The 134,151-nt window shown below is 41.6% G+C and overlaps 2 protein-coding genes across 2 annotated transcripts; both read right to left on the bottom strand.

Annotated features, from left to right (window-relative positions):
* Window positions 1–35,115: 35,115 nt before the first annotated feature.
* tgfbr1b (transforming growth factor, beta receptor 1 b) lies at window positions 35,116–120,259 on the bottom strand. Its single transcript, XM_012854879.3, has 9 exons — window positions 120,144–120,259; window positions 82,176–82,424; window positions 80,914–81,174; window positions 73,152–73,382; window positions 70,462–70,629; window positions 65,701–65,857; window positions 58,042–58,166; window positions 57,748–57,878; window positions 35,116–43,792 (listed from the first exon to the last, which is right to left on the bottom strand). Exons 1-9 carry the CDS (start codon window positions 120,205–120,207, stop codon window positions 43,667–43,669), a joined length of 1,512 nt encoding a protein of 503 aa, XP_012710333.1. The 5' UTR covers window positions 120,208–120,259; the 3' UTR covers window positions 35,116–43,666.
* LOC118556848 (zinc finger BED domain-containing protein 1-like) lies at window positions 66,787–70,447 on the bottom strand. The gene is made up of 2 exons (XM_036125310.1): window positions 69,779–70,447; window positions 66,787–68,852 (listed from the first exon to the last, which is right to left on the bottom strand). The coding sequence occupies exons 1-2, from the start codon at window positions 69,976–69,978 to the stop codon at window positions 67,178–67,180; spliced, it is 1,875 nt and encodes a 624-aa protein (XP_035981203.1). The 5' UTR covers window positions 69,979–70,447; the 3' UTR covers window positions 66,787–67,177.
* Window positions 120,260–134,151: the final 13,892 nt, after the last annotated feature.

Here is a 134,151-nt window from a genome sequence, read left to right as displayed (position 1 = left end):
GAGAAGCCGCTCAGCCTCTCGTCGTCTCGGTCATCACCTCCATGACTCGCAGCTGGCCCCTCGAGTGAGGCTCATCGTTCCACCTAGCAGAGCCCCACGCATCAAGGAGAGCCAGCTGTGGGAGTTCTACTACGGTGACCGAGACGACCTTCTGCCCTGCTGGCCGGCTGCCACCCCAGAGATTGCCCCAGATTCCTCATCTGTCCCCTCCCGGCGAAGACAGCAGAACCAGGAGGGTCCGTCAAGGCTCAAGAGGAGGATCCGCCTCCAACCTCGGCGTCCGCTGAAGCCTGTAGCCCGGCGCCGCTCTCTGAAGCCTGTAGCCCGGCGCCGCCGCCCTCCGAAGCCTGTTGCCCGTCACTGCCTGAAGTAGCCGAGGAGATGGTTCCGCCTCCACCAGAAAACTCTGCTCTGCCGGCCGCCGAAAGCTCCGCTCTGCCGGCCACCGTAAGCTCCGCTCTGCCGGCCGCTGAAGGATCTGCTCTGCCGACCACTGAAGGCTCCGCTCTGCCGGCCGCCAAGAAAATACATCTGCCGGCCGACGAGGATGAGCCCAAGGTCTCCGAGGGAGCCGCTTTGCCTCAGCCCGAGGCCTCCGAGGGAGCCGCTTTGCCTCAGCCCGAGGCCTCCGAGGGAGCCGCTTTTCCTCAACCCACGTCCCACGAGCGGGTCCAGGAGGATCCGTCTTCAATCTCGGTTTCCGCTGAAGCCTGTTTCCCGGCGGCACTCTCTGAAGCCATCGAAGGATTTATTTCGCCGCCGTCCGAAACTGCCGACGGAGGTGCTCCGCGTCAGCTCGAAGTCGCCGAGGGAGTCGCTTCGCACCAGTCCGGGTCCTCAGGTGATGTAACTCCCGCTCCTTGTCCGTCTGGCCAGGGTCGACCGCCTCTGACTTTCCTGTTCGGCCGAAGCCGCAGGTTGCGGACTCCGAGCCACTCGACTTTGCCTCGTCGGGGCCGTCCAACACGGCGCCCGCCTTTGACTTTCCTGTTCGGCCGGAGCCGCAGATTGCGGACTCCGAGCCGCTTGACTTTGCCTCGTCGGGGCGGCCCTCCTCGAGGGTTTAATCGGGCGATGCTGCTCCGCTGCCTGCCTCGTCCAAGACGACCTCCACGAAGACTTTTTCTTTTTTGGCTTAGCAGCCGTCTTGCCTGAGCCCTTAAGGCCAGTGACTTCTGTTTTTTTTTTTTTTTTTTTGGGCTCGATTTCAGTTTTGGTTTACTTAGGATTTTTGGGGTTTTAGAGTTATTTAGGGGGTTCTTTGTTTTTCTTGGAGTACTTGAGTTTCTATTTTCTTTTGTTTTTCCACCTCAGTTCTGGGGTTCCAGGTTTGCCTTTAGTCTTCCAGTTTTTGCTTTGGTTATTTCTTTAGAATCCTAGTTTTTTGCCTTGTTCTCTCAGTTTTTGTTCTAGCTTTAGTTATCTAGTGTTACATTAGTTTACCCGTTCTTGCCCTAGTTTCTTTGTTTTGGTTTTTGCATTAGTTTTATAGTTTTTCTTGAATGTCTTGACCTTTTTTTTTTTCCTAGTTTTTTATTTTGATTTTCTAGTTTTTGCTTCGGTTTCTTTTGTTATCCCTGCCCTAGTTTTCTGGTTTTGTTCTATAGGTTAGTTTATGCCTGGTTTTCTAGTTTTTGGTTTAGATCTTTAGTTTCCCAGCGCTCTTTAGGTTCCCCGCGCTCCTTAAGTCACAGTACTTCCTTAGTCTTATTTTTGGCCTCCTAGCTCCTTAGTCCCCTGGCGTGTTTTGACGCCCTTAGTTTCCTTGGCATTTAGGTTTCCTGGGTTTTCTGGCGTGTTAGGACGCCCTCTGACCCCTGTTAGGATTTGTGTTTTCCGGCGTGTTAGACGCCGTTGTCACCTAGTATTTAGATTTCTTGGTTCTCTGGTGTTTAGATTCCTGGTGTTTAGATTTAGTGTTCCTGGCGTGTTAGGACGCCCTTTGATCTTGTTTCCCTGGTGTTTAGATTCCTGGCGTTAGATTTAGTGTTCCCGGCGTGTTAGGACGCCCTCAGACTCCTGGTGTTTAGATTTCTTGGTTCCCTGGTGTTTAGATTCTTGGCATTTAGATCCAGTTTTCTCGGTGTGTTAGATGCCTTCAGGTACCTATAGTGTTAGGTTTTCCGGTTCCCCTTGCGCCCCGGCGTTTCCCTCACGCCCCGGCGGGTTTTCCCTTTGGCGCTGCGGTGCGCCCGTTCCTTCCCTTTGGCGCTGTGGTGCGCCCGTTCCTTCCCTTTGGCGCTGTGGTGCGCCCGTTCCTTCCCTTTGGCGCTGTGGTGCACCCGTTCCTTCCCTTTGGCGTTGTCGTACGCCTGTTCTTCCCTCTGGCGTTGTCGTACGCCTGTTCTTCCCTCTGGCATTGTCGTATGCCTGTTCTTCCCTCTGGCGTTGTCGTACGCCTGTTCTTTCCCTCTGGCGTTGTCGTACGCCTGTTCTTTCCCTCTGGCGTTGTCGTACGCCTGTTCTTTCCCTCTGGCGTTGTCGTACGCTTGTTCTTTCCCTCTGGCGTTGTCGTACGCCTGTTCCTTCCCTCTGGCGTTGTCGTACGCCTGTTCCTTCCCTCTGGCGTTGTCGTACGCCTGTTCCTTCCCTCTGGCGTTGTCGTACGCCTGTTCCTTCCCACTGGCGTTGTCGTACGCCTGTTCCTTCCCATTAGCCTTGTGGCGATGTTCGCCTGTCATGCCCGTTTTTGCCTGGTGGCGATGTTCGCCTGTCAACGTCGGTTAGACGCCTTTTGTTTTGCCTACCAGCATCTGTTAGACGTCCTTTTTAGTTCGCCCTAGTGGGTAGTTTTGGTTTGCTTTTAGCCCACCATCCTACCTTCCCTCCACCCATCCAGGTTAGATCAGCTTGGTTATGACTCTTGCCCGCCATCCTGCCTTCCCTCCACCCACCCTGGTTCAGTCACTTTGTAGTTTGTTTTGTTTGATTTTAGGCCGTCCGGAGTCCGGCCTTGGGGGGGAGGTAATGTCATGGTTGAGTTCTGGTTTAACTTCATTTTTCTGTTATTTTCATTTTTTCATCTCATGTGGGTTAGGTTTGACTTTATTTATTGTTAGTTTTCATTGTCATCAGTTATTTTCTGTCATCTTCACTTCACCTCCTCAGCAGTCAGTCACACCTGTTAACAATTTACCAGTCAATTAGCCAGACCCTTGTTCCACCTGTGAAGTGCTCTATTTAAACCTCCCTCTGCCTTCAGTTTAGCACTGGGCCATCATCATTCCACACCTCTCCATGCCAGTCCCCGTTTTTGCCTCAGAAGAATTGTTTTTCTTGTTTAAGGTTAGTCCTGCCAGTTTCTCTAGACTGATACTCTGCTGTTTGTCCCTGGAGAAGTTCTGCTCTGTGTCCTGGTGTCTCCAAGGTTCTGCTAACCTGACTAGCCGCCCTGGAGAAGCTCAGCTCTGTGCCCTGGTGTCTCCCAAGTTCTGCTAACCTGACTAGCCGCCCTGGAGAAGCTCAGCTCTGTGCCCTGGTGTCTCCAACGAACTGCTAACCTGTTGTGGCTACGGGGCCTGCTAGCCGAGCAGTTCTGAGCATTCCCGGCTGCCTGGATAGTCGTGACTCTCTTTCACTTCGGGTCGTCAGCTCCTGCCATCATCTACATCCCTGACCATCTGCAGTCCTGAACCTCCGGTCTTCATCACTCACCACCCAGCATACTTCCTTCAATAAAGACTCAAACTTTTAGTTCCGTGTGTGCGTCCTGAGTTCATCGATAAACAAACCCTGACACCTACTATGAAGATAAAAGAGAGAGAACAGAAAGTTAAAGCAGAAATGATGACATGTAATGCATAATTGAAGAACAGTAGAACTCTATAGAGTGAGAAAATTAGATCCTGATGTCCTCCATTTCAACATCTCCAATATTCTTTTTTATTTCTCTTGACACCACAATGGGGCTGATGTTATCCTGTTCCTGCTCATTTTTAAGTTTTAATATTATTTTAAATTCCTCCCTCACAAGTTTCCTCCTAACTATCCTTTCTTCATCCGAACTACATCCTTCCAGTTTTCGTTTATTCCCTTGACTTCCCTTTCCTTCATCTGTTTTATTTCTTTCATGTCCTCTCCCTCTTTCTCTCCCCACTGGCGTCCACCCTTCTAAATCCATACCTTCCTCAATTTCTACCTCCATTTCCACCAGAACATACCAGTTTATGCCAAAATCCTCCTTTTACAAATCCAATATATTTTTATGTTTTGTTTTTCCCGCGCCGCACCGCTCCAAATCCAACCGATTCACCCCTTGTCACCAATCACACTAACTTCTTACAAGCAGCCTTTTATAGATCACTAACCCCTCCCATTAACCAGATCTACCAACAGGTGACCCTCTACTGGCTGGCCTGCATTGCATCCTATAGGGAAACAGCTTGCCAGGAAGATCTTTTACCTCCTTGACCTTTAAATAGAGCCAACAATGACACACAATTGATACATAGAATATATTAATTGGACAGAAGATTAAGACATATAAGCATATTACCTAAATTACAAGTTAATTTTATATTTGGTGCAGTCCAGGTGGAGGCAACCTACAACAGACACCACGCCAAGGCGAGAAACATCGTTGAGCGCTCCTTTGGTGGTCTGAAGACACGGTGGTGTTCCATCTTCTTAAGGGTGCTGGAGGTCCGCCTGATGTTTGCCCTAAAAGTAATCGCCCTCTGCTGCATCCTCCACAATATTTGTATAGAGGCAGGGGACCAGCTAGACGTGGAGGACGGGGAGGTTGACCCAGAGGAGGATGGCCATCCGGCGGCTGAAGACAAGGAGCGGCTCCAGCTGGCTGCATGTTTAAGTGAACATGACTACATCTGACCAAACGTAAATTAATTTCCATTCCAACTATTTTTAATTGTAAGTTTATAGGCGTTGTCTATTTGTATAAGATCTTAATATGAGTTATTTCTTTGTTTTAAACCATGTTAGTAACTGTTAATTTGTTTATTATATTACACCTTCATTCTGTTCCAAAGATAAAACATTTGTAAAAAATAAATGTCTGTTATTTTCATATACTAGTATTACTATTGTTTTCTTTCCCTCTTTCTCCTCTCAATTATCCGTGTCCTGACTCAGAAGAAACTCAGATAGGAAAAACAATTGTAGATTTTATTTATTTATTAATTGTATATGCTGCTGTCGTCCTTGGGAGAAATTTACAATTTATTCCAGCAAGTATTGAGTTAATAAAGCAACACACATCAGTCAGATAAACACAAAACAAATAAATCATAACCAGCGGAACTATGCACACTACTTGGCCGACAGAAGTGTACTAAAAACGGACTAACATCAGCCTCTGCTGCGGTTTCCCTCGGAGGTCTGAGGGTCGCTCTGCTCCGCTCAACGTCAGACTTTTTATTAAAATTACGCACTAACTCTGTAAACAGGCCACATAGGGAAGCTTAAAAGTATAATGTTCTCGCCTCAAACGATCTGAAAACGTACTTTTGAAGAAAAAGCAGCAGCAGAAAAGAGAATTTTTAACTTACCGCTGTGAGCTCTGTTTGCGCTGTCTCGAATCAAGCTGCAGCCGCGGTGCATTCTGGGCAAGTGGTCAGTCTGAAGAACGCACAAGTCTGCTCTGATGCATGCTCGATAAAAAGGGCGGGGCGAGAACAACATCCAGGGATTCGTTGCGTTCTCGGTTTGGCGTTCTCGGCAATTGGAACAGTGCTCGGGCTGAGGCTGATGACGTGTCACGGGCACACGAGACCGCTCAAGAACGCATATTGAGAAACGGCCAGGAGGTAAGTCATTTACACAATCACAATTCTAAACAGTAATCAACAATCTTATCAATTGGTTTGTTTGTTTGTTGTAGTGATCGCTTTCGGCTCCTCCCCTAAATGAAGCAAGCTTCGATACGCGCATTACGGAAACGCCCCCTCCATTACTCAACACAAGCCTCGAAGCCTTGGCACATCACGTAACATCACTAGTTGACAGGTAGTGATGGTGAGATGAAGCCTCATGAGGCATTGAACCACTTGAGCCAACTGGTTCGAGAAAGGGTTAATTTCTTGGAGCTTCATGTGCACATGAAACCACCTACTGGCCAGGTGTATAATCACAGCCAGGTGTATCTTAACACGTGTGATGCATTGATTTTTTGTCTATTATGGCTCTTGGGAATGACTTCACAAAAGGTGTAGGACGAAATCATTTGTCTACATAAAATATGTATACACATATGTGTATAATAAAATATTGTTTGAATGTATTCTCTGTGTGTAATAATTCCCAAAATAGTAGTGTCATGTGATATGGCATGTTGTGTAATAATGTTTTTCTGTGACTCTAGAAAAATGGCTTGGGCTTAATCAGGCAGAGGACAGTGAAAGTGCTTGTCGAACAAGGGAGGGGGTAGTGAATAGGCTAATGCTTGTGTAACTTGGATGATTTCATGCATTTTTAATAGGAAACAACAATTTCTCCACAGTTTTTGGTTTCAAACGATTTCTCTTTTTTGACACTACTTCTCCAGCCTTTGAAAAGACACGCTCACATGGCACAGATGATGCCGGGGTGCATAAATAAATAAGTGCAAGTTTGTACAGATTGGGGTACAGTGACCGATGATTAGCCCAGTACTCCAGGGGGTTCTCCAGCCTGCTTATGTTTGCCTCTGTCCTGAATCCATTGTCAGGACAGAGGCAAAGGCAGAGTGATCCTGAATCCATGGCTTCCTGCCGGTTGCCTGACCGGATCTGATTTTCGTATATTAGAGCTTGCCTGTCCCCTGTTCTTGATTATTTAGTTGTACCATTCATCTGCTTTGGACTATTTTGTTTCTTTGGACTCTGTTGACCGTTTTTATGGCTAGATGCCCATTTAAGTTCTGACTGCTCGTTATTTGTTTAATAAATTTCCTTTACTTTACCTCTGCTTGTCTGGCTGAATACTGGGTCCTGCAAATCCCGTTTGTTATAGTTTTATATGTGACACCAAACTTGATACACTGAGCTTTACAAGCAGGCGGTCGCAAGGACGCATGGCATCACAGTCCCTCTCTGTTTTCACTTACAGATGGGCAAGGAGAGCCTGCTGGAAAAGAAATGGCTCTAGGTGCTCAGATCACACATTTTACAATTCATTGCGCCACTCCTTCCCATTGGCAGAAAGTGTGGGAATCGTAGGAATTTCCTACAAGAAATGCGTAGAGCCACAGAGACAGTCGTCTGCATTGTACATGGCTTTGCGGCAATCCCTTGCAGCAAGCATGAAGCGACAGTGGACTCAGTCATCTGCCTCGACTGACTGGGTGTTAGAGAAGACAGAGCAGAGACACAATAAGAAAGACACAGAAGCACACATTGATCCAGGAATCTGTTCTACGTTATATGGTAATAGCGGGTGATCTGTCTTCCCTGGATTTTGTCACAGCTAAAAGAACGCCAGACCAGGTGTACCTACTGTCAAGAAAAAAACATGACAGAAAACAAAAAGGTAAAAGATGAAATAACAATCAAGCAATGCAAATTGGAGAACACTAGGAGAACTCAGCAGAGTAAGAAAAATAGACCCTTATGTCCTCCAGCAGCCTAAGCCTATAGCAGCATAACTATAGAGATAGCTAATGGTAACCTAAGTCACTTTAACTATAAGCTTTGTCAAAAAGGAAAGTTTTAAGCCTAGTCTTAAAAGTAGACAGGGTGTCTGCCTCACGGACCAAAACTGAGAGTTGGTTCCACAGAAGAGGAGCCTGATAACTAAAAGATCTGCCTCCCATTCTACGTTATATGGGATTTAAATTACATGTCTTGGTCAAAAATAACACCAGGATTTTTTTAGCTATCTACAATTCTAGCTTCATCTAAACCTTCTACCTGTATGTTAGACCCAATCCCAACCAAGTTGTTTAAAGAGATATTCCCTCTGATCAGTGTCACTATTTTAGACATGGTTAATCTATCCTTGGTAAATGGATATGTACCACAGGCTTTTAAATGGCTGTGGTACATATCCAGGCTGTTATTGAACCTTTACTTAAGAAACCATCTCTTGATCAAGATGAGTTAGTACATTACAGACCTATATCTAATCTTCTTTTCTTATCTAAGATTCTTGAGAAAGTAGTTGCCAATCAACTTTGTGAACATTTACAAAGTAATGACCTACTTGAGAAGTTCTATTCTATTCTATTCTATTCTATTCTATTCTATTCTATTCTATTCTATTCTAATTAACTAACAAAGTCTTTGGAGGGAGAGACCTTATATTTAATAAACCATATTTAATTGTTTTATTTTTTGGTTCAAGTTGAGTCATATTTATTTTTATGAGATTTTTATGATTAGTTCCTTTTAGATCCGTTTTTAATCTGTTCAGTTTTGGCCGTGAGAAAGACACTGTCTCAATGGGGTAATGGGTGGGTAACTGTACAGAAGCAGCAAAGAGGTGTGTTAAACTACAGCTCATCTTCGTGGTGTGGACTCTGGGTTGTCAGCATGGTGACCTCTGATTGGCGTAACCGGGTGTCATTACAGCCAGCTTGAATAACAATCTTACTGTATTTATGCTTATCCTTAGCCAGCAGTTTTAGGTAGGATTTGCCTGTTCTGACCCCTGGCAGGTATTTGACTATTATCCCAGGTGTCTCTAGTGCCACGTTTCTGACCATGGAGCTATAGAGCTGCCAATTAACAGAGTCTGCTTCTCAGCGGATGTGTCAAAAAACACTAAATTTATTACATGTACCATTATCACTAAAGGTGGAAGAGGAATAACTAAACATCAGACACAGAGGGCAAGAGAGAGGGGGCGACTTAGACAGAGACAGAGTTCCCAAATGTGAAGTGCAGCAACAGAGAATGTGTTTTAAATGTGCTTATGAGTTAGAAACAGATAGATGTCACAGCAAAGAGATTAAGGATAAAAAAGAGAAAGTCTTGAACACCAAACCACAATCCACACCGCAGCAACAGAAAATAGGAAGTGACGCCATACGCCTTAACGCAACAGGCAGCCCCTGCCCCGAGTACGTGCTAGCAACACTAAACCTAGTAAGTTAATAAAAGCTATATTTATTTTGGCCTTATGCTAGAAACAGGGCGGTGTAGTACAGCTACTCTGTCCTCCCAACAGAGACAGATATATCTCCCTCTCAGGAGAGAGCTGATTAAGTGACGGGGCAGAGTGATATTACACACTTGGGAAGAATATTTAGTGCACTTTATAATCCGGTGTGGCCCATATGTGGACAAAGACGCACAAAGATTTTTTTAATTCACTGTGCGCTTTATGGTCTGAAAAGTACAGTACTCATTAGTTAGTGAGAAACAGTATAAATCTAGCCTTGACTTCCATTCATCAAAAGTATTTTATATTTAATGTATTTTAAAAAAGGATATGTGCGATGGGTGTGGGGAGTGTTATGAGGTTGGAGAGAGACAAAAAAAGAACAACAGATGTACTGAAATAGCAATGAAGAGGTAAAATTAGAATGTGAGATTTAAATGTATCTTCTTCAAAGACTAAGGAGTGTTTGTGTATTTTAAGAAAGACAAGAAGACATTTATGCTGTCAGCTGTAGTTCTGTAAGTGCTGTAGTATTCGTCTGTTGTCTCATGGAAGCTGATGGATCACCCTAATCCACGGTGCTGCTCAGCAGGCTTAATGAGCTTCACCACAACTCACAGTCAATTGCTAACACAAAGGCGCTTCAGTTATGTCTAACTTACACAAAACATGGTTTGGACCATTCTCTGATTAAAGCGGAAAAATTTAGACCATTTATATAGTCATATTCAATTTTACCAAATTAACCGGCTCGCGTTGTCAGGAAAAAGCGGCAGCGCGAGGACTCTTGTTGCACAGTGTGATAGACGGGATTATCCTGTCCTGTTAGGATAAGGGGTTCTATTTGAGAAATGGCCCAAATATGCAACTGCATGTTCAAAAATCAAGCGAATTTACCAGCGACTTTAGAAAAAAAGCAAGCCCACACGCGTAGTTGACAGCTGTGCTTCTGTCACGCTGCTGCTGCGCATCTTATTAATTACATGTAATCCCTAGGTAAAACAAGATCTGTGCGAACAGGGGATTGGACATGGTTCCGCAGGCAGCCCAGCAAAGTTGCTATACAGCATTCTCACTTATACAGCATGCTATACAGCATTCTCACTTATTGTTTTCCTGTTTTTCTTTATTATTATTATTCCCTCGGCGTATAACTACTCCCGCATACTTCAACCAATTTCAACAATTTTGGTGTCAAAACGTTCGGCTCGTTCCCGGCATGCCTGCTATGACTCATGGTTTTGCTAACTTTTACACTTAAAATATTTAACTTTTTGTGCGTTTTTTTTGGCTGTTCCCATACTTCCAATTCTTCTAATTTTTCAAAGTTTGCACATTTTTCAAATTCCTTCAAATTTTTCAAAAATTTTCAAATTTTTCAAATTTCTTCAAATTCTTTAAATTTTTCAAATTCCTTTCAAATTCTTCAAATTTCTTCAATTTTTTCAAATTCCTTCAAATTTTTCAAATTTCTTAAATTTTTTTTTATTTTCAAATTCCTTCAAATTTCTTAAACTTTTTTCAAATTCTTCAAATCCCTTCAAATTTTTCAAATTCCTTAAACTTTCTTTCAAATTCTTCAAATCCCTTCAAATTCTTAATTTTTTTCAAATTCTTCAAATCTGATTTCAATGTTTTCTGCATCTTCTGCTCAATCATTCTGCAGATTAGCATTCTCACTCGCTGTTACACAGGAACAGCTTTTTCTAGTCAAGTGAGAATGCTATACAGCATTCTCGCTTATTGTTTTCCTGTTTTTCTTTACTTTTTATTATTATTATTCCGTACGTTTTTCGACGCCTAACTCGTTCCGCATTTTTCAACCCATTTCAACCATTCTGGTATCAAAACGTTCAGCTCCGTCAGGACATTACTGCTAAGACTTTTGGTAATTATAACTTTTATAATATTTAAAATATTCAACTTTTTGTGACTTTTTTGCTCTCATTCAAATGAATGGAGAATCCTTCAAATTCTTCAAATATTTCAGCTTTTTGACAGCTTACTGCTTCAGCCTACTTTCAGCTAGAAACGCCATTCAACTTTTAAAATGTAGTGATATCTTTCAGCTATTATGGTATATTTCAGCTTTTTCATATCTGTTACCATTTTCATATAGTACCTCCTTAAAATAATTTTGGCTTTTCAAGAAATTCAGCAAATAACATGCGTTGCTATGGTCATCAAGTGGCAGTTGGTAGACTGCGCACTCTAGAAATTCAACTAATTCTTCTTCTCCGAACAACTTCTTTTCACTCGCTCAATTTTCAACCTATCCACATAAATTATACATCAAAACGTAGGAATTTGTGTCTGGATTCTGGAAATGTAACCCTCATTGGTGTGGGATCTATAGATTTTTCGCAAATCACCCCAGAGCACCACAAAACCTAAAAGCTCTCCATTGATTTTCTTGGAGGTGTGGTGAAAAATCACACCTGACATTCCCAAGCGACACATGTTTTTACATCGCCGCTACTCCTAAACCGTTTTATGTACAAGCATGAGACTTTCACACATTCATGTCCAGACCCTTCTTGCGCTCACAAAAAAGGAATTTTTTCAATAAATGTTACGGTTTTGCCGCAGGAACAATTTGTTCGGGAGTAGCGTTTTGGGAAAATGCTAAAACAGGATCAGACTTCCATCCCCCCGAATGAGGCACTTTTCTATATCGTCACTACTCCTAAACCGTTTTATGTACAGGCATGACACTTTCACACATTCATGTCCAGACCCTTCTGGCACTCACAAAAAAATTATTTTGTCGATCGCTGTTACGGTTTTGCCGCAGGAACAATTTGTTCGGGAGTAGCGAATGTGCAACATCCTGAAAACGCTTTGAAGCTTCATTCTTCCATATCATCCACTTTTTTACATTGTCGCTGTGCCTACACCGATTTTTGTACAAACATAAAAATGAGCTCCATAGTCCTCAAAAGCCTGCTGATACTCACAGTGAAAGAATTATTTTGATATCTCTTATACTTTTTCAGCTAGAGCGATTTGTTGGGGAACCTTTTTAGAGGATTTCTGAAATTCGCTAAAAATCCCCTTTATATCATAATTTTTTATGCCTTTATTAAACTTTTTCCAGCAAAAAACGATAGCTTGTCTTCTTTGTCTCTACCATTTATGGATCAGGAGATATGGAGCGTTGTTTTAGGCAAAGTTGTCCATTATAATGCAATGAGGCAGAGTCTGAGCAAAGTCTCTGCACTTCGGTAGAATGGCCCGCTGCAGCTGTGTCAGTGAGTTTCCATGACGACGGAACTCTGAGGGCCAGAGGGAAAAGCTCTATTGAGATAGAATGGCAACTTTCGACGCTCACTGCAGTTGCTGTGATTAATGTAGGAATCTGAAATTCGCACAGTAACTTCCTCTTGACATTTTAAAATTTTCAAGTGACTTTCAGCCATGTGTCACTTTTCTGACCCATTTTGGATTTCACATGCTTTCCTATTGGGCCTTTGCTTCCAACAGGACCTGGCATGATGCCCAGACACGACCCAATTGGCCAATACAGCACCACCCACCTGTGGGAAATGGCGCTACTGACCATTTTGGTCAAATGTTGAGTTCTGGGCCCAGGTTTGGTGAGGCTGAGTTGCTAAAGGAGGTGGATCTGACCCATGAACTTTGGTCACGTTTGGTGACATTAAATATTGGCACCCCTTTTTGAGGCACTTCCCAGTACATGATTTGGACCAAACTGACAGAGTACAATCACCCAGTGATACTGAACACAACCATGCTAGCGGCTAACGGTAAGCATGTTGCTAACCAGAAGTAGCTTTAGAAAGGTCCTACCAACTTCTGCTTAGCCGGGGTTGTTCTGCCTTTACAGACAAATAGAGGGCTACAGCTGTGAGGGAGTCTCCATGACAACGCTGCTAGCCAGAGGCTTCTAGGAGGTCCATTGACTTAACATGGCACCTTTCGAAGGCCAGTGCGGGTGCTGCGAACACCGTAGGAAGCTGAAATTCGCAGTGCTACTTCCCGTTAGTATTTTTGATGGTACCACGAGGCAGGCGCCTTGCTAAATTTCTTCAGAAATTTTAAAGTTGTTCTTAATCTTCAAATTCTTCAATTTTTTAAAATTTTTCACATTTTTCAAATTCCTTCAAATTTGTTCAAATTCTCCAAATTTCTTCAAAATTTTCAAATTCTTCAAATTTTTCTAATTCATTCAAATTTTTTCAAATTCCTTCAAATTTTTTCAAATTCTCCAAATTTCTTCAAAATTTTTAAATTCTTCAAATTTGTCAAATTCTTCCAATTTTTCAAATTCCTTTAATTTTTTTCAAATTCTCCAAATTTCTTCAAATGTTTCAAATTCTTCAAATTTTTCAAATTCTTCAAATTTCTTCAAATTTTTCAAATTTTACAAATTCCTTCAAAGTTTTTCAAATTCCTTCAAATTCTTCTATTTCTTTCAATTCTTCAAACTTTTTCAAATTCTTCAAATCCCTTCAAATTTTTAAATTTTTTCAAATTCTTCAAATCTGATTTCAATGTTTTCTGCATCTTCTGCTCAATCATTCTGCAGATTAGCATTCTCACTGCTGTTTCACAGGAACAGCCTTTTCTAGTTGTTTTCCTGTTTTTCTTTATTATTAATATTCCGTACGTTTTTCGATGCCTAACTCATTCCGCATTTTTCAACCGATTTCAACCATTCTGGTATCAAAACGTTCAGCTCCTTCAGGACATTACTGCTATGACTTTTGGTAATTATAACTTTTATAATATTTAAAATATTTCAGCTTTTTGACAGCTTACTGCTTCAGCGTACTTTCAGCTAGAAACGCCATTATACTTTTAAAATGCTCAAATAACCTTCAGCTATCTTCAGCTACTTCAGCTTTTTCATACCTTTCACCATTTTCATACAGTACCTCCTTAAAATAATTTAGCATTTTCATGAAATTCAGAAAAATGAATGCGTTGCTATGGTTGCTAGGGAGTTCATTTAAAGTGGCCACTCTACCGTTCTTATAGATTTTCCTTCTCTGAAAAACATTTTCTCACTCGCTCAATTTTCACTCTATTCACATAATTTATACATCAAAACGTAGGAATTTTTGTCTGGATTCTGGAAATGTAACCATCATTGGTGTGGGATTTATAGATTTTTTCGCAAATCACCCCAGAGCGGCAAAACCCCAAACGCTCTTGTTATAAGAATTATTATTCTGAAGTCACTATGGCCTCACACCACTCGGACAGAGGAGGCCTGGAGACCTGATGTCTGTGTATAAGATCCACTGTTTGCTGATTGCAAGGCCAAATGCTGCAGCTGCTGAGGGATACTGATTGTTTACGATAGACTGTCTTTGTTTTGTCTCATGGGAAGGCCACGGTGCAGTATTAGGGGAAGCCCGAAAAGCGAGGCAGGCAGAGACAGGGCAGACAGAGACTGCAGCGGGACCGTGGGGTGCGATTACTTTCCAACTATGTGAATCTCTGCTCTGTTTCTCAATAAAAGTGCTGGAACGTTATACCACCGTCTCGTCATTTAGTAAAGATGGGAACTCAGTTACTATTGTTTAATATTCCACCCAAAACTCCCATAACAATTTGGCGTAAACGAACAAGATCTCCAACCGACGAGCGAGGGAGTCCGAGGACAGGAGCTGCTTTGGCCGGCCCGGAGAGGTTATCCGGCCTCTGGTACCCCGAATGGATTTTCAAGGGATGTGGAGGAGCTCCTGGTCTCGGAGCGTCTCTGGGCGTCGGCGCGAAGATCCGAACCTTTCTTTCATGAGACGGTAAGGGGATTATTTTCCAGCTCTTTTAAAAACAAACGCAATTGGTCAAAAATGCTTGCAAGCTTTTAAATTTTAAACCCCATTTTAAAGTATACCTCAAGAAATTTTAAAATTTAAAACTGTAAACCTAAAAGGTAGTAAAAGTAAAAGCCGGTAGAAATAATGAATTATATTTAATCCTTAAGGCAAATAAAACAGGGTTCGCAATACCGAACGGTGACTAAGGTTTAAACATTAAACTAAAATTCTAAATTTAATTAGAATACGTTTTCAGCTGAAATACGGACTTTCCCACAAGGGGGGAGGAGGGGCAGAGTGATTTTCACCTGGAGAACAGGTGACCGGCTGAGCAGTTTGCAGCTGGTCCATTAAAGTCCTCTTGTCTTGGGTTTGTGCAAGAGGCTGTCCACTTCTGTTGTGGATGAAAGCGGCAGGGATGCTTAAGTCCTTGACTGTTGCGAAGACGTTTGCAGCTTTGATAAGTGGGGACCCCGACCATTATACCAAAAAGCCGACCATCAGATGTGAGGCCTTTTATTTTAGTTGGTCGATCGTGCTAAGGACAAGTAGAAAATAATAATAAAAAACAAAAAAAGGATAAAATAAATAAAAACAAACAAAAAAAAAAGTCTGGATGCAGAAGAGTCCGTGTAATGGGTAAAAGGCAGAGTTTCTCAGGGTCAAGCCTAGCCCCAGGGTGAGACGTTCGATTTCATGCTGAAAAACGTAGGGGCCCAGAAGCATGACATGCATAAATGATTTGAAATGATTTGATTAAACATGCAGATTTCTCACATAGGGGTTATTATTATTACTATTATTTTATTTTATTGCAGTACTGCTACTAAATAATAAAAATAAAATTAAGAGAAAAAAGAAAAGCGAAACTTGAATAAAATTAATAAAAACAAGGAAACGGAAACGAAACTAAAAAGGCGTTGCACCGGGGAAGCGTTTACCTGGGGACCGATTAGGCACTTCCGTTGTGGATAAAACTGTTCTGAACTGCTAATAACGACGTATAACTTTCAAAAATGGGTAAGAGTCCAAGTGTCTGCGAGACACAGAGTTGTATAACCTGACAACAGCCAGCTGCATGTCTCGCTCCGCCTAGCTCCACTCACATACATCTGGGACACCGCCATAGGCATTGCCTTTACTGAAGGCTGGGCCTTATCAAAACTCCTTGCATATGATTGGATAAGCCACTTGTCTGTCATCTTTATCGACGTGCTATTTCAATTTCAACCACTCACACCGAAGCTAACCCGTGACGCTGATGAGACCGACGCAGGAAACCCCCCCCCCTTTTTTTTTTTTATGTGTTTGCGGCTCCAGTGCAGGGTTTCCCGCAGCGCTATCTTGGCGAGGCGGGCGCGGAAAACGTGTCGCCCCCCCCCCCCCCCCCCTCCGCTCCGCGGAAAACATGTCGTCCACCCCCCCCCGCTCCGCGAGTCGGTCCGCCTCGCATAAGCAAATTCCTGCGGGAAACACTGTAGTGGCACACGTTTTATTGACAGTGAGCTGACAGGAAGAGGGGGGAAGACAGGCGGCAAAGCGCCGCGGGTCGGAGTCGATCCCGGGCCGACCGCGTTGAGGACTAAAGGCCTCCTAACATGGTTCGCGCTAACCGCTAACCGCTCCGGGGCGCGTCCGCGTTGCACATCCGCGTCCGTGCCCCGGAAAACAAAACTTGCCAAATCCGGTCGGGAGAAGGGCGAAAACATGGTTTCCACCAACAAAAGCCTTCAGAGCCGTTCTCTGATGTTCTTTTAATGAAACAATATCAGATAGATTGGACAACACGGAAGAAATAGCAGCATCAGTGCTAACGCTTGCTTCCTCGATGCGAGCCGCCATTGTTGTTGGAATCTCACGGTGGCTTCTCCACTACGTCACATCCATGAAACACCCGCCCTGCGTCCTGATTGGCCAGACCAAAAATTTGGTTGGGGAAATCACTTTCAATGAGCGATGTCCCAGATGTATGTGAGTGAAGCTAGGCGGAGCGATACATGCATCTGGCTGTTGTCAGGTTAAGAGTTGTATCCTTGTGGGACTGAAGCGTAAAACCGCGTGTGGACGAAGCATCGGGGGGTCGTAACCAGCGCACGCTCTCCACCTTTTAAACTAAGCGGGAACTTAACGCGTTGAAAACATCTTTCGCCGTTGACGTTTAAAAATTATGAAAAACATAGAACTATTTAAGATGGTGAAAAAGCAGGCCTGCACGTGTTTGTCTGTCTGAATGTCATCGTTTGTATGTAACCGTACGTGTGTATGTATCTATGTAACAAAACGTTCGTCTGTGTGAATTAATTAATTCGGTTAAAATTATTGTTCATGGTTTCAGAATGATCATTTGTTTTGGGAGAACTGCAGCTCCGTAATTTAAATGACATTTTTAAGCATGGACTATGTTAACAAAAAGGTAAAGTAAAAGAGAGATTTAAAAAACAAAGTTTGTTTTTTTAACATTAAATATCAGGACCAAAATAAATTGATACACGGAGAGATTAACATGGCTTGAACGGAAATATTTCAGCTTTGTTAGAAATTGGAAATAAGCGTTACATAAGTTTAAGTTTACTGTTTTACAAATTTAGGCTGAGATCCTATCACTTGTTTTTTAGCCCTAAAGTAATTTAAAATTACTGAGATCTCATTGCTTATAATAATAATGATTCATCACAAACCAGTCCAGTTGAAAGAAGTTTAGATATACAAGATTTTTGATTTAAATAGATGAGGGAAAACTGTGCTTTGAACAAACTGTATGGAACTAAATATGGTTGCTTTTCTAGGGTTTTCTATTCATTTATTTTATTTCTTTTTACTTGGGATTTGAATGCAACTAATGAGAAATTTTGAGAAGCGTCAAAATATCAGAAGGCCACGTTACACGCGTCAACAGTTACAAAATCATCTGATGTTATTAGTTATGCTGAACTGAGGCGATCCTCAGAGAGACAGTATAACCTGAGAAGGACAATAGATATGATAAACAAATCTGACCATGATGTAAACATCTGAATGTTTATGGCGAGGCTGGGTCTGTGTGTTCTGGCCTGGGGCACGAAAACTGTCAGAGGGGAAAAAATAAAATAAAGCCAGCTTCTGAAGGGTTAAATTCTAATTCTAATCTTGGTTTGTTTTGGGTAGCCTTCTCAATGTGCTGAATTATGGGGAAAACTCTTATCATTTATAGAGAAACACTAAAAGCTCAAAAACTAAAAGGGAACAATCATTGCTTTAAAGTTTCACCCTTGACCAATTAAGATTGAAAAGGTATATATGAATAAAAGTATTACTAACAGCAAATACACATGGTCAAAGGACCAGAAGGATATCAAAAAGGTTTGTAATAAGTCAAAAACCTATGTCATATTGGAAAAGACATAATTGTGCTCCTTGGAAAACAATTTTGTTTTAGTTTTGTTTGGTTAATTTCTTTCGGGTTTTTCCTCTTTCTTTTGGAGGTGTTTTGAACAAAGTTTCAAAGGAAAGGTAAAGAATAGAAACCTTCCCAGGATCAGAGAAAAAATAGGGAAAAAACATCACGTTAAAGGGACACTAAGGGGACCAGGGTTTTAACTGCATGCTATTAACACTCTTGTTTTTCTCTGAGTTATTGCTTTCAGATTAAAGGAGACGCCACCTTTCTGCCAACAGAAGACTCTGAAAAGACAGTGATAGCAGTGCGGTAAGGAGTTATAATCAGATTTGGACACTAAATTATACTTAGTTTTAACCAAGTTATGCCAGATCTTCCAGCAGGAAAGGTGGTGTCTTAAAAATGTTTGTTGCTTTCTGCTATTAACAGCTCTATCTTTCTGCTTCTTTTTCTTTGCAAATAAACCTGGTCAATATGATAGGATTGTGCTAACATAGAGATTTAGTCTCATTTTAGACATTCTCAGATGCGAGAGAATGCAGAAACAGTGCCGCAGTGCCATGGGGGCTGATCCTTGGGACAAGGACTAAAGGTGATGTCATTGACTTCAGCCTGATCCAGTTTTGAGTTTTACTTTGTCAGAGACAAAGTTTGATTTATTTTTTATCCTTTTGTTTCTTTTATGTTTGTCATGTTAGAGGGAACACTGTAGTTAAAATGTTTGTGACTGTTTTGCTGTAATTTCTTTTCAACCTATGGAGCGTTTCTTTGGCAAAAAATGCTGGCAGAATTCATTCTGTTTGCAGGCGTGAGGACTGGAGGATGGACTCTTGATGAGAAGGAGAATGTTGGGCTGCTGAATTTAGACATTGGACTGGAAAAGGACATTGAAGGACTATGACTGAGGCATCGGACAACCTTCGACAACAAACAGATGAGTTCTGCAGACACGACTTCATGCATTTCACTTCAGATTTTCTTGTACACAATTAAAACAAAACACACATTACGAAACACATTAGGATTATGTAAAGGTGGAAAACTTTTAAAGAAGTAACTTGATGGAATCATAGAGCAACTTAATAAATTAAGTGGGTATTATATCAACAGTTAAATAAATAAATGAATTAATTAGTTTTCACTATATAAGTAGAGTAATGTGAACTTTTAAATAGCATTTAATTTAATGAACATCTTAGTGTAAGCTGATTTCTGCTACTCTGGCAGGCATCAATAAAACGCAAAGAAAGGTTACTGGCTAAAATGGGTAATGTTGCAATAAAATTAGCATAATGACACATCCTACTAACTAACATGGGTAAATTTAGGATTAAAGCATCAGGGTACAATGGTTACAATATTTATGGAAATTTAATATCTTTCAACTAGAACACAAATAACTCAAAAGTCTTTTTAACCAGTTAACCCGTTAACCTGAGGGCTTTTAGATCAGGATAATTTAATGGTTATCATCTTACATACAGAAAATAAGTAATATTATTTTAATTAGATTAGATTATGGGGACATTTTGGATCTGGTCAGGATGGTTGGGGGGCTGTGATGATAAAAGGGTAACAGCTTGAAGGTGATATCAATGAATGAAGGTTTTCTCTGAGGAACATCAAAGCAGCAAATACATCCCACATTGGAACTCCTGTTGTGTAAAGAACATCTTGAACGGGACATAAGGGGAGATCCTTACAATGAGAGACGTTCCACACAGGGGGTGTGGAGACCCCTGGGGCATGGCACCCAGGATGAGCTGCTGTGGTTTGAACCTGTTGTAAACTTGACACAGCTGGTGGAACCAGGTTGGAACCAAGGGAGACTATGACGTTGTCCCACAGGTTACCTGACACCTAACACTGACTGTAAAGGGTTCTGGGTTTTCAGGGTTGCTGAAAACAGAAATCTTCGGAGAACCTCAACCCTTCCTGACCAGGCACTCAGAATACATAGATCATAGATCAGATTGCAGACGCCTAGACAAATAGGAACGCAGAGATGCGTTCATCCAAGAACTTCTTAATCAAAGTCCTTAATCCTCAGTTTAAGAAGATAAATAAATAAATAAATAATCACAATGTACACAATGTAAGGTTTACTTTATTTTAGGATTAATTTGGGAACTAATTCTGATTTGCTTAAGTAGCTTTGGTTGTTCAACAATGTTAGAACATTTTCAAAAAACTCCTGTTCTCTCCTGCTCTCTGCTTTGTTTTGTGTTGTAGAACCTTGGCATCCTTGAACAGTAACAGCATGGTATAAATATTTTGTCTTTTCTGTGCAGAACAGCACCTCACTTAAAAAAAAGAAGTAGAGAGAGAGGGAAAAGCTTTCACATGGAAAGGCTTTCTTTTTCTCAGTTGGGTTTTCAAAATAAATGGGAAATGACATGAAACAAATATGTTGATTAAATTATGTTGCAGAGAACTTCAACTGTCAGACAACAACAGTTAAGACACACATTAAAAGCATTCTGTTAAGCATTATTATGAATTTACTGCATATGCATTTGAACTTAAAGATTACTATTTTAATTAATAATTAAATTACAGAATTCTGAAAGCTAAATAATTGTGCACAGAAATATCTTGAAAGTGAAAGTGCTTGGAGGATGTTTTAATAAATGACACATGAAAGGGGTTTTGATAAGAACACTAATTACACCTTGTTTCTGTTCTCCAGTGGAAACAAGGACTCGTGTCTGCAGACCATCTTCACAAAGTGTTTTATTAGAGAGAAATGCAAAATAAAATGCTCAGTGCCCATCCAGAACTGAACGCTTATTACCATCCAGCTCAATCGTCCAGCCTGCGAGGGGGAAACAAGAAGAGGACTGGGGATGAAGAAGCCACAGAACTCTGATTCTTTATTCTTCAACGGGAGGAGTAACCTGAAGAGACCCTAAGCGCGATTAGATTATTTTCTGCCTTGTGCCTGAATGGCCTGAAGGCTTTCTTAACTTTGCGTTCTTGACGTTTAGAACTCTTCTCATATTCTGTTGCTGTTTGTTTAACTGCTCTGTTCCACTGACTCACATGTTTGATTTTTTTGTGTTATGAGATCTACACTTTAATATTACATCATGTTGATTAATATGGTTTTATGGTAAAAAAATGGAAACTGTTTGCTTCAGACACACAGACACACAAGGATCTATGGTTATGCACCCTTTTGATTTGATATAGGAAGAACCAGGATCGGATTGGCTCTAAAGATCCTTTAATATTAGCTGGTAATGATAACACTTAGATTCAATACAGGGTTTTCAGGCTCAGATTGGCCGAGAGCAGATCTCCCTGGGAGGGGGCCTTGCAGTTTTTACTACCCCCTAGGGGTAGCTTTTTCTGTTGTTCCCCTGCCCGCACTGAACCTCTCCTGCCTTTGCTCCTGGTGGTGTAAGTTTGGAGTGGTGGATTATTGTCCATCGTAGGGGTGAGTCGAGAAAGGAGTAGGAGGGTATTCAGGGTGGGTCAGAGTAGACGGATTCGACCTTGGTTACTGAACAGGTTTAGCTTACCATAGTCTAATGTAATTTTAAAATAATGTGCGCATAGGTACCTAAAACAGGCCTTACCTAATTAGATGAATCCTAAATTGTAGATCAAAGCTAAACCTTTGATCTTGTGTGTTAAAGCTCTATGAAGCATTCATGTTGATCTGTATTAAAAGTTCCAGCACTACCCGGTTCCAACACGGGAACCTTTTGGGTCCCACTTTACGAGTTTACAGAAATGGTTCCTCTGTGCTTTGTTCACATTTTCAAGTGATGGGTCATCTTGTTTTGTCTTGATGCTGACGACGCCATCATCAAAAAAAAAAAAAAAAAAAGAGAGGAATGTTATAAGAATTATTATTCTGAAGTCACTATGGCCTCACACCACTCGGACAGAGGAGGCCTGGAGACCTGATGTCTGTGTATAAGATCCACTGTTTGCTGATTGCAAGGCCAAATGCTGCAGCTGCTGAGGGATACTGATTGTTTACGATAGACTGTCTTTGTTTTGTCTCATGGGAAGGCCACGGTGCAGTATTAGGGGAAGCCCGAAAAGCGAGGCAGGCAGAGACAGGGCAGACAGAGACTGCAGCGGGACCGTGGGGTGCGATTACTTTCCAACTATGTGAATCTCTGCTCTGTTTCTCAATAAAAGTGCTGGAACGTTATACCACCGTCTCGTCATTTAGTAAAGATGGGAACTCAGTTACTATTGTTTAATATTCCACCCGAAACTCCCATGTGAAACTCCATTGATTTTCTATGGAGGTACGGTGAAAAATCACACCTGACATTCCCAAGCGACACATGTTTTCACATCGTCGCTACTCCTAAACCATTTTATGTACAGGCCTGAGACTTTCACACGTTCATGTTCAGACCCAACTGTTACGATTTTGCCGCAGGAACGATTTGTTCGGGAGTAATGTTTTGGGAAAATGCTAAAACAGGATCAGACTTCCATCCCCCCAAATGAGGCACTTTTCTACATCATCGCTATTCCTAAACCGTTTGATGTAGAGGCATGAGACTTTTACACATGAATGTCCAGACCCTTCTGGCACTCACAAAAAAGGAATTTTGTCGATAACTGTTACGGTTTTGCCACAGGAACAATTTGTTCGGGAGTAGTGTTTTGGGAAAATGCTAAAACAGGATCAGACTTCCATCCCCCCGAATGAGGCACTTTTCTACATTGTCGCTACTCCTAAACCGTTTTATGTACAGGCATGAGACTTTCACACATGAATGTCCCGACCCTTCTGGCACTCACAATAAAGGAATTTTGTCTATAACTGTTATGGTTTTTCCACAGGAACAATTTGTTCGGGAGAAGCGAATGTGCAAAATCCTTAAAACGCTTTGGAGCTTCATTCTTCCACATCATCCACTTTTTTACATCATCGCTGTGCCTGCACCGATTTTTGTACAAATATAAAAATGAGCTCCATAGTCCTCAAAAGCCTGCTGATACTCACAGTGAAAGAATTTTTTTGATATCTCTTATACTTTTTCAGCTACAGCGATTTGTTCGGGACCGTTTTTAGAGGATTTCTGAAATTCCATAAAAATCCCCTTTATATCATAATGTTTTACATCTAAATTAAAATATTTCTAGCAAAAACTGATAGTTTGTCCTTTTCTCCCATCCGTTGCGAAATAAACGCTGAAAGAATTACGTCTCTACCATTTACGGATCAGGAGATATAAAGTGTTGTGCGAGGCAAAGTTCTCCATTATAATCCAATGTGACTTATTTTGAGCAAAGTGTCTGAACTTCAGTAGACTGGCCCGCTGCAGGTGTGAGCGAGTTTCCATGACAACGACGGAACTCTGAGGGCCAGAGGGACATACTGCATTGGGATAGAATGGCAACTTTCCACATCCACTGCAGTGGCTGTGATTAATGTAGAAATCTGAAATTCGCACAGTCACTTCCTCTTAACATTTTAAAATTTTCAAGTGCCATGTGTCACTTTTCTGGCCCATTTTGGATTTCACATGCTTTCCTATTGGGCCTTTGCTTCCAACAGGACCTGGCATGATGCCCAGACACGACCCAATTGGCCAATACAGCATCACCCACCTGTGGTAAATGGCGCTACTGACCATTTTGGTCAAATGCTGAGTTCTGGGCCCAGATGTGGTGAGGCTGAGTTGCTAAAGAGGCCATCTGACCCATGAACTTTGGTCATGTTTGGTGACATTAATTCAATTCAATTCAATTTTATTTATATAGCGCCAAATCATGAAACATGTCATCTCAAGGCACTCTACAAAGTCAAGTTCAATCATATTATACAGATTGGGTCAGATTATACAGATTGGTCAAAAATGTCCTATATAAGGAAACCAGTTGATTGCATCAAAGTCCCGACAAGCAGCATTCACTCCTGGGGAACCGTAGAGCCACAGGAAGAGTCATCTGCATTGTACATGGCTTTGCTGCAATCCCTCATACTGAGCAAGCATGAAGCGACAGTGGGAAGAAAAACCACCCATTAACGGGAAGGAAAAACCTCCGGCAGAACCGGGCTCAGTATGAACGGTCATCTGCCTCGACCGACTGGGGTTACAGAAGACAGAACAGAGACACAACAAGAGAAACAAAAAAGCACAGAAGCACACATTGATCTAGTAATCTGTTCTACATTAGATGGTAGTAGCGGGTGAGCCATCTTCTCTGGATGATGTCACAGTTAACAGAACGCCAGACCAGGTGTACCTACTATGAAGAGAAAAGAGAGAGAACAGAAAGTTAAAGCAGAAATGACAACACATAATGCATAATTGAAGAACAGTAGAACTCAATAGAGTGAGAAAATTAGATCCTGATATACTCCAGTAGCCTAAGCCTATAGCAGTAAAACTATAAAGGTAGCTGAGAGTAACATGAGCCACTAGTTATAATTTTTGTCAAAAAGAAAAGTTTTAAGCCTAGTCTTAAAAGTAGACAGGGTGTCTGCCTCACGGACCAAAACTGGGAGTTGGTTCCACAGGAGAGGAGCCTGATAGCTAAAGGATCTGCCTCCCATTCTAATTTTAGAGACTCTAGGAACCACCAGCAGACCTGCAGTCTGAGAGCGAAGTGCTCTGTTAGGAACATACGAGGTAATCAGAGCTCTGATATATGATGGAGTTTGATTATTAAGGGCTTTATACGTTAGAAGAAGAATTTTAAATTCTATTCTTGATTTAACAGGAAGCCAATGAAGGGAAGCTAAAATTGGAGAAATATGATCCCTCTTGTTGATTTTCATCAGAGCTCTTGCTGCAGCATTTTGGATCAGCTGAAGGCTTTGAACTGCATTTTGTGGACTTCCTGATAGTAAAGAATTACAATAGTCCAGCCTTGAAGTAACAAATGCATGGACCAGTTTTTCAGCATCACTCCTAGACAGAATGTTTCTAATTTTGGCGATATTCCGGAGGTGAAAAAAGGAAACTCTGGAAACCTGTTTAATATGGGATTTAAATGACATGTCTTGGTCAAAAATAACACCAAGATTTTTTACTTTATTACCAGAGGCCAGGTTAATGCCACCCAGATTAAGTGATTGGTTAAGAAGTTTATTTTTTGAGGACTCTGGCCCAAAGATTAAAACTTCGGTCTTGTCAGAATTTAGATGCAGGAAATTTAAAGTCATCCAGCTTTTGATGTCATCAAGACATGACTGCAGTCGAAGTAATTGATTGGATTCATCAGGATTTATGGATAAATATAGCTGAGTATCATCAGCATAACAGTGGAAATTAATCCCATGCTGTCTGATAATTTTGCCTATCGGAAGCATATATATAGTAAAGAGAATTGGTCCAAGGACTGAACCCTGTGGTACTCCACAGGTGACCCTAGAGTTTGAGGAAGATTTATTATTAACATGAACAAATTGGAATCTGTCTGACAGATACGATTTAAACCAGCCTAATGCTTTTCCCTTAATCCCTACAGTATGCTCAAGTCTTTGTAGGAGAATATTGTGATCAACTGTATCAAACGCAGCACTGAGATCTAACAGGACAAGTATAGACACAAGTCCATTATCTGAGGCCATGAGAATATCATTAGTGACCTTCACCAGAGCTGTTTCAGTGCTATGATGAGCTCTGAAGCCTGACTGAAACTCCTCAAGTAGGTCATTACTTTGTAAATGTTCACAAAGTTGATTAGCAACTACTTTCTCAAGAATTTTAGATAAGAAAAGAGGATTAGATATAGGTCTGTAATTTACCAACTCATCTTGATCAAGAGAAGGTTTCTTAAGTAAAGGTTTAATAACAGCTACTTTCAAAACCTGTGGTACATATCCATTTACTAAGGATAGATTAATCATGTCTAAAATAGTGCCACTGATCAAAGGGAATATGTCCTTAAACAACTTGGTTGGGATTGGGTCTAACATACAGGTAGAAGGTTTAGATGAAGCTAAAATTTTAGATAGCTCAGAAAGCTCTACTGCTTCTAAACAGTTCAAACACTGTGCAGATTCTAAAGATTCCTCCAATGCTGCCTCACTTACTGAGGACGAGGTAATCATGTTTGGGAGGATGCCAATTATTTTATTTTTAATGGCATCAATTTTATTTATGAAGAATCCCATAAAATCATTACTACTAAGAGCTAAGGGAATGGATGGATCAACAGAGCTGTGGCTCTGGGTAAGTTTGGCAACTGTACTAAAGAGAAATCTAGGATTATTTTTATTCTCTTCAATTAATGATGAAAAATATGTTGCTCTAACTCTGCGAAGGGTCTTGTTATACAACAATAGACTGTTCTTCCAGATTAGGTAGGATTCCTCTTGGTGTGTAGAGCGCCATTTTCTCTCCAATTTCCTAACATTGTGCTTCAAGGAACGCAGCTCTGAATTAAACCAAGGAGCCAGCTTCCTGTGAATAATCACCTTCTTTTTCAAGGGAGCTACATTGTCTAATGCAGAACGCAATGAGGAAGTCACATTGTTAGCAAAGGTATCGGTTTGTGAATGGGAAGAAACAGCAATGCTGCCATCTACAGGGCATTTCTGCAATACTGAGGATATTAAAAAGGGGACAGACTCTTTAAGTTTTGATACAGCATTATCCGATAAAAATCTACTATAATGGAACCCTCTTTTGGGGGTGGAGAACTCAGTTAGATTAAACTCAAATGTTATTAAAAAATGATCAGACAGGACAGGGTTGTGAGAGAATACTGTTAATTCTTCACAATCAATGCCATATGTCAGAACAAGGTCTAAAGTATGGAGCCCGAGAGTGCGTCGGTTCATGCACATTTTGAGCAAAACCAATTGAATCTAGGATAGTTTTAAAGGCTACACTAAGGTTATCACATTCAGTGTCAACATGGATGTTAAAATCACCCACTATAATAACCTTATCAGTATTTAACACCAAATCAGATAAGAAATCTGACAACTCATCCAAAAACTGAGTGTAAGGGCCTGGTGGACGATACAAAACAACAAACAGAAGAGGTTTTATTGCTTTGCAGTTTGGATGAGGGAAACTGAGGGTTAAATGTTCAAAAGAACTGTAATTATTAGTTGGCCTGGGACTAATTAATAAATCAGACTGAAAGATAGTTGCCACTCCTCCTCCTCTTCCCACAGATCTGGGAATGTGGAAATTTGAATAACTGGAGGGGGTTGACTCATTTATACTAACGTAGTCCTCTTGTAGCCAGGTTTCTGTGAGACAAAGCAAATCAATCTGATTATCAGAAATCAATTCATTAACTAACAAAGTCTTTGGAGGGAGAGACCTTATATTTAATAGACCACATTTTATTGTTTTATTTTTAGGTTCAAGGTGAACCGTATTGATTTTTAGTAGGTTTTTATGATTTGTTCCTTTTAGATCAGTTTTTGATCTGTTAAGTTTTGGCCGTGGGAAAGACACCGTCTCAATAGGATAATGGGTGGGTAACAGTACAGAATATGCAGAGAGGTGTGTTAAACTACGGCTCTGCTTCCTGGTCTGGACCCTGGGTTGTCAGCATTTAGGAGAACTAATAAATCCGGCCAGATTCCTAGAAAGAAGAGCTGCACCCTCCAAAGTAGGATGGATGCCGTCTCTCCGGATCAGACCAGGTTTTCCCCAGAAAGTTCTCCAGTTATCAATATAGCCCACGTCGTTTTCTGGACACCACCTAGACAACCAGCGGTTGAATGATGACATGCGGCTAAACATGTCATCACTGGTCAGATCAGGCAGGGGACCAGAGAAAATTACAGAGTCCGACATAGTTTTAGCAAACTCACAAACCGAAGCAACACCAACTTTGGTGACCTCTGATCGGCGTGACCGGGTGTCATTACCGCCAGCGTGAATAACAATTTTGCGGTATTTACGCTTATCCTTAGCCAGTAGTTTTAGGTAGGATTCTATGTCGCCTGTTCTGGCCCCTGGTAGGCATTTAACTATGGTCCCTGGTTTCTTTAGTGCCACATTTCTCATTATGGAGCTGCCAATAATTAAGGTCGGCTCCTCGGCGAGATTGTCGCTCAGAGGGGAAAATTTATTAGAAACGCAGATGGGTTGGTGGTGATCTGGGGTCTGTAATCTAGAGCTATGCTTCCTACGAACTGTCACCCAGCCAGCCTGGTTACCCGGCTGCTCGGGTGCTACTGCTTTAGGTTCGCTACGTGAAGTTACTCTATGCGGCTCCGCGCTAGCAAAAGAGCGGCTATCAGCTGTTTTTTCAACAGCACGGAGCCGGGTCTCCAATTCTGACACCCTCGCCTCCAAAGCTACAAAAACACTACATTTATTACATGTACCATCATCACTAAAGGAGGCAGAGGAATAACTGAACATCTGAAGCCTCCCAGAGCTACCAGAAGTAGCTCTGGGAAGCTCGTACAAACTTCTGCTTAGCCGGGGTTGTTCTGCTTTTACAGACAAATAGAGGGCTACAGCTGTGAGGAGTCTCCATGACAACGCTGCTAGCCAGAGGCTTCTAGGAGGTCCATTGACTTAACATGGCACATGCGGGTGCTATGAAGACCGTAGGAAGCTGATATTTGCAGTGTTACTTCCCGTTAGTATTTTTGACGGTACCACGAGGCAGGCGCCTTGCTAAATTTCTTCAGAAATTTTTTAGTTGTACTTTTTAAAATATTTGTACTGTTTTGTGCGTATTTTGCTCCCATTGAAATCAATGCAAATTCCTTCAGTTTCTCCAAATTTTTCACATTCTTTCAAATTCCTTCAAATTCTTCTGATTCTTCTTATTGTTATTATTGTTCAAATTGTTTCAAATTTTTCAATTTTTAAAAAAATTTTCAAATACTTCAAATTGTTCAAATCTTTCAAATTCTGATAAACTGATATTACTACTACTACTATAACCGATACTACTCCTACTACTACTGATACTACTACTACTACTACTACTACTGATACTACTACTACTACTACTAATGATACTACTGCTGCTACTGATACTACTACTGATATTACAACAACTACTACTGATACTACTACTATTACTCCTACTAATACAACAACTACTAGTAGTAGTACTACTACTGATACTACTACTACTACTACAAATTCCCTCAAATTCTTCACATTTTTCATATTCCTTCAAATTCTTCTTATAATTTAAATTGTTCAAATGGTTCAAATTGTTCAAATGGTTCAAATTTTTCAAATTCTTCAAATTTTTTCACATTTTTCAAATACTTCAAATTCTTCAAGTCTTTCAAATTCCTCGATTTCCTTCAAATTCTTCTGATACAACTGATACTACTCCTACTACTACTGATACTACTACTACTACTACTACTGATACTACTACTACTACTGATACTACTACTTTTACTACTGCTAATACAACTACTACTACTAGTAGCACTGCTGATACTACTACTACTACTACTACTACAAATTCCGTCAAATTCTTCGAATTCCTTCAAATTCTTCTGATACAACTGATATTACTACTACTACTACTACTACTACTAACTGATATTACTACTACTACTATAACTGATACTACTCCTACTACTACTGATACTACTACTGCTACTACTACTACTACTACTACTAATGATACTACTGCTACTACTGATACTATTACTGATACTACTACTGATATTACAACAACTACTACTGATACTACTACTATTACTCCTACTAATACAACAACTACTATTAGTAGTACTACTGATACTACTACTACTACTACAAATTCCCTCAAATTCTTCACATTTTTCATGTTCCTTCAAATTCTTTCAAATTCTTCTTATAATTTAAATTGTTCAAATTGTTCAAATGGTTCAAATGGTTCAAATGTTTCAATTTTTTTCAAATTTTTCAAATACTTCAAATTCTTCAAATCTTTCAAATTCTTCGATTTCCTTCAAATTCCTCTGATACAACTGATTAACTACTACTACTACTACTACTACTACTACAACCGATACTACTCCTACTACTACTGATATTACTACTACTACTACTACTACTACTGATACTACTACTACTACTACTACTAATCATACTACTGCTGCTACTGCTACTACTACTGATACTACTACTACTACTGATACTACTACTTTTACTACTACTAATACAACTACTACTACTAGTAGCACTACTGATACTACTACTACTACTACTACTACTACTACTACTACTACTACAAATTCCGTCAAATTCTTCAAATTCCTTCAAATTCTTTAAAAACTGCTACTACTACTACTACTGATTGTACTACTACTACTGATACTACTAGAACTACTTCTACTGATATTACTACTACTACTACTACTACTACTGATACTACTACTACTACAAATTACTTCAAATTGTTCAATTTTTTTTAAATTCTTCAATGTTTTTCAGCTATTTCTTCTCTTCTGCATGGATCCTCAAATCATTCTGCAGATTAGCATTCTCACTCGCTGTTACGCAGGAACAGCTTTTTCTAGTTGTTTTCCTGTTTTCTTTTATTATTATTATTCCGTCGTTATCTAACTACTTCAACCAATTTCAACAATTTTAGTGTCAAAACGTTCGGCTCTTTCAAACTGTTCAGGTAATCCAAACTCTTCAAAGGCTTCAGATGTTAGCCATGTTTGTATGTCTACTGTTTAGTACAGTGGTTAAGATGCCTGCCTTTCACTCTGAGGTGCTGGGTTGAAATCCCTTTTATGGCAATCATTTATTTTCAACCAATTTCAACAATTTTGGTATCAAAATGTTCGGCTCGTTTCCAGCATTACTGCTAACTTTTACACTTTTAAAAATATTTCACTTTTTGTGCGATTTGTTTGGCTGCTCCCATTGAAATCAATGCAAATTGCTTCAAATTCCTTCAAATGCCTCACATTCTTCAAATTCTTCCAATTCTTGTAATTGTTCTTAATCTTCAAATTTTTCAAATTCCTTCAAATTTTCTGAAATTCTTCAAATTTTTCAAAATTCTTCAAATGTTTTCAAATTCTACAAATTTCTTCAAAATTTTCTAATTTCTTAAAATGTTTCAAATTTCATCAAAATTTTCAAATTCTTCAAATTTTTCAAATTTCTAAATTTTTTTCAAATTCCTTCAATTTTTTTCTAAGTCTTCAAATTCCTTCAAATTCTTCTATTTCTTTCAATTTTTCAAATTCTTCAAATCCCTTCAAATTTAAAAATTTTTTTTTCAAATTCTTCAAATCTGATTTCAATGTTTTCTGCATCTTCTGCTCAATCATTCTGCAGATTAACATTCTCACTCGCTGATACGCAGGAACAGCTTTTTCTAGTTATCTTTGTCACTTTATACATTTCGTATTAAATCATACTGTATATTCTTCAGTGATGGTATCGAGGCATCGGTTGTTTGTACCTGTAACACTTTATTGGTTGTTTTTTCTGTTCTTTTTATATTTCTTTGCAGGTGTAGAAGTGAACTCAGAGGATGTTATATTGCACTCTCCTTTTCCGCTCTTTTTTCACCTTTTAGCATTTTGTCTCATCTTTTTCTCTTCTATCTTCCCGTTTTTGTGTCCATTAAACATGAAATAGTCCCAGAATAAAATCTAAGAAAGCTTCTTCTTGATAAATCAAGCGGAGCACTATGGCGAAAGCAGTAATGCTCCACTTGAGAAAGTGATCTGTTGGGCTTTTTTTGGCATTAAGACAACAGTTCTTAATGCTACACTGCCAAACAGGACACGTAAAAAAAAAATTGCAAAACCCAATAACCTCAGAGAGTTCTGCTGAATGTTCCTTCTTTCCCCAAATGGATTCAATGGGAGCAGTCCCAGATTGCAAGCAGTTCAGTAGATTTTTTTTTTTTTATCCATGCCTAGAAAGAATGCGGCAGGAGCTCTCAAATCAAATTTCAGGAGTTGGCAAACAAATCATGTCAGGTATTGAGGCTTGCAACCCACTGTCAGAATCCTTTCTCTCAGAGGATAAAATCAACTTGTTGGCAAAACATTACAACATAGTCTAAATGCCAGAAAAACATCTTGTTGCCAAAGGTTTTCTGAAGAGAAGAATGGGGAAAGATGTCATCACAGACATGGCTACAGTCTTCAAGCTTCTTGATGTTGCTATGTTCCCGTCGACCCTATACATGCAGTGCTATAAGCTGCACTGACCATTCCTGTCAGCAGCTGCTGTGTGGAGCGTTGTTTCAGTGTTCTACGTCGTCTCCATATATGGTTAAGAAGAACTATAGGACAACAAAGGCTCAATGATTTGGCTGTAATGACCATTGAAAAGGAGTACTTGAACAATATCAATCCAGAAAAAATAGAGATTTGCGCATTTGAAGCCACACCTGCATGACCTCATTTTGCTATCTTGAAGAAGCTGGTTCCCGGTCACGTGCAGGCTCTGTGATAGAGTGAAGACCTAACACTCCTTAGACAAACCTCATACGCAGGTTGCACCTAATTAGTTTTGTTTGGGTTAATTTCTTATTTAATCTTGGTTAAGATCTTATTTAGCTCTTTTGCTCTCTTAGTTTAGAACTGAATCAGTGTTTTTTTTTTTTTTAGCTTAATCGATGTTGCTATGTTTAAGGTTTGTTGTGCTGCTAACTGCTAATTTATTGCTTTTTTTCTTATAATTCTGCCCAGATGGAGTCCTGGTTCAGTGATGGGTTCTAACTGGTTTTAATGCAGCTCTATAGTTCTTTATACACAGTGTCTTATTTTTCGTGTTTCCGGGTCCTGCAACTACAGTAATAAACTTTTCCTGCATAAGACATCCAGACTCAGGCCAGGCAACTAATTATTTCCCTTAAGAAGGGTATCAAAATTGTAGGAACATAGTAATTACACAGAAAACACAAATTACATAAAGTTATTTTATCTATTCTATCAAATGTACAGCGGACAATTTTTCCAGAAGGTAAGATACGGCCAAGTCCCTTTTTGAATAACTGCACAAGACATCTTACCTGCTTTTCCACTCTTCAGGGGGATCGTGTGAAATAATCTCCCAAATCCGCTGTGGTCTTATGTCTTTCTACTGAGGCCTTCCTCTTCTTCTCATCAGACAGTTTGCTTCTTGCTACTCTCGGTCATGTTCAAAATATACGGAGAGACCAGCTTTGTCTCAATGAATGGGTAACACCGAAGCTAACTGGATACATAAACACAAGAATTGCGCAGCAATAAGAAACTAGCGAGGAAAGAGCACACATTGATGTTACGTGAGCACAATAATTGAGATGTGGGACAACCAATAATAAGGTAATCCCCCAGAACTCAAAAGCAGAAAAAAAAAGATTGTTCGCTATACCTTTAAATAATTCTTAGTTTGGATTCCCATTCCATTTTTGGGTTTGTTTTAGGACAGGAGAGAGTGGCACAGCAAAAGGTTGGTTATTTGTTTACAAAATCATTTCAAAAGGCTTTTGCTGGAGAAAAAAAAAGCAGACATAAGACACTTGGACTAGACCAATCAGATTTAAAAATCCAGCCGCAGCCGCAGCCAGAATCAGTAGATGGCTTATACATTTTATATTTTTATATATTAGGTGATGTGTTATGATTAGTTACTCAGTACTTGAGAAGCTGTCAACTGAATTTTTTTTTTTTTTACTCCAGTAATTTTCTTGGTTGGTGACTTTTTACTTTTGAGTAAAAATATGTTCATGTAGTGCCACTCTGACTTGAGTAAATGTTTTGGCTACTCCATCCACCTCTGATCATGAGGCAACTGCGTTACCATCTTACCATTGTGTAAGGTTCAGAGCAACCTGAATGAGAATTTATTGAAATATCTTCCTGTAATCTTCCTATGGTCCTTTTACTATTCAGTGCTCCTACAGACAACAACAGAATGCTGCCACCACCATCACCGTGCTTGATGGCAGGGACAGCCCTAATCAGGTAATGAACAGTGGCAGTTTTTCTTCAGACATCACCCTAGTACTTCTGATAAAAAAGTTGTTTGGGTTTCAGAGCACAGCTTTTTGTTTTTCCTGCTTTGACAATCCCAAAGTCTGTTTTGGTATAATTCAAAAGTGCTGCCATGTTTATCTGGCCATACAAACACAAAGACGATTAGTGGAGTGCATTACTGATAGTGAATCTTCAGGAACACAGAAGATCTGCTCAGGAAACCTCTGGATTCTTGATCACCTCACCGTCCAATCAAACTGAGTTAGGAGATCCTCCGATCTCCTAACTCAGTTTGATTGGACGGTGAGGTGATCTTGTGAGGTGATCAAGAATCACCTCACAAGAAGCCACCGATTTTCAAAGGCTTCTTGTGATTCTGAATGTCTGATAATTCTAAATAATAGACTTTATCATAAAGGCTTTGTGCTGTTTTTTTATGCTGCAGACTATCGGTCCTTAGAGGCCCACAGACGAGCCTGTCTTTACCGGCTGGTTTCTGTTCTGATGTGCAATGTTACCTGTGAGCCCTTTTATAAACAAGTGTTCCATTCTAAATCATGTTCAACCATCTCAATGTAGCACCACCTGCTACGATCTGTCTTTTATGAGTTTCATAACAAAGGGTGGGAATATTTATTAAATATTTATGTTAAAAGAAAATACAAAAAAGCTTGAAAACATGTTTTGACTTTACCAATATTTGCTACTTTGTGTATTTGAACTGGAATAAAAGTTAAGGGGTGGTAATACTTTGTTTGCAATGACAAAGCGTGTTTGAATTGCCTAAAATTTCCAGTGAATTTGCGTAAGGTTCACTGTAGTTTGGAGTATTTCCAAATATTTTCCCAGCTAAACAGCTCAAACTTTTTTTCTAGCTGTCTGCAATCCTAGCAAACATTTTTGTGCAACCAGGGAAGCACTGGCTTTTACAGGTCAAGGATGGGACTGGACAGCAGAATTGTTTAGTCTCTCGATCTGAAAATGTCCAGGAAGAAAACAAATCTGCTGAGGCTCAACACCCTGACCTCCTAACAAATAAATTGGTCAAAGACGGGCGGTTTAATGAAACTTTCTTTATTCACACAATTTTTTTTACTGCAGCTATGTTAGAAATAAACATAATTGTCAATCCTCTAGTTCCTATGATGATCTCTGGTTCATCTGTACACGCTATATAAAAAAAGACTAGCTAATACGTTGAAAAATCCAAGGGGGTTCTGAAGTGAGGAGGCTTTGACAGTTGCTGAGGGGTTTCTGCTTCATCAGTCCATTCCATCACCTCTACCCTCCTTCACCTGCACTTCAACTCTTCTTTCTTTTCTTTTTCTTCATTAAACATGAGAACAGAGGAAACCTGGCTGCTGTACTCAGAGCTCAGAAAGGAGGGTTCAACATTTGTAAAGCACTTTGACTGTACAGCTCACGCAGAACAACAGGTCATATACAGAGCGTGGAGGAAGTGTATACTGTTTGGGCACAATACAGACACAATACAATGCCATCAGACAGAAAGTACTATTAAAAAGAACATTAAGCATTTCATAGAAACAAAAAGAGAGAGTAGTTGCAAACTTGGAGTAAACAAATCAAGAATATATACAGTGAGGTAAAACACATTGGTCTTTAATTGGAGGTATTTTCTTTTTCATTAATTGACCTTTTCAGTATGTTGATTACTGAATCCTTTTCAGATATTTATCAGCTTTTTGATGTCATCTATAAAGCAGGCAATGCACTCACACAATCACATGTAACCCTGTCTTTCCAGGTGAAAGGTCAAACACGTTTTGTCAAACTGAGGCACCAAATAAAAGATGATAAAGCTTTCACCTATGCCTGGTACCACACAGGCCTAACTGCAGCCCCACTGAGCCTGAGCCCTTCACTGACCCCTGGCCCTCTAACGGCAGCCACAAGGGTAGAACGAGACAATCCCTGGCCCTGACACGGCCTGAGTCACAGTGTGTGGATGTTGCTAGACTAGACAGGCTTTTCATCTGTGAGATTCAGTGAGACCTGACTCGCCCAGTTTGCATAAAAGAGACTCGTGCTGCAGACTGCAGAGATTCACAAGTCGTGTTTGTTCATTTTGAGAAGGTTGATACATTCATGACAGCGGGAAGTCGTCACTGTGTGGTTTGAAGCTGAGGAGACGCTAGCATAGTTCATGTTGCCTCTCTGCTCAGAGCCTCAGAGCAGTCTAGAAAGCAAAGGGAAACTGCGTTCTGTATGTCTGTACGTTCCCCACTAATGCCTGTTGATGCATATTCCACACAAACCAAGGATTGTACTAGATGCACTTTGCTGCCATGTTCTGGTCAGAGATTTTCAATTTTACACACTAAATATACAACTATTGTGTGATGGTTAATTCAACAATGTTGGTCTCATTCAGAATCTGCCAGATGGAAAAAAAACACAAACATTTTACTTTTTAATAAAACAGCAAATTATTTCATATATGAAACTGCAGAGTGGGTGGTAATAAACCATTTCATCAGAGCTACAAAGAGAAACAGATTGGGATTCAGGGAAAAATAAGGCTACAGCATTTGCTAATTTATGACAAACTGATCTAAATCCCCTTAAAAGTACCACACAAATGCATGGAACAGGTCAATATTCCAGTCATGTTGTGACTGTCCCATCCAAGAGGTAAAGAGGACTTCAGCCCAACCAAATCACTGAGTCTCCAGCCTAAAGGCTAAAACGTTGTATCAAAATGGAGGTAGCAATGGTGACATCAGTCACACTGCAGATATGCCAAATATGTTTTCAACGATCTGATGCAAAAATGAAACTTTGATCAAATCAACTTCCATCACATCTCCTGTGGAAAGAGACCCACCAAATAAACCCTGTCAATCACACTGTTCTAAACAGAAACTATTTTTAAACCTTAAAAGGATAGTTCAGATCCTCTGAAGTTGAGTTTTGTGGAACGGTGAGGAGTAGTTAGCATCTCACCTGCAGTAGATTTATGACCTTAGGTAGGATGAAGAGACAGAGGTCAGGGTACTCATGGCCATAAAAACTCTCCAGAGCATCTTTCACACCAAAGGGGACTTTTACCCTCTTTAAATGACTAATTTGAAAAAAAAAAAGCCATACTAGTGTATTTTAAATGCTGCTTTATAAAATTGTAAATTAGGGTCACATTTCCACTTAGTTTTTTTTTTTTTTTTGATCCGTGGGCTCTGGTTTAAAGCTTTGTGAAATTGCATTTGTACAAACTTCTGTAAAGGAGAGCAGAAATCTGTACTGGTCTGGGGCCTTACTGGCGTTCCCTTACTAGGACAGTCCAAACCTCTCTTTTTCCAAACCTTGGTTATTGAAAGTTATCTACAGCAGGTAAAATACAAGCTACTTAGACACCCTCCACATTGCATTAGTTTAGAAAAGCAAAGCAAGTGAAGGCAGGGCTGCAGTAAGGCGTGGCCTTTTGAAGCTGGCAAATGTTGAGTCAATTCAAGAAGATGGAATGACAAGCTAGAAAGGCAATAAGGAATACAGGACAGAAAGATTCTGTAGAAAGACAACAAAAAGCTTGACAAAAACAGCTCTCTCTTTACCCTTTTTTTTTTACATTTAAGTCATCTTGGGTTTTGGAGAAAAAAAAGTTACAAGGCTGCTGGTGACTTTAAGACAAAATTAACGTTGTCATAGTAGAGGCATACCAGAGGTGTGGTTGAGTTGAGCTTGTTGTTGTTGCTAATCTCCCAGAGAATGACGTTGCAATGAAATAAACATGAAGTAGAGCCTCAGACCCTCCCAACAGCCCAGCAGGGGAAGCCATGGCTTCTTAAAGGGATACTCTGACATTGTCTTCTATTCCAATTACTGACCTCTGAAGCCAGATCAATCCGAAAGATAAATGTTTGGAGTTGGTCTTTCTCATTAAGGTTCAGTCTGCAAAAGTACTTTAAGCAGTTATATAGACATTAAACTTTTTTGCAGTATATTGGGTCTTGCCCCCGGTTTTGACTGTAGGAGCGAGCTCCATTTTACTTTTTTCAAATATTGGAATATTGTTTTCTCTTCTGTTCATTGCACAAGCTATTTACAAGACTGAACATGCCACATCTGCCACTGTGGACTATTTTCTATGTAATCAAGAACCCTTTGTTCACAAGGATGACTCATTAAATTGCATTGGGAGGTGGGTGGGGGGACGAGTTGGATATCTATTGCTTTACCAAAGTATGAGGAGGACATTACTCTCCAAAGTTTGTATCAAGAATAATGGTGTTATAATTACAATATGAACTTCATTTGTACAACTTCTACATGAGACTTTGAGGAGTTTCCTGCCCATGTGGAACCTAGAGCTACACAAGGCTAGGGCCAGAACCAGTTCCCCACTGGTTCTATAAAACACAGCATAAGAGGTTGTTTGGTTCCAGCAGCCAAAGGCCCACATCATTACATCACTAAAACCTTTTTTTCCAGATTTGTTTTTGTCTTGACGTGTCTGTCAACTGCTGGTTGCTCAAGTGCGAACCACCAGCATTGACAAGGACTCCTGGATAGATGTTAGAAGAACTGAAAGAACTGAACAAAAGTCTGGTTCTTTCTCAGCAAAAACAGAACCAGCTGTATGTTGCTAGCACCAGTATAGCACAGGAACCTGTTTGGTGGGAAATAAGACCCATTCCGTGTCTTGTTTTCAATGTTAGAGCTAAAAGGTAGGACAGTAACATAGGGAACTATTTCCAATAATATAGCTGATGGGCTAGGGTACCGGGGCATGAACAGTAAAATAAAGTAAATAAAGCTGCCAACAGCTTTTCTCTTCTTGAACAAATAGCAGGTTTTAATCTTTAACATGTGCTATTATCAGGTGCTACAATGGTTTTGAAAGGAAGTTTTTCTACAAAAAATACCCTTACTATAATATGTCCCTAAATCCCCCCCCAACCCCCCCCCCCCCCCCTTATAATTGTGGCTTAAACCCAAGAAAACTGACTCACAGAGTGCCACACTGAGTTTTGTCTGCGAGCCAATAAACCGAAGCCAGAATTTTTAACTTCAGCCCACAGAAGCTGCTGCTGACCACTGTAAGCAAATGCCAGAGCCGCTGCCAAACCAATGAACACCTCCAGGCAAAGACGAGGACTCCAGATTGGGACGTGCCGCCTCAGTGGGGTTGCTTCCCGTGCTTTTACAGACAGCTAGCGTCAGGAGGATGATGGTCGGGTGGATCGAGCAACATGGCACAAATATGATAAGATCAGGCAAGACGATAATATTTACATCAAACCACAGCTCACAAGTCCACTCAGAGAGGTGGGTGGACAATTAAGTAGCAGCACATCAATACATTATGTATCAAGGAAAACGATAATGGAGAGGGACATACACTCATGAATAACCAAACTGCCATACAGGTAAACTGCACAGTGGGACTGAAGTGCACTTTTTGCTGAACAATCAAGAGACTGGTTTGGTTGTGCAAATTACAATCTGGCAGATGGAAATAGTTGAATAGCTGATCGCTTTCTGGTCCCGATTGTAGACTTGCTTCGGAGCTGGGTATTAAAGCCAAGTGCTTCTGATGAAAGGCATCAGATGACATCAGTTTATCTGTATGGCAATGTTGGTCAGAGGCAAACAAAAGGCTGGAACTAATTCTTAAATCAGGTGCTACATATACATCTTCTGTCTTTTACATAGAACAACACTACCTTTATTATAGTAATCAATTATATATAGAGTTTTTCTTTCTTAAAAACAACAACAAAAAAGATTATAAGAGCAGAAACTGACTCTTTTGCGTTGGTCCCTTAAGGCTTGCTCAGCTGAAGTAACAATTTTTTTTTCTTCTATATATCGCAAATGTACATTCTGGTAGAAAAACACCATGCAACAAAAATGAGAAGTAATGATAAACACCTGGAAAACCTATGGCTTAGTAAATATCAGGTTGCTTTGACTGAATGTACCTCACTGCTTTTTTGTTAAGAAAAGGTCTCCAGGTTGAAGGAACTGAAATGTGAAGCCAACACAACTTACTTCTAGAGAAACACAAGTAAATGCTCACAAGTCTTTCTGAATGCCACGTCCACGCTTAGTGGCCGGGTGTTTCCAATTGCAGCAAGGCGCTGAAGAGCAGCACTCTAAGAGGAGGAGCTGGAGGATGAGCTGTTGCTGAGGTGGTCGAGTGAACCGGGAAGAAGGGGGAGTATCTAATAAAATGGCACCAGAGCGTCGGCCGGGTTTGTGGATGCTGCCATGTTTTGTGTGCTGTATGCGTTTCCTTTTGCTACCCGTCCCTACATCTGGGGTGTGCATAGTAGAAGCTCGCTGTCAGTTCAACAGGCACACGCAGACCCACACACATGCGCACAGAGAACAAGCATGCCACAGCAGCCGACATGAGAGGAGTTGGGTTTTAAAGCACTGGCACTTTCTGGTAACAGCTGGTTTGGAAGGCATGGTGGCAGCTGATTGTTGTTGGTCTTGCCGTTTATGGTTTAGCAGAGCAGAGTATAGAAAATAGACATATTTATCTACTGTATATTGCATATGTTGCAGCATGTTCACCAAAGATGAATGAGGTCACCATGTCTGGTTTAGTTTAGCAAAAAAAAAAAAAGCCCCGTGCCACCAGAAAGAAAATCCAAAAACAAAATGACACAATAAATTAAAATTAGCTGTTTGACTCCCTGATAAACATGTTGCACAGATGAAGAGGTTGAGGTGGCCAACTGATGAGACCCCAGGTCCCCATCTAATGAAATAAAGATCTACAGTAGGGCTGCAAGCATCATCACTGTTGGAATCCTGGCAGCAGAAAACTATCTGCAGCTCAGAAACAGCAAACCTTCGTATCAGCCTGTCACAACAGCAACGCCACAGGGCGAGCTATCAACTGCAACATGAGGGCTTTCTCGGTAGGCACGGGCCGGTTACTAGCATTAAAGGATACCAAAGTTTAAAAAAGTTACGGTTTCAAACACTTTCCGTCATAGCATTCCTAGGGTTCCAAGTCCTTTCAATGAGATGCTAGGGAAAGTACCAGATTGGGCAGATGCGGGCCTCAGTCTCCTTCACATGTTGCTGTGCACTGCTGGCCAGCTGTCTGTAAGGAGGCTACTGCAATTTGCTAATATTTGGAAGAAAGACAAATGTGGCTAATTGGAAACATTTCTGGTTATGGAAAACACTAATGGTCATGGTGTGGAAACTAAAGGAGAGTTAGCATGTCTTTAAGCAGCGTTTAAGCAGGCTACCTGATCAGATAGCTCAACTAACTAACCAGTTAACAACAGCTTGTCTTGTTTGTGGGACTCTATAATGGCAAAAACAGTCAACAATCTGGGCATTTGAACACTACAACTAAATTGAAAGGGACATATCATGTAAAATCCACTTTTTTAGCTGGTAAATAGATTTTGTCATATACTTTGTCTCTAGTAGTGCAGAAAAGTTAAATGTAGTATTTTTATTGTTTTTGGGTTGTATTTTTCAAGCTGCTCAGTATTCATTTATGGTTTTTGAACTAATCACCAACGTAAATTAAGTTTATGCTGCTATGGGGCTGCTAAACAAGGTCACGGACTTCCAGCTTGCCAGTCTCACAAATCCGCCGTTTTTATTTTCCGGAGCAATTTTGTAGTCTAAGCTGAGGAAAGCCAAAGTTACAAGTGGATAAGTCCCCTTTAAGCACATATTTATTGCTTATTATTGCTTATGTCTATGCATCAAATAAAAAATTATTTTAACAGTTCCTAAGGCTCAAAGGAAAGCAGTAGGGGAGCGTGATTTTTCCTTTCGTGCCCCATCTCTGTGGAACAATCTCCCTTTAGATATTAGGCACTTGTTCTTTGGAGATATTTAAAGCCAAGCTAAAGGCCCACTTGTTCACCTTATCTTATGCAGCCTGATGCAATGCCTAAACTAAATTGTTTCAACATTGGTCTTTCCTTTAGTTTTTATGTGTTTACCTATTTTTAAATTGTATTGTTGTTCTTTTGCTGAACAGTAGCTGAAAATGCCTTATAAAGCTAATATTATTTTTAAAATGAGTATAAATAAATGGAACAGGCAGTATTATGTTCTTAAAACCAATATATTAGCTAATATTAGCACCCGGAGGAAAAACTAGCTTTTCTGTTTTAAATTAAATCAGTTCATGTTATACATTTTCTGTGTTGGACTGAAATCATGGCAATTTCACTCAGGGTAGTGAGACTCTCCTGCTAGCCCATGTCTAGTTTTCAAACATGGAAATGGTAGCAGTGCTTTCTAAGCCTAAATGCTTAGGCTGCGAGATGAAAACCTACAGTGACATCACCATAGAGCTGGAGAAGATCCCATTCCAGGATCTGTCCATGTTGTCCTACGGCCCTCTGACAGCCACAGCCTCTATTGTACTGACTTAGACAACTTTATTTGTCATTTTGTATGCACAGAGTGCGTACAGAACGAAATTTCGTTGCATACAACTTGTAAATTGCAGTAAAATTAAATTACAGTATAAGGTGCAGCAGTGATTTAAAAGTAAACAATTGAAATGCCATGGTTAATATGTTTTACATCTCTGTTCCAGGCAGATACAGATTTTAGGCCTGACCTGCATATTCAGATTTTTCTTCTGTTAAGGCTATGAGACATAAAAGAGAAAATGTGCAGGAGGTTTTTTGATGGAAAAATCCAAAGCATGCATCCATAACTTTCATGTAATATTAGGATTTTCATTCAAATGAAAGGAAACGTATCACAGCACATGCTGTTAGTTGATGCATTTCTGGTTGAAATGTATTAAATGAATAGATAAAAACTGAATCTGATCCAATTGGTTACTTTTAATTGACTGAAGCCTCTCTAAATGAGCAGCTTTTCCTTCCGTATAAACCTTGATGGAAGACATCCTGAGGCTACATGATATTCCTCTGTTTCAGAATCTGCTCATGAAGTCTTCCTACTCATTTCCTCCACCAGTACAGACAGTGCTGTTTTGATGTTTCAAAGCTACATGTTGTTCCCGTCTAGTCAGTAAATTGATGCTGTGATCAAAGCTAAATTTCATCTCTCTCTCTTTTTTTTTTTGTTGGTCAGAGGGTGTATTTCATCTGTGGCCCAGCTGTCACGCTCCTTACAGGTTGATCACCTGAAGTTGTTCTAGCAAAGACCTAACACAAGATAAATTTTGCAAAAAAAGGACAGTTAATGCTGCTCACAAAATTGAAAGGGTCTTATCCTAAAAACAGGATTTCATCATAAAAACTTGCAGCCCTACTGAAGAACAATGTTCTGCTCAGAGACTGGTTGTTTACAAGGATACTTACAAAAAGAGGGAGTTGATGCAGAGATGATGTTAAAAAATATCAATGACAAGAGGCTTCCTTAAACACCTCCACCATCCCCTTCAGGCACAAACATCCTTCATCAGATAGATCCATCCAGACATCAGTGCAGCACACAAGCATGATACCAGATTCCTCCGTTGGTGAATGAAATCAGAAACAGGACAGAAAATGTCTTTAACTTCCCTTCAGAACAAAGGTTGAGGGCGATCAGATAGACTCATGATAACACAGAGGGTGTAATGCTAATGATATGGATCCCAGTCACAGGTGTATATGTGTGTGTGTTTGGGGGTTGGGTCTACATTTTGATTCCCTCCTGTTGGCTGAGCTGAGACAACGTTTTCTTGATCCGGAGAGCGGTAAGTCGAGCTGCGCCGTTGGCATACCAACACTCCCTCATGATCTTAGCCATCACCCGCAAAGCCTGCACAGAAGATAAAGACAGACATCAGCAACTCCTCCCACTGGTAACATGAGCTTCCCTTGCTTTGTTTGTAGTCACCTGTGCCTGACACACAACAAAGAATGTCAAAGTGAAGCAACACTTTGAGCTCTTTGATTCTATAAGCTTACATTGAGCTGCTGCAATGTGACTGGCTGATTTGCTATTTCTCTTCCCAATCCACTGAACAGGTGTATCTAAGTGATCCGTGAGGGTACATTTCTAATTAACAGTTCAAATTGACAGAAGCTGCATTTTTATGGAGCACTGTACTCCAGGAATAATAAGCCTGATGAGAGAAATAAATGATTTAGCCTTTCAGAGATCTTCTGTTAACACAAAGAAACGACTACCTGGCAATGAGCAGCTGTTTTTAACATCAGTGAATGTTCACATGGCAGAGGAGGTGAACCGATGACACCCAACTGGAAGGTTGCATCTTTCTCGTTTTACAATGTGTTAATTGTAACATCCAACTCGATTAAATAAAAACTAAAGTACCATAAAGAAGACTCCAGCTATTACTTTACTTTAGCTTTTAAGGGCCAGATGAAAAACAACTTTATAATATGGACTCTGTGACCCCTTAAGAATCAGTTAAAAATTTTAAACAGGCCTTTTGCTGAATTTTTATTTTAATTGTGACTTTATTGTCATTTTATCCTATTTTTTTTATCAATTTATTTTAATTGTTTTATTGGTTTTCTGTACAGTGCTTTGTGACTGTTCTGTCTCTGAAAGGCGCTTAAATGCTTTACTTACAGACTAATGTGCCAGATTTGAACAATGCTGAATGTGACATATAGTTTTGAACCAGGCACTATCCTGGTAGATCCTTGGGAGTCATGTTAGTGGTTCTTCAGTGTGTTTTATGATGGAAAAAATTCAGGCTCTGAAGCCAATGTAGATAAGGGTGACCGACAGTGTTAAGCTTGGTTGACTTTATTTTTTGTCATGCACATAATGAACATTCATGTCAATGAATGGGACATGACAAAAAAATTTTAACAAGATAAACTCCAAACAACTACAATGAGGTATATAATTCCCATAAATATACACATACAGTAATATTCAAGAAATCAGAATACATATTCCAATTAGGCTCCTGTGTAAGTACAGTTTGAAAATAACCTCTAAGCAGGTTATAAAGTTTATAGCTATGATGTTTTCATAAAAATGATTAATTTTGGTGGGTCTGAGTAAAACGATTAATTTTACTGAAAAATAAATATGTAGTGTATAAAGAACTGTTTTATAAAGTTTGATGAGTCCAAACTATATAAATATTTACTTCTGGTTATGATGCCAGCGCTGACAAGAAAGGATTCTGCACCAATAGGAATATTAGGTTAAAGTTATGTGACATGGAGCTCAGTTGTTGCCAGATCCTAGTAGCCCTGTGATACCGCTGATCAATGGCTTCCTCTCTGTGTTACATTTCTCACATTCAAGCGGACCAAAAAAGAAGTAAAACAAGGGTGGACATCGGTCAAGCGTTGGTGCTGACTTAAAGAGGCAAAAGGGCTCAGAGACCACACGGAGGTTGCCACTTTTCTTCTGGAAAGTTAAGTTTGCTAATGCTACCTGGCAGCTTGCTGGCAAAGAGTACAGTTGAAGGTTGTAACAAGAGTGGGTGAGCATGAAAGCGCCACCTACTGGCTTGGAGGAGTTAAACTTGTTGTCATCTCCTTTAAACATCATTTTCATCAAGCCCAAAAGTGTTATTAGTGTTGCTGTTTTCCTTTATTGTAAGCAGAAAAACCTAAAAACTTAGAGATAAAGGCTTGAAAACACAAGTCTATGTTGAATTAATCACCAAGGGAATTAATTTATTGAAATAAATTAAGTTTTTAATAAAAAAAAAAATCATTTACTGAATGGATTCTGTACAATAAAAGGTCTTATGCTGAACCTTTTACACTAAATTAACATAATACGACTAAATTGTGACTACAAGTAAATTCAAATGTATTGAAGAAATGAATATTGGTCCCAGAGAAGCTCTGAAGGTGGCCTGAGGAAAGCCACCCCTAATCCCTTCTGAAGTGCCGTGCCAACAGCTTTCTGGTTGCTGTAGACGGATAAGGCCTGAATGGGGCCTATAGATGGCCTAGAAAAGTAAAGAGGATGAATATTTGTTCCTTTAATCCAGGATTTGGTTCTCCTTTAAAGAAGGAACACTAAAACATGTGCTAAATCATCATCACTATCAAATGGACATGTGACCTTACTTCCACACAGATGCCATACCCCGTTTACACTACCCCTTTTTAACCATGCCGAGACCAGTCCGAGCTTGGTAACTGAGATAACTGTCGAGGGTAAATTGAACGCAAACTGAACTGAACCGAGCCAGACACAACCGGACCGCGCTAAATGAAGCCCAGTTCCAGGGGTGGGTCCGTCTCCGTTTTTTCCGGCCCGGTTCTCTAATAACAAAGAGTGCATGAGCAGACAGCGTCATCTCCTTGCAGCCAGCTGACATTTCAGACATTCATAAAAATACTAGCTTCCCTACCGTGACACGATTTCCAGTGATTATTCTGCTTAGCGGTGTGATGAACCTCAGCGGCTGTCGTTGTTTCCTGCGTCTGTAAATCCTTATTAGACGTTCGTTTGTCTTATCCACTTCCCAAAAGCCGAGTCTGTCAAGTTAATTCACCAGATGTTGCAGTCTTCGCCTGACTCTCCGCAAACAACGAAAAATAACCAAACATAACTTCCTGAATGTTACGGGCGCCACCCGTAACATTCAAATAACACCCGTTATTTGCTTGATTTCCTCCTTCAAGCGAGAGCAGTAGTACCGCAGATCGTCACAAGGAGGCAAAGAAACCAAGGAACCGAGATAGCGTGAGGTGTAAACGGTCGTCAGAACCAAGCTCGGCTTGGTTAACTGATCCAAGCTCGGACCGAGCTCGGCATGGGTCGGTTTAACAAGGGTAGTGTAAATGGGGCTATTATGTGGGTCCAGATTTTTTTCTTCCTTTTGCTCTTTTTATGCGTACTACATTTGTTACTTTGATTTACAATGTAGCTGTTACTGGAGCACTTTGACATTAAACGCTTTTGTATTTCAATTTAGCTTGGAATGGTCGCAAAATCAATGCCATCAACAAAGTGAATGATATATTTTGCCACAGGTTTTTGGTGCAACAAATGATTACTGCTCCTTAGTTATGTTCTGTGGACATTTCTCAGTAGAGTTCAACAATAGCTAACAAATAACTGCTGTTATTTTCCACAAAACAGTTTGGTTGAATTTCTATTGAAAAAAAAAAAGCTCAGCTCCAGTGCAGAGACTCCATCAGCCTAGACATTACAAATATTTGTTCGAAACTGGTTCAGCTTTCAGACCAATTGCTTGCTGTCTGCGGTGGTGAGGCTGTAAACAGCAGCTGGTATTTATGAGTCATTGTGTCTGTGCCTCAGACTGTCTACTGCGAAGATAGTACATCTGTGAACTTTCTAGTCCTCATTAATACAGCAGACACATTCCACACTTCCATCCATCAGCCAGATTAAACACACACACACACACACACACACACACACACACACACACACACACACACACACGGTTTTCAGAGTTATACTGCATTATAAATCAGACATAGTTCAAATCTACTTATTATGTGGCTTTTCAGGTTTTCAGGGATTTACTTGGGTAACCATTCTGCTAATAGATTATATAAATTTGCTCCTCAAATGGTGAGGTGGCACAAAGCAAACATTTTCATACCCCTTTAACTTTTCTACATTTTGTATCGATGCAGCCACAAACTTAAATGATTTTTATTAGGATTTTGTGTGACAGACCAACATAAAGGTAGTGGATAGCTGTAAAGTAAAAATAAAATGATCAATTTAAAAAAAAATTATGAAAAAAAAATCTGAAATGTGGGCCGTGTTTTTGTATTTGGGGCTGGGTAAATTTTTTGGACAACTAACTTTTGGTACAAGTACAGCTGTATGTCTTTGCGATGATGTCTCTACTAACAACATTTTATGGCTTTCTTTTAAAAGTTGCTATTCTTCTATAAAAGGTCAGATCTGTGCAGTGCACCACTAAAAGCTCCCCTGTCAATAGATTTGTGAGTTTGCACTTTTGACATACTCTTCATTTTCAGATGATAGTTCCCCTGTGTCGCACTGGCCTCTTGCCACAATGACCGCTGGTGAGAGTCACCCACCCCCTCATCATCTTTTACCAAGCATAGCAAGAAAGGGGACAGACGGATGGGACAGAGATCTGGGAGATGCCCCAAGGTTGGGAATTTTTTTAATGACCCAACCCTGCTTTGAACTTCTCTACAACTTTCTATTTGACATGTTTGTTGTTTTCCTTGGTGTTCATTATTATTCTATATCATAAATCTGAGGTTTTTACAGATCAGTGCCTTTTATACCCAGATTAAATGACCCAAAGGTAGACTTTGGAAATCTTCTTTGTTATCCATTATATAATGGCAAACTTGAAGTATTATCACTAGTAATTTTGTACCAACACGCACCTATATACAGTAAAAAGGGATTTTATTATTCATTCTGTGCTTTTCAAGGGTCCTGACATCTTGGTATCCTTGCCGACTCAAATAATTTGCTGTCACTCAAATCACGTCAGAATATTCATAATCGTGACGTACCAACTGCACCAGGCCCCAACGAACATCTAAACATGCTAGAATACCAGGCATATAGTTGCAAAAATAAACCACATGTACACAAAGGGAAGTCCTTTTTCAAAACTTCCAACTCATCGAAAAATGCGAACGTGGGAGAACAGCAGCAGCATGGCAGCTGACAGACTGACAGCTTGCAGTATGATGGGAATGTGTGTTTACACCTATCTGTGCATTGTGTATCTCCTGGGCTTCAGGTTCAGTTAATAATGACCGCCATTGAGGATTGCTTACAGTCTGCTAATGTTTTTGGGGTTGTCAGGAGGTTACAATGTAGCATGTGTCAATTATGAATGCACCAGTGTGTTATACTAAGAATACGGCATGTTTTACTTGGAAATGGTTGTATGCTTTTGCTTGACTTTAATTTACAATGTAGGTGACTTCTAAAGGAAGTTTTTTTTTGCACTGGATTCTATTACCTTACAAGAAGCTGAATGCATAAATACACATCAGTTTTGGTTCTGTAATAAATGTTTAACGTCATTCATTATTTACTACCCAGTTAAACACTACTTTGAGCTGGTGTATCACATAAAACCTGAATCTCATACATTGATGTTTGCAGGTATATCATGAAAAAATTAAAAGAGAAAAAAAGTTCAAGGGGTATGAATACTTCTGCACTGTATACTCACATTTCAGATCACTCAGCTGATGACCTATTTTAGTCACTGCTTATTTTTCTCTTTCTATTCATTCAGCGGAACAGAACTGTCTAATGCTGTTAGAAAAGTGGTACGTGGTGTTAGAAAAGAGCTTGATTTAGCAGACAGCTTCAAGGTGACAAGTTAAGGTCCTTTCCCATTCCAGCTTGCTAAACTGGTCTGCCTGTCTGGATGAATCTTATTCATTGTGATTCACTGTTTCAACATGAGCAGATCTCATCATGTCTGATGCATGGATTGACCGAGACATTCCTTTGTTTACTTGCAAAAGCAAAGATGAAAACAAATTCCGTGTGCAGGGAAAGGCTTGGCGCTTGTGTTAGAATTAGAGGTGCAGCTAAACAGAACAGAAGAAGGGGAAAAAAGGACCTGAAGGTACTTTTTTCTTTGTCGTCTGCTAACAGAAAACCAAAGTGACGTGCAATGAAATTATCCAAGCTTAAAGCTAACAAAAGCTACATGATAGTGAACAGAGAAAGCATGGGGAAACTAAGATACCTTAGTGTGCAGACAGCCTTTAATCCTCTGTCTGATTTTGATCCTTTGCGAGGATAAATCATGACCTGAGCTTCTATATTAGTTGAAAAGTTTTCCTAAAGGAATTTCACCTCAGGCCATTCAGCAAGATTTCTCTGGGAAACTGAGGAAGGTCAAAGTGCCTCTGAAACAGACTGTCAAAGCTGAGCTGGTCAACATGCGCAGTCTGCTCTGGTAGAAACAGGCTGCTGAAATAACAGATGAAGCGAAACCAAATGTTCCTCACCGGTTACTGGTGTAAACTGAATACTTTCAGATTTGGATTATTAAATGTGACGCTTGTCATTTTCCCCTGTGGTGGAAACACTTATTAGAATTAGAGTTGCACCGATACCGATACCAGTATCGGCCGGGGCGCAATACCGCGTTAAAATGGTGGTATCGGTATCGGCAAGTACCACCAAATAGGTCACAGATACCATTTTGATGTTTGTATGTCACTTGAATGCAGCATTCTCTCTCCCGACACTCAGTAGTTCTACTGGATTCACTTTGTATTAGTCTTTTTTCCTGCTTTAATAAGGTAGCAGCTTGACAAAGCCATGATAGCAATTATTTTGCATCCAAGTAGTATGCAGTTCTTCATATATACAAACACATACATTTCAAAGTAATGGTATCGGTATGGTATCGGTATCGGCCGATACTGCACAGCCAGGTATCGGGTGTCGGTATCGGGGCCAAAAAATGGCATCGGCGCAACACTAATTAGAATATGTTAACCGTTGTTTCTATTGGAATACCCAAATTATGACAAAACATCCACCTGCACACTGCTGCATCTAAAAGATGGAAATTCACAATAGTACTGTTAAAAAAATATGTTCCTTCTTATAGATTTCTACTGTTTTTGTCACCCATACATGTTTCAGATCATCAAACAGATTTTAATATCAGACATACCAAACTTGAGTGAATGCAAATAGCACTGTTTAGACAACTTAATTTATGAAAGGTAAAAAAGCGATTTAAAGGAACTTAGCCCTATGTGAAAACACAAATGCACCACCTTGCTAAAAATGACTAACTTGTCTACGTGGTATTTTGGCAATGTAAACATCGCTGAAACACTCCATTTTATGAACACTGAAAAGTACTACTTGTACAACTGACTAAATGCTTCATAAACATTAGAGAACTGCTAAAAACAGCTTATGTATGAAGCTTTACTCAATGTTGCTGCAAGTATCAGCCATCTTGAATGCGGAAGTCCTTTTGGACCGACTTTCCAACTCATAATTCTGACTTTAGGGGAAGTTCCACTTGAACTTTCCAACACAGACTTAAGAAATTCTGACTTCCGAGGACAAATGGAAGCCACCACTCAACTGTGCTGAACCAAAGCAGGCCTGAGATCTGCTTTGGCCGGTCAGACCTGGCAGGCCCAAAGGTATGGTGAGAGTTTGCTGGGAACGGAGACGGAGCTTTAACTCCCACCTCCGGGGAGCTTTGAACACGTCCCGAGAGAGGCGGGGGACATTGAGTCTGAGAGGACCATGTTCCGCCCATCTATTGTTGAGGCAGCTAGTCGGAGCTGTGGCCGCAAGATTGTCGGTGCATGTCGCGGCGGCAACCCTCGAACACGCTGGTGGACACCAGTTGAGGCTATCAGTGATTCTAACTTCATCTCACTGAGTGGCTGGCCCAAGTGGCTGGGGAGAGGGACGTCTGGGCCTCCCTACTGAAGCTGCTGCCCCCGTGACCCGACCCCGGATAAGCGGAAGAAGACGGACGGACTCACTGAGTGGCGTGAGCACTGATAGTCTGGTACCATGACTTTGTTCCATTTTATCCGACGTTCCCCTTCCGCTCTTCTCACAAACATGAATAAAATATGTCTGCACAGTACTTATAAACATGCTGTCATGATATTTTTCTTGGATAAACCTGGACACAGCACGCACACACAGAGCTAGTTCTTAAAGGTGAGTTTATTGAACAGTGTGGTAGATGGATGATGAGGGAACCCAGAGTCTTTCAACAGACGGAGGTGTAGGGTGCAAAAGCTGGCCGGCAGGAGGAGTGCTGAGAGACTGACCGGGAGGAACTCTGGAGCCGAAGACTTGAGACCAGGACGGAACATCAGAGCCGAGGACTTGAGACCAGAACATCAGAGCCGAGAACTTGATACCAGAACATCAGAGCCGAGGACTTGAGACCAGGACGGAACATCAGAGCCGAGGACTTGAGACCAGAACATCAGAGTCGAGGACATGAGACTAGAACATCAGAGCCGAGGACTTGTGAGCTGGACGGAACAGTGTCTTGGGTGAGGCTGGGCTGAAACAAAACTGAAGTAAAGTCTTCTGGCTGACTAGAACAAAACATAGCTGAAGTGAAGTCTTCTGGCTGACTGGAACAAAAACAAAGCTGAAGTAAAGTCTTCTGGCTGACTGGAACAAAAATAACTGAGCTGACACAAGGTTCTGGCAGAAACTGAGCAGGAGTGAACACTACGGACCGGCAACGAGAACAGAATGAAGTGAGTATATATGGAGGAGATAACAGGTGGAGACAGATCAGTGATGGTTGCAGCCTGACAGGTGAAACCAATCAGGCTGCGCAGGGAAGAGAGAGAGGAAGGGAGGCTCAGTATGCAGCCCACAAGCTGCATCCTGACACGTGCTAAATTGCATTTCCCAGGGTTAGGCTTGTCACATATTTGCTGAACTCACCTGGATCCACGGTAAAGGGGGGAAAGGTTAGGGCAATTCCAATGGCCCCTGACTGTCAGGGGCCCTTGTATAAATGTACATATATCAATGTGAGCTTTTGGGATGATTTAGGATTTTTGTCATGGGGCATAATTCTTGGCAGCCGCCCTGCCTGGAACACACACATTACAGCAGGAGGAGGAAAGCTCAACAAAGCCTTTATTCCCTCCGGAACCTGAAGCGCATTAACCTCCTTCACCAGATGCTCACAAACTGCTACAGGTCAGTAATAGGGAGCCCCCTGGTGTATTGCTGTACTGTGTGGTTCTTTAGCTACTCACAGGAGAACAGGAAGAACCTGAACCAGGTGGTGAAGTCAGTAGAACACGTTACTGGATCATACCTACAGACTTCAAAAGAAAGCCAGCCCCATTGTAACCTACTCCACTCAACCTGGAATCGTTCTTTGTTCTCCACACCCATCTAGAAAACGGCTGAGGGCTTTAAAAACCAACAGATTCAAAAATGGTTCTTATTCCTGAGCGGGCCAATCAATCACCTCTATAACTTGAAGACACGTTATGAAGGGCAGAAGGTAGTACATTTCCCAATGACCACCAAGGTTTGAACTGTGTATTATTTAATTGTACTGTTTTATGTATATGTATGTGTGATATTCCGACAGCCAAATGAGAACTGGTAAAATGCTTTTCATGGAGTGAAACAATGACGATAAAACTCTACTTTGCTTTGCCTTGTGAACTTGCTCTCGCAACAGGTATTTTTTTAGCTTTTATATATTATTTGCTCTTAATCCAAACTGCTCAAAACAAATGTTGGTTCTTAAACATACATATTCACACTGAGCTGTGATATCACAGCATCATTCTAATGGTCGTTGCCGTTATATTCTTATTTGTCCATTTATTCTAATATTTTCCAGTAGTTTATTAGTTTTCCAGCTTTTCATTCTTACCTAGTAGTTTAGTTGAATGTTACTGGACTGGTTAATGGGTTTTCTGATTTATTTTTAAAGTAAATGTTCATAACTTAAAAATATTTTACAGAGCGGTAGCTTGTGTTTATTCTGTATATGTGTAGTGCTTACTGTTTGAAAACTCAAGTGGACAAATTCACGCCTGTTTTTCTACATAAAGACACCTCACCAGGAATGTATTCCTAAAGCAGTAAATGACTAACTTGACCCTAGCCAGATTGATATCGCTGCGCCTAGCTTTACTCACATCCATCTAGGACATCTCCCTTAGAGAGTGATTTCTCCAACCAATTTTATTGTCCAGCCAATCAGGAGCGACCGTGAGACTGTTTTGATTCAGACAACAATGGCGCCTCGCATCGAGGAAGCAAGCGTTAACATTGATGCTGCTATTTCTTCCGTGTTGTCCAATTTACCTAATACTGTTTCATTAAAAGAACATCAGAGAACGGCTCTGAAGGCTTTTGTTGGTGGAAATGATGTTTTCACCCTTCTCCCGACCGGATTTGGCAAGTTTTGTTTTCCGGGGTGCGCCCGTGGCGGAGCGGTTAGCGCGAACCATGTTAGGAGGCCTTTAGTCCTCGACGCGGTCGGCCCGGGATCGACTCCGACCCGTGCCGCTTTGTCTTCCCCCCTCTTCCTGTCAGCTCACTGTCAATAAAACGTGTGCCACTAGAGCCGCAAACACATTTAAAATAAAAAAAAAGTTCTGTTTTTTCCTGCGTCGCTCTCATCAGCGTCACGGGTTGGCTTCGGTGTGAGTGGTTGAAATAACACGTTGATAAAGATGACAGACAAGTGGCTTATCCAATCATATGCAAGGATTTTTGATAAGGCCCAACCTTCTGAAACGCCATTCCTATGGATCTGTCCCAGATGGATGAGTGGAGCTAGGCGAAACGAAATACATCTGGTTAGGGTCAGATTAGTAAATGACAGACTGACGGCTGTTGGTGTCTGTCCCTGGTTATCAGGAATTAATGGCCAATTTGTGGTTTAAAATTACCAACTTCATCAATAATTGTCATTGGCACTCATTAATAGTTATTCATACCCAAACCAACCCTATTGAAGAATGGGCCAAAAAACCTCAATGGTAATTTAAAAGCCATTTTGCTAGTTATACCAAACACTTGATGGAAGCTGTGGCTACCAGGGGTGGCCCGACCAGATATTAGGTTGAGTGGGCAGTTAACTAAGGAACAGATTACTTTGCATAGCTTTTTCTCTCCTAAATAAATTAAAATTCTCACTTGAAGTTAAACCAGACAAAAACTGTATAGGCATAAAATCCCTTTTCACAACACTGGATTTCAGGGAGGGGGCTGCCACCTTATCGTGGTGGCAGCCCCCTCCCTGGGCGGCCACCTTATCGTGGTGGAGGGGTTTGAGTGTCCCAATGATCATAGGAGCTATGCTGTCAGGGGCTTTATGCCCCAAGTAGGGTCACCCAAGGCAGACAGGTCCTAGGTAAGGGACCAGACAAACAGCAGCCCAAAACCCCGTTATGATGAGTATGATTAATGGACGTCGTGTTCCCTTGCCCGGACGCGGGTCACCGGGGCCCCGCTCTGGAGCCAGGCCTGGAGGTGGGGCACGTTGGCGAGCGCCTGGTGGCAGGGCTTTTGCCCATGGAGCCCGGCTAGGCTTGGCCCGAAGAGGAAACATGGGTCCCCCTTCCAATGGGCTCACAGCCTGTCGGAGGAGCCAAAGAGGTTGGGTGCATTGTACAACGGGTGGCAGTCGAGGGCGGGGTCCTTGGCGTTCCGATCCTCGGCTGCAGAAGCTGGGTCTTGGGACGTGGAATGTCACCTCTCTGGTGGGGAAGGAGCCTGAGCTAGTGCGCGAGGTTGAGAAGTTCTGACTAGAGATAGTGGGACTCACCTCGACGCATGGCTCTGGCTCTGGAACCAGTCTCCTTGAGAGGGGTTGGACATTCTTCCACTCTGGAGTTGCCCCTAGTGAGAGGCACCGAGCTGGAGTGGGCATACTTGTTGCCCCTCATCTCTGTGCCTGTATGTTGGGATTCATCCCAGTGAACAAGAGGGAGGCTTCCCTCCGCATACGTGTGGGGGGACGGGTTCTGACTGTTGTTTGTGTATTCACGCCAAACAGCAGCTCGGATTACCCACCCTTTTTGGAGTCCTTGGAGGGGGTACTGGAGAGTGCCCCTCCTAGGGACTCGCTCGTTCTTCTGGGGGACTTCAACGCTCATGTGGGCAATGACAGTGTGACCTGGAGAGGCGTGGTTGGGAGGAATGGCCGACCTGATCTGAACTCGAGTGGTGTTCTGTTGTTGGACTTCTGTGCTCGTCATGGATTGTCCATCACGAACACCATGTTCAAGCATAAGGGTGTCCATTTGTGCTCTTGGCACCAGGACACCCTAGGCCGTAGTTTGTTTTTGTTTCATCTGACCTGCGGCCGAATGTCTTGGGACACTCGGGTGAAGAGAGGGGCGGAGCTCTCCACCGACCACTACCTGGTGGTGAGCTGGTGTGTACCGGCGGTCAAAGCAGCAGGCGGCTCGGCTGGTCGCTGAGGCAAAAACTCGGGCGTAGGAAGAGTTCGGAGAGGCCATGGAGAAAGACTTTCGTACGGCTTCGAAGCGATTCTGGTCCACTATCCGGCATCTCAGGAGGGGGAAGCAGTGCAGTACCAACACTGTTTATAGTGGGGGTGGTGTGCTGCTGACCTCGACTCGGGACGCCGTGCGTCGGTGGGCGGAATACTTCGAAGACCTCTTTAATCCCACCAACACGTCTTCCATTGCGGAAGCAGAGCCTGGGGACTCTGGGTCGGGTTCTCCCATCTCTGGTGCTGAGGTCGCAGAGGTTATTAAAAAGCTCCTTGGAGGCAAGGCTCGGAGGGTGGATGAGATTCGCCCTAAGTACCTTAAGGCTCTGGATGTTGTGTGGCTGTGTTGGTTAATGCGGCTCTGCAGCATTGCGTGGACATCGGGGGCAGTTCCCCTGGATTGGCAAACTGGGGTGGTGGTCCCCCTATTTAAAAAGGGGGACCGGAGGGTGTGTTCCAACTACAGAGGAATCACACTCCTTGGTAAGATCTATTCCGGGGTTCTGGAAAGGAGGGTCCGTCAGATAGTCGAATCTCAGATTCAGGAAGAGCAGTGTGGTTTTCGGCCTGACCGTGGAACACTGGATCAGCTCTACACCCTCAGCAGGATCCTGGAGGGGGCATGGGAGTTTGCCCAACCAGTCTACATGTGTTCTGTGGATCTGGAGAAGGCATTCGACCGTGTCCCTCGGGGGGTCCTGTGGGGGGTACTCCGGGAACATTGAGTACCGGGCCCTTTAATAAGGGCTGTAAGGTCTCTGTATGACCGGTGTCAGAGTCTGGTCCACATAGCCGGCAGTAAGTTGGACATGTTGGGTTGGTGACAAAGGTTGCCCTTTGTCACCGATTCTGGTCATAACTTTTATGGACAGAATTTCTAGGCGGCCAAGGTGTTGGGGGGATCCGTTTTGGTGGCCTTAGAATTTGTGTCCCTGCTATTCGCGGATGACGTGTTCCTATTGGCTTCATCAGGGCGTGATCTACAGCTCTCACTAGAGTGGTTCACAGCCGAGTGCGAAGCGGCCGGGATGAGAATCAGTGCCTCCAAATCCGGGACCATGGTCTTGAGCCAGAAAAAGGTAGAGTGCCTTCTCCGGGTTGGGGAGGATGTGCTACCCCTAGTGGAGGAGTTTAAGTATCTTGGGGTCTTGGTTACGAATGAGGGGAAGATGGAGCGGGAGATCGACAGGCGGATAGGTGCAGCGTCTGCTGTGAAGCGGGCGCTGTACCAATCCGTTGTGGTGAGGAGAGCTGAGCCAAAAGGCTAAGCTCTCGATTTACCGGTCGATCTACGTTCCTACCCTCATCTATGGTCATGAGCTTTGGGCCGTGGCCGAAAGAACGAGATCCCGGATACAAGCGGCCGAAATGAGGTTTCTCCGTAGTGTGTCTGGGCTCACCCTTAGAGATAGGGTAAGGAGCTCAGTCATCGGGGGAGGACTCAGAGTAGAGCTGCTGCTCCTCCACGTCGAGAGGAGCCAGTTGAGGTGGCTCGGGCATCTGGTTAGGATGCCTCCTGGACGCCTCCCTGGTGAGGTGTTCTGGGCACGTCCCACCGGGAGGAGGCCCAGGGGAAGACCCAGGACACGCTGGAGAGACTATGTTTCTCTGCTGGCCTGGGAACGCCTTGGGATTCCCCCGGAGGATCTGGCCCAAGTGGCTGGGGAGAGGGACATCTGGGCCTCCCTACTGAAGCTGCTACCCCCGCGACCCGACCCCAGATAAGCGGAAGACGATGGATGGATGGATTTCAGTAATATATTCCAACAATCCAGTTTGTTTTTAATAGTGTAGTCAGCATTTAGCTTGTAGTTCCTACCTCGCAACTTTGCCAGCGGTTTGGAATATTTGGTCGAAGTTTCTGCTCACAGACCACCTTCCTCATCTCCTCCACTGATGGATCTGACTGGACCAGGTCATAGTAGGGGAGCTGGTAGTCCTCATGAATACCTGACAGGAAAAAAAACAATCAGGTCAAATTAATTATTGGAGTTCATTCCCATTTCCAAAAATACTACCTAGACCTTCTGAGCCTTTTAGTCCATGACTTTCTCTTTTACCCTGTTAACCAATTTCCAGTTCCGATGATCAGAATTTTCTATGCACTCCTCACCTCCCACAGAGCAGCGGCTGGCGATCTCCCAGAAGACCAGGCCCATGGCATAGATATCAGCTCGCTTGAATGATTCAAAGTGCTTCATGTTTATAGAGTCATCCAGCACCTCTGGAGCCATATACCTGAGAAGGAACGACATGGAGCGTCACTGAATAAATTCTTTAGTAAGGAATCAAGTTACGAAAAAATCTAATTGCCTTTTAACAGTTAAGGGAATGATTATGTTAAAAATTGTGAATTTACCACCTCGGCAGCTTGTACCCAATTTCATTTATTCTTGCCATTTTGTAACTTCCTACTACCATCAAACCTGTACACAAACTATTTAAGACCCGTGTACAGAACCATTGCTTCAAAGTTTATTTTCTTACATATTTTAATGAATTATGGAGTTAACTACTCATAGTCACGGATGACAGCAAACCCAGCGGACATATGTCTTCTTCCCACCACCTGAAGCCAGATCAGAGACATTCTCACCAGTTTCAGACAGAAGTAGACCAAATCCGTTTTAGAAACTGAACGTTGTCTGTTGGTACAGTGTCAATAAGGATTTATCTTATTTTACCTTATTTTATTAAAAAAAAGTTAAATTCTTGCATATAATTTAATGTAATCGTATATCATTGTCTGAAAACCTTGTCTTTTGATCAAGCCAGTTCAGTTTATTTTTTCAGTTATCGGAAGCAGACATACGTCAAAAATGTGACCGGATCCGTCTCAGCTTGTGTGTGCCGTCTGACTTAAAGGGGAAGTCCGGTCAACAAGGATAAAATTAGGGGATCATTAGCTATAACTAAAACTAATACGCTTGAGGTTATTTAATTAATTTAGCGTTAATCAATAAGAAAATAAAAGCATAAATTGTCGTCTGGATCACTGTGTATGGGGGTGGCCATTATTGCCCATATTTGGGCAATGATGGCCGCCTGACATTACATCCTGTGACGTAGATTTACAAGCAAACTCAATAGGAGCTGTTGTACACAGCTGCAAACAGAAACAATTATTTCGGATTTCCAGAGGACACCATTGAAATTCGCAGTCCATGGCAGTTGGATGTTCCAATACATCGGGTAAAAGTGGAAAAAACATTAGTTTTTTTACCTTTCCGATTCATGACAACCATGGGCTGTTTTGTTGGATTACCAATGTGAAGAGAGAGGATTTGCCATCGTGATTCTCGCCAGAGAGAAAACACGTTGTCTGTAGCCAACATTTGGAAGAAGAATGTATTCAAGATTACATGAGAGCAAGACTTTTAGGTACGTTTTTCTTTTTTATAAGATAGAATTTGTAGTAACATTTGTTTACCCGACTAGAGCGGCGGAGGGATACGACACGCTTAGAAAACATGCTTACTGCTGCGAAGCCCACTTATTTTATGCAACTTTGGTCTTATTTTTTCTAAAGTCGCTTGTAAATGTAATGAGTTGCGGGCTGCAGTTTTTTTGGGCTTATTTCTGAAAGTGAAATGGCTTGTTTGTGGTCTAAACTAAGTGACGCTGAAATATCCCTCCGCCTTATAACGCACTGCAGCTCATTCTGATAGGAGCAGAATAAACTCAGAAGGAGCCGATCTGCCCGTATTTTCTGCAGTTTATGGTTGCAATAACTGATGATAACTGCTGAAAGTAGTAAATTAGGTGGTGCAGATCACCATTTTGAGCAGAAAATATTTTGGCATGAAAACGGTTATTTATTTACAAGGGGACAGATAGGGCATTGGGACTTGCTCTACAGCCGATACCGCGACCTGACGTCACAAACTGGGAGGAGGAAGTACTGTTCTTCACCAAGATGGCCCCCAAAAAAGGACCTTCAAATTAAAATTACTCTCAATTAAAAAAGCTTATCATTTATTGAACAGTATGTAATAATTTTATATTTAAAGTACTTTCAGCAGTTTGAATTCTGATTTTGACCGGACTTCTCCTTTAATGCTTGTCAGGGCTTTAAAGATCGGAAAAGTACATTTCTTCTATGTAGAGTTAATTGGTGTTTTATTGTAGAACTGAACAAATGTTATCAATGTGTGTGAAACATTGACTAAAGCTCCTTGGAGCTGTAGGAACCCCTACAGCGACTTGGTCTAAAGCCTTTCATGTACAGCTTAAAGCCTTTGTTTGTAACTGCTGGTTACAAACAAACTAGGATTGAAGCGAACATCTTTGATGCCATTTTTACTCTCGGCTCAGAATCATGAAAGGAAACCATTTTAGAGAAAATAAAAAAAGTGAGTAGGGAAAATATTTGCTGTGAAGCAAATACTTCAACACAGAGGACACTTGTCATCAGAGCGGCATCAGTCATCAGAGGCTCGTTTCTGCAGTTCATTAAGTCCCAGGAACCAGGCGAAGCCAGCAGGGAAGATGCTAATCATCTTTCAACAGTTACTAATTTGAAAACTGCGAAGCTGCAGTTAGGAGCTGTGACTCAGTGACATGGTTTGAATAAAATCATTAAAATACCATCAGAGTGCTGCATGTTAACCAACAGCTTCCTCCACTGGCTGGTCAAGATGAGGCATTTCCTCCATGTCTGTCTGAACAGAAATCTGTAACTGACAGCATTTCCTTAGAAGCAGTAACGCGAAACGGCTGTTTACTTGATTTAAAGAAATCTCTCTTAAGGCTGCAAGGGAAGGTTCAAATGTTCACTCAGTCTGAAGATCAAAAGATGTGCAGTTGGAAATTGTAGTGAGACAGATACAACTAAGTGGCAAATGGCTCGATCAAGAATCTTTATTGTCATCACGTGTTACCATAATGACATTTTTGATGAGACTGGCTCAAAATGCACTCAGATTACATGTAACAGGCAGACACAAGACATAATCTTTCCAAACCTTTTCTATTTTTTTTTTCTATTTAATTGCTTGTTTGCACTGACGAGCAACACTTCCTGAAAAGTACTCACTCCTCTAAAGTTGATCTGAAGTTTGGGATATTGATTCAGCCTTTTGACTGATATCCAGTAATCCAATCATCAAAAGCTCTTGACTAATATTTGGAACAAAACTAAATGGAAATACAAACATTATGCGCTGGTCATGTTTAATCAGGCTCAAGGCCTCTTTAGTTCTAGTTTGGCTACACTGATAAAACCAGGACATGCTAAAGGTGCTTTAAAATGTCTTTTCAGTTTAATCAAAGACAAACCTTTCTTTTAACAAGTCTTTTTAAATATTATTTTACGCCTTCTTCCTGTATAAACTGTTTGCTGAAGTCTAGAGATCACTAATACATAAAAAACTGCTTTTTCCACACATTCCTCCTGTATTTCTATCCACAGTAATAAGCTGCTGCATAGTTTTCCCTTCAGAGAGGCAAATGAAGAGGGCAAGATGAGTGAGCATTTTAACTTCTGTTTCAAAGACTACTGTGAGTTTAAGCTATCTGTATGTTTGTTAATAAATAAATAGAAACAATTAAGCTTTGAATGTTACTGAACAAGCTTGTTACAGTCAAACTAAAGAAGTCTAGTTAAAGATTTACTTACTGTAATTTCCAGATTATAAAGCAAACTTAAAATCCATACATTTTCTCAAAAATTGATGATGCATCTTATAATCCGGTTCGCCTTATATACGATTAAAGTTGTGCTTACTGACCAATTTTATCTGGTACAATGTGTTAAAAAATCTGTTAAAATGTGTAAGTACGACTTTAGTAAACAACAAAGCCGCTTCACTCAATGGACATTAGGAGCATTATGGTAGACTGTGTCACTACCTACTACTCAGGAGAGAGTGGTGTTCACGGAGGGGCACACAGCAAAAAGGGAATTAAAAGTAAAATCTAAGTATATTTTTCCTTGATTTGAGCAGCTAAATAACTTGCCAATGGAAGGACTATTTTTACCCCTAAAATAAGATAATTAGATATCCTGCACTTGAAATAAGATGATGGAGATGAATTGTTCTTATTTTAAGTGCAAAACGCTTATTCCATTGGGAAACAGTCTAATTTGTAACATAGGAGCTAAAGGTTACAAAGTCTTTGTCTGTGCAGCTTTCTTCTTGATTTCATCCTCCACCCTGATGGCGGCTGCATGACCATGCCAGACAACATGAGTTTCAAATTCATAGCAAAATGCAGTGCATTAGTCAGAAATCTGGAAAGTGGATGCTCAGATTTTAAAACTGGTTGTGCACTCCATGTTCAACTAGAAGAATTGCTTCCTGAAATGTGTTGTAGAGAATTGAGGCAAATGGTGCCATATACATGCATATAATTTATAGGGCCTAAAATGTCTCAGATGCTCTGTTTGTGAAACAAACAAAACCTGGATTTTTCACAGCAATGTAATCAAGCAAGCTTTGAAAGGTCATTTCATTTTAAAACACTAATACTAACAGAAGGTTTGTCAGGCAGGAGTAACCACTGAAACCACTAATCGCTCTGATGATCTTAAAGATCATCAATCCTTAAGGTTCTAGCCAGATGTGGCTAGAACCACAGCTTTCTCCAGCTTAAATGAAGCTGAGGCGCTTCAGGAAGGCAAAAACATAAAATATTTTACTCAACAGGCTTACAACTTTATAACTGATCTTCCAGTGACCCATTTTCACCTCAACTGTGAAGTTGCACACAGCGCTAAGTTGTTTGTAACAATGCTTTTTACAAAACTTAAATCTCCTTTTTAAGAGGAAATAAGATCATTATCTTTTTATCAAAGTGAAGATAATCTTAGCTTCTCGCATCTAAATGTATTTTTGGTACAAAGCTGTTTGATGAAAATGGACTAGCTGCTAAATGGCACGACAGATTAGAGCCAACTTTAGATAGAAAGGAAGGTGTCAGACATAGACTAGGTTCAGATGAAAGAATCGTCCTGTTTCTAAAGTCTGAGCTGGATTCTAACTAAGAGTGCAGGTATGTCTCCTCTGCCCTGAGGCCTGCTGAATCATTTAGTGGCCCTATAATTCACTGGGAACCTGTAAACATCAGAGTGTGAAGGAGGCAAGGAGAGGATAGTTAACAGGCACGGAGAGGTATGCTGGCACCTCTGTAGGAGGGAGGGAGAAACCCTGCCGCTCACTTTCCAAGCTTGCGGCAAGATGAAGTGTCACCAAAGGAAACAAATGTGTGGACAGAAAAACAGTTAAAGAGTGAATTATAGTCCAGTAGTACAGACTAGATTGGCCAGTGAGTAATAGTTTTATCCAACCAATTAAACAGTTTCCCTCTTTGTGTGTCTGAGACGACTGTCTTGCTTGGAAATCCACACTTCAGGTTGTTGTTGTCGAGAATGTCCAAGTGCATTCCTTCATTCATTCTTTCTTGAGTTACATCAAGTCTGCCAGAACCATATGCTGTAAGACAGCCCACCCCATGATGCCTACGCCTGTGAAATCCACGTTTGCCATGGTGGTTTTTAAAGGTGTTTTTGTGGTGGTGTGCAGAACCAGATGCATGCAATGACATCTAAAGAGTGTAGCTTTGCCCTCATATGTCCACACTCCCAGCATTTCACTAGCTTGTCCAAATCCTCTGCAGCAAAAACTTAAAACAAGCCTCTGGAGTCTTCTCTAGTCTTGGGGGTATGGAGAAATTTAGTAATGTGACTGTAACCACTGACATCATTATGTTTTGTAACAGACTTTTCTGTGAAGAGGTTTTCGTTTTAACCAATGATGGCGCACTGCAGATTATTTGCTAATGACAAACCTTTCTATAGGCCATCAGTTAATGATCTTGATTTGCAGGAATGCTTTCTTAATTTTGACAGGTTTCTGTGGTTTTCTTGACTTTCTATGCCTATTTGCACAACATTTTCTTCATGTGTTAAACATTATTCTCTGTGAAGTTCCAGTATTCTTACCCATCACTTAATTTATGGATTAAGCACATAAAGGCACTTGGGAAGAAACCACCAACAGATACTAGACCCAGAAATATGGTCAGCAACTCTCTACAACATGAGATGACAGAAATAATTTTTAAAAATGCCTTGCAGAAGATAACCATTAACAGAAAGTCTATCTGGTTTTATCAAGACTATCCCAGTTGAGTTGGAAGTTTTCTAACCCCACTCACAAGAATCAGGATCTACCAGGACTGGAGTCTGGAACCTGCAGCTCCTGAGCCACACAGGTCTCTTTAGAGCCTCCATTCAGCAAATTTTTTAGGTGCTTTCATGCAATATATGTATAATATCTACACAAACAGCGACACTAATAATGTATGAAATATTACTTTGTATGAAGTCATTTTTTTGCCGCTGATTTGCAAGCTACTGATTTTTTTATGTCTCCAAGTGTCTCATTGAACACAATGATGCTGCTTTTGAGGCTTTAAAGAAATTTGGTTTAGCTGGACCAAAAGCAAAAATGGTTGCATGGGTTGTAAAGATTGCTGACCCTGGTAACCCCTGCACCAAGAGAACAACTGTTGTCATTTGAGACGACAAGAAGGAAACATTGGATATGCTCTGATCTTATGATTGCAATGGCAGACACTGGAAAGACGCTGCAGCCAACCTCAGGATGGATACGAGCAAAAGCCAGGAGTACAAATCAGAAGGCAGTGAAACAAACAAGAGAAACATTAAAGGAATGTCAACTAATCAAATGAGTCTGGAAGAAATCCCAGTGCTTGACCTCCCTACCAGTACAATTTATAAGACAGGATGGCTCTGCCAAACTAGCAGATTATTATATTACAGCACAGTTGAGACACATTTACTTATGGTGCAACCGCACACCTAAAACAAGATAAATCCTAATTAGTCAGGAGCACATCCCTCTAAAACTGTTTATTCAGCAATCTTACTTGAAAAGTATGATACAGGAAGACCCAAAAAAGCTAAATTAAAGTGGATATGATATGATATGATTCCAAACAAGGATTCATCCACTGGACAACAAAAGCGACCCTACTTTTGAGCTAAACAGACATGAATTGTTCAGGTTGAAATCAGCAAAAACACAGACCCCTGAGGATAATCCCATTATAAATGTTATCAATAATGCTGACGCAAGCAAGTCAGTAAGACTGTGTGGTGAAGCAGTACTTAACCAAGTCAGGATATGTGATGCTAATAGACTGCGACCAAAGACGACTATGAAAAGCTTGTTCAAAGAACAATTATTTCAATACTATCGCACCAGGTTATCCCATCTTCTTTTTTCCTTATACAGAAAGACAGTGTAGTTTTCAGTTGACTTGCACAGGATCAAATTCACAGTATATGTGGAAAACAAGGTTGACATAATTTAGAATGTCCTATTTTCTTTAAATCGCAAAAACCTGCCATTTTAAAAGGGGTGTTAAAAAATGTTGTACAGCAGGGTGTACAGCTCAAAGCACACAGCCTCACATTCACAGTTCACAATATTAGCATCAATTAATACAAGACAGCGCTTTGTGAGACAAACGTACTTCATCCCGAAAATTATCAATACGTTTTAATTCTGCGGGATCTGATTAGACCTCTAGCAGACAGATTTATCAGTGAGGTCAAATCTACTCCCAGCTGAGTGAATTACAAAGCTTAGCCGGTTTGTTGTGATTGCTTTCATACATCCGTTCTAACACTGGGTTGGGGCAGCAACGACTTAAGGCTACGTTAATATTAGCCCGAAACCATGACTGACGCCCAGCAGCTTCTAGATCCAGCTGATGACACATTATCTACTGTTACAATACTCACCTTTTGGTTCCCACTCTGTGGTTTGGAGCAATATCGATAGTGTCAGTGGCAGAGTCATGTCGAACAGCCAGACCCAAGTCAGCAATGCAGCAGGTCCCGTTTTTCTTTACCAGAATGTTCTTGGACTTAAGGTCTCTGTGTGCAATCGCTGGCTTTCCTGCACACACAATTAAAGAAAGTCAACAAACAGCTTCTAACAGAGAACTAACTAGAGAAATTAATACACACAATTCTGTACACTGTCCCCCAGCAAACTACAAAAATGGCAGAACGGGGTGGAGTGAACACTCTGCACCTGGAGCTGGGCGAGGTCTGAAGTGCCTCCTTTAGATTTAAAGAGACGGCACCAAAACAAGTTGCTCTCAGACGAACCTCAGAACACGGGGACAAAAGGGGAACGTGGGGGTAAATTAACCTGGAATTCAGACCAAAGCATTTGCAGTCCCCTTTAAAGACCATACCAGTCTACTTCCGTCTGTCCTAAGTCCACTCACTACTGTGCGGTTTGGCTCATCCACCGAACAGGACCGGTCCAGACTACAACCAGAGAGGATCATCAGGGCTGAGCTTCCCTCCATCCTGGGTTTGGATGGGTCTAGGGTCAGGACAAGGACAGCTAACATTTATGCAGACCCCATACACCCTGGACACAAACTGTGTAGACTTTTACCCTTAAGTGGTGCTACAGAGCTCCAGTTACAGGCGTCACAGAGACAGTTTCCTTCCCCATACTGCTGATTCGGATTCTATATTCAAACTCCACCACCACTAAAGGGAATCTAGTAGTTAAATAAGGTTGTGAGTGACGGGAAAGTGGTTAGAGAGCGGGGCGTTTACAATCTGGAGAGACTGGAAGGTTCCTGGTTCAACTCCCACAGACTGTCACTCTGGGTCCCTGAGCAAGACCCTTAGCCCGAGATTGCTCCCCGAGCGCCGCCCAGTGGCAGCCCACTGCTCCCTGAGTGGACGAGGGTTAATGCTGAGGACTTGAGCTGCAACTAACGATTATTTTAATAATCGATTAATCTGTCGATTATTAGTTCGATTAATCGATGAATCGGATAAAAAATGAAATAATAAAAAGCATTAATTTTCAACCCTTTATTGAAAAATATAACTGACAGTGCAAAACATATTTAGAAAGTGCACAAACAGATTGCTCCTTGAACATCCCTGAGCTGTTAAAGTAAAAAAAAAAAAAAAAAAATGGACTAACACAAAAAAACATATACACATCTCAGGTATACTTTACATCTGCCAAATTAAATATATAGGCTTTTTTAAAGTGCACAAAAAGATTTAGATTTTTGTTTAAAGGCACTTGAGCTGTCTTAGGAACAATAAATAATTTATAACAAATAAAAAAAAGTACAAATCTGAAAACATAACCGCATTTGTTTGAACGTCTGAACTTATCTGCTACACTACTACACTCAGACTCACAAACTCTCTCTCTCTCTCACACACACACACACACTCACTCTCTCTCACTCTCTTTGTTCAGACATTTTGCATTGCAATGCAAAAATGTTAGCATGTCCACATGCTCCTGGCTCAGGCTGGCTCTTTTCTTGGAGGCTATGTTTCCTGCTGCAGAAAACAGCCGTTCAGATGGTGTTGAGGTGGCAGGGATGCATAGATAAGACTTGGCTAGCCTGGCCAACATGGGATATCTGTCATTGTTAGCCTTCCACCACAGTAATGGGTTTTCTTCCTTGGCAAGGCTTTTTTCTTCAAGGTATGTAAGAACTTCTTTCCTCACTTGAGTGTGGACATCCTCAGCTTGGCCTGCTCTATCATCTTCTTCACCATCAGAACCAAGGAGTGATTCAAGTAGAGTGGCTTGAGGCGTTGATTCAGTAGCTGTAGTATCGGTGGAGGTAACACTGCAACTGCCATGCTGCTGCACATCCATCTTCCTCCTCTCTTCAAGTACCATTGTTTGCACTTTAGTTTGAACACGTAGGACTTCATCAGGTGAAAGAAACTTGTTCAGTTTCCTAAACCTTGGGTCAAGGACCATCGCAAGAATCACTGTGTTTGGTGCGCTATCTGAGAAAGTAGTCTCCCTTTTCCATCTCTCCTGCAACTGCTGCACAGCAGTGAGTTGAAAAGCCCGCAGCGGGGCTGACTCGTAGACAGCACTCTGGGTGGACTTCAACAGCCCCTTCACAAGTGGAGGTATTGTAGATATTGTTGCATATTTCTGTCCACTCATGAACACAGTGGCACATTCAAAAGCCTTGAGGACTGTTGAAAGCTCTTCCAGCAGACTCCACTGGTCTGGTTTCAGATCTAGGTACCTTTTGCCTCTCTGTGTGACAGAGCTGTCAGACAGTGTTGCTGTTACAGGCCACCTTTGCTCAAGCAGTCGGCTTATCATGTAGAATGTGCTATTCCACCTGGTGCTTACGTCTTGGACAAGGCTGTGCTCAGGTGTGTTCATTTGTTGTTGTTTCTCTCTGAGCTTACTGCAGGCTAGGTCACTTTTCTTAAAATGTTCTACCAGATATCTTGCAGCCCGAACAGCTTTTTCAATGCTTGGATTCTTCAACGCAGCGTTGATCACAAGTTGCAAAGTATGGCCAGTGCAACGGACAGAGGACCACCCATGCTTCTCCTCCAGGATATTTGCCGCAGCAACAATGTTAGCACCATTGTCATGGACTATGGCAATGATTTTGCTTGGAGGAATTTCAAATCTGTCTACTACCTGCTCCAACCACTCTGCAATGTTAGATGCAGTATGTCTGTCCTGCAGTGGCATGGTGGTGAGGGAGATTGACTGCATGTCCCAGTCATCTGTGATGTAGTGGCATGTGACACCAAGGTAGGCTTCAGTTGCTACACTTGTCCAAATATCAGTGGTGAGAGCAAGTTTGCTGTTGTTGGTGTTTATTGCAGTCTTCACTTTCTTGAATGTTTCTTCATATTTTCTCTCCATGAGCTTTGTAAAGTGGGTCCTGGAGGGCAGAGTGTAACCAGGGTTCAAGGTGTGGATCATTTTAGTGAAGCCCTCATCTTCAACCATCGACAGCGGCCTCATGTCAGTGACAAGCATGTTGAGGATACTATCTGTCAAGACAGCAGCTTGCTGTGGTGTACATGAAGCATTTCCCATCAAGAAGCCTCTCATGGTTTGCTGTTTTTTTCTGGAATCAAAAAGATAGTATTAGTATGTGTAATAGCACAAATTACTTTAATACATACTTACTTGTTGTTTTAGCTACTTGTTGTGTAAAGGCAATTAATAATTCATTACATTTAAATAAGCGCTTTGAGTGCCAAGAAAAGCGCTATATAAATGTAATGAATTATATACACACATATATATATATATATATATATATATGAAGAGTTCAGATGCAAAAGCCTCTAAATGCCATTTGAAATTTTCTTCTAAAATGACCATTTTTATTAAGCTTGTATATTTAATTTCAGTAAATACACTTAAATGACAATTAATAGGTAATCTTCATTGCCATTTAAGTGAAATTACTGAACTTAAATATACAAAATTGATAAAAATTATAATTTTAGAAGAAAATTTCAAATGGTACTTAGAGGCTTTTGCATCTGAACTCTTCATATATATATATATATATATATATATATATATATATATATATATATATATATATATATATATATATATATATATATATATATATAAATAAGAAAATAATACATTTTTAAACATTTTTAAAAATTTACAATTTAAAATGAATATTACAAATTAAAATTAATCGTTTTCTATTTCAATATATCTCAGTATTGCTGTTTTTACTGTAATTTAGATCAAATAAATGTAGCCTGGGTGAGAATTTACAGATTGAAATATTAATGGGCCAAAAAAAAGGCAAGGGAATAAAAACGTGTCTTTTGTCTTGCTAACTATAACGTTATACGTTATATGCTTTAGCCTAGTAACGTTACTGTTTTTAACGAGCTAACACTAACGTGTCATGCTTATTAAGCTGGATAACGAGTAAACACCAGCACCAGAAGAGCTACTGGAGGGACGTTACATACCTTTTACTTCAAAACGGAACAAAAGTAGTAATTTGTAGTGACTTACCCTGCTGTTGAACTCCCTTCCTCATCAAGAACTCCAACATGTTTTCGTTTTAGGTGCTGCATCATCACCGTGGTGCTCCCGTGCCAGGCCATGTCGCTTTTGCATATCGTGCAATTAACACACTTTTTGGATTTATTTAGTGTGAAATATTCCCACACCTTGGATGATTTAGGTCGTACTGATTTCTCTGCCTCCGCCATGTTTCAGAACACTGTTACGGGTCTCTCTGATGGTCTTTCCTCTAACGTTAACTCCGCTCTGTTCTTTTATTTTCTTTCTCATCAGCTCTGCTGCGCGGCGCGCACAACTTTTTCTCTCGGCTCAGCTGCGCGCGCTCAACATGTGACGTAATAGTCGGGGGGAAAAAGAAAAGAAAAAAAAAAATAGTCGCGCGACACAACGAATCGATAATGAAATTCGTTGCCAACTTTTTTAATAATCGAATTTATCGATTTTATCGATTCGTTGTTGCAGCCCTACTGAGGACACATTTTATTGGAATACATGTTGCAATGACAATAAAGATGATTATTATTTCAAAAAATATTTTTTTAAATTGGAGAATTTAAATGTACAATTAGGATAATAAATTACCAACAGATTTTTTTATTCATGTCTGAACAACATTCTCAGGAGTGCCGGCTGAAGGTCGTGTGTAGTGAACTTCGAACAGCAGTGCTCACCTTGTGTGCCTACGATCTCCATATGAAGGTGAGCCAGGCCGCTTGCTGTAGACAGGGACAGTTTGATCATGCCCTCCACAGTGACGGTGTAGCGGTTCAGGTAGTCAAACAGGGAGCCGTGCTCATGATAGTCTGAGACCAGCCACAGCTGAGTCCATGTTCCGTTATCTGCACACACACAAGCACACATGATGGCTGCTGGACTGGAAAGTTTGAACCGTTTCCCTGGTTGAATTAGATGAATGCTCAGTCACAGGCAGTGTCAACAACTCAGCCATTAGAACGAGCGATGTTAGAGCGAGGAAGCATCTGAAACGCTGCCACTCGGGGCCACGCTGGATACAGCTGGACTGAAATAAAGCTGTCTAAACCAAAACCACAGAGCATGAGGAACAGTGTGAGGAAGGGACAATTTAGAGATACATATGCTGACCTCAACTAAAACTATCGTTGCAACATTAAAGGATAAGATGCCTACTGCATGTGTTAATAACATTAAACATTAAAATAGTTACACTGATTTTCTTTGTGGTCAAATTTAGATAATGCTTAAAAAACATGAGTGTAAGGGCCATGTAATTAGTTCAACTAAAACCTTACAGGGGATATGCTATTGTATAGGGGTGTGAATGACCAGCTTTATCACAACACGATGTTTCCAGATATCCCAAAGTCTGTTCCAATTTTCGATCGATGCGATTGATATACTGCAGTGTCATCTGCCTATCTAACACTATTAGTTACATTGCTATTAACGGCCTATTAACTAAGCAGCCATTTAAATGAAAACCATTCTTCTAATTTTAAAATAATAATAACAATGATAGATCACCTGTTCATTTTAGTCTCATGACTTGTGAATTTCAGAATAAAGGTGCATCTTAAAAATGACCGATATGGATGGATATATACATTTTGCATGGATGTAATTGGATCATTAATTATTTAATCCATATATCGATGTGGATCCATGTATTGTTACATCCCTACTACTGAAAACTACAAAAACTAATGGCCCCCATATTACTACAGCATATCTTACCTATCTTTCAAGGTCTTTTTGTTCTGACTATTTCTGTATGTATTTCTGTGTTTGTGCATGTATAAGTGCCGCAGGTGCAGTTAGGGAGCAAGATCATGTGTGGTTTTAGCCTCAATACGCCTTCATACTGTCAATTCATCAACAAGAAACCTTCACGGCGAGAGCTGCTTTTCTGATTTGAGAAACCAAGATTCCCTGGTAATAAAAGACACCCACGCCAATGTAAACAGAAGCTGAGTCTTGGTTACAGAGTGTATTCATAAACTTTAATTAGTCTTAATTTTCTCGTGGCATCTTCAACCTTTCACCTTGCAAAAGAAAACTTTATGTTTTTATATTTTCATTCAGTTCTTGATTCCTCCCATAGAGCCTTGTAAAAAGGGTTCGAAATTAACAATCGCCAGTCGCCAAATGCGAGTAAATTTCCCGGTTGGCGAGTGAATTCCAGAGGGCTAGCTGCCACATGGCGAGTAAATGTTTGTACCAAACAAATTACAAAATCCATCTGGGCTGCGGGTGACCCGTTCACAGCTCTGTCCATCCAGAGCTCAGTCTAAACTTCGCCTTCTGCGGAGCAGGAGGCAAAGGGGGAGAGCGACTCCCAGATGAAGCCTTTATTCAGAACCAGTCATGGCTGCACACTGGATCAGAAAACAGATCTGCTAACCAGATGCATTCTAAAATGCCAATTAGTCTGTTTATAAGTTTCGTTCTTATTTATTCTGCATTTTTTTTAACTACGGGCGCTGTGTCTCTGTGCTTCACTGCTCTTACTGCCCCCCGCCCTCTCGGAGCCAGGTGCTTTTATCAGCGGCCAGCCTTCAAAACGTGAATCACTACGTTTAATGTCCTTCCACTCGTACCAAAATGTCCCAGTTGAAATCTATAGTAGAGTCAGTAGCTGTGTTTCATGCTCTTTTTGTTTTTAGCGACACAGAACCGGCGGGGCTTCGGTGGGCGTGGTTCCTTGCACTTGAATTCAGGTGCGCAAAATTACGTTACATATAATTTAGGTGCGCACTTTTAAGGGTCATTTTAAGGAACTTGTAACATCAGAGGCTTTAGCTCAGAACAATTTTTCCTCCTCTCTCCTCTAAATGAGCCCTTTACAGTCTTCATTTATGCATTTTCCCCACTGTTCATCCAGCAGCTGGATCATGCGTAAAGACGCAGCGCGAACCCCTGCGTGCTTTAAGTGGGCAGCTTAAAGCACGCAGGCAGCTGAGGGAAAAATGTTGGACGGTATAGGCTTGATGAAACTCTCCCTCATTCACTAATGAGACCAACATGGATAGAATAATGATAATCTGTAGTGTTTTCCCTTTTGCCTGGATGTGAATCTGATAATTCATTTTATGCCTTTTATAATAAACTTAATATTTTCCTATCAAAGGTAGGAAACAAAGATTTCTCTTCCATCGTCCAGTCAGCCACATCCCCAACCACGCCACCCCCCACCAAAGTAACATAATCTCACTCTTAATTTTTGGTAAAAATTGAGAGGTCTGGTGAGGATTAATATTTTGGCCGGTAAAAAATATGCCTGGCCGGTTGATTTATAAATCTACCGGCCAACTTGGCTGGTGAATCAGGAAGTTAATTTCGGACACTGCTTGTAAAGCCGTCTCCTGAGAGATGTTTTTCTAACCTTTGTTATCAGCAGCAATGAAGCCGAGAATATTCTCATGCCTCAACATCACGGTCTGGTAGATCTCAGCCTCACGGAACCAGGAGCGCTCTTCTCTGGACGAGAAGATCTTCACTGCAACCTCCTCACCACGCCATTTACCTCGCCACACCTCGCCAAAACGGCCCTTCCCAATGCTCTCCTGGAGGATAATGGTTCTGGCAATTGTCCTCTGGACCAGCAGTGGCAGGCCTTGAGAAAAAACAGAGAAAAAAGGACAACAAAGAAAGGTCAGATGACTCGGTGAAAAACTTATAAAACAGCTGTTTCTGCTTCTTACATCAGGCCTGATGCTTTTTTTACAGTTGCTGTGCACAGTAGTTCCCCTCCGTGGATGCAGAACGGGCATGCTTCATAGCTACTTATGGGATCAAATATATTTTCTTTGTTTCCGTAATTAGGAGAATAACCAAGAGTTTATGACTATCTGCCTAAAAGTGTGTAGTTTTTTGCAAACAATCCTAAAGCTTTGGGTAGGAACGCCTCTAGAACCCCAATGTTGTTCTCTACTATGTGGCACCAAGATAGCAGCAGCAGATCCTTGAAGTCCTTGAAGCGGCAAAAGCACAGATGCTTGATTGGATAAAAAATAAGGGCTGCACAAAATGAGGAAAACAAGCTCTTCCAAAAACCTGAAGTTGCCTCAAAAGGAGATTATGATGAGACAGCTGGAAACAAATACTGTCAGCTTAGGCAAAAAAAAGTCCTTAAGACAGGAACAAGACACGACTTGGAGGCAACTGGAGCAACAGCTGTGTCCCAACCCTGCTGAGAGGCTGTAGAAGCTGCACCAGAGGCTTCGTCGGGTTGACAAACACATTTCAACGCTCCAATATGTTCTCTGCACTGGACTACCGGCAGAACAAAGATGTTGGCGTTATGCAGAATACGGGTTTGGATTCCTCCATATCCTTTTCAGTTTATTCACCAACAACCCCATCTGCACCAGATCAGAGGCTAAGCAAACAATGCCACTGCAGTGACGTGGTGTTGAGCGAAGACAGGTTGTACAAGAATTTCTGAAAGGACCTTCTCAGACTATAAGAGAGAGGCTTAAATGATGTGCACTGCAACAACAAAAGAAAATGTGCAGCAGCTCTCTGAAAAGATCTCTGACAGGGAAATGCACTTGAGCTGTATTTCTAGACACTCTGCCCGAGTTCGAAATGTATTTGGGTCTGTGCCTGTCTTTCCATTAGAACATGACGATGGAATAATTACAAGTCAGCGTTTTACACTCAGATCGACGGCTTTGTTTGGGTGTTTGTTTCCACGTTGAAAAGCTGCTCTTCGACTGCAGCTTTTCAACGTGCCTTCCCAGCGCCTACAAACAGGAACAGCTGCTCACGGGACACATTTTGATGTCAACAAGGAAAGCCCAGAGCAGCTGCACCCGAAATGGTCTGAAGATTTTCAGCTTGCTTGGCCCCAACTGGACCGTACGCTCTTAATTTCAAAGACTGGTTCTTTTCTCATTTTTTTTTTCCTTTTTTGGTCTTTTCTTGTTCAATCAGTGAATGCGCCACACCAAATTCAAGCCAAACCCTCTTCAGTAAGTAAGCCATGTCCATTTAGTGTCAAAGAAAGCAAAATAACAGTGAAGTTTGTCTTTGATCCTTTTTGTTTTTGAAAATATGGACAATTTTTGGACATCTCGGGATAAGGGGAGGATCTACATTCCTTGAAATATACAGACGGAAACAAGGAATGCACCAATCCACATTTTTTCACTTCAGATCCGATTCCGATGCAAGAATTTGGGCATCTGTTGATAACAATACTATTCTGATACCAGAGCTCTTTTTGCTTTAATGGTATTATCATCATATTGTTAACTTTTTTAAAAGGAGGCAATAAATTCCTTTCTACTGGAAAGTATGATATGTATGAATGTAAGCATGTATATCCCAAAAATACATCTGGGGATAAGTGTAAGCTCACAAAAGAAGTCAGAAAAAAATGTAATCGTGTTCACAGGAAAAATCTTATCCTGAAAACAAATGTGCAACTGTGTGGGTTTCAAATTGACTATATTTATCAAATCCAAGAGAGATGCCCTAAAAGGGTAAACATCTCTGCTGTCCAAGATTTTTAACCTAACCTTATTTTAATCACTTCTGATTTTACTTTTCTTTAACTCCATTTTATTTTTGTCGCTTTTTTACAATTGTACACGGTAATAAGGGGTTACCGTGAATGTTAAGAGTAAACATTCAGCAGGTAACCCTGCTCCAAACTGGGAGTATTGCTGCACAGCGTTACAGCCACTCCGAACACTGACATGTGTGCAGCGGCTGCCTGGTAGAGACTAGATGGCGCTAACCCACTCAACCAGCTCATTAAGCTTGCTAGTGTCCATTCCCCTGCTTTGTCAAACTAGCGGAAAATGAGGGAAATGTATGAATTTGGAAATTGCTCGACTATGAAACGTCACTTCCTGTTTGCGGTAAGGCGTATTGTATCACTTCCTGTTTTCACTGCGCGAGCAACGGTTTGTTGCTCCAGATTCTCTCGCTTTTATCTTTAATCTCTTTGCTGTAACATCTGTTTCTAACACATAAGCACTTTTAAAACATTTTCTGTTGCTGCACATCACGCTTGGGAACTCCTCGTGTTTCACGGTTTGCTCTCTTGGCGTGGTAGAAGGGCGCTAGCCTAGCTTTAGCCTAGCCTAGCTTTAGCTCCACAATGGCTTCCTCTCCTACTTCAGCTTCTCCGTCTCTGACTAAGTCTCCCCTTATCCCCTTATCTCTTGCTCTCTGTGTCAGATGTTTAGCTATTCCTCTGCCTCCTTTAGTGATAATGGTACTTGTAATAAATGTAGTGTTTTTGTAGCTTTGGAGGCGAGGGTGTCAGAATTAGAGTCCCGGCTCCGTGCTATGGAAAGACCAGCTGATAGCCGCCCCTCTGCTAGCGCGGAGCCACATAGACCTAGCGTTAGTTCACTTAGTGGTCCTCCAGAAGCACCCGAGCAGCCGGGTAAGCAGGCCGGCTGGGTGACAGTTCGTAGGAAGCATAGCTCTAGATTTCAGCCCCCAGTTCACCACCAACATCTGCGTTTCTAAAAAATTTTCCCCACTCAGCGACACACCCGCTGAGAAGCCGACCCTGATTATTGGGAGCTCAATAGTCAGAAACGTGGCACTAGAGACACCAGGGACCATAGTTAAATACGTGCCAGGGGCCAGAACGGGCGACATAGAATCTTACCTAAACTGCTGGCTAAGGATAAGCATAAATACAGTAAGATTGTTATTCACGCTGGCGGTAATGACACCCGGTCACGCCGATCGGAGGTCACTAAAGTTGGTGTTGCTTCGGTGTGTGAGTTTGCTAAAGCAATGTCGGACTCCGTAATTTTCTCTGGTCCCCTGCCTGATCTGACCAGTGATGACATGTTTAGCTGCATGTCATCATTCAACCGCTGGTTGTCTAGGTGGTGTCCTGAAAACGACGTGGGCTACATTGATAACTGGAGAACTTTCTGGGGAAAACCTGGTCTGATCCGGAGAGACGGCATCCATCCTACTTTGGATGGTGCTGCTCTTCTTTCTAGAAATCTGGCCGGATTTATTAGTTTTCCTAAATGCTGACAACCCAGGGTCCAGACCAGGAAGCAGAGCCGTAGTTTAACACACCTCTCTGCAGCTTCTGTACTGTTACCCATCCATTATCCTATTGAGACGGTGTCTTTCCCACGGCCAAAACTTAACAGATCAAAAACTTATCTAAAAGGAACAAATCATAAAAACCAAATAAAAATCAATACGGTTCACCTTGAACCTAAATATAAAACAATTAAATGTGGTCTATTAAATATAAGGTCTCTCCCTCCAAAGACTTTGTTAGTTAACGAATTGATTTCTGATAAACGGATTGATTTGTTTTGTCTCACAGAAACCTGGCTACAAGAGGACCACGTTAGTATAAATGAGTCAACTCCCTCCAATTATTCAAATTTCCACAATCCCAGATCTGTGGGAAGAGGAGGAGGAGTGGCAACCATCTTTCAGTCTGATTTATTAATTAGTCCCAGGCCAATTAATAATTACAGTTCTTTTGAACATTTAACCCTCAGATTTCCTCATCCAAACTGCATAGCAATAAAACCTCTTTCGTTTGTTGTTTTGTATCGTCCACCAGGCCCTTACACTCAGTTTTTGGATGAGTTGTCAGATTTCTTATCTGATTTGGTGTTAAATACTAATAAGGTTATTATAGTGGGTGATTTTAACATCCATGTTGACACAGAATGTGATAACCTTAGTGTAGCCTTTAAAACTATCCTAGATTCAATTGGTTTTGCTCAAAATGTGCATAAACCGACGCACTCTTGGCTCCATACTTTAGACCTTGTGCTGACATATGGCATTGATTGTGAAGAATTAACAGTATTTCCTCACAACCCTGTCCTATCTGATCATTTTTTAATAACATTTGAGTTTAATCTAACTGAGTTCTCCACCCCCAAAAGAGGGTTTCATTATAGTAGATCTTTATCGGATAATGCTGTATCAAAACTTAAAGAGTCTGTCCCCTTTTTAATATCCTCCGTATTGCAGAAATGCCCTGTAGATGGCAGCAATGTTGTTTCTTCCAATTCACAAATAGATGTCTTTGTAAACGGTATGACTTTGTCATTGCATTTTGCATTAGACAATGTAGCTCCCTTGAAAAAGAAGGTGATTATTCACAGGAAGCTGGCTCCTTGGTTTAATTCAGAGCTGTGTTCCTTGAAGCACAATGTTAGGAAATTGGAGAGAAAATGGCGCTCTACACACCAAGAGGAATCCTACCTAATCTGGAGGGACAGTCTATTGTTGTATAACAAGACCCTTCGCAGAGTTAGAGCAGCATATTTTTCATCATTAATTGAGGAGAATAAGAATAATCCTAGATTTCTCTTCAGTACAGTTGCCAAACTTACCCAGAGCCACAGCTCTGTTGATCCATCCATTCCCTTAGCTCTTAGCAGTAATGATTTTATGGGATTCTTCATAAATAAAATTGATTCCATTAAAAATAAAAGAATTGGCATCCTCCCAAACATGATTACCTCGTCCTCAGTAAGTGAGGCAGCATTGGAGGAATCCTTAGAACCTGCGCAGTGTCTGAACTGTTTAAAAGCAGTAGAGCTTTCTGAGCTATCTAAAATTTTAGCTTCATCTAAACCTTCTACCTGTATGTTAGACCCAATCCCAACCAAGTTTTTTAAGGAGGTATTCCCTCTGATCAGTGGTCCTATTTTAGACATGATTAATCTATCCTTGGTAAATGGATATGTACCACAGGCTTTTAAAGTAGCTGTTATTAAACCTTTACTTAAGAAACCATCTCTTGATCAAGATGAGTTAGTAAATTACAGACCTATATCTAATCTTCTTTTCTTATCTAAAATTCTTGAGAAAGTAGTTGCTAATCAACTATGTGCACATTTACAAAGTAATGACCTACTTGAGGAGTTTCAGTCAGGCTTTAGAGCTCATCATAGCACTGAAACAGCTCTGGTGAAGGTCACCAATGATATTCTCATGGCCTCAGATAATGGACTTGTGTCTATACTTGTCCTGTTAGATCTCAGTGCTGCATTTGATACAGTTGATCACAATATTCTCCTACAAAGACTTGAGCATACTGTAGGGATTAAGGGAAAAGCATTAGGCTGGTTTAAATATTATCTGTCGGACAGATTCCAGTTTGTCCATGTTAATAATAAATCCTCCTCAAACTCTAGGGTCACTTGTGGAGTACCACAGGGTTCAGTCCTTGGACCAATTCTATTTACTATATATATGCTTCCGATTGGCAAAATTATCAGACAGCACGGGATTAATTTCCACTGTTATGCTGATGACACTCAGCTATATTTATCCATAAATCCTGATGAATCCAATCAGTTACTTCGACTGCAGTCATGTCTTGATGACATCAAAAGCTGGATGACTTTAAATTTCCTGCATTTAAATTCTGACAAGACAGAAGTTGTAATCTTTGGGCCAGAGTCTTCAAAAAATAAAGTTCTTAATCAATCACTTAATCTGGATGGCATTAACTTGGCCTCTGGTAATAAAGTTAAAAATCTTGGTGTTGTTTTCGACCAAGACATGTCATTTAAATCCCATATTAAACAGGTTTCCAGAGTTTCCTTTTTTCACCTCCGGAATATCGCCAAAATTAGAAACATTCTGTCCAGGGGTGATGCTGAAAAACTAGTCCATGCATTTGTTACTTCAAGGCTGGACTATTGTAATTCTTTACTATCAGGAAGTCCACAAAATGCAGTTCGAAGTCTTCAGCTGATCCAAAATGCTGCGGCAAGAGTTCTGATGAAAATCAACAAGAGGGATCATATTTCTCCAATTTTAGCTTCCCTTCATTGGCTTCCTGTTAAATCAAGAATAGAATTTAAAATTCTCCTTCTAACGTATAAAGCCCTTAATAATCAAGCTCCATCATATATCAGAGCTCTGATTACCCCGTATGTTCCTAACAGAGCACTTCGCTCTCAGACTGCAGGTCTGCTGGTGGTTCCTAGAGTCTCTAAAAGTAGAATGGGAGGCAGATCCTTTAGCTATCAGGCTCCTCTCCTGTGGAACCAACTCCCAGTTTTGGTCCGTGAGGCAGACACCCTATCCATTTTTAAGACTAATCTTAAAACTTTCCTTTTTGACAAAGCTTATAGTTAGAGTGGCTCATGTTACCCTGAGCTATCTCTATAGTTGTGCTGTGATAGGCCTAGGCTGCTGGAGGACATCAGGGTCTAATTTTCTCACTCTACTGATTTCACTGTTCTTCAGTCTACTGTTCTCCAGTTTTGCATTGTATTACATTGAAATGACTGTTGTCATTTCAGCTTTTAACTTTTTGCTCTCTCTCTTTTTCTTCATAGTAGGTACACCTGGTCTGGCGTTCTGTTAACTGTGACATCATCCAGAGAAGACGGCTCACCCGCTACTACCATCTAATGTAAAACAGATTACTAGATCAATGTGTGCTTCTGTGCTTTTTTGTCTCTCTTGTTGTGTCTCTGCTCTGTCTTCTGTAACCCCAGTCGGTCGAGGCAGATGGCCGTTCATACTGAGCCCGGTTCTGCCGGAGGTTTACCTTCCCGTTAATGGGGAGTTTTTCTTCCCACTGTTGCTTCATGCTTGCTCAGTATGAGGGATTGCAGCAAAGCCATGTACAATGCAGATGACTCTCCCTGTGGCTCTACGCTTCCCCAGGAGTGAATGCTGCTTGCCGGGACTTTGATGCAATCAACTGGTTTCCTTATATAGGACATTTTTGACCAATCTGTATAATCTGACCCAATCTGTATAATATGATTGAACTTGATTTTGTAAAGTGCCTTGAGATGACATGTTTCATGATTTGGCACTATATAAATAAAATTGAATTGAATTGAATTGAATGAAATCGGCGGACAGCCTGCGCAACTCTTGTCTGTTGGGCTGGCTAAAACATCCCAGTGCTCTTCAGTGGGGGCTTTTTCAGATGTTTCAGTCTGTTGTATTGTAGGTTGTGGTGGAGCTTTTGCCTCTCAGTACAATGGCTTTGCAAGATTGTATGTTGAGGTCTTGCTTTGCTGTGTTCCTAGTGTAACGTATTTCCACACAGTGAGCATGCTGTGGTTAAAAGTTGGCTCCCACCACCTTTGGTGTTTAGTGCAAACCTTATGACTTTTTAACTATTTAATAAAACAAAAACGAAAACTGAACAGTACCTGATCCAGAGCCTGAGGTGGTCATGTCATAGATGAGGTCTTTGAGGGTTGTTCCAACAGTGATAAAAGGGTGGTCCATGGATGGGTCCTCCTCGTTGGGCACACGATGATGGAGAGCCCCCGCTCCTCCGGCACCCAGACCTCTTTGGTAGTGGCAAATGTAGAATGCCAGAACCAGCAGCAGACAAAGCACACACACCGGACAAGCAATCACAGCTGCAAGGGCCACAGGACCCAAAGATTTGGGCTCCACTTCTATTGCTACAAGACACAAAGAAGAAAACAGATGTAAACATTAATGGTCAAGATCAACGGGAGCTTCTTGAAAACTGATTGATGAACAGTGGCATGGCAGTTGGCAGCTGGGCTAGGAGACACAGTCCTGCAATGCTGCTGAGATCCCTACCCAGCACAACAGGAGTCCAAGAAGAGATTAAATGCTGAATACAGCTTTTTCTCTCAGAACGTTTCACAGCAATTATGGTTTAACAGCTTGTTGCTCCAAACTCCAAACTGCTCCAAAATGTACATGGAAAGTTGATTTAAATGAAAAGAATCAAACCTGATTCACAGAAAGAAGAAAGATCAAGACCTGCGATAAGGATAACACGCTAAAGGTAGAAATATTTTAAGACAACATCAGAACAATGACAGGTCTAGCTACACTAAACTGTGAAAAAACAAACTGGACATCCACCACCTTGGATTGAAGTTGCAATCCTGACCTCCTTTTGGCTCTGGCATTTAATCAAACTTCTTCTAGAGATTGTCTCCAATGACCAAAACAAACATTGCATAACACCATAAAAACATTTTGAAAATACAGGAGAAAATATGGATAAAATAAGTTAAAATTTAACATGAAAGTAAAAGTAATGGAAAGCAGAAAGGTGTGGTGAAAAAAGCAGGTTATGTTCCTCCCACTTATGATGCATAATCAAAGCAAACAACAAATGTTCCAAAGATGGAAAAAAACAAAAACAAGAAATCCTTCAAGCAGCACTGCATCCAAAGCTAGCTGAGAAAAACATCCAAAAAAAAGGAGGAATTGAAGTTCCTTATAAAGAATTGCAGAATAAAAACAGAGCAACTCCAACCTTGACCAGCAACTTTAGAATTTCTAATCCTTAAAATGTTTCCACATTTTTAAACACTATTCGTCATTCAAATACAGCTTTTTTATTCATGCTTTTTTTGTTAGAAAGTCTAGGAATTGGTATACAGCTGCTTTTGTGTTTGTTAGTGTGGGTGTGGATACATACGAAGGTCTGGGAATTTTGCCTCTTTGTTGCAGTAGTCAGACGAGCAGCACATTGGAAAAATGCTAGTGTCAGTCCTAGAAGATGGCGCACAGACGAAGGGCCGGTCTCGTGGGATCAGTTCGTTGTCATTTATGCACTGCCGCTGCTCTGAGATTTGCTGGCTACCTGACTTCTTGGCGACCACAAAGCAGACGCCATCTGTAGTGCAGTTGGAGTTGGCGTTACAGCGGTCACAGTAACACTGGAGGGCTGGAGAGGGAAAAGTAACAACAGGGTTAAAAAGGTATGTGCAGCACAGTGCAAGAAATACATTCCAACAAAAACAGTAAAAATCACAGGTAATACACCATTTCCATTTTAAAATACTGAATTTTCAAGAAGGGGGTCTCTGCAGTACTTAAGTGGGACTTTCCTGTGGGCAGGAAAAATTTGGTTAAGACATGCTTGGTTATGGGGGTGGGGGCGTAGAGGTTGTATGACACATGATTGGTCGGATTGACAATGTTACTTTCTTCTTCCTAAACAACGGTACCACAGCCGCTAACTAGCGTTAGTTTACACACCCTTTTTTAAAAAGAATGATTAAATATAGTGATTTTAATAAGCTACGATGCCAGGGATTCCCAAAGTGGGGGTGCATGAGCTGCCGATAAGGGTTGCGCGAGATGAAAAATGTAATAGCGGTCTGACAGTGTTTTACCCCCATGCAATAAAGACGTGTAGGTAAACATTTCCTTTGTAAAAATTAAAATCAAAAACTGTAAATTTAATAAACAAAAGCAAGGAGGCTTGAATATGGAAGAAGGGATAACTACTATCTATTTTATTAGATAAAGGAATAATGAAAAGTTAGTTTGTTAATTTTTTTTCTTCAAAAAGAAAACAGTTGAAGGTAACAGGCAGACTGGAAAGATACACATTTTTCCATACTCTATTTAAACATGTTTTTCATATTTTTCCAGACCTGGAAAATATCTGAAACAAGTTCCATTTCCGTACGTTTAAAAAAAAACATAAGAACCTGTGAGAAATAATCAGGAACACTGGCTGAACAGAGTAAAATCCAGTCACACATTTAGCCTGACTCATTCTGCACAAGATGCTCTGCATAACTGACACTAACACACATCTTTTTTTAAATACAAAGTGAGAAACCTGCCTTGACTTCCATTCATTTTCAACCCTTTCTTTGGACTAACCCTGACCCTCATCCTAAACCTAATCATTACCACTACAAATCTAACCCCAACGTAAAATTAATTGACACTTTAGTCCTAAACTTAACTCCTAGCCCGGAAAAATGTGAGGACCAAAAAAGGTCCTCACTTTACTAGTAAAATGTGCAAAAAATGTTCTCACCCAGCTGCAAGTGCAAGAACACACACTAGTAGAATAGGAATGGTGTTATTGTAAAGCCTACAAAGAATTAATGTTCTGTCAAAACAGCACATAGACCTTTCCAGAAGTGGAGTTTGAAAATGCCAAGATCCTGCGAAGTTGGTTCTGTGTTCGGTAGACTACACGCTTCATTTGGGGTCACGCTGACCGTTAGAGATTACGCTGTTTATTGGGTTCTGGGGAACCAGAAAAAACACCAAATCGAGCCAAAGGTCGACGGTGAATGATTGGTCAAAATGTTTCATATACACAATTGTTTGCCCTGTTGTTGCAGTCCAATCTTTTAGAGATCTTGATGTAAACGCAGCTGTCTGTAGTATACTGTTCCATACACTATTAAAGTTCTCTTCCGTCAGCTCAACAAGGTCTGGAGTTTTTCTATGAGTCGTCTTTAAAATGTGTTTTTAAGGAGAGATTTTTGTCTGTACTTCCTCTCCTCCACACAAACAGACTTGGTGTCACAATTAGAGCTTAGCAAAGAATGCCCTGAGATGATGGAACCTTCAGTAGTCTCCCAGTCCCTGCTGTAACAGAAAAATTTTGACCTAAATCCGTTCTGATCAAATCTGTATACAGTTCTCTCTGCTGCCCTCTGGGAAGAGGTTCCACAGTATCCGCTGCAGGACCACCAGGTTCTGCAAAAGCTTTTTCCATGCCGCCATCAGACTGTTGAACTGCTGAAGTATAAAATGGACTGTGTACCACACTCGCTGATTTGCACATTTGTATCGTATCCTTATCCAGCATTATAAATGCTGCTCAACTCTTAGTCTCCAATATCACTGCTGCACTTTATCCGGAAACTTACTGCATAATTGTTTACACTGCAACTGTCTACTGTTAAATCACTGCTGCACTTTACTGGAAACTTACTGCATATTTGTTTACATTTGTTTACATTTCAACTGCCTACTGTTCACTGCTGCACTTTATCCGGAAGTCAATTGAAACTTATCGTGTGACTGCAATTTATTACTGCATTTTTATCCTGTACTGTAATTCACTACAAGGTATCCTGTAGAGTTATATACATATATATATATATATACATACATATATATATATATATATATATATATATATATATATATATATATATATATATATATATATATATATATATATATATATACACATATATATACACATATATATACACACACATATATATATATATATATATATATATACACATATATATACACATATATATATATATATATATATATATATATATTACAACACATATTATATATATATATATACACATACATACACATATATTTATATACCCTTATACACTATATATATATACACACATATACCATATATATATATACACACATATATAATATATATATATATAATCTATTTATATATATATAATATATATACTGATATATAATATATATATAATATACACATAGTATATTAATATATATATATATCTATATATATATATATATACAAGATTATATATATATCTATATAATAATATACACATATATATATATACCTCTATATATATACATATACATATATATATAATAAACACTATACCTCTATCTATATACTATTATCTATATATATATATATATATAAATATAGTATATATATATATATATATATTATATACTATATATATATATTATTATATACATACACACACACACACACACACACGGGTAAATATATGTTATCGGACATAACAGGAAAGTTGATTGGGATATTGACATTGGCCCAATTTTTCATTTTGGTGCATCGCAAATTAAATTATCAACAAAGATTGACATAAAAACATCCTGAGTGTTTGTGTATGTGTGTACCCTTCTTCAATAGCATACAATGAACTTACTATCTCAGTTTTCATTGTAGCATCACTATAGTGTTACATTTAAACCTAAAGGTTGTGGGATGATGAATAAAAATGTAATAAAAAGATTTAAATTAAATAAAAGCAGAATCTGATTTGGAATCAGATGCAGATTAAGGATATCGCAGCCACAAAGGAGGGAAAGGACTCATGAAAGACAGGTTTGTTAAAGTTTAATGTTAGTAATTACATAAAATGAACTTGTTATAGTATGCCACAGTATAGTACGTATATACTGTTATAAGTACACATTTAAGGTACATTTTTAAATTTGACTACAAAACTATGAATGGTGCATTTGCAATGTTGCCATTATAACCTAATAGTAGAAAGCATTCAAAGTAAGCCTTTCTCTGAGTGCAGGACGCCTGAGCAATTAGTGCTTGATAATTATGATATCATCTGCATAGATATAATACTACAGAAAATTGAAAAGATGACAAAGTTAGGTGGAAGAAAGTGGTGCTTTAGTCATAAAGAAATGTACACTTCAGGATAGCAGCAACAGTATAAGATGGTATAGCTTACAATTTGTAAAAATTTTGAAAAAAAATGTGCAAGTTGCAGTTGTGGTATGGACATTTGTCTGGCCAACGAGGTTTAGATTATGCAAAAGGATGTGGTGTGACAGAGATGAAGCCAGCCACAGGCTTCAGTCAGACAGGACCTGAGAGGAACACGACGCAGACAGCCAGACTAAACACATGCAGAGCCAGCCGAGCTGCTCCAGAGACTGTTCTGGCCCGTTTCAACATGATGTGGCTCCAGATGGTGCTGATTGTACACTACCAGTCTCAGTGCCATGTCTAAGGTGCTGCCAAGTGAAACGTAAATCCAAAAAGGTTTTAAAACGTGGGTATTGAAAATGCAAAGTATATATGGGACACCAAAAAATTTTATTTATACCAAAACTCACTTGGACAATATTAATTGGGACTAAAATGTATGCAAGTGTTAGAAGCAAATTAACAAAACAGGGATGGACTGTGTGTGAACATAATCCTGTCCTGACATTTAACAGGCTTCCTCCTGCTCTCCTCCAAGGAGGTTCTTGTTCTGACATGTACCTAAGGTCTACCCCCATGCCTCATAGAAACTGCCAAGAGACATGAAGGATCTTCACTACGTCATTGTAAATGTCTCATTGGGCGAGAGGGAGAGTACAGCCTGGACAGGTTACCATGTGATGGAGACAAACCAACCACATAAATAAAGATACTTATCCCAAAAAACACTGAAAAATATGATGTCCCGAGGTAATACCACTTGGTTCAGTAACAACAACTTGGTTACACTTCACACTGCTAATCAGCTGATGTCTAATCTGCACTAGCATCTGGACAGCAGGAGTTAAACCAAAAACATCTCGAGCAACCTTTATTAGCAGCTCCAGGATATATTAAAAGAGCTAAACAGGAAATGGTTTTAAGATTCAGTGGTAAACGTTCAGCTGTGAGCAGTGCATTGCCCTACTTAAACTGTGTCAGATAATTTCAAAACAAGCTCATGGGAAATAAGAGATATTCAGCTTAGGTAATTCTGATACTTTTCTTACATTTCATTTTGGCTAAGCACAATCTTTGTCTTGTTCATATCTCTTAAATTAGATGGGCAAAAATGAAACAGAGGTGTTTCTCATTGCCTGTTCATTCCCGTGTTCTGGGTTAGCGGCACTGGTTGACCAGGGCTCAGGTCAGAGTTTGTTTCAGTGGAACTTCAAAGAACCACTGATAAGTAGCGCTAGCACCAGGACAGTCCTGGAAGAAAAGCTGCAGGAAGTTGTGAAATGGAAGGAGAAAACCTTTCATCAGTCTGTGACTGTTCACTTACTATTGCTGAATATCAGTATTTGGGTTCTAATATATATGGTTCCCTGTCTCTGTGCCTTACTTGCCTCTAACTGTTGCATTTACAAAGACAGAAAAATGCACAGGAAGCGTTCACCTTACAGCAGGTCATCACAACAAGGACATCAGCTTGGCACTGAGATGTCCTACTCTCCTATAACCATGACAGCACAGTGTCACATATGTCACACTGTGCACACGTGATGCTGGGTAGACTGTAGCCAGGTGGATGAGGATAATGCTGATGGCAACTACCTTCAGAGGACAACTACAGCAGCATCAGTCAAGCATGCATAGAGGTTTCACCTACAGCAGAAGCACTTTTAAAGCTTTTCCCAAAGAAGGTCTGAGGAGATGAACATTTTTCTATTACAGATCCAAGAGAAAAGTAACTATAACTAGGGATGGGTACTTTTCACATTTGAACCGATTTGGTACCAGTACCTGGGAATTGATACCGGTACTTAACAGTACCTATTATCGGTTCTTTTGTGTGTTTATGCAGTAATAAATGTTATTTTATTAATAAAATCTCAAAAACGTTAAATTTTACACATTTATTTCTCAATATATAAACTTGTTTGGATCTACAAATAATAATTTCTGAATTTTAATCAATCCACACTACATACATTTTTTTTTTTTTACCATAACAACATTTAAAAGGCACAAGGGAGCTCTTTGCTCTGACTGTAGGCGGGTTTCAATACAAGGCTGCAGCAGCTAGCTGTCTGTCCGTGAGACAGGGCCTGGAGAAGTTGGGAAGGAACTCACAGCAGCACTCGCCATTCTCCCAAGACAATAACCGCAGAACGATTGGTGCTTTCACAGGAAAATGAAAGTTGCTAGGTTTTTCGCTAGTTGCTTTTTTGAAAAAAAGAAAAAAAAAAACGTTGCTTGAAAAATCGCTAAATATAGAGAAATGTGCTAAACTGGCAGTATTCCCACTGCTGATTAAACATTGTCAATGGGGAAAATACAATTCAGAGACGTGTTATCCTAAATGTCTAGAGGCTGAATTACTGTTTATTCCTTTCTTAAAACGTAAAAGTAGTCTACAAAGATGTTAAAGGTGGATAAAGGCATGCAGCCCACCTCATGAGCATCTGAACACAACAGTGATTGGTGGGAACTACCGCATGCTCGTCTGTACGAAACTCAATATCTGCTCAGAATTACATTGTTTGCTTCAGGGTTGAATTAAAGGGAAATGCTAGATGCTGGTTCTGCTTGGCTTTACTTGTTTTGGATATTTATATGATGAAACTTCTTGCTGCATAAGCTGAGTCTTTGTCAACTAAGATCAGTTAACAGAACTCAAATTTTGCACAAAGTTTCTAATCGGTAGTGTAAAGTCAGTCCAGAATTTCCCAGTGAATTGTTACCATAGATAGCTTGACGGTAGCATAAAAACATCTACTGCAGTCTGCAGTAACTAGGGGTGTGCAAAATAATCGTCATGACGATGCATCGCGATTCTAATTTTCGCTATGTACTGCATTCATTCTTGACGGCAAGTATCGATTATTAATTTTATTTATTTATTCCCCCCCAATGTCCTGTCTAGCAATGTGGCAATAAGAATTGATGTCTTAATGCCAAATAGAGCTCAACAGATTTTACTTTCACAAGTGGAGCAATTAATTTAAAAAAGTGAATAGACCGGTTCACGCGTGATGTCACAAGCTACATCCGCGCTACATCCGGGTCACGCTGGCAGGCAAAAACAGTACTGTTTTCGCCTGCCACTGTGACAAAACGGGTGAATTTGAGCGTACTGTCACTGCATGAAAAGTGTGATTTTCGTCACTATGCGGCACAGTAGATTGTGGTGGAAGTTCAGGTTAACGGCTGTTCACGGTAATTTGCAGGCAACACCGAAAACTGCCGTGAATTGTCAGAAATTGACGTGGGCCTTGCTTGGCGTGGTCCCCCCATGAACCCCCCTCCTCCTAATTCTAGGGGAGGCTTTAACATGTAAATGAAAATGCTGTGAGCTATACAAATGCAAATCAGGGTTGCAGGGGGAGTTTACCCATGTCTCGCATTCAACTCCCCTTCAACTCCTCTTGGACGCGATCTACAACTTTCAGCCAGTCCGCAGACTGACGAGAAGAAACTGCTGATTGCTATCAGTGAACTGTCTCATATGAGTCAGTCGGTACTGAAGCAATGCCAAGAGCGTGGAAATGTTCAAGTCAGAAGTTTTGGTTGGGTCATTCAGGTTAAAGTAAATGAAATGGGGTTTAATGAACTAAAAATAAGTCCCACTTTAATGGAGAGGTATAGTGAGGATTTAACTATATATACAGATGCATCTAAACTAACTGATAAAAGAATGGGTGTTGCTTATGTCATTCCAAAATTAAACATTAAAGTTGGAAAAAGAATGAGTGATGATTTAGCAGTTTACACAGCGGAATTGATTGCTGTGTGGCTATTTGCTTTGGGTGGAGGTCAATAGGCCAAGGAAGGCAGTAATTGCTTCAGATTCCAGCTCAGCTTTAATCAGTATTAAAACATTTCAGTCAAAATCAAGGCAAGACATTGTGTATGATATACTGCAAGCTGCAAATAATCTAATAAAGTCAGGAATTAATATAACTCTGGTATGGGTACCAGCTCATATAGGAGTAATAGGAAATGAGTTAGCAGATAAAAGTGCTAAGCAAGCAGCTAGACATTCTAATATAGATGTTGAAGTGCACTACAGCAAAGCAGAAACTAAAAGTATGGTCAAAAACATAGTTAAGGGTAAATGGCAAACATTATGGGACGGTGGGCAGACTGGAAGACAGTTCTATAATATTCAGAATAAAGTGGGAAAGAGCAGAAATACAAACAGAAGCAAGGAGGAGGAGGATGTATTTTCTAGAATGAGGTATGGACACACACGTCTAAATAAAACTTTGTTAATAATGAAGAAGCATGCTGATGGCAACTGAATTCTGTGGTAGTCCAGAGACTATAGAGCATGTTATTGTACACTGTAATAAATATCAGGAAGAAAGACAAAGACTAGTCTTACAATTACAAGGAGAACAGATGAGGCTAAACTTAGAAGAAATTCTGCAAAAAAACACAGGGGAAATGAGTGTAAACTATGTAATTGGCTTCCTGAGGAATACAGGACTAATTAAAATAATTTAGTATGATCTTTTTGTTTGTTTTGTTTTGATTGTTTTGTTTCGTTATGTTTGTTTGTGTGTTTGTTTTATTTGTTTGCAACCTATTAGGGAAGGTTAGACTCCAGTACCACACTCCAGTCCAGTTGGTGGAGGTAATGCACCATTAAAGTTAGTTGCCAACCGCCATAAAAACCGAAAGAAGAAGAAGAAGAAGAAGAAGAAGAAGAAGAAGAAGAAGTGGACCGTCTCGACAGCTAATAGTGCCGATATGAATGAGCGGTTCACTTAACTGCTCGGTAAACTCCAGGTTGCTGTCCATAGAGGACAAGTTGGCGGCTCTGCAGTCGAACAACTGTGCGGGAGAGACTAACTCCAAGAAGAGAAGACGGGTGCAGAAACCCAAGCTTAGGTAAGAATATGTTCGGTGACTGCTAGCTAAGCTAAAAGTAGCCTAGCCTACAACCAAATCTAAGATTAGCCTAGTAGCCTTGCAAAAGAACAAGCTTTATTAAAGTGTATTTTCATTTACAGGAAGCAGTATGCCGTCTTCACAACTCGGAGACAAATTGCAGGCGCTATGAACCGGAGCGAGGCGGTGACCTATTTGCTCGGAGCAATGTCTGCAATTCCAGATTTACACGATGTTGATAAAGACGACATTGTCTGTAAGTGACTTGTTTTTACTGCTTCTCCTTCCTTGTTTAATGTTATTGTGACTTGCGTTTGATGTTCATTCATACCACTCTCATTTAATTGTTTTCCAGCCTGGCGAAGAAGATGGCATTGTTGGCGTGGTCTCTGGATGGATTGTACGGCCGCCGCCATTTCGTAGGCCGGTGTTGTGCGCAATTCTGTTTCCCCCGTGTCGGGAGCGCACTTTGCAGCCGTTTTCCCGGCGCTTCTAGTTGATTTCTCGGTAAAACAAATCCTATAATCATGTCTAGGTTGTAACATTCAGTTTAATCGGCAGCTGTTTACAAAATTGTAAAATAAAAATAAATAAACGGTCTTTCAGACATCTCCCGAAAACTTTGGTAAATAAAGAGCAAATGTTTTTAAATTCTCAAAAATTATGTGTGATAGCATGTAGTATACTAGAAATTTCCTTAATCCAGTAAACTGTCATATTTTATATTACAAAGGGATGTACTGGGAAGTCTACACTCTTGTGTTTTCAGGAAGTCTTAGGCTGTTTCTCAATTCACAAGAACGCGCTCGCATTCTCGTGAATTGAGAAACAGCCATAATGTTTGTGTCCTGCTATCAGCCATCCCATCCTCCTCTTTCAGCAATGTAAAATCATAAATACACAGTAGGTGCTGGAATAGTGTTTTATGGCTTACTTTTATTTGTCAGGTTAAAGTGACAAAAGTTGGAAAAAGACCGTTTATCTTGCCATTTATAATAACACAAAACAGCGTAAGAAGACCTAGTTTATTTATTTTTATTCTACAATTTTGTAAACAACTGCCGATTAAACTGACTGTTACAACCTTGACATGATTATATGAGTTGTTTTACCGAGAAATCAATTAGAAGCGCTGGGAAAACGGCTGCAAAGCGCATTGCCGACACAGGGGAAACAGATTTTCACGGGGGAACAGAATTGCGCACAACACCGGATTTCTCTGAACTCTGTGTGAAGCTGCAGTCCCGGTTAGAGGCGACGCCGAAGTACAGAGCCACGCACAGTAGGCGTCTGCACATCGGACCTGCCTCAGAAAGAACGCTGCCAGCAGTTACCTACAACCCCGAGGAGGCAAACCAACAGTTCACGGGGTTGTAATTTTTGGATCCTCGCGTTGTATATAGGTGTTTGTTTTAATAAAGCTCTTTCTTTGCATAAACATCTTCCTGGCAAATGTTCATTTCCTGTATAAATTCATTCATGTCCTTGATGGTAGCCTAATTATAGTGTAGTAGCCTACATAGGATAACATGAATATACAGCATAATATGAATGAATGAATGAATATATATATATATATATATATATATATATATATATATATATATATATATATATATATATATATATCACCTGCCAATCACCTGCCGTGCCGCGCGGCCGCCGATGCGTCTCGTCTCTACTCTCTCTCCCCTCCATTCCCCCGACGCCCGGTGCCTCCTGCGGGCCTCGCCAGAGCTGGGCTCGAACCCCTGCTCTGGGTCCCTGTCACCTACCGTCGCTCGCCTGCCTCTGCCACCACAGCGAGCGGTCCCAGAGGGGACACGACGTACAGTGGGAGCAGTCCGGTCTCGTCCGAGCGTCGCGCCGCACAGATCGTGAGCGGTGAACTTTTTAAACCCCGCGGTTCCGTCGCACAGTTTGAGATGTATATAAGTACCACGACTGAAAAACTCGTACAGTGTACGCCCGGCTTTAGTACAGCACTAGCAGAAATAAGAAAATAAAGTCAAAAGAGTGTTTAGAAATACAATACAACAATGTAGCTGGTCATGTATGTGAATTGAAAGCTTTTAGTTTTACAATTTGATTTTCCAAAATATGACAGTGTGTAATAACCTGTCCTACTACTAATAGAGACTGAGGTTGTCAGAGTTTGAGTCAGATTCTCTATGATCATCAGAGGACTAACTTATTCATCAAGGCCCAATTCAGCAATTGCCTCATCAGCAGATATCTGCTGTCTGTCTTTTTCTTTGTCCGCTACTACTTGGGTTTGTTCCACAACAATTGGATTACTAGTGGTTTTGTTTGAGGACCTGCTTTTACATGTCATCTTCCCCATCATCCTCCTTTTTCTGGTCAAGAACTTTTTTAATGCTTTATCAACCCAACATTCAATTCTGAATGGGGTGGCTTACAAATCCAATCCATCATCAAATGAAGGTGTGGTGGGGGATATGGGTTCTGGAGACAATTCATTTTCTTCATCAGTTGCAAGTGAGGCAGACTGGGACTCTTGAGACTCTCCTGGAATTTTTTTTAATGAAATTTTAGTGATATTTATTAGGCCTAACACCAATCATTTGTCACTGTTAGTAAAATTGACTCTGGGCAGGACAGTGTAGCCATAAGCCTTATGTATAATCGGGGAAATGTAGGCGGCGGCAAGAGCGATTTGCCGCCGTTGACCGGCTACTTATGACTGCTCTGCATTAGGGAAATAGCGCATACCTTTATTTCTTGTAATTGTGATGAATATGGCTTACAGATTATAAAAACCCAACGTTTGTTCTGATGCCTCCACTCTTCCTGCTGCTCCCTTCTCTCTATATAAACTTTGGACATTATTCTACATCACTGCATGAGAAACATGATTCAGAGATTTTCCGTACATTGTGTAATCGAAACGGTTCTTGTCTGATTTCAGCACATGGGCCAGCTTTCACTTCCCCGTCATACTGTGCAATGCTCCAACCGGGAAATAAGTGTGCAGTGAAGCACACATACACAGCACAAATTTCTGAGAAACCTCAAGGCACTGACATCACACTCCATTACTCATAGCTGAACTAATTACAATTACTGTTCTAGGCCTGCTGGATTTTGGACCAACTCAGCAGTAGGAGAAACAGGCTCAAAATAATGCCTCTAGAAAATGTATAAGTTATTCTGTTACATCCCCAGACTGGATTATAAATACTGTAGGGATTAAGGGAAAAGCATTAGGCTGGTTTAAATCTTGTCTATCGGACAGATTCCAGTTTGTTCATGTTAATAATAAATCTTCTTCAAACTCTAGGGTCACTTGTGGAGTACCACTGGGTTCAGTCCTTGGACCAATTCTCTTTACTATAATATATATATATATATATATATATATATATATATATATATATATATATGGTTCAGTCCTTGGACCAATTCTCTTTACTATAATATAAATATATATATATATATATATATATATATATATATATATATATATATATATATATATATATATATATATATACATATATATATACATATATATATACATATATATATATGCTTCGTCCGTCCGTCCGTTTTCTTCCGCTTATCCGGGGTCGGGTTGCGGGGGTAGCAGCTTCAGTAGGGAGGCCCAGACGTCCCTCTCCCCAGCCACTTGGGCCAGCTCCTCAGGAGGAATCCCAAGGCGTTCCCAGGCCAGCCGGGAGACATAGTCCCTCCAGCGTGTCCTGGGTCTTCCCCTGGGCCTCCTCCCGGTGGGACATGCCCGGAACACCTCACCAGGGAGGCGTCCAGGAGGCATCCTGACCAGATGCCCGAGCCACCTCAACTGGCTCCTCTCGACGTGGAGGAGCAGCGGCTCTACTCTGAGTCCTCCCCGGATGACTGAGCTCCTCACCCTATCTCTAAGGGAGAGCCCAGACACACTACGGAGAAAACTCATTTCAGCCGCTTGTATCCGGGATCTCGTTCTTTCGGTCACGACCCAAAGCTCGTGACCATAGATGAGGGTAGGAACGTAGATCGACCGGTAAATCGAGAGCTTCGCCTTTTGGCTCATCTCTCTCTTCACCACAACGGATCGGTACAGCGCCCGCTTCACAGCAGACGCTGCACCAATCCGCCTGTCGATCTCCCGCTCCATCCTCCCCTCATTCGTGAACAAGACCCCAAGATACTTGAACTCCTCCACTAGGGGCAGGACATCCTCCCCAACCCGGAGAAGGCACTCTACCCTTTTCCGGTTCAAGACCATGGTCTCAGATTTGGAGGCACTGATTTTCATCCCGGCCGCTTCGCACTCGGCTGCGAACCGCTCCAGTGAGAGCTGTAGATCACGTCCTGATGAAGCCAATAGGACCACGTCATCCGCGAATAGCAGAGACGCAATCCTAAGGCCACCAAAACGGATCCCCTCAACACCTTGGCTGCGCCTAGAAATTCTGTCCATAAAAGTTATGAACAGAATCGGTGACAAAGGGCAACCTTGGCGGAGTCCAACTCTCACCGGAAACGAGTCCGACTTACTGCCGGCAATGCGGACCAGACTCTGACACCGGTCGTACAGAGACCTGACAGCCCTTATTAAAGGGTCCGGTACTCCATACTCCCGGAGTACCCCCCACAGGATTCCCCGGGGGACACGGTCGAATGCCTTCTCCAGATCCACAAAACACATGTAGACTGGTTGGGCAAACTCCCATGCCCCCTCCAGGATCCTGCTGAGGGTGTAGAGCTGATCCAGTGTTCCACGGCCAGGCCGAAAACCACACTGCTCTTCCTGAATCTGAGATTCGACTATCTGACGGACCCTCCTTTCCAGAACCCCGGAATAGATCTTACCAAGGAGTGTGTTTCCTCTGTAGTTGGAACACACCCTCCGGTCCCCCTTTTTAAATAGGGGGACCACCACCCCAGTCTGCCAATCTAGAGGAACTGCCCCCGATGTCCACGCAATGTTGCAGAGCCGCGTTAACCAACACAGCCCCACAACATCCAGAGCCTTAAGGTACTCAGGGCGAATCTCATCCACCCCCCGGGGCCTTGCCACGGAGGAGTTTTTTAACAACCTCGGCAACCTCAGCACCAGAGATGGGAGAACCCGACCCAGAGTCCACAGGCTCTGCTTCTTCGATGGAAGACGTGTTGGTGGGATTAAGGAGGTCTTCGAAGTATTCCGCCCACCGACGCACGACGTCCCGAGTCGAGGTCAGCAGCACACCACCCCCACTGTAAACAGTGTTGGTACTGCACTGCTTCCCCCTCCTGAGACGCCGGATAGTGGACCAGAATCGCTTCGAAGCCGTACGGAAGTCTTTCTCCATGGCCTCTCCGAACTCTTCCCACGCCCGAGTTTTTGCCTCAGCGACCAGCCGAGCCGCCTGCCGCTTCGACTGCCGGTACAGCTGCTTCCGGAGTCCCACAGGCCAAAAAAGCCCGGTAAGACTCCTTCTTCAGCTTGACGGCTTCCCTCACCGCTGGTGTCCACCAGCGGGTTCGAGGGTTGCCGCCGCGACATGCACCGACAACCTTGCGGCCACAGCTCCAACTAGCTGCCTCAACAATAGAGGCGTGGAACATGGTCCATTCAGACTCAATGTCCCCCGCCTCCCTCGGGACGTGTTTAAAGTTCTCCCGGAGGTGGGAGTTAAAGCTCCACCTCACAGGGGACTCTGCCAGACGTTCCCAGCAAACCCTCACAGTGCGTTTGGGCCTGCCCGGTCGGACCGGCTTCCTCCCCCGCCATCGGAGCCAACTCACCACCAGGTAGTGGTCGGTGGAGAGCTCCGCCCCTCTCTTCACCCGAGTGTCCAAGACATACGGCCGCAGCTCAGATGAAACGACAACAAAGTCGATCATTGAACTGCGACCTAGGGTGTCCTGGTGCCAAGAGCACATATGGACACCCTTATGCTTGAACATGGTGTTTGTGATGGACAATCCATGGCGAGCACAGAAGTCCAACAACAAAACATTACTCGAGTTCAGATCAGGTGGGCCATTCCTCCCAACCACGCCCCTCCAGGTCCCACTGTCATTGCCCACGTGAGCGTTGAAGTCCCCCAGCAAAACGAGGGAGTCCCCAGGAGGGGCACTCTCCAGTACCCCTTCCAAGGACTCCAAAAAGGGTGGGTAATCTGAACTGCTGTTTGGCGCATAAGCGCAAACAACAGTCAGAACCCGTCCCCCCACACGAATGCGGAGGGAGGCCACCCTCTCGTTCACCGGGGAAAACCCCAACGTGCAGGCACTGAGATGGGGGGCAACCAGTATGCCAACCCCAGCTCGGCGCCTCTCACCATGGGCAACTCCAGAGTAGAAGAATGTCCAGCCCCTCTCAAGGAGACTGGTTCCGGAGCCAGAGCGGTGCGTCGAGGTGAGTCCGACTATCTCTAGTCGGAACCTCTCAACCTCGCGCACAAGCTCAGGCTCCTTCCCCACCAGAGAGGTGACATTCCACGTCCCAAGAGCCAGCTTCTGCAGCCGAGGATCGGAACGCCAAGGTCCCCGCCCTCTACTGCCACCCGTTGCACAATGCACCCGACCCCTTTGGCCCCTCCGACAGGTGGTGAGCCCATTGGAAGGGGGACCCATGTTGCCTCTTCGGGCTGAGCCCGGCCGGGCTCCATGGGCAAAAGCCCGGCCACCAGACGCTCGCCAACGTGCCCCACCTCCAGGCCTGGCTCCAGAGAGGGGCCCCGGTGACCCGCGTCCGGGCGAGGGAACACGAGGTCCAATAATATTACTCATCATAAGGGGCATTTTGGGCTGCACTTTGTCTGGTCCCTCACCTAGGACCTGTCTGCCTTGGGTGACCCTACTAGGGGCTTAAAGCCCCTGACAGCATAGCTCCTAGGATCATTGGGACACTCAAACCCCTCCACCATCGGTGGCAGCCCCTCCCTGGGCTGCCACCGATTGGCAAAATTATCAGACAGCATGGGATTAATTTCCACTGTTATGCTGATGACAGTCAGCTATATTTATCCATAAATCCTGATGAATCCAATCAATTACTTCGACTGCAGTCATGTCTTGATGACATCAAAAGTTGGATGACTTTATGTTGTATCTCTGCTCTGTCTTCTGTAACCCGCAGGCGGTCGAGGCAGATGACCGCTCATACTGAGCCCGGTTCTGCTGGAGGGTTTTCCTTCCCACTAATGGGTGGTTTTTCTTTCCACTGTTGCTTTATGCTTGCTCAGTATGAGGGATTGCTGCAAAGCCATGGACAATGCAGACAACTCTCCCTGTAGCTCTACGCTTCTCCAGGAGTGAATGCTGCTTGTCGGGACTTTGATGCAATCAACTGGTTCCCTTATATAGGAAATTTTTGACCAATCTGTGTAATATGATTGATTTGACTTTGTAAAGTGCCTCGAAATGACATGTTTCATGAATTGGCGCTATATAAATAAAATTTAATTGAATTGAATTAAATCCATATGGACCTCCACACAGCACACTCACAATGGCTCATTAATAGGATTTAGTCAAAATTTAGTTATCCATTTCTGTTAACATAATTACGTGACTACATTCCAATTACAATCGCCGTTTGCATGGCAACAGAACAGATGTAAAAATGATGCAATTTCCGTGTTCTTCCACACTCAACATGAGCATGCATACTGTTTAACAAACATTCGAGATGGCAGAGTATAAAGTTTTTCTGTGGACAGACAGTGAGTCCGTGGCATTTTTTGATTTTTTTCTTCTCTGCTTTTTAAAATTGTAGGAAGCTGTTATGTTGTCCACATGTGTACATTCATTTCTACTGATTTCTGTATTACTGCACAGGAGCCAGGGATTCTGTGTAAGAAAAACAATACTTTTTCTGTTTGCGGGACATTTTCCAGCCGTCCTTTAATCGTGCTGTTGTCAGAGAAAACATTTGCCAAACACAACCAAAGTTTGCCATTTTTACCATGAAACCTTGTCGTGTCAACAGCACTTTAATTTTTACTCATTCCGATCTGATTTGGCTCGCTCTTACCAGTGATTTTCAACCTGGGGTCCGTGCCCCCTGGGGGGGTTGGTGGGGGGGGGGGGGGGGGGCGCCAGAGATCGCAGGGGGGCGCAGAGCTTTCTCTGCTTTGGGGTGATGAAAATTATGGTTAAAAAAAGAAAAAAAAAAGGTTGTGATCATATTTAAAAAATCTGCACACCTAAATCGACTTTACAATATTTATAAATTGTATTAAATATTTTGGTCCAAGGTTGAATAATTTTTGGCTATTTATGACCAGCACGTCTTTGACCTCTGAATAGCTTCAATTGTCTAAATATGGCTCAAAAACGTAGAAGTGCAGATCACTCATTAACAGGGTCCAAAAAGAAAAGGCAATACCTCGATTGTTACTTGGACTTTGGTTTTACGGAGGGACCGGACAAATCCAGACCAGAATGTGTAATTTGTGGTGAGAAGCTAGCTAATGACAGCATGAAGCCGAGCAAACTGAAACGACATCAGGCGACCAGACACCATGAAACTATTGGTGAAGCTCGGGAATATTTTGAGAGGAAAAAGCAGCTTGCACTATCAAGAAGATCAGGTCACATCATAAAAGTTTTTGAGACAATAGGGGGCGACTTACACAGAGCCACTGAGGCGTCTTTTGAATGCGCACTATTAATTGCTATGGCAAAAAAGCCACACAATATCGGAGAGCAGCTCATCAAGCCAGCCTGCATAAAATTTGTGGAGAGGATGTGTGCCCCACACGCGGTGGACAAAGTTAAAAGTGTCCCACTCTCGGATAACACCATCAAAGACAGAATTGACAAAATGGCTGGAGATTGCCAAAACCAGCTTCACGAGACGCTTTGTTGTACTCTTTTTGCATTTCAGCTGGATGAGACGACCACAGTGGCAGACGAGGCCGTGCTCATCGTTTATGTACAATACATTGATAACGATGATTTGAAACAAGAAATCCTCATGTCTACAAATCTAGAGACAAAACAAGGGATTTAACGCCCCCGCCTGAAAGAAAAGGCTCCTGGATGCGTGATTTTCCACTGCATGCTACATCGCCAGGCATTGGCTAGTAAAAAGCTATCAGAAGACCTCAGCGACACACTATCAACTATAGTTAAAGTTGTAAACTTCATCAAAGCTCGCCCTTCTAATAAAATACTTTTTGCCCAGCTGTGCGAGGACGAAGCGCATCAAACACTGCTGCTACACACCGAGGTGAGGTGGTTGTCGCGTGGACTCGTGCTTGTGCGTTTTATTGAGCTACAAGAAAAAATAAAAGAATTCATCCAAGATCACAATCGGCCACTCTTTGAACAACTGACTGACGCGTTTTGGATCAAAGCGGCTGGACGCTTTTGTGCGCAAACTGGAATACAGAGTCTCTAAAATGTCAAAGGGGGACTTGCAGCATTTCCCGCTGCTGCTGAAACAGTCTGGTGGCGCCGTGCGTGCGTCTTTGCGCACGGAGTTTACGCGGCACATGAACCTTCTCCGCGATGAGATTCAGAGCTGCTTTGCCGACATGGACCAGTATTTATCCAGAGAATCGTGGGTGTTGGACCCCTACGTTTCCACCCTGAAGGACGTAGACTACATCGGCTGTGAAGATGAGCTTTGTGACCTTCAAGCTGATTCCGTGTCCAAAAGATATTTCCAGGAAAACGGATTTAAAAAGTTCTGGATTGCCAAAGGACACGCTGTCGCTCCCACACTGGCCAAACACGCAACAACCAGGGTTATTCTCCCCTTTAGCACTACATACTTGTCTGAAGCAGCTTTCAGCGTGCTATTAACAATAAAAACTAAAGTCAGAAACAGACTCGATGTTCACCAGGACTTTAGACTGGCTATCACAACAATCAAACCTGACATCGCATCCCTGGTCAAAAATATGCAAGCTCAAGGTACCCATTAGTAACTGAACAAATAAGAAGTAAAAAAAGTTGTAAGTTTAGTACTGGTTTCTGAAAATGTTGTACAATTAAATTTTTAAGCCAGTAGTTGTGTGTGTATAATCACATGGGACTGTTTTTTTTTAGTTTTTACTTTATGCATTTTTGTAAATTAGAACTGGAAAATATATTGAAAATGTGGACATGCTGATGAAAGTTAAGCTTAGGTTTGAAGTTTATATGTTAGCTCTTTTTTTTGGAGTTTGTAGTTAATTTATGTGCACTGTACACCCATTGACATAAAAAATACATTATTAATCAAAAATAACAACAACAAAATGACATAGCTGCCATGTATTTATTTTTCAAATAAATAAATGTTCATTACAAATCACTTTAATCTTTTGATACGTTTGTGCGGGCCTGTGTAAGGCTTGGGGGGGCTTGGCTTGTCTTGGACTTCAGCAGAGGGGACTTCAAGAAATAAAGGTTGGGAACCACTGCTCTAAACGACATGCTCCTGCTGGGGAAAAGCGCAGCTTTGTGCATTTTCCATTGTCAATACTTAGCAGGAGTCATGTAACGACCGCATTCCCCCGTATGAAGCTGATAGCTCTCTGCCCAATTTGATTAAAGCAATACACGCCAATCATTTACCACATTATGATGAGTGGATAAGACGGATTAATGTGACAAGGCTCCGAGACGCTGTAGCTGTGTGCGCAGCGAGCCCCCAGAGATGGCTAAAATTAAAAGACGGGATCCAGTCTAATCTAATTCATCGACTCACAGTAGAGGCCAGGAGGCAAAGAGAAATGGTGAAACACAATGGCTTGACATGGCACAGATCAATGTCAACTTAATTCTCCAACCCCAGCGCATAAATAAAACATGGCAGGCCAGGGGACAGAGAGGACTACTACTTACCATCAACAAACGACATTTAAAGTAAAATAACATTTCAATTGGGAGACCGATGTAACAGCACGTCACAGTGCCATCAGAATAAATTTGATTTAGTCTGTGTGTTTTTATCCTTGATATCAGCAGTTTATTCAAGGCGTTTCCATCAGAAAGCTTTGGGGGTGTATCCACTCAGACCTGGAGGATGATAGCTGACATCGGATTTTGGAATCTAGAAGTTATTACCCAGTGCTGATTTCTCTTCACTGCTCCTAACCAACAAAATAACATTTTAGACTTTCCACAACTGCTGGACATTTTGACAAACTACCAGATTTATATTCAAATAAAAGAATGATCAGAAGTTACAGAGCTGTCTGTCACTGAAAACTACTACAGCCAGACCCTCCAGGCCAGTGGAGTCAACCTCCAGCCCCTCCAGGGCTGGCGTCCTGCAACTTTTAGCTGCGTCTGTGTTTCAACACACCTGACTCCAGTATGACTCACTAGCAGAGCTCTGCAGAGATGCACTGCATGCCAGACAGGTAGTTTAGCCATTTCATTCAGGTGTATAGGGCCAGGGACACAACTAGATGCTCCAGGCCCTCGAGGATTTGAGTTGGAGCTGCTCTTGGTCATGAGACAGAGGTGTCTGTACACACAGACCCAAATAATTCAGTAGAAAGGAGTGGGCAAAGCTCTGACCCAATATTAACTGTTCATTTCTAACAAATATACAGGCATAGTGTAAAGAGAAAATACAGTCTCCTTTCTAGAAGTGTGTGTGTTTTCTTAGATTTCTCTTTAAACAATTGGCTGATGTGAAAACAGGTCGTCTACACTCAGTAACAACATCCAAATGCATCATGGGAACATTCCTAGACATGTCAAATGGGACCGTTCTGGTCATCTACTAATTTCTTAGGGAGAAGAGCTAATCTGTCTATAACTCTCAGCATGATGTCTACAGTGCTTTCTGACTGAGATGGGGAAACTTATGTTAGGAACCAACGAGAACGGTTAGTTGTTTTGAGACTGTGTGTGGTTTGGGGGAAAACAAAGCTAGAAGTATAGAATTTAAAATGAATGGGCCAAACTTCCTACTGGGCTGCTGACACTGAGTGGAGTTTTAGCAGCTGAACCACCAGGCACAATGGTGGGAAACACATCCCATCTTCACTCATAGAAGCCAGCAGTTCCATGAAGTGCGCTAAAAGAACAGACACATTTGATCTCAGCATGTCTGACACTGTTGCTACCGCAGAAAAAAAACAGAGCTTTTCTCCCATTTCTATTTTTTTTCGTCTGAAGAGACTTTATTTTGCTGAATAGTCAGTGGGCGGTAAGAGCAACAGATTGAAACAAGCACACTCCAGTGTGTGGGCTCTACTACTTATTTATTAAGGCTGAGCCTAGTCCGCAGCCAGACATACAAGATCTGCTTGTCTAAGCCTCAATCAGAAAAGGCTGTCTGGAGAGACTGACCCGTATGCATCTCGCCATTGTATCCAAGCCATCTGATTGTCTCACTGGATAACCTGAAGACACTACTGACAGCACTGAAGATACCTCTAAGGGTATCTGCTGTTCATACTTATCTTACAAGGGATAAAATAAAAATTTTTGGCCCTTAAATGCACTTTGTTGTGTACTTAGAGTCTCTCGCAGTGCAGACATTTTCAACATAGTCTCTCCAGGGGCTGTGTAGAGATCTTTATTTCTCTTGTCAATTATCTCACAGTATTTGCTTACTGATCTCAATGATTCACCATTTTTCTTTTTTCAGCGTGATTTTGTAGTCCACGATCAAGGACATCGAAGCTACAACTTGATAAGTGAAAATGTTAAGTTGTTGTGTGTGTTAACCTACACCGTCCGCCAGCAGGCTCCAAAAATGGCCGAATGGCGTGCAGTAGAACGCTCTGTGAGCTGAAGGGGGGAGGGAGTGAAGTGCCTCCTTTAGATTTAAAGAGACAGCACCAAAACGAGTTGCTCTCAGACGAACCTCAGAACAGCAGTAAAAGAGGAGCTGCGGGGCAAAAAGAACGGGGAATTTAGCCCAAAGCGTTGCAGTTCCACTTTCTATGGCCCGCAGCCGCATGATTTCAATGCAAGAAGGAAGAATTTAAAAGCATAACATGTCCCCTTTAATATTTTATCTTATATGCACGCACACATCCATACACATGGTATAACATATACATAGCTGAGCACTTCTAACTTGTATTTCCTTAAATTAAGTCTACCCTGATGTGCCTCCACAGTCTGGATTTATCAGCGCCGCCCACTTGCTGTCAGGCTTTTTAAATTTAAAACTAACACACCCCAGAAACAGAGGCATCTTCCCCCAGGGGACGTAGGTGGATTAGATATTAAGTAAACTACCCACATTTCATTGGAAGAGTTAGCATAGATTCAACAGCCCATGCAGCATGCCTGCTTCCTTCATGTGTGAATGATGTACAGTGTTGGGCTGCGATGATTGCTTTAATCTGCATTTAGAACACAGACACAGACAAATATTTTACCTTTAGCAGTCTCAGAAAAAGGCTTTGATGAGTTTTTCTTTCTGCATCTGTGTGGAGGCGCTGAAATTGCAAGTCTGTGCTTACATTAATGAAAGATTTCCACGAAGGTTGGCAAATGTATTTGAATGCAATCTGTAAAGCAGGGACATTGGATTTAAATGTTGTGTTTGCAAACCAAACTACAGACGTTATCTAAAGTCAAAAGAAATTGTGAAAGAAACAGCACCTTAAGAGGGGAGATGCGCTTCTCAGCAGGTTCCCATCTGCGTTTATACCGTTAACATGCAATCCAGGTGGCGGCCACAATCTTCCGTGGCGCCGCTGTAAAAATTTGTTTTCAGATGACCAGGGTTTGTTCAACAACTTGCTTTTAAAATGTGTACCACCAACAGAAGATAAATCCAATGCAACTTTCTCTAGAACCAAGTTGTTTGTTTGAGCGGGTTAGACAGCTTTTTACCCTGAACACTCCTCCAGAATATACCCGAGGATTTCCCGAAGGACGGCAAAGTTGGGTGGAGTTTTCTGGATGAGTAGCTGGGGTAACCAGATTTTTAGCTTCCAGCCGTTCGAATCTCTCAGTAACAAGATTCTGAGTAGAGATCAACCGATTCAGGTTTTTTAAGGCCAATACAGATTATTTTGACATCAGACAAACCCTATACGTGGGACCAATTTTTTTGGGTTGATTCTAGAAGCTGATATTGCTTTTCTTCTTCCATTTACAAGACAAAAATGCCACAGTGATAACAGATGTTACACAAGTGCCAATTTAAACAAAAAGGAAACAATTATTAAAGGAGCATAGCAGAAGTTGCAGAAGTGTCCCCCCTCTGTCCAGAAGTTGAAATGACACCAGTGTAGCGCATTGGAGAAGAGGAAAAGCATCTGCTGCTAGGGCTGGACGATAATTCAATAACAATATATATCGATCGATAGACGTGTGGCGCGATAGGAAAAAAAATGATCGATAAAAGTTTGATATATAAACAGTTTTCCTTCCTTCCTTTCAGCCTATCATATTAGTTGATGCTACAGTCACTACTTCTTCTCAACCAATCGTAATCACGGACCCAGGCACGCCGTCACAAAGTGCCGCCCTCTCAAACCACAACACACAGCACGTGAATATGTCGCAGCAAGGAGCGGCGGAGGGAACTGTCCCAAAACGGGGTTTTACTAGTTCGCCAGCCTGACAGAAATAAACCACAGTGATTTGTAAAATTTGCAAGGAACCGGTAAAAATAAAGTCTGGTAACGCAACAAACTTGTTTCATCACGTAAGCCGCTCACTCCCGCAGAAGCGCGAGCTGTGCAGCTACGCCGCCGCTCCGTGTCATCTTAGGAATCTTCCGGAACTTCTTCCAAAACAAAGCAGGTACAGCAAGCTAAACTGGGCTCACTTCTTTGTGATAAAATGACACAGTGTCCAAGCAACATAAGGATACATCACGCATGCAGTAACGTGCTTCATAGTGATGGATATGCTGCCGTTGTCTGCAGTTGAAAAACCTGGCTTCAAACAACTACCTGCCACTCTTGATCCGCGATATAAAATTTCGGGACGCATGTTTTTCTCTAACAGCGCTCCCTAAATTGTGCGACGAGTGCAGGGAATCAGTGCAAAATGAGCTGCAGTCTCCGTCTTCCCACGCCACAACCTCGGGCCTCAGCCCTGCGTCAGCCTCTCAATTGACTAGAAATAGAATGAGCGGTAACTTGTGTACTATTCCCACCTATTAGGCTATTCTATTAATTTATTTGTTATATTTATTTTGGTCACTTTTCTGGTCACTTTAGTTTATTCTTTGTCAGTATTTAATAACATAACTCAGGTCTCTTAAGTTATTTTTTTATGGTTAAAAAAGTTGGTTAAATAAAGATTTTATTGTAATTCTGTGTTTGTGTTCTTTATTACAATTAAATTATTTAGCAATATCATAAAATGCACATAAAATATGGTTTTAAATATTTTCAATAATTATCGATATCGATCAATATGCTTCTTTTTTTTAATCAATGAGCTTTTTTTCTATATCGTCCAGCCCTATCTGCTGCTGAAACTGCACAGCTCTTCTGTTTAGAGGCGTCAGGTCTTATAAAGGAAAGAAAGCTATAAATATTGAAGTTCACTTGCTGATGCATCAATGACGACGGAGACTCAACTAAGTTGCCAGGGGAGTCACTGTGCGCACTGTGTCACACCCATCCCGTCCCATCGGTGGCAGGAGGCCAGCTGGAGATCAGACAGTGGGAAAGGAGTTTTATACCGACTTTAAGCGGCTCAACCATCATTTAAAAACAACAACGTTGACACGCAAGTTTAAGTGGTGGAGTGAAAGAAAAAAAATGCACCGCTCAGATGACCTGCCCATTCGAGAGAAACAGAAGCTGTTTCAGACGGCTCACAGAAGCAGAGATTGAAAGGGCAAATACATCTAAATTAGACAGTTGAAAATCCAATAAAAGTTGAAAACTTACTGTCTTACGCTTTCTGCCAGGGAGGGAGCGGCTATCTATGCCCTTCACCTGACGTCAAGGCATGGCGGCTGAATGCGCCAATGGATCGGCCAACGCATGGACGTTATCGGCCGATACAAGAAAAAAAAACACATATTGGCCGAAAATATCGGTGGACTCTAGTTCTGACCCACCACCACCGCAGGGTGGAACAAAGGGCCTTTTTCTCACAGCTAGAACACAGCAGTAGAAGTTGACTTCTCCTGAAACAAGCAGTTGAAGACAGCTATTGGTGACTCAGGGAGCTAGTATGCCTAAAGCAGCAGTAACCTGGAACACTCTCACAGAGGGTGGATCTTTATCCTACCTTTATCCTGGATCAAAACAGGTAAAAGAGGGGCTGCGCTGTGGGGCAACAATAACGAGGAATTCAGCCCAAAGCATTGCACTTCCACTTTATATTAACCGCAATTAAATGATTTCAATGTGAAAAGGAAGGATTTAAAAGCATGATATATAGTGGACGATCTTTCAGCTTCAAGTTCCAGGGGGATCATCATATCTATTGGTTGACCCACATGTCAGTCATTGTGATGCGTAACACCAATGTGCGTGTTCATTCCTACCTGGTTTCCCCTTCTGAGCACTTCTAGTGTTTATGTATCCAGTGAACTTTGGTGTTAGCTGTTCATTGTAGCTCTACTGCTCTCACTGTATACTTTAAAAATGGCGGGGAGTCGCAAGAAGCAAACTGTCTGATGAGTAGAAGAGGACGGCCTCAGAAGAAAGAAATAAGACCAGAGAGGATTTGGGACATTCCTTAATATGATCCCCCTAAAGAGAGGAAGAGCAGGTAGGATGGTCTAGCGCAGTTATTCAAAAAGGGACTTGGGCGTTTCTTAGCTACATTTCCAGAAAAATCGTCCACTCTACCTTTAAGAACTGCATCTTTTAGTTTTAATTGCTTTTCTTGTTAAGAATGCAGGCTGATCATTTGATCCAGTTAGACAGTATAACGTAGACAAATATCTGAGCAACACTGATTTAAAAGTCCAAGAAGTTGACATGCAGATGGAGCCCTGCCCCCCATCCATGTGGTCATTCTATTCAACAAAAAGGAATACATTTCTCCATGTCAGGGGCACCTTTTATATCCTGGAAACATTTCCATAGGTCATGACTCCCCCAACCCCACCCCCATCTGCCTATGGCGAGACCTTTGTCTGCACCAGATGTGATCAGTTTCTGCTGGGAATGGGGGGCGCAGCCACAGACACATGTGACCCGAGCCAACCCCCTTCGCAGAAACAAACAGTGCACCAGAGAGGCTGCTATCTGCCACGCTCAATTGTTTCCCTTGCAAGTCCAAGCGGTAGTGAAAGCTTAGTGCCACAAACTAAATGGTGGTACAACAGGTCTGACACACACATATGCACAAACCATCTTTGACTCACAGCAAACTGCAGAGCAGACGCCAAACAGGACAGCAAAGCAACAGGCCAGAGACGGCGCCTCCAGCACAACCTGCCATTAATCCGCAGTTCAGAAAGCCAAGATGTAGTCCTGGGCACTTTGATGAGCATTTCCTCGCCGCTTTGAACAGCTTCCTGCTGATCCAGGAAGGTGCATTACCTGGACTTGCAGCGAGCTTCAATTACTGCAACCAATCATTATGAAAACTATTTAATATCACAAACCCAACCAGTGAATAGAAACAGCTGAGGCAGCCTGTTTGATACAACAAAGGGAATGTATGGATGGCCAAACAGGACGACAATGCAAAGGGAGAAGTAGGCAGTGCATCTGTCTGCTCTTATAAATATGCAGAAGCCTGACCTAAGGGATGGACATCCTGACAGCTGCTGCTGCCCAGAAAAAATGACACCCACATTTTAGTTGTTTTTAACTAAATCAAAGCAGCCCTCAAGTTTAAATGAATACAGAATGTAGCAACAGAACCAAACAGCGTCCTCCTGCTTACATTTCTTTGGGTTTGTTTGCATGTCAATGATAAATTTAATTATGAGAGAGAGAGAGAGAGAAAGAGAGAGAGAGAGAGAGAGAGAGAGAGAGAGAGAGAGAGAGAGAGAGAAGAAGCCACCTGAGGTCAGAAGGAATAAAGTGGGGGAGGAGAGAAGTAGAGGCTGGTAATGGAGGTCAGAGATGGGAATGTTCTGGGAGGCTGAGGCCTCACCGCTTAGACCATACCAGCATTAACTGGTTGTTTGGGTTCTACTGTGTCAGATACTTCTCATCCACGATCAAGTTATCAGACCGCTACACCCCTGGTACATCAGGAATGGCTCCTGCCTGACTTTAAAAATGAGTTGGTTGTTTAGTAGATTAATAGCCCTAAAACAGAGAAACAACCTGGTCCATCCTTTACTTTTAACTAACTCAGTCAACCTACTGACTGCCAATTGGAACATCGCTGCTTTGCTGTCATTTCCTTCCACTGGTTCCTAGAGGTCCGACTGGTCTAAAAATAACGAGAACCATACTGATAGCTCTGCTTTAATTACACCCTTTATGAAAAATATTAAGGTTTCTTTGATTCACTGGACTTTAGAAACAGCTATTTCAATAAAACAATACATGAGCAACTGATGAAAGTATCTGAATGACGGGATGAAACAATCATAAAAAGAAAAAACAAGTTAGCCTTTTACTTTGGTGGCTGTGGCCTTCAGCGTTATTTGGATTGTAATTGCACATACCTGGGAACACTGCTGTGGTATTTGGATCTATTTAGAACTGAAAAGATGTGATCTTCCCTCTTAAATTATATTTACTCTCTCTTAACTTAAATAATTTCTGAATTCCACAATACCTGATACGCTTTATATGTTTATATATATATATATATATATATATATATATATATATATATATATATATATATATATATATATATATATATATATATATATATATATATATATAGATAGAGAGAGAGAGAGAGAGAGAGAGAGAGAGAGAGAGAGAGATATAGAGATATATATATAGATATATATATATCTATATATATATCGCCTAAAGTATTCGCTCACCTGCCTTGACTCACATATGAGCTTGAATTGACTCACATATGAGCTGTTTTCTGTATTTATTGCACACTTTATCGTTATTGCAACAACTACTAATATCACAAATTTTCTAATATCATGTAACCCTAGTCACCATAGTTCTATAACATTCCAGTATACTAGAATTTTTATTGTTCTGTTCTGTCTGAGCTTTTCAGCTCTTCCCCTACCACACGGTTCTGTATTACACCTTTTTAAATGAAGTCTAATCAGTGAGTCCTCAATTGAGTAAACACTAATGGAAGGTGTTCAAATGTCCAACCTTACTGCCACTTGAAGAACAATATCTGTAATTTCTGTAAGATTTTGCTTACCACAACAGATTCTCAGAGCACAAGTCTTGACTTCGCAAACATTTGAAGGTTCAAAAACTATCTCACCTGACCTGAAAAAGCAATAGCCATCTGCACTTTAAAAACAGATCCACAGTTACTCATTACTGCGTGTGTGCCGTTGAATCTGTTTGCAACTGGCGTACATTAAACCTTTACAATTAGTTGTGGTTCCTTGCACCTGGACAACAGGCAGCAGGGGTCACCCTGGAAGCGCCTGGAATTCCTCCACTCTGACACACACACGCACATCCTTGTTTTAAATACTTACTGAGGACCATGCCTTGACTTCCATTCATTTTCAACCCTTTTTATGGCCTAACCCCAACCATTGCCAGTACATACCCAACCTTAACCAGTGGTTCTCAAATGTTTTCTTTTGTGCCCCCCTTTAAAGAGTGAAAAACTGAACAATATAGATCACAACATTAAGATAATCGAGCTTTGACGTTTGTTGATCGAGTCAGAATTGTACATGTTTGCACCTGCATGGAAAAAAAAGACTACTAGTCGTTACTCAACACAATTTGGGATTTGTCAAACTGAAGCGGACCACCAGTCTTGAAGAAAAGGTTTAAGGAATCCGACAACCTTAATGTGGTGCATAGCCAGATTATTTGAAATATTTTTATTTATTTAAATGTTATTTATATATATATATATATATATATATATATTTTTATATATATATATATATATATATATATATATATATATATATATATATATATATATATATATATATATATATATATATATATATACACACACAGTAGGTGATAAAACAAGGACACGGCTAACAGCTATTAGCATCTCCTAGCGAAGTAATGGAAACAATTCAAGATCCAGTGAAACTCTGCATTTCTTTTGTTTGTGACCATTTCCCCTACAGAGGCAGCTGTACTGTATTCATGTCAAGTCAACCAGAAAGGGCTGAGCTTTTAAAATGCTGATCCTATAACTTTTTAGCTGCAGATTTAGCCTTGTTATCCAAGAAAGAATTGCATTATCTTTCCTTTATTTCTATTACTCATGAAACAAGCTTAAATAATTATGCAAAAAATGTTTTATCTGACTGTTCGATTAACTGTCAGAATAATTGATAGAATAATCGATTACTAAAATAATCGTTTATGACAGCCCTAAAAAGAGAACACTAAAGAACTTTTTAAGAACATGGCTGCTTATCAATTAACAATTAGTTGATGTATAAGACCAGTCAACATAAGAGTAACTCCTTAATTGATAACTTGCATCCCTAGATGTGATGTGAAAAGTCAACATTAAGTTGGAAATCCAAACCTATTGGAACCTAGATATGACAACCCAAATGTCAGACTGCCAGAGTGCTGGTCAGGACAGTATGACTGCTGGAGGATGTGATCCAATTAAGCTCCGTGTTGAAGGAATGTGGATGTAACTAAAAAACTAAATGGGTGTAAACACCACAGTGACGTGACAGGAAGTGAGGAAGACGTGAGGCAGCCACTGCGCATGTAAAGGACAATAACCTATATGCGACATATGTAAACGGCAAAATAAGCCTGTGTGAGAATAAGGAAAGAGTTGGAAGGGCAAGGAGAATATTGTGCACCCCAGCTATCTGAACCCACTGTAGATGCCTGAGTGTGTAGATGCTGCTGTGGCAACTGTGGAGGCTGCAGGGTGTGGTGCTGAGCAGGAACGCGACGGCAGAGGTATCAGAAAAGATGCGCTCTGCTCCCGTCTGCCGCTTTTGTCGAGGCGAACATTTGGAATTGAACCTCGCCAACATTGCAGCCGGATGTACGAGGTCTGCTCGAGTTGTAGACACTACCAGATTGGATTCTATTCAGATGGAAATGATTCTGCTCGACGCACGCATGCACAGACCCCTGCCATGACAATCCTGTTGTTGGACAAAGAAAGCGGAATTCCCTCCCCTCTTGTGTGTCCCACAACCAACATATCAATTTAACACCCAGCCAGCAGCTACGGCAGCAACAATAGGGTATATGAGGACAACTGTGGTTTTTATGGGATCGCTGTTCATGCCATTTGAAAATTCTCGCTGCTCCACTCATAGAGGCTTTCTCGCTCTCTCAGTCTCTCTCCCTTTCTCTACACACACACAAAGAAAATGTGTTAGTCTACGAATCAATGAGAAAAAAAGAATATTGGCTCTCTGTTTACTGGTTTATATAAGAAAAGCCCTCTCATCCAACAATTATGTGCTGGCTTTTGGAGAGGGAAAGCACCACATTACTGTGTAAAAAGTGTAAAACATTTCCAGCAGAGGACCAGCTTTAAAGTGGCAGTGATGCAGCTCTATTATCAGCAGCTAGAGATGCACAGACTATTTTATCCTTTCTGCAAGGAAGCTCAATCTTGCTCATCTATAACCCAGATAACATTGGACTCTTTAGGGAAACTCCATCTTCGTCTAACTAAATAAGAGAAAACTGGGCTGGCTTCTACACCATTTAACTCAAATCCATATAAAGTGGATATATGCTGTTCTGTTCTTCCTTTTCACACTGAAATCATCCAGTTGTGGTCTGTATAAAGTGGAACTGCAATCATGTGGTCTGAAATTCTCGTTAATTTACCCGCACATCTTCCCCTTTTACCCCTGTCCTGAGGTTCACCTGAGAGCACCTCGTTTTGGTGCTGGCCCTTTAAATCTAAAGGAAGCACTTCACACCCCTCCAAGTCACAAAGCGTTTAACTTCACCCTGGTAGGCCATTTTTAGAGTATGATGGGGGATGGTATAATGAACAACCGATGAGTGATCCACTTGTAGCTTCAGCATCCTTAAACTTGGACTACAAAAATCACTCAGAAATAAAAATGATGGATTTGCAAGACTGGTAAGCTGGAGGCCCAGAACCTTGTTTAGCAGCTTCACAGCAAAATACTGTTACGCCATTGTTAAAAAAAAATGTGATAGAAAACAGAAAATGTGAACAGCTTGAAAAGAATGACCCAAAATGAATAGAACAATATCTACAGTTGTGGTCAAAAGTGTACATACACTTGTAAAAAAATCATAATGTTATGGCTGTCTTGAGTCTTCAATAAGTTCTACAACTCTTATTTTTCTGTGATAGAGTGATCGGAACACATACATGTTTGTCACAAAAAACAGTCATAAAGTTTGGTTCTTTCATAAATTTATTATGGGTCTGCTGAAAATGTCACCAAATCTGCTGGGTCAAAAATATACATACAGCAACATTAGTATTTGGTTACATGTCCCTTGGCCATTTTCACGGCAACTAGGCGCTTTTGGTAGCCATCCACAAGGTCCTGGCAAGCTTCAGGTCGAATGTTTGACCACTCTTCTTGACAGAATTGGTGCAGTTCAGCTAAATGTGATGGTTTTATTGCATGAACCTGTTTCTTTAGCACTGTCCACATGTTCTCAATGGGGTTTAAGTCAGGACTTTGGGAAGGCCATTCTAAAACCTTAATTCTAGCCTGGTTTAGCCATTCCTTTACCACTTTTGATGTGTGTTTTGGGTCATTGTCTTGTTGGAACACCCAACTGTGCCCAAGACCCAACCTTCGGGCTGATGGTTTTAAGTTTTCCTGCAGAATTTGGAGGTAATCCTCCTTCTTCATTATCCCATTTACTTTCTGCAAAGAACCAGTTCCACTGGCAGCAAAACATCCCCAGAGCATAATACTACCACCACCATGCTTGACAGTAGGCATGGTGTTCCTGGGATTAAAGGCCTCACCTTTTCTCCTCCAAACATATTGCTGGGTGTTGTGGCCAAACAGCTCAATTTTTGTTTCGTCTGACCAGAGAACTTTCCTCCAGAAGGTTTTATCTTTGTCCATGTGATCAGCAGCAAACTTCAGCCGAGTCATAAGGTGCCTTTTCTGGAGCAAGGGCTTCTTTCTTGCACGGCAGCCTCTCAGTCCATGCCGATGTAAAACACGCTTGACTGTGGAGACTGACACCTGTGTTCCATCAGCTTCCAAATCCTTGCAGACCTGCTTCTTGGTGATTCTTGGTTGACTCTTGACCATCCTGACCAATTTCCTCTCGGCAGCATGTGATAGCTTGCGTTTTCTTCCTGATCGTGGCAGTGACACAACTGTTCCATGCACTTTATACTTGCGTATAATTGTCTGCACAGTTGCTCTTGGGACCTGTAGCTGCTTTGAAATGGCTCCAAGTGACTTCCCTGACTTGTTCAAGTCAATAATTCGCTTTTTCAGATCCACACTGAGTTCCTTTGACTTTCCCATTGTAGCTTTTGTAGCTGAGTCTAATCACTGGGTCAAATGAGCCCTATTTAAATGGGCTCATGAGAAGTCAACAGCTGTAGTCAATCAGAATCACTTAGAAGAAGTGAAGAGGCCATGACATGAAGCTAATTTGATTGACACAACTCGCTACATCACCAAAGTTGACAAATTTTGTTGCTGTATGTATATTTTTGACCCAGCAGATTTGGTGACATTTTCAGCAGACCCATAATAAATTTATGAAAGAACCAAACTTTATGACTGTTTTTTGTGACAAACATGTATGTGTTCCGATCACTCTATCACAGAAAAATAAGAGTTGTAGAACTTATTGAAGACTCAAGACAGCCATAACATTATGATTTTTTTACAAGTGTATGTACACTTTTGACCACAACTGTACATTCACCTTTTCTGCACTCCTAGACACTCCAAGTACACAAAGGGCTGAAAAAATGGATATTGGAAGATATGTTTCCTTGCTGCAAAACTGTGTTTAGCAGAATTACCTCTAGGTTCTGGGAGGACATCACTGGGTTGGATAGCACTATTGTTACTTACAGTGTAAAAACATAAACAATATATGTGCACAGTGCTGAAGTAAGCATCTGATTCCAAGATTTTGTTGATGCACTATAGTTATTTATACTTTATTGCTAAATCTAAACTACTTAGAAGAGCTCTGACTTAGGGCTGGACGATAATTCAATAACAATATACATCGATCGATAGACGTGTGGCGCGATAGGAAAAAATAGGGTCGATAAAAGTTCGATAGAAACAGTTTTCCTTCCTTCCTTATCTTATTAGTTGATGCTACAGTCACTACTTCCTCTCGACCAATCGTAATCGCGGACCCAGGCACGCCGTCACAAAGCGCCGCCCTCTCAAACCACAAGACAGAGCACGTGAATATGTCGCAGCAAGGAGCGACGGAGGAAACGGTCCCAAAACGGGGTTTTACTAGTTCGCCAGCCTGACAGAAATAAACCACAGTGATTTGTAAAACTTGCAAGAAACCGGTAAAAACAAAGTCTGGTAACGCAACAAACTTGTTTCATCACGTCAGCCGCTCACTCCGCACGCGCTGCTGCGCGAGCTGTGCAGCCCCGTGCGACACTGTGGGCATGCTGCTGTTGTCTGCAGTTAAAGAAAACTGGCTTCAAACAATTACTCGCCACTCCGCGAGGTATAAAGTCCGCGATATAAAGTTCCGGGACGCAAGTTTTTCTCTAACAGCGCCCCCTAAATTGTGCAACGAGTGCCGGGAATCAGTGCAAAATGAGCTGCAGTCTGCGTCCTTACACGCCACAACCTCGGACCTGAAACCTAAGTAACTAGTGTACTATTCCCACCTAAATAGGCTATTTAATTAAATAGGCTAGATTTAATTGGAATTCTGTGTTTGTGTTCTTTATTAAATTTAAATCATTTAGCAATATCATAAAATGTCCAGGCAGAGCTGCACATAAAATATGGTTTTAAATATTTTCAATAATTATCGATATCGATCAATATGCATTTTTCTTTTATCGATAAGCTTTTTTTCTTTATCGTCCAGCCCTACTCTGAATATATTATTCTGCAAATGAAAACAATACTCTTTCAAACAGTTTATGATCTGTAAAACCTCTACTCTATTTGTAGCAACGTGGAAGGCTCATTTCAAAGAAACTTCTTTCCAGGGACCAACAAATTAGACTGGGATATGGTTAGTTTTCCTTAACTTTGGCAGGTCAAAGGCCAAAAAAAATCTAGACTGATCAAAATCAGAGACGGCCGGTCAGATCTTAAGTGTAAAGAGTAAACTGGTTTCATCCAGAGATAGCCAGCCTCTAGTTTTAACCACCTTAACTAGTCCAACCTGAACAGTGTTGACTTAAAGCTGGACTGAGTTATTCTAACCTGACTCTGGCCATTTAGATTTCGTTCGGCAGAGCTCCACACATCCATCTGGGATCGCTCCATTGGAGGTGTATTTCAGAAGGAGGGCCCATATCAAAAATACTTGCATATGATTGGATAAACCACTTGTCAGTCATCTTTACTGACGTGATAACTTCAACTTCACATAGAAACCGAAACCATCGTTTCCGCTAACAAAAGCCATTCTCTGGTGTTCTTTTAAAGAATTAATATTCAGTAGATTGGACAACACTGATGAAATAGCAGCAGCAGTTTTAGAGGGTGACCATATTTCTCTGATGAAAACCGGGGACGTCTCTGATTTTGCTAAGCAGACGGGCGCAGAGTCTCTGTCGGGTGGTTAGTTTGTTTTCGGCCAATCTGCAACGCCGGCAGGGCGAGGAGGGCGCGTTCGGCTCAGCAATTCTACTGCGGTGGGACAGTCGCAGGACCAGGTAAATACGTCTTGCTGCGTTAAACTTTTTTACTCCATCATGACACGCTGAGACATTTCCGGGATAGCTTTTGCAGGTGCTTCTCTGATAGATCACATCTACAAAAATCCCGCCTGACGATCCTGATTGGCTCGTCCATTTTATGTGGTACTGAAATCCCTCCCAATGGCAGTGATTCCAGATAGATGTGTGGAGCCGTGTGGAGCTCGGTGGAACTACATCCATCTGGCAAGAGTCAGGTTAGTTATTCAGCTGTGGCTGCAGATTCAATGAGGCACTGATCGTAATTTGAGAAACTTTTATTCCGCTTGAGAAACCAGTAAAATAACTAATTTAATGACTATGTTCAGATTCAACCAGTCTCCTTGTTCAACATGTGGAAGTAAAGCTGGTCAACCTAACTCCGACCCGTTAAACAGGCAACTAGCCCTTTAACCAGAAGACCAATCAGAAGATGTCTTCAGCTCAGCATTCAAACTCCCCTCAGTTGTCATCTCAAGCTCCGAGTGAAACTGAACTGAACCTGCTAAAAGGTGATCCAAGTTCCCCTCCATCCGCTACGTAATTAGTTCCAGCTGGTTCATAATTGAAAAAGTGATTAAAAACCAAAGGAAATGTATTTGTCTTTTGTCCAATACCCACAACAATTCCGCAAATTGAAGTAAAGAGATGAGATATTAGTTACTAAGTTAGAAACAATCGCTTCCCATCAGGGCCGGCGATTGCTATAGGCGAGTGGAGATTGGACGTCAGGAGATTAGATGAATGGTAGGACAAGTTTTTTCTTTTAACTACACAGTTCAAATGTTTTTTCGTATGTTGACATAATTTTCTTTTAGGCACCATAGATATTTAATGACTAAAATGCCGGTGTTGTGCGAAATTCAATTCCCCTGTGAAAATCTGTCCCCCCCCCCCTTTGTCGGGAGCGTGCATTGCAGCTGTTTTCACGGCGCTTATAATTGATTATTCGGTAAAACAACGCATATAATCATATCAAGGTTGTAACATTAGTTTAATCGGCAGCTGTCTACAAAATTACAAAATAAAAATAAATAAACGAGGTCTTCTTGCGCTGTTTTGTGTTATTTTAAACGCCAACATAATCGGTGTTTTGTCACTTTTATTGAGCCGAAGTGACACGTGAATTTCTCCACTGTGAGATCAATAAAATCTATCTTATCTTATCTTAAATAAAGAGATGAGGACAAAATGTATCACTAAAATGAATGAGCATTTATTCACAACTAAAAATTAATTTATGTCATGGCCTAGTTAGGCCCAATGATGAGGTGCTACTTATCATAAACAATCACTTGACAACATTTTGAAAACAGTCTCTGTACATTAATATTTAGCCTACCTACATACTAGCATGACAAAGGTCAAAAATAATATATCAAAAATATACACTGAGTAATATTGAGGCCTAAATATTTCCTGAAATTTAAATCAATTTCCAACTTACCATAAATGCATTAATAGTGAATTTAGCAAATCAATTATGGTGTGTAATTCATATACAAATATACAATTAATCAATCTTATTTTTTAGGTGTTCCTGTTCTCACTGCCAATAATGGATTCTGTGAGAGAGTGCATCTGTTGCCAGGAAATCGGCTTGGTTGTTGCTAAGATTGAAGAAACCAGAGAGGAGATGGATGGAGAAATCCCTGGCTGTATCACAGACCATCCTGGCATGGAAGCGGTGTGTCTAAATGCTTGGACATTGCAGGTTGCTTGATCCCAATACAAGCAACAGTATAGACATATAGCCTATAGACAATTTGTGAGATGGTGTTGGGACTATTTAGGCAAAGATACCAGGGCTGTGATACTCTTGTGTGCAGTCAGCTGTAGGAGGGCCCACTTCCCACCCCCAGGACATGAAGATGCCTTTACCTTTAGAGGTCACCTGTTGGCAGTTAAAAAAAATACCCAAGCTGAAAGAATAAAATCTAAAACATGCATGTAAACAAAATTGTTGTGGTTATTATGTAATATAAGCAATTACTAATAAAATTATTTCATGGTCTTTTTGAAAATCGACTGAATGAGAGATTGATGGCATAATCTTTTGTTGGTTTCACAAATGAACGTGTCAGTGATGGGGGCTCTTATGCTGCATCAACCTGCTTAGTTTTTATTTTCTCCAGCTCTGCTAGCAGCATCTAAAAAAAAAAGCAGCAGTGGGTAAAATTTCTCATAACAATTTTTTTGATTGCTGGGGTGCATTTACACACAAGTGAATAAGCAGATACAGGAAAGTAAAAGACAACACACATGTAGACATAGATACATGGAAAAAAAAAAAAAGACAAGAGTGAAGCAACTAGTATAGCAATGGTGATTCCTGACAAAGATTATTTCAAAAAGGACATCTAATTATCTCAGTATATATGCAGCAGAATTATGTGCTATATTATTAGCTTGAGAATGGGTGGAGGATACTAATATAAATAAAATATTTTGTAGTGATTATCTGCATTGAGTATTCAAAATGGATGTACAAATAATCATCAAAATCCAGTTTATTAGTTATACTTTACCTAAGTGTCCTTACAGATGGTTAAGAGTGTTTTTGCACAGTCCTAACTTTGAGTGTGTAATAAATTATTTAAAATAATAAAAATAAAACGGTTCTGAAACCTATTCTGGTATTTGTTGTCTATGCATCACTCCATGCTAAGTAACAGTTTTTTCTGAATGCTTAAACACAACCCTTGATTCTTATAGCACAATTTCTAAAACTATTAGTACTTATAGCAAATCCACTCACTGAGTTCACAAAACTAAAAGAACAAACACTGCTTTGCACTCAATTTGCAATTTTGTAACACACACTGCACAACTGTAGGCACAATTCACCGCACAGCACTCTTTGTGGAACTGTAAACACAACTCAATGAAGCACTAAACAGATGCTGAAAACAGTACTGGTATTTCGCAAGGCAAAAGTGAGGGGGGGGGGGGGGGGGGGCGCAAAACTCAATCTCGCCTAGGGCAACCAAAGGGCTAGAACCGGCCCTGCTTCCCAGAGAGAGAGAGAGAGAGAGTCTCCGGGGAAACATCTGGAGCTTTAAACTCAACCCAAAGCCACGACTTGGCCACGAAGTCAACGGCCGACTGCTGCTTCGCTAAACTCAAGCATCTGATGATGAATCCTGACAAGTTGCTGAGTGAAACAGCCCACAACTCTCCCAACAACAGCGGACGCCTCTGTTCTTTGTTGGCTTCCTGGCTCCAGGAGCCAGCCTCCAGTTACAGGGCTACCAGTACCACGGCTTTAACTCCAACGCCGACTAAAGCTCCCAGCTTGTTTGTGATATCCCCCCTCAGCCAGACAATAAACATTCCTCAGACAGGCGGCAGCGAGCTGGCCTCAGACCCTGCGCCATCTTAGTTGCACACACTCTGCTTTTAACGGGCTCCTTCAACAAAGAGCTTTACTAACGGAACTCCCCGAAGCCGAGAACCTAACCCCTAAAAACCACACGGAAGAAAACGGCGCGTAAATTTCCTCGAAATGACGCTTACCGTCATTTCCTTGTAACCTTGTCCCGAACAGGAGGACCAGCAGAACGCATGGTATTGCATCCATCGTGGCTACGGACCAGACTGACACCCGACTGCTAACTTCTCCAAGCTCAGAGGATACTTAACGCTCATTGGCTGAGAGAGCATCTGGTCCCTCCTTCACAGTGTCTGTTCCAGTGAGGGGATAGGCTGATTGGTTGAGAGACTAACACCCCGTCCCACTTTACCAGCCCTGTAAACAAACACTTGCCGTTCACAATAACGGTAACGTTTTAATTTAAAAACTAGTTATATGACTTTATTAAATTCAGTTAAATTGAGTTTATTCATATTGCGCCAACTCAGGGTTTCAAGACCCTTTACAAGACAAACATATTACAAAGTACAGAATACCAGCAGTTCTACAGCAGTAATAACACATGTCTGTGTAATGTAATGGGAGAGCAAAAAGACGTTTCAATCAGACATCAAGGGAAAGGTCATGGGATAATTGAGATCTGGGATGTTTATCATTTATTTAAACATTTTCCACACTGCAGTGCCGAGGCTGACACTGAAACATCCACAGACTTGTTTTGAAGGCAAAGAGGATTGTGACACCCACCCATGTATTTTCCAGTGGAAAGGTGGAAAAAAAAAGAGATGTCACAGTGGCTCTAACTAGGGTACACATCAACAACTGATACAGTCATTGCAGCAGTTATTCCTTGATAAGCTATACAAGGACAGACTTTGGTCAGATGTAACCCATGCCTTATATTCGTTCTGTTTTTACAAACACAATCACAGCAATTTGTGCACATTTAAATAGATCCATTGCCCGCTATTATTTTTATGTGATAGACTGACACACAAAGTATTGCACAATTGGGGTGTGGAAGGTGAATTAGACACCATTTTTAATGTGTTAAGTGCCACATTAAAGCAAGGCCAGGTTATAAAACAACACACCAGCTACAGATTAGACAGCATGTGTAGCTGCAAAGGTCCATTAAAAATTGCCATGCTTCATGCTGATGTCTTTTAAAGTTTTGTCTTTTGCATTACTCTTCAGAGGATACCATGCAGACTACAAAGTTAAAGGACGTCATGGCTCAGGTAATGGAACTTTCCATTCTCTCTTAACCTCATTCTAGTTTAATCACTATAGCTGCACACAATACAGTAGCAATGGAGAAATGAAAATGAGCACAGAAATATTAAAAATCTGCTTTACTGTCCAAGAAATACAAGTTATTAATATTGAACATAAGACATTAATGAACTATTACCATGTGCGCGTTTTTGACCACATGCAGAGTAACGTTAAATGAGACATGAGTACCTCCTCTGCTTCCATGTTTCATTATAACCCATAATGCAACAGGTCATACTAAACTCTGATCATGTGACCCATTAGAACCTTAATAAATAAGGTTTTACATGTACAGTGAACAATACTTTTACAATGGTTGATCTTGTGTGGTACTTATAACTTTAATCAATTTTACCATTTTCTTAACTGTTTATTACATTTTATTGGTTCCATAACTTTCTGATCTGATCTTTCAAATCCTATCTCCAGATAGTTACAGCATAACAGCCCACATTTTCAGATTTTCGTTTTTTATTATTTATTTGAATAAATAATAAAAGTCAGCCAGTCAGTCCCTTAGATTGAATCTCAAAAATTACATTTGTGTTTCAAACATTAGAAAATTAAAAAATGTTGAAGGGGTTTGAATACTTCTGCAAGGCACTGTATAAGGTATTTTTTAGAGTAGTGTAAAACTTTAGACTTTGTCAAAATTCTAAAATAAATTATATATGTAATGAAACTGGTCAATAGAGGGGGACCTCTGACAGACCAAGGGTCCAAAAAGCAGATGTATCCAGGGGCACCAGCCAATCTTCTTAAAGAAGTCAATCCTGTTGAAGATCTGGTTCTTGAACCCATCTTATTTTTATTTGTAAATATTGCAGGCTGTTGTCAGGCAGGCTCCATAGACATCATATACGTAGACGCCCCGTCGTCAGGTGAGAGGCGTGCCGACAGAGCAGCCATCTTAGGTCAGACCAAGCTGCAGTCAGACAGAATACATGTCAATTCAGAAAAATGTACTTTATGTTTTCAGACACTCTGAATCCGGTGAATTCTCAACCGATTTCCAGATAAATTAGCTGTTTCTCATGCTCTTTATTCCTGATGTTTCCGTCACTCAGGATAGCCACATTGATCACAACGGCTGTCCTCTTCTGCTTATCAGTGATCACAATGTCCGGTTGGTTGGCAATTACCATTTTGTCCGTTGGTATCTGGACGTCCCACAGGATCTTAGCTTTGTCATCTTCCACCACCTTGGGAGGTGACTCCCATTTTGACTTGAGGGTCTCCATTTGGTATTTTGAACATATGTTTCTGTACACTATACCAGCAACTTGGTCATGTCCTTCCATGTATTCCTTCCCTGCTAGTATATTACAACCTGCTGTGAGATGCTGGATGGTTTCTGGGGCCTCATTGAATTACCTGCACCTGGTATCTTGCCTGGTATGGTACATCTGGGCCTCTATTGCTCTGGTGCTCAAGGCCTGCTCCTGCTCCTATATCTTCCTGATATATTCTTGGAGCTTGGATGTTTCATCTTTAATTGAGGCTCTGATGCTCACTAGGCCTCTGCCTCTTTCTTTGTGCTCAGTGTATAGCCTGTGGATACTGGATTTGGGGTGGAATCCACCATGTATGGTGAGTAGCTTTCATGTTTTATCACAAGTGGACTGGATTTCCTCCTTTTGCCAACTTATTATTCCAGCAGGGTGTGTGATTACTGGTAAGGCATAGCTGTCGATTTCCTGGACCTTGTTCTAGCCATTGAATTGACGTCTCAGAACTTGCCTTACTCGTTGCAGGTATTTTGCTGTTGCTGCTTTCCTTGTGGCCTCTTCTTGGTTGCCATTTTCTTGCGGTATTCCAAGGTAGGGAATACCAAGTAGCTCTCTTCAACATCTGCTATTCTCCCTTATGGGAGTGCAATCATCTCTCTGTGAATTACCTTCCCTCTCTTTCACCATCCAGCCACATTTCTCTAGCTTGAATGACATTGTGATGTCCATGCTGTAGATCCTGGTGGTGTAGATCAGCGAGTTAATGTCTCTCTCACTGTTAGCGTACAGCTTTATGTTATCCATGTACAGGAGGTTGATAGTGGCCCTATTTCTGAGTCATTAAACATAGCCAGACTTGTTGATTATTTGACTGAGGGAGTTCAGGCATATGCAGAAAAGCAGAAGGGGCAGAGCATCTCCTTGGTATATTCCACATTTGAAGGAGATTTGTGCAAACGGCTTGAAGTTGGCCTGAAGGGTGGTTTTTCACAGCTTCATGTAGTGAAGGCTCACAGAGTGCTGTTCACCTTGTACATTTGGAGTTCCTTTAACTGAAACTAAGAGGCCAAGCACAACTGAATAACAAATCCTCCTCCTCCATCTCCACCAAACTTTGGATGTGGCATAATACAGTCATACAAGAACATTTCTTCTGACAATGGACAGCCAGACCTAGACTTGTACATCAGAGTTCCAGATGGAGGACTCTACACATTGTTCTTGAGCTTCTCTGAAGGCCACATGAAGGTTGGCAATCCGTAGAGACTGACTCTGCTCTTTTCACACCCAGAGCTTCAAGAACAATATGAATTTATTTTGTTTCCCCAGCTGTGTTTTGGAAGTTTTGCAGATTGTTCTCGGCACATCATCGCGGCATAACTTTGTTCTCACTGGGTGTCCGGCAGCTGTTGCATGATTGGTCATGATAAGGAAGGGCATAGTTGAGTTGGAAAATTAAAAATGACCCCCCTGTTGAACTAAACACTGTATTCACCCTGTTAAACTCAGATGGTATTAAGCGGTCAAACATTCCACCTGCTTTCACTTGTGTTCTCCATTCCTCAGCGATCGCAAATAGCAGATCTTTTTCCTCCTCCGGTTCAAACATTTTGGTTTTCTCATTCCTTCACGGATTTAAAAACTGCTGTATCTGCCATTGTATTGTCTGTCAAATTTACACAATCTTAGCACAGGTGTGATGTGTGCTACAGTGGGTGGGACTTTCTAGGAGTTTGGCAGCTGAGTTTCTTGTGAAGAATGAATAGTCAGAGCTAAAAAAAAATTCTCCTTGCAACCTAAAGAAAACAAAAAGATTTCATGGTTCTTACAAAGTAACATGCTTAATAGAACACATTGTACCAATAGAGAAAAAAAGATAATTAAAACATTTTAAAAGATAGAGTGTGTGTGTGTGTGTGTGTGTGTGTGTGTGTGTGTGTGTGTGTGTGTGTGTGTGTGTTTGTTTTTAACCAACAAAGTGAGGTCATTTTTGGGAAGTGAGGACATTTTCCTGGTCCTCACTTCGTTTCATATAGCAATGAGCTCTACTAGCCATATAGATGTTACTCTGTCTTTTTTATGAAGGTCCTCATTTTTAATGTGAAATGAGTCTGAAGGTTCACAATTCTCTACTCACTAGGTCCCTCTAGTGTATAGTTCTGCAACTGCACTCAGGTTTCCACCAAACTGGTTCTCTACTGCTCTCCCTATAGGTGTTTGTTTGGCACTGCACCCAAATTGGACAAATCTTACTATATTGAATGCCTTTTTCAGTGATCAGTTTATTGTTTGATATATAGGCAGTACAATTTTTGTAGTGTAGGCAAAACATAGATTGAATAAGTATCAACTAAATCAGTTTTTTTGGCTGTATGCATAAATAAAAATAGTTATATGCCTTCAGACTTACTTAATGCTGTCATGGTTGAGTTTTGGTTTGGCTTTGTTTTTCTGTTATTTTAATTTTTTCATCTCTTTTGGGTTAGGTTTGACTTTATTTATTGTTAGTTTTCAGTCATCAGTTATTTTCTGTCAATTTTCACTTCACCTCCTCAGCAGTCAGTCACACCTGATAATCATTTACCAGTCAATTAGCCAGACCCTTGTTCCACCTGTGAAGTGCTCTATTTAAACCTCCCTCTGCCTTCAGTTCAGCACTGGGCCGTCATCATTCCACACCTCTCCATGCCAGTCCCCGGTTTGCCTTGGAAGCTTTGTTTTGCTCCTGTTGTTAAGGTTAGTCCTGCCAGTCACTCTAAAGACTGTTCGTTCACTGTTTGTTCCTGGAGAGGTTCTGCCCTGTGTCCTGGTGTCTCCAGAGAACTGCTAACTGGACTAGCCATCCTGGAAAGGCTCTGCTCTGTGCCCTGGTGTCTCTCAAGTTCTGCTAACCTGACTAGCCGCCCTGGAGAAGCTCAGCTCTGTGCCCTGGTGTCTCAAGTTCTGCTAACCTGACTAGCCGCCCTGGAGAAGCTCAGCTCTGTGCCCTGGTGTCTCTCAAGTTCTGCTAACCTGACTAGCCGCCCTGGTGAAGCTCAGCTCTGTGCCCTGGTGTCTCCAATGAACTGCTAACCTGAGTGCTATGAGGCTTGCTAGCCGAGCAGCACCTAGCAAGTGTGGACTCTCTGTCTCCGGGCCGTCAGCTCCTGTCATCACATTCATCCCTGACCTTCTGCAGTCCTGAACCTCCGGTCTTCATCACTCACCACCCAGCATACTTCCTTCAATAAAAACTCAAACTTTTAGTCCCGTGTGTGCGTCCTGAGTTCATCGGTAAACAAAACCCTGACAAATGCCCAGACAGGGAACATGATATTCAAGCTAGACATGATGTTGCAATTTTTTTGTAATATAATTAAACAATGTGTAGATGACAGAAGAGTCCTGGAGAAGCAGGTAACAGGTAGACATGAAAACAGACTACTAACAGCGGGGATGATGGGCTTAACGGGCTGGTGACAGGCTGAAAGCAGAGCTCAGCTCATTAAGGCTGCTGAACTCTCAGGAGGACCATTGAGCAGAAAAAGACCGTATAATTTTAAAACTTGTACTGAGAAACGGTAAGAACAAGGTTGTATTCCGCATTACCAGGACATGCTAAACTGTGAGATGAATCAAAATCCTCCACTGAAAAGTGCCTCAAAAGGAGGAAAAACCTCAAAGGTCACAAAAGGTCAGCAGTCAGATTAGCCTCAATCAGTAATAAAGCCTCACCAAATCTGGGCCAAAACTGAACTTTTGACCATAAAGGGATCTAGTGCCATTTTCTATGGGTTGGTGGCGCTATGGTGCCCAGAGTTATGGTGCAAGGAGCCTCCAACCGGCTCCTAGCAGGTTCAGAGGCCAGACAGCAGATGTCTCTGACATCTGCTGTCTGGCCTATTCAAACTTTTGTGCATGTTTCTATTGTTCAATTGCTGCACCCAACTCAGCCGCAGAAAAAGATGGCTTTTAAGCTTTTGATGAAAATTGTCATGTTCGGCTTAATGTGTTTCGCCCACATGCAGAAAACACTCGGGAAAAACAGATTAGAAAAGGTTTATTAAACTAGGATCACAGGAAGAACGCTGTCTAAGTGGAGTTAAATCGGGACGGGAACCAAGTGGACATGGGACCTGACCAATCTGGGAAGATGGTAGGAGGATTAACATATGGAGGGGACGAGGGGAATGTGCTGCTGGACGTAAGCTTACCACTAGGTTTGAAAGCCAGACCGGGGAGGAGGAGGTGTGGACTCAGCGCTAGCTTGGTGGCGGGAACACAGGTGTCCGAGAGACCAGAGAGCGGAGGCAGAAGCGGGTCCGAGCAGCACCGGGATGTCCAGTGGTCCAGAGCAGCACCGAGATGTCCAGGGGTCCAGAGCAGCGGGAGTCACCAGTAGATGTCCGGAGGGAACAGAATCCCAGAACGAGGAACTGACTCGAGAGGAACTCAGAGGAGCGGGCACGAGAGGAGGACTTGGAGTTGTTGACACAGGAGGAGTACTTCGGGACGAATAGAGGAACCACGACGGTAACACTCTGGCATCTTCCCGCTGTCTGTGTGCTGCTTAAATGGAGCTGCCTGGTGCTGCTCAACCGTCCGCAGGTGTGTGGGCTCCGCCCACTGGCCAACACTGAACACCTGTGGAAAAAAGGCAAGGGCAGCAGAACCGGTAGCAAGCTACACAGCCCTGCTGACTGAGTCCTGACACCACCACCCCCTCAAGGGTCGCCACCTGGCGACACAGAGGAGGAAGTCGAGGGACGGGAGGTGATGAAGGCGTCAATAAGTGATTGGTCCGGGATGGAGGAGCCGGGGAGCCAAGACCTATCCTCCGGACCGCGACCCACCCAATCCACAAGGTACTGGGTACCTCTACCTCGTGGACGGGAGGCCACGATCCTTTGGACCAAGCGTCCCTGGTGGTCCTGGGTGGGTGGAGGGGGTTCAGCCGGAGGGCACAAGGGACTAGAAACGACGGGTTTGATCTGTGAGACATGGAAGGTTGGGTGCACACCGGAGTGGGACGGGAGACGAAGACGAACAGTGGTGGGGCTGATGACTGATGTGATCTCATAAGGGCCAGTGAATCGGGGAGACAACTTTCGTGCAGCTGCTCGGGAGGGGAGGTCCCGGGTGGACAACCAGACTCGCTGACCAGGGTGGTAGGTGGGGGCTGGTACCCGTCTCTGGTCAGCGAATCGGCGATTCTGCTCTGCGGCTTCTTGGAGGGCTTGGTTGGCTTGGGTCCAGATTTGACGGCAACGGGTGATGTGGTCTTGCACAGAGGGAACGGTGATCTTGTTGTTGTCCTCGGGTAGGAGTGGGGGTTGGTAACCTAGGGAGATCTCGAAAGGTGAGTGACCGGTGGCAGTGGATACGTGGCTATTGTGAGCATACTCGATCCAGGGAAGGTATTTGCTCCATTCGGTGGGGTTCTTGGATGTGAGGCAACGGAGGGCGGTCTCCAGCTCCTGGTTCATCCTCTCTGTCTGACTGTTGGTCTGTGGATGGTATCCTGAGGTCAGAGTATACCGGGCCCCAAGGGCCGCGGCAAACTCTTTCCACACCCGAGATGTAAACTGGGGACCACGGTTAGACAGGATCTCACAGGGTATACCATGGAGTCGAAATACATGTTTAACCAGGAGCTGGGTTTTGACGAGAGCGGAGGGAAGCTTAAGGAGTGGAATGAGGTGACAGGCCTTGGAGAATCGATCAACTACAGTGAGAATGACTGATATGCCTTGTGAGGAGGGGAGTCCGGTAACAAAGTCTAGAGCAATGTGAGACCAGGGACGCTCAGGGACTGGTAAGGGCTGAAGGAGGCCGGCGGGGGGTCTGTTGGATGGTTTGTTCTGGGCACACATGGGACACGAGAGGACAAACTGCTTGACGTCTTGAAATAGTGTGGGCCACCAGAAACTACGGGCGAGGAGAGTCTGAGTACGATGGATTCCGGGATGTGCAGAGAACTTTTCTGACTGGACCCACTGAATAACCTGAGATCTTACGGTGGAAGGGACGTAGGTACGATTCGGTGGACCGGTTCCGGGATCTGGATCAGTTGGGAGGGCACGGGTGATGAGGTCTTGAATCTCCCACTGAAGAGCACCAAGCACGCAGGAAGGGGATATGATGGCTGTTGGTTCCTTCTCAGAGTCGGGGAGGAGTACAGACGGGACAAGGCATCAGGCTTGACGTTCTTGGAGCCAGGGCGATAAGAGATGATGAGGTTGAAACGCGAGAAAAACAGAGACCAGCGGGCTTGACGGGGGTTTAATCTTCTAGCGGTCTGGATGTATTCCAGGTTCTTATGGTCTGTCCAGATGAGGACCGGCTGCTCGGACCCCTCCAACCAGTGACGCCACTCATCCAGGGCGAGCTTGATGGCCAACAGCTCTCTGTCCCCGACGTCGTAATTTCTCTCTGCCGGGGACAAACGCCTGGAGAAGAAAGCGCACGGATGGAGCTTCTGGTCAGCATCGGACTTCTGAGACAGGACGGCGCCCACACCGGTGTCAGAGGCATCAATCTCCACAATGTACTGCTTAGAGGGGTCTGGATAGATGAGGATGGCTGCCTGGGAGAACCGGTTCTTGAGGTTGATGAAGGCTGAGTGGGCGTCGGGAGACCAGATAAATGGGATCTTGGTGGAGGTGAGTGCATGAAGGGGTCGGCGATCTGACTGTACCCACGTATGAATCTTCTATAGAAGTTGGCAAAGCCCAAGAAGCGCTGGAGGTCCTTTCTGGAAACGGGTTCGGGCCAGTCAAGGACGGCACTGATCTTCTTCGGGTCTGATCGCACTTGACCTCCCTCCAGGATGAGTCCCAGGAAGGTGACGGAGGGCTTATGAAATTCACATTTCTCTGCTTTGACGAAGAGTTTGTTCTCGAGGAGGCGTTGGAGGACTAAACGGACGTGCTTGTAATGTTCGGAGGAGTCACGGGAGTAGATCAGGATGTCATCTAGGTATACAAAGACGAAAACATTGAGAAAATCTCGCAGGACGTCGTTGACCAGGGCTTGGAAAACGGCAGGGGCATTGCACAGGCCGAACAGCATGACCTGGTACTCAAAGTGTCCGAGTGGAGTCTTGAATGCTGTCTTCCACTCATCTCCCCGGCGGATCCGCACCAAGTGGTAAGCATTACGTAAGTCCAGCTTAGTAAAAATGGTGGCTGATTGTACTGGTTCTAACGCGTAGGAGAGGAGGGGGAGAGGGTACTTATTTTTAACAGTGATGGCGTTTAAACCACGGTAGTCTATGCAGGGCCTAAGGCCGTGGTTCTCAAAGTGTGTGGCGCGACCCACTGGTGGGGAATTGAGACGTGACAGGTGGGGCGCACCAAGTTCCGGCGTGTGTGTGTTGTGTGACTATAAATGTAGAACGTGTGAGAGCAAACTGTTCTTATAGCTTTCTGTAGCCGCTTATTAGACCTATCAAACCCACAAAGTAATCATTACTAGCCTACATGCAGTCTAATTAAAAGAACATTAGATATGAGAAAAATTTGACCTGGAACTGAAGTGCCAAAATAATGATTGACGTGACGTCGGCATATTATTTGTAACGGGATAACCTTTCGCGCCCCAGTGTTGCCAACTCAGCGACTTTGTCGCTATATTTCAGACCCCTCCAGCGACTCTTTTTCAAAAAAGCGACTAGCGACAAATCTAGCGAATTTTGGACACTCTTACGTGAAAGCATGTATCGTTCATACCACAGACATATATACGTAGACGCGTCATAGGGCGCAGGTTCGCACGTCAACGTCACCGCCATATTGTATGTGGCAGAAAAAAAGTTGAGTTCTGTTATTGTGAACGTGGATCAGAGAAGATGCCTCATTCCTGTGCTGCAATAAATACACACACACACACACACACACACACACACACATACATACATACATACATACATACATACATACATACATACATATAGATATATATATATATATATATATTATATATATATATATATATATTATATACATATATATATATATGTATATATATATATATATATATTATATATATATAGTATATACATATATATATATGTATATATATATAATAGTATATACATATATATATATATACATATATATAGATATATATATATATATATATATAATATATTATATTTGTGTGTATGTGTTATGAATATAAGGATCAATTTGTTAATCTAAATTGTGGTCTTCATTATTTCATAAAACCGTGTCACATGTGAACCTTTAGACTTTTTGGGTGAGTATTAAAGAGGTAAAATTAATAACATGAGGTAAAAAAAGTCCTAGGTGAATAAAGTAAAAAATAACAAACAAATGTTATGATAAAAAACAATCATATTATGAGAATTAAGGGGGAACATTTCCAGAATAGTCACAGTTTGCAGAATTATTTCACTCCTGGAGTAATAGGGCCAGGTTAGATTATTTTAAATATTTTTATTCTTTACGAGAATAAATTCAGGAGAATTAAGCTAAAGGGATACGAAAATAAACTTGTAATATTACAAAAAAAATACTACGAATACAAAGTATATTCAGAGACTAAAGTCCCTCTGATACTGTTTAAGTGACTGAGGCCGTTTCTCAATATGCGTTCTTGAGCGTTCTCGTGTGCTCGTGTACTCGTGACACGTCATCAGCCTCAGCCCGAGCACTGTTCCAATGCTGAGAACGCCAAATCGAGAACGCGCCGAATTCCCCGGATGTTGTTCTCGCCCGCCCTCTTTATCGAGCATGCATCAGAGCAGACTTGTGCGTTCTTCAGACTGACCGCTTGCCCAGAATGCACCGCGGCCGCAGCTTGACTCGAGACAGCGCAAACAGAGCTCACAGCGGTAAGTAAAAAAATCCCTTTTCTGCTGCTGTTATTGTTGAAAAGTACGTTTTAAGATCGTTTGAGGCGAGAACATTATACTTTTAAGCTTCCCTATGTGGCCTGTTTACAGAGTTAGTGCGTAATTAAAAAAAGTAGTGTGCATAATACCGCTGGTTATGATTTATTTGTTTTGTGTTTATCTGACTGACGTGTGTTGCTTTATTAACTCAATACTTGCTGGAATAAATTGTAAATGTCTCCCTAGGACGGCAGCAGCATGTAAAATAAATAAATACATACATTCTATAAATGTTTTTCCTATCTAAGTGAGTTTCTTCTGAGTCAGGACACGAATAATTGAGAGGAGAAAGAGGGAAAGAAAATAATAGTAATAATAGTATATCAAAAAACAGACATTTATTTTATACAAATGTTTTATCTTTGGAACAGAATGAAGGTGTAATATATTCAACAAATTATTAACAGTTACTAACATGGTTTAAAACAACGAAATAACTCATTAAGATCTTATACAAACAGACAATGCCTATAAACTTACAATTAAAAATAGTTGGTGGAATGGAAATTAATTTACGCATTATTTTAGGTATTTTTCCAGGTGGTGAAAACAAAAGAAATGAAGCAGCATGTGAACAAGACTCCAACTGACCAACATTAGGTCAGGTGTAGTCATGTTCACTTAAACATGCAGCCAGCTGGAGCCGCTCCCTGTTTTCAGCCGCTGGATGGCGATCCTCCACGTCCAGCTGGTCACCTGCTGCTATACTAATATTGTGAAGGATGCAGCAGGCGGCGATTACTTTTGGGGCAAACGTGAGGCGGACCTCCAGCACCCTTAAGAAGATGGAACGCCACCGTGTCTTCAGACCACCAAAGACACGCTCAATGATGTTAATCAGCCTTGGCGTGGTGTCTGTTGTAGCGTGCCTCCACTTGACCTGTACCAAATATAAAATTAACTTGTAATTTAGGTAATATGCTGATCTGTCTTAATCTTCTATCCAATTAATATCATCTATCAATTGTGTGTCATTGCTAGCTCTATTTAAGGACAAGAAGGTAAGAGATCTTACTGGCAAGCTGTTTCCCTATATGCTCCACAGGCCAGCCAGCAGAGGGTCAGCAGCACCTCTATCTCCTGTGGCCATCCATGGACCTTCTGGATGGGCAGCAGCTGAAGGAGGAGGACGATGGTGGCCCTGTTTAGCTAGAAGGCTGGTTTCAGGTCCTTCATTAAAAAATATTTGGAGGATTGGCACAGAGGTGTTTATCCTCACATATTTTGTTTCTGTTTCTTCCTGTAAATAAAAAATGCCAAATGTTAATTGTTTTTTGTCACGTTTTCTATGCAGTAAACTATACCTGTTTAACATGCAGATTATTATAGTTCTCAAGAAAGAAAAGATAAAATGTATAGTGTTGTAAAACTAGTCAAGTATAGTAAATGTAACAAATGGCTTCCCTTCTCTGGTATTTTTACCATTTCACTGAAAAAATGGGCTGAACTAACTGCACATAATTTATAGATTAATCACTGTAAAGGTGGACAGACATAAAAATGTTTTTTTTTTCCTTTCTTAATGATCAATGCTGTGAAGGTCAGGAGGTGCAATAAAGTAGCTTAACCCTACTGTTATTAATGTTAAAACTGGGTCTTCATTTTTATTAATATAGGAAAAATAGTCACAATTTCAACCTGATCACGTTTTTAATATCATCATCAATGTTTTTTTTTTTTTAAGATAAAAGTAGGAAATAGGCTGTCAATCTTAAAATGCCTACCACTTGGCAATAGATGGGCGAGCAAAGCCTGCCTTCTGAGCCTCCTCTGCTGCATCAATCTTCTCCTTGCTCGGATTTTCCTCCTCAACTGCATCACCTCCTCTTCAGCCTGCTGGTAAAGCTGACCAACGACCGAAGCAACAGCAATATTGCTCGTATCGCTCATTTTGCTTCTACAAAGTGCTGATTTTTAAAGAAGATTCAATCGCCTCTGCAACTACAACAATTACAACTCCCCACAAAGAAATTCACGCTATTGCTGGTTTTATACCCACAGTTCTGTAATTATTTTAGATATTTTTTATACTTATACTCAGAAATTAATTTAAATAAAAAACGTTTTCAATAAGATATGATGGTGTAGTGTATAAATAGTTTTGAACGTTAAAGGAATGCTTAAGCGCTGTGGGTGTGATGACGTCACGAGTATACTTTTGTTCCACAATACGTGCTGCGTGCTCGCGTTCTCGTCAAGTCCGATCTTCCTGTGTTCTTACCGAGAACAGACTTGACGAGAACGCGAGTACGGACTCGCGTTCTCGTGAATTGAGAAACGGCCTGAGTAACTGCAGATTTGCCACATTTAAGATGGCGGACGCTCTGACGCATCGCAGCATAGGCAGATCCCGCCCAATGACGCGTCTACTCTTATATTATGTCTATGGTTCATACTCTTGTCCTCCAGCGGCAGGTGCTGCCGTGGGGCGCCTCCCCCGTCCCAACCCAGTTCTCCCCCTACCGCAGGAGTCCCTCTCAGCGCTGCAGTCAGAGACACAGCATGCGCCGGGATTGACGGCGCATGTTGATCATAAATAACTGAATTTTAAATATTTTATCTTAAATAAATAACGGCGTTTGATTCACACAGCCACATGTTCATGTTTTACCGTGATTTGTAGGCTCCTTAGTGGACCACAAGAGAAAAAAGAAAACGTTAAAAATCTTTTTTTAAAAATTGTAACTCCGCCATAGTGTGTCTTTATGGTTCATTTTGCCGGTCTCAAACCCGGGTAAAGGAGGAGGG

Source organism: Fundulus heteroclitus, chromosome 21 (genome assembly GCF_011125445.2).
Source record: "Fundulus heteroclitus isolate FHET01 chromosome 21, MU-UCD_Fhet_4.1, whole genome shotgun sequence".
Classification (NCBI taxonomy): Eukaryota; Metazoa; Chordata; class Actinopteri; order Cyprinodontiformes; family Fundulidae; genus Fundulus; species Fundulus heteroclitus.
The sequence above is the reverse complement of the archived record's forward strand: the minus strand, read 5'-3'. Positions and strand labels throughout refer to the sequence as shown.

Excerpts from the sequence above, each read along its gene's own strand:
- LOC118556848 (XM_036125310.1), bottom strand. The coding sequence starts at position 69,978 with ATGGCGGAGGCAGAGAAATCAGTACGACCTAAATCATCCAAGGTGTGG. Across the intron at positions 68,853-69,778 it reads GAAGGGAGTTCAACAGCAGG|AAAAAAACAGCAAACCATGA; the intron begins GTAAGTCACTAC and ends TTTTGATTCCAG.
- tgfbr1b (XM_012854879.3), bottom strand. The coding sequence starts at position 120,207 with ATGGATGCAATACCATGCGTTCTGCTGGTCCTCCTGTTCGGGACAAGG. Across the intron at positions 82,425-120,143 it reads AAGGTTACAAGGAAATGACG|CCCTCCAGTGTTACTGTGAC; the intron begins GTAAGCGTCATT and ends TTCCCTCTCCAG. Across the intron at positions 58,167-65,700 it reads CACAGAGTGGGAACCAAAAG|GTATATGGCTCCAGAGGTGC; the intron begins GTGAGTATTGTA and ends GTTCCTTCTCAG.